This window comes from Myzus persicae, unplaced genomic scaffold, assembly GCF_001856785.1.
Source record: "Myzus persicae strain clone G006 unplaced genomic scaffold, MPER_G0061.0, whole genome shotgun sequence".
Classification (NCBI taxonomy): domain Eukaryota; kingdom Metazoa; phylum Arthropoda; class Insecta; order Hemiptera; family Aphididae; genus Myzus; species Myzus persicae.
The window spans coordinates 1-144,179 of NW_019104355.1; the positions used below are offsets into that span (position 1 = coordinate 1).

Consider the following 144,179-nt stretch of genomic DNA (forward strand, 5'->3'; position numbering starts at 1 on the left):
TTTGCAAATTATTTGCAAAATGAGTACATAATTTTCAAAAAAATCGGTCATGGTGGGGGGGCCAACTTCACGCACGTCACATATATGATATAGAGTATAGGTACTCTGAGTATAAACTATAGTTCTTCGTTCTTAGTTTCTTACCTATCAATAAAACTCATTAAAAGAGTTCATATTAATTTATCAAATTATAATATAATTTTTACGTAAAATTATAGTAGACTTTCACAACTCGTATAGTTCAACATAAGATTCAAAGTTATATTTTTGAAATTATTTGATTGCCTATCCATATGAACATATCGATAAAAAATTGAGCATGAAAATCATGAATAAAATACGTAATTGACAATGTTGACATAAGCACATAACCTAAAACCAGGGTGTTCGAACCTTAATGTAGAAAAAATAAAATATAAGAATTAAGTTAAATAGTTAAAAATAAATATTTAAAACAGATTAACCGAATTTACTTCAGTGGCTAGAGGAAAATCATTTATCACAAGGTAAATTAAACAATATCACAAATTCACAAAACGTTTGCATTTATGGAAATTACAAAAAAATACTAAAAATGTAATAATAAAAAAAAGCCAACGGCACGTAGTGTTCCCAAGCGGTCACCCATCCAAGTACTAACTACGCCCGACGTTGCTTAACTTCAGTGATCGGACGAGAACTGGTGTATTCAACGTGGTATGGTCGTTGGCATACGACAAATGATTTATTACAAGATTTAAATAAAATAATATGTAGATACGAGATGACCAAATTGTTGCTCTATGAATAAATAAAATTCGTCTTTAATATCTAGTTAAAATCAATGTGTGTACTGTGTAGATGCGTAGCAGCGTCGCGGAAGTAAATAAGTAATCAGTGTCGGTTCAAACAGAAAAAAATATACCTAATTAATGTTTAACGTCAGTATTTCAGTGCCTAGCGTGCACAGGAGAGGGCATTTTAACGGAGAGCGATGATAGAGGGTGTAATTTATTTAAGTGTAAGTGTCTTAAAGGTATAACCTTTCATAATAATACAGTATGTTTAATACTACTTCCAACTGGCTATTGCACTGCGACTGTACTGCAGCAGGCGACTAACTTGCATACGAGTTGCACTTGCGCCTAATCACGCTATAGCGCAGTGGTCTCAAACACGCTGAGTCTAATCACATGTGGCCCTCAAACCGGATTCTATGTGACCCGGAATAACGCTATTTTGTTTTTGTAAAATATTTCATATTTGACATTCACATTCGTGATAGGATTTTAATTCGATCAAGATACTCTCGTCTCTCAACGTTATAAAAATTATTTATTAAGTATAAAGATAAATATATTGACAATATTACCCGTATATAAGTAGGTAATAGACAAATTGTGTAGGTACAGGTGTCTGTTGCACTCGGTTCGTGAGTGTCGTTTGTGTGCTCTACTCGTTCATTGAATTGTCAGGTGTTAAACACTTAAACGTAAAATGGGTCAAGAAGGACGTATTTTTCAAGAACAATGGGGCTATACTATACATATTTTTTTTTCTAGTTGTAATTCTGTGCTTATATGTTTGATATGTAAACAGAGTGTACCAAAGAGTACTACATTTTGTCTCAATTAATTTTGTTTGTTTTAGATTTAGTATTAAAATGATTACAAAAAAGGTGTTTTTCCCTCGAACCTTTGACGTAAATATGTATGGGCATATGGTCCATTGATAATTTGAGTTTAAGATCACTGCTATAGCGATTAGCGCCGTACCTACTTATCCAATCCAATAAACCACAAGTGGATTCTCCAATTAGACATAGATTTTCACTGGTGGACTTATAGACCCTCAAATAAAGTTTTCGACTTTACACTTTGTTTATTACAAAAAAAACAGTTTTGTGAAGTATTTACTTGAGTTAAAGTATTCAAATATTCTATAATAGCACTTACTCAAATACTTTTAAATATTTTTGAAAAATTACTCGAACAAAGTATTTTAAATACTTTCTCAATATACTTAAGTACCTATCTGTAATTAAAATCCAATTACTTATTCTTTATACCAGTGGTTTATATATTTTCTATTTACATTTCGATCACAAAAATAAAAGTAGCAGCTGAGAATTTTTTGTCATGAATTATAGGTATACACGACCGAAAATTAATTCTAGACAAAGATAACAGATCAGTATTTTAAAGTATGTGAAATCATGATATCAAAAGTCCAAATGCGCCGATACTGAACAAGGTCCATCATAATCCAACATTCAACTATCCTACCAAATTCCAATTTTCAAGTAAATTAAATGTGAAATATTACGTAAATTGTACTTCTATGTCGCACCTATGTACAACCTAAAAAATATTGCCAGTTATACAAAATGTTGTACATGTCATGGGTCAGCATGTTGGCAGTATAGGTACCTACAATCTACTTGCACATTTGAAGTTCAAATTTTGAAGAAATGAATTTCCAAACGAAGAATACCTAATAATTTTAGTTATTTTGGCGTACCCAAAATATTATTTGTGAGAAGACCTATGTATACTTAATTATCATATTTTACTATGTGTAATGATATTAAAAAAATATTTAGATTCATTTCAAGCAATTGCCAACTATTTTATACCAACTTTGGCCAAATATTTGTCAACAATTGTACAATGTATGTAAAATAATTGCATCAGCATCAAGCTAATTAAGTACATTATAAATTCCTTCCAAACAAAAAAAATATGTGTCACCTATTATTGTTTATTTGGATCCATCATTTATAACAAAAGCGTTTAATACCAAATAGGATATATATAGAACATCTGAACGTCATATTGTAATGCACTAATGCATTGCAACAAAATGTTAAAAAAATCGGCATTACAGGGACTGCCAAGTTCAATGCGTTAATTAAATTGCTTTGATCGGGAAAATAAATGCTTTGATATACGTAGTGGATGTGAGTATTAGTAAAATACAAATGTATGATATCGTATCCTACACGTTGTTTATAATATTATATTACACAATACTACAGTCTACAATAGTGTAAAATAAGTATAAAAACAAACTAAAATTAAAAATTATAAATACGATTGTTGTTTTTTACGTCAGTAGGTACTCATTTTCCATTGAATATGACTTTTTATTTTATTATTTTTAATTTCTTCATTTCATATTAATAATAAGTATGTAATACACATGGTATTTACACAAAATTTAATATACATAATATATACTACATATATCGTATAAAATGAAATGAAATATCCCTAAAAACAACTAGTTACATTTTAAGGAGTCCGCGTACCAGGGTCGCACGGGCTAGAGGCTAGATGCTACTGTTCTAAAGTTTTGACGGCGGCGTCGGTTTTCGCTGTTGCGACGGCGGTAGTAGCTTTATTCGTGCGTCACGACGGCCGTCACGAACACAGCATACGCCCCGGTTACATGAGTTCTGATCAGTCGGTGTCACAACTCGTCTTCAATGTTTCTACAATGTTACAACATCATAATATCAACTGAGTAAAAAACAAACCGTTATCTGCAACTTTTTTTTACCCAAATAACGCTCATTACGATCATATTATTATTTATGAGGCACTTACAATAATTGATAAATAATTAAATTTGTACGTCATATTAAAACGGGCGAAAAGCAGTTGGGTAGTATAGGTAACGTTAATTACAAACCATTACTGTAACGTTGTTACTTTTTCAGTAACGTTGTAGTAATTTCTCTGGAGTAAAGCGTTATTTTATATGTCATACATTCTAAAATAGATTTATCTAAATAAAATGTAATTAAAATGGTTTACAACATGTGAGTTATGACCATAATGACTCACCAAATACTTGAATAGTGTAATACTTATGTCTTATGCACTGTGGCACCGAGGTTGAACCCCTATTTTAAGGGATGGGTACACCCCTATAACATTTTAGGGTAATCGTAATCCTAAGCATAAAAATATATTGTGTAATTATACAAATATAAGAAATATAACTCAACTATTTGATTAATAGCCAACAATAAATAACCAATAGTAGGTACTTAATAAAAAAAGGGTGCTGTGTGAAATACAAATACATTGTATATAATATTCTGTACTCTTATGACTTATATTTCTATCTATTATGGCAACACTAGTCTACGGTTTGTAGAGTGAAACGTATACGTCATAATACTTACAATAGACAGGGTACCTATTGTTTACAACTATAGATTTGTTAAGCCATATCGCCTACATCCGTGGTTTGGAAGTTACATTTTGATCAAGTTGTTACTTTGTTGGGTCAAGACTCAAATGTAAGAAATTCCCTGTTGTTTTTAAAACCGGCGTGAAAAACAAAAAAGACTTAAAAAAAGGTAATTTTTACGTAAAACCAGTTGTAAACAAAATCGATTATTTTTTCCGTTGTAACTCAAAAATGAATAACCGTAGCAATTTTAAATTTTAACAAATTGTTGATATAATATGACCATGTTCTTTAAAAGATAGAATTTTCAAAATATATTGACTTTTTTGATCTACTTTAAGATATGAACATTTTTTTAAAAATTATATATACTATATATATATTATATATATCACCGTGACAACATTTTTGTTTACAGATTACTATTCAATTTAAACAATTTGTTTCATAAACAGTATGATAACAGGGACTAACAAACATTATTACAACTTATAATTGTGTAACCTTATTTAAATCTGTAAGTATTCTGAACATAAAAACTAAAGATGGTCAGCAACAAAAAAAATACAAGTGCCTATTACACCACTATGATATGTCATTTTTCAGAATTAGTTATAATTTTCAAACTGCTTGCATCTAGATAAAGCTGACTATAACGCGTTACTGCCTTCCACGACCATTGAACCGAGAGTCCCAAGATTTATGGATGCTTGGGTACACGGTTCTTCTCCGTTGGACATAAATTTGGATAATGTAACGTCAATTATTCTTCCACCACTTATTTGGTTGGAATCAGAGACAATACCTTTAAAAATGTCTGTTAGAAATATAGGAATGACATGTACTAATACAATTTCACCAATAATACTAATAACGGTAACAATAATTAGTAACAATTTAATCGTAATCAGATTTTATGTGAATTTTAGTATTAACAGAAAATCGTATATTAATATCGTATATAGGTAATAGTATATTAATTACACAAACTTGTAATAGTGGTATATTTCTCTAAATTGAATAAATAATAATAAACCTACTTACTTATTTTATTTTAAATTCAAAGTTAATGTCGATGCTGAATATTCCGGACCAAGACCTTCGTTGAATGGTTCTATATTGCAGTGCCCATACGAATTTTCAAGTTTTCATTTTCATTGGGGCACTAAACTTAAAAATGGCAGTGAACATCGTACTATGGGAAAATGGTAACGCAATAATACAATTGAATGGTTATTCATTTGCTTCTGTTTATGAAATTTGATATTAACAGTTCCCCCATGGAAATACACTTAGTATTTTATAATATAAGCTACTCAGATACGTGCGAAGCCTTCAACGCCGAAGATGGCAAACTAATATTGGCGTACATGTGTAAAGTATGAATATATTGGTAAATATAATTATAAAATACATTTGGTGTCATTGACAAAATTAAATTTTAAGTTGGATCGCCGTGAAAATGTTACGTTAGAAAATATGACGTTAAATTTGAAAAAAATTAATAAACCAGGAGAATTAATCGAAATTGATTCGTTTGCATTATCAAGTTTGTTCGATAATGACTTACAAAATTATCTCATGTATTGGAGTGCGTGTGAAGTGATTCGCGAAAATACAGTATTATGGATTATTTCTTCGAAAGAAATTTCAATCAATCGATCACTGGTTCGTCTGTTCATAATAAAAGCTATTTTGAATTTGATAATAAACCAACTAAAATTTAGTTATCAGTTATCACGAGCATAAAAATATCAAGATTATTCAAATCCAACAATGCATAATGCATAACGTTACTTAAAACTATAATTAGGTATATAATAGGTACATATATTATAATTGTATTGCAATTATTTTTAAATATATGTAAAATTTGTCTAAAATATATTATTATAAATTTAATTCATACAGTTGTGTTATTATTCACAACGTTATTAGTTATTACATTAATCACGATTTGGAACGATCGTAAAAATATAAATATGGTACCTATTGTATGAAATACTGTTATCAAATGTTAGAACAAACAATTTGGTTTTTTCAATAAAAAAAATAATACCTAAGTTACAATTAAACACTGAATTCATTCAAAAACAATGCAACTAATATGTTTAAAATATTTATATCTGTACCGATTTTTAATAGTTATCTCGTATGCGATCTCTAAGAGGGCCCGATGATAAATGTGTTCTATCAAATTGTCGATTGGCCCAATTATCGGGAGGGAACAAAGTGCTACGCGTGACGCAGCATTCAGTAGACAAAAAGGAAAGTCAGTCGATGGAAAGAAAGGACAGCATTGCATTAGCATTACCAGGACAAACGGACATACCGGATAACATGGTCAAATCCGGTACATCAAAGCAAGCAATTGAAAAACAACAGGAACCTAAAAATAGCAACATTAAAAGTGATGAAGTAACAACAAAAGAATTAAAACCTGATAATAGCGACATTAAAAGTGATGTGGTAAAAAAAGAACAGGAACCTAATAGTAGCAACTTTAAAAGTGATGTGGTCGAAAAAGAACAGGAACCTAAAAGTAACAACATTAAAAGTGATGTGGTCAAAAAAGAACAGGAACCTAGTAGTAGCAACATAAAAAGTGATGTGGCCAAAAAAGAAACTGTAATTATTTCGGTAGTTACTACCGCTCCAGTAGCTAACCCGATACTAAAACACGAACGTCGGCCCAAAAAACATATAAAGCCTACAAAATCACTTGATCTAGAAGATCAACGTAAAGATGTTGAACACATTTTGAACCAAACAAAATCTGTTTACACAACTAACACAGAGATAAACATACTGAATGATGCGAAACTGACAAAGGATATGGTTATAAAGTTCGTAAAAAATTACGTTTTATCATCATTTTATTAGATTTATAGTAAATTTAACCATGTATCTATATCTAAATTCAATCAGTAAAAATGTATTCAATTAAAATCAGACATAAAATGTTGATGATACAATTGGTTGGGTTTTCTTTTAAGAGTAGTCTTATGAAATAAACATGTTTTTACTCGCACCTGACTTTTAGGCTAAAAAATAATAATTAATGTTTTATATTTTACGAGTGCGTACCTGATATTATTATTATTATTATTCATATTATTAACAAATTTAGCTCCATCGACAGTCTAATACTCGATTTGACGAATGACGATCAAGTGGATTTGAAAACTTCTCAACGGCCAGAGGTACAGAAAACCCACAGAGAAGGAGTTCGAATGAATGCTACTGCTTTAAGAAGAGAAATGCATATTAAAAACAAAGATATAATATCTACAAAATCGCATGATCTGGAGGATCAGCGAGAAGAAGTGGAGTTGGGATCAGAGAACTTTGAATCAGTTCTGAACCTAATAAAACCTTTAGATACAGATAACAAAGAGAAAAACATATCGAATGATGTAGAGACAAAGGATATGATCATAAGGTTCGAGAAAAATATGATTTATCATTTGTATGTTTATAGTAAACTGTACGTGACCCTGCACTTCGGTACATATTATCAATAAAAATATATATTAAATATATATATATCAATTCAAATCGTACATAAAATAGAAATACAATGAATGAGGATTTTTTTTACAGAGAGGAGTTTAATAAAATTGATATGATTTTTTTGCACACGCATTTACATTAGGTATATTAAACTAGTCCTTAACAGTTGACTATAAAATAGTTAATTAAAAAAAAAAATTAATTGCTTCCTAATTTACCTGATATCGAAATTTACAGCTCAATCGACAATCTTATGCTTAATTTGACAAACGACGTTAAAGTGGAGTTGAAAACTTCTCAGCGGCCATCTGTACTGAAAACCCACAGAGAAGGTGTCAGAATGAATGCTACGGCTTTAAGAAGAGAACTGCATATTAAGAACAAACAACAAAAAACTAATGAGAACACTAAAAACAAAGTTTATAAATTTTAATTTTTCTTCTAGTGGGGTTGTGCCTATAAATGATACTAACTATAAGCAGTTTTAGGTTTTGAGTAATAACTAATAAAATAAAAATGTTCTAATATTGAAACACATATCATTTGTTGTCAGCTGTATCAAAACATAGTATAAATATAAAATATGTAAGAAAATAGAAATATTAAAGCCTGTGTATATACTATATACCTATTACCTACTCAATTATTTAACGTATGAATAATATAGGTAAGTACTTATTTTCTTAAAATGTGTGCCAAGTTGCAAAAACTTTTTTAAAAATTGCAATTTCTTCATTACTTATGTATATTTACTGGCACCTAGTTCAGTTATTAAATATATTTTTTAGTGTGGTTTCCAAACTGACTTTTAATTTTTTTTAAATTGTTATTTCAACGAAAGTTCTCAAGTAATAATATCACAATACCTACCTACTTAACTAATACTTATAAGTTAATTATATTAAATTAAATATTTCATATAAGCATATTATAAATACTATATGTTGTATAGTTTAACGGACTATTCGGAATTCTCAATCTATAAGTAAGTAGTAACCATGGTTTAATATGCTTACACCACAGTTTCAATAATTATTTCATAAACAAACTATTACTTTAAAATACAAGTATAAGTGTGCTCAATTTTATAAGAGCTAGTAAGTATGTTCAATTCATTTTTGCAAAGAAAATTGTGCAAAAGTCATTGTGTGTATAAAATATAATAAATAATAATAAAGTTAAAAGTGCTTAAGTACCAAGTTTCAAGTACCCACAAAAATATTTTTAAATAAAAACAAAATAACTATAATCGTGATTCTTGGTTATAATACGTAATTTCATAATTTGAACTTAAAATAACCATAAAATAATACTGCCGTGTTTATCTATTTCTTAGATTTTTTGGTTGCAGATTGTACTGCTTATTATAGAGATCTTGTTATAAATTTTCAATCCTTAGCTATAAAAACTGAACATTTTATAAATTTATAACTGAAAAATAATTAGTAAATTTGCAGTTTTAGAAATTTTAAACTTTAAATGCCTATAAAAAAAAATCATGAGTATTAATTTTTAATATTTTTAAACTGATATTGTAACAATGTGTGAGGAGCATTTTTCAAGCTTCTCCACCCAATGAATACCATTTTATTGACATTTAAATAAAAACAAACAAAAAAAAATTGAAAATTGGAAATACCGTAAACATCTCAAAACTAATCGAAATATGTTGAACATTTTATCAAGTATAGAATATGATATAAAATATAAAAATAAACACGTACTGCAAATTTCAAGTATCGAGAAAAACGTACTCAAGAAAAACGAATCTCAGCAGATATGGTTTGTCAGCCTAGGATACTTTATATTATATTTATATTATTACTAGCTATATTACTCGGCTTCACCCATGTGCAGTTTTTTCATGTAAAATATTTAAAATTGAATTATTGGTGTGAATGGTAAGTAGCTCTTTTGTTAAATAATGGGTTGGTAAAAATAATTATTTAAAAAACAAAATAGTTTTGAATCAGTATTTATTTTTTAAATACATATTTGTTTCTATTTGAAGTATCAAAATTAATCCTAAATTAAACTTAACTGTAGATTAGATAGAGTATTAAAGTAAAACAAACTCATAAATAAACTAATTAATACTAACTAAATATGTATATAATAATCAGGGAAGTTGTAGATTTTAGATTTTGAGTAGAATGAAGAAGATGGTGTTTTTAAAACGATGTTTACTTTTTATTTTTTTCATGTGAAAGCATTTTTGTTCAAAAATACTTGTCCATAATTTTTTTGCTCAGAATTTTGAATGGTATGAAGCTAGGATTGATTTTGTCAAAAACCAATTTTGTGTACAAATCTCAGCTTTTTCTTAATGTTTGTTTTTCCCAGAACTTTTGAAAACTTATAGAAATTTTAAATATTGACTTCCTGAATGCACCAACTAGATTCATTTTCCCACCGGAAAAAATACTGAAGTTAAATATCGAAGCATTATTTCGACTACTTATCGTGTATTTGCCCACACAGACACAAATAATAAAAAAAAAATAAGAAAAAAACTCATATCATTGTAAAATCAATACATTTATTACTCTACTCAGAATCTAAAATGCAATTTTGAAGTATTTAAGAGTTTTTTTTTAAATTAAATATTTTATAAGTTTCTAACTAAATTTTTTTTTTTAAATTTTGTAATTTTAAAATAGAAGTAGGTACTAAAAAAAATCTAAAATATCAAATCATGTCTCTATATAACTCAAAATGAGTCAAAATATTTTATTTTATATTATTTTATCATGCATATAGGAAATCTGGAAATTCTTATATGAAACATTTGGCAAAACTCTAAGCTTTAAAGTAGGTATCTAGTATTTACTCGTAAGTAGGTAATTCGTTTTTGAGTTACGCCAAACACAGTTCCCAAATTAGTTTTCAATTATAATTTCATAAATATTATTCGTCTCATATTTTACATTTGTGAATTTAATAGGAGATTTCTCATAAGTTTTATTACGATTTTTCATTTTGATTATTTTGGTGTAATTCAAGAACGAATACCTACCGCAGATAATTGAAATATTCACCAAATGTTTATACTAACATTTTCATACCTATGTTATTAGTTTTTAAAATTTAGAATAATTTTGAGCAATATTGTCTATTCACCAAATAATATAAATCTTAAGGTTGACAATATAATTGATGAACTCCGTGGCGCGTATTAGATAGCAAGCCTACTATTCGCCGAAATTGTTGTATGAAAATCTCGAAACTATAAATTGTTTTTTTTTCGAATTGTTGTAATTTATTTATTAAGTCATGATGCGTTGGCATACCCACGTTCCCGTCACGTATCGTTCGTCACTTGGGTATCTAGATAGCTATAATTCTATTATTTTCATTTATTACGCCATTGTCGACGCATATATAATTGATATAGGTATTGTCCTCAACATACAGTTGACAGCTAGACCGAGCTGTAATAAGTATAGTAGACTAATAAATATGGGCAATAAATAATAACAATAAGATGGTTTGGTAATTTATATAACAACAAAAGTTCGGGTGTGGTTTGAATAAGTTATACCCGTCAAGTACACAAGCCTCGGAGAACTTTTAGACTGATCAACACCATTTTCGTATCTGCACACGAAATAATAACACCTAATTTCCACTTTGAACGATTTTATGAAACCCACAGCTCGGTTGCAACTTACCTACTATTAATATTTTTAAATCAATTGTTGACCTGTGTTTTTGTAATGTATACAGTAGTAATACCTATCCATTAATTATTATTAATTCAATTATTCTTATTTGCTTGAATAAAAAAAAGAAGTAATTGCTTTTCATTATAAATAATGTTAAAACATGTATTTCTCATTTGCACTGCCACTAAGTTTAAATGTTTAACTAAGGAAAACTTTGAAATAAAATAAAATAAAAGAAAAATAATATGTTTTTTTTCGTTAGGTCAATATTTTATTTACTTCCTATTTCCTTAAGATGAATATATGACTATAATTTGTAAAGTTTATTACTGTTCAAAATGCATACTGCATAGGTACTACTAATATACATCTAAGTATCCAATTATGTATTCACTCTCGTGATTCTTTTAAAATTAAAGAAACTATAATTATCAATTTTTTGTTGTCATGATATTAACTAATAGTAATTTAAGATTAAACATTTACATACCTATTTCATTCAAACTATTAAATATTGATAGAAAGCACTAAGCAGACACTTTTATAACATGTTGTTTAGTAATTATGGTAGTTATACTTACCTTAGTTATTAATTAGCGCCTAAATTATTTAGCTATTAGGTAATAATGTATCAGTTGCTAATATATTAAATAATAATCTTATCAAATCGTTTTTTTATTATTTATTATTCATAATCATGATTCATGAGTGATCAATGATAACACATTCAAAATACATTCTAACAGCCCAATAGTAATGGCCCAAATTGAAGACAATACTATTTCCTTCTTATTCCACTACCAGTGTGAATAACTATTACACAAAATATGTTTCTATCGATTACTATTACTAATTATATTAGCCTATAATTTTAGAACCCGAAATTACATTATGAATTTACAAAATGTAAAATATTATGCAAAGAAAAAGTGAACAAATATGAAGGTATTTTATAAATTATAACCAAACTAACCAAACTTTCAATAGGTTTTTTATGCATTTATTATTCAATACTCCATAATAATGATCTTCACTAGAATTTCAACAACAAGGTGAACAGTTTTTTTTCTTCGCTTAAATTGATAAATCCAATCCTAAAGTTTACTGACCCAGAAATCGGTAACGACACTGCACAGTGCTCGAATTGAAGAGCACGGTATTAGAGCCACATATGTTTATTGTTTAGACGAGCTCGTTATAAAGACCACTACACATTGAAAAGATTCTACTTGTAAAAATGAAGGATACCTTTTGAGAGGTTATTTTGACAGAATACACTTATACTATAAGTACTAAGGGAAACGAAACAATCTTCTGCAATTTTACAATGTATCGATTTAAAGAAATGTTTAATATATGATGTCGGTACACAGTTTGATTTATTTGCCATACTTAATGTCTCGAAACCATTTTCAATAATAAATCATAGTAGAAAAATAATTTTAAATCATATTTTAACAATATTTTGATGCCATTTATTTTTTGTATTGTTATAGCATTTTATACTCTTATGTTCCATAGACATATACTATACTTCATAGTTCACAATTTAAATGTATTGTATTTTAACAATTTTGAACAATAATTCGAATGTTAGTATTAACTGTTTTGGAAACGTTATCAATAACAAAGAAGTTTGCAAAAACAACTTTTCGAGCTTATTTCAATGAACGAACTATATATCTATGTCCTTGTAGCCTTATAGGTAAACCCATGACAAATTCGCACTATAACAATATAATACCTAACGTCTTAACTACTACTTTATAGTTCATACAGTAAATTCAAAATGTATTATCAAAATTAAATCAAAAATGGGAAATGAGTAAAAAGGTTTTATTTTTTTTTTTGTAGTAGAATTTCTTTGCTGCGTGCATTAACATAAAAATAATTAGTAAGAGTACTTTATATTCATTGCTTGTTTTCGTGGCGAACTATAATCGTCTATCGACACTGTTTTGGGTGGATAATGGGTATACTGCAAGGAATGTATTATCGTGTTAAATTCGAACTCGATAATAATCGCATTTGAATAATAATAAAGACGGTATTGAAACAGCACTGGGGTAAAGTTATTACCACAGAAATTTCGTTCATCAAACTAATCATTTGTGCAATCTTAGCAAGTCCCAGCGTCTTCAAAATTCGTTAATAATTATATTACCTCTTATTTAGTAAACTTAATTATACAGTTTTATCACTCCGTTGAATGTAATTTTGGTTAACAATTCAAATCACCTACCTAATTTTGAAAGAATTCTCAAAACGATAAGTAAAAATAATCGATTGATAAAATATAAAGTGACAATAATAACTATAGAGATTTACGTAAACCGGTAAAATAACTATTATACTTTTATTACCTACGTTTATTTTGAAAAACAGTTAGTAGGTTTCCTTCTATATATCTAATCAATTTTGGTCTTTGGAAAAATGGTTTTGATCAAAGTTTATAAAAATTCCTGACTACGTGGGCCATTAAAAAATTAATTTAATGGTTAGGTATTAAATTATAGGTAGGTACTTAATACCATACTTCAGGGTGGTCAAGTCTTTTGTAGTTGGTGGGACGATTTACACTTTTTTAAAAACAAGGGGGCTGCCAAAGAAAAAAACTTTATGATTATTTATGCATGTATTATTTTATCTAGATTCTAGAGAAATAGAGAATGCTCGCGTTTGTGAATAGAACTTAAGCCGTTTAGGGCAGCGGTTCCCAAACTTTTACGACCACGGCACCCTTAAAAAATTGTTTGTGTTTCGTGGAACCCTAATGTCTAATCCAACTCAACTACAATTTTTGTAAATTAAAATAGGAAAATCAATTCCTTAAACTCTCAAGTCCAAATAATATTTTAATAATACTGTTAATGACTTTTCATTATTAAACTTAGTTTAAAAAAATTTTTCAATCAAACATTTTTTAAACAATAAACATTAAATAAACATAATTTTCTCAATAATTTCATACATCTAACGGAACCCTTGACATTTTGGAAAACGCTGGTTTAGGGAAACCCGCTGTCATTATTATATTAGGCGACGAAAAGACCGACTTCCGCGATCTTATCATGACATTTTTAATGTAATTCTTGTAGGGGGCTAAATAAAATTCTTCGAGGGCTACATTTATCCCACGGGGTAAACCACCCTGTCATACTTAATACTGCAAAAGCAGAATGTTTCGAAAATAACATACAAAATGTATTTAACCAATAACTTTTGTTTTATACTATGATTTAAATTTTTTTTTAAATATAATTGTTAAAAATATATTTAATAACTATATAGGTTAGTATATGGTCTGTTAAACCTTGTTTATTATAAATGATAACAATTATTATAGCTATTGCCTATTAATTATATCAAAAATAAAAATAAAAACTTAACTGTTCAACTACTCAGGTAGCATAATTATATGATTTGCATGTATCGGAAGCTTGATTTGATATTTTTATGTGGGTACCTTTCTTAGGTCAACACTGGTTTTCATTGTCTTATATTTCGCATTAGTATTGAACACTTATAAGATTGGATAAGTGTTTAAGCATAGATGAGAGTATAATATTTTAATATAGTTCAAAATTCATAATAGGTAATATAATATATACATATGTGTAACTATAAAATTAAAATATAGGTACATTATTATATTAGCAACATACAATTTAACATTACTCATTCAATTTACAGTGTATTAATTATGAAATCCAATATTATATCATAACATTGAGCACTTATGGTAGGGTTAAAATATTGTCTTTGATTTGTTATTTTGTGAATTTATTTAAATCAAACCACAGAATTGTGTGTTGATCTCATTGAAATCGTCTAATAATTTAATTTAATTCTTATAATACCACACTATCTGATATATATCACATTCGGACATTCCACAGAATTATTTGCGTTTAATTAGGTATCAATATGGACTTGACCGTCGAAGAAGAGTTCTGTTATATATTATTTGTATTAAAGAGTCGCAGAATTTAAGGGGTTACTCAGATATTTAACCACCGACGTGGGCTACTCTTACTAAAGTAGTTTACTACAGTGGTTGTAACACAGTCGAAGAACAGTTCTGTTTCATATTTATGAGTGTCATTTGATATTTAACTGAGAGAAGGACAAAACAATATTTATAATTATATAAAAAAAAACAGTAAGTGTAAGGCTCTGCTCTGCGACTTTGGTTCGGTCTGTAAAAGCGATTTCGAAGCGTAAGAACCGAAGGGGAAGATAAACAGCACGTGCACGGATTTTAAAAGAAACAAACCACCCGAATGGGGCACAGAAGGCGGCGAACAGAGGTCCAGAAGAAAACAATTTTGAAGGAATCTATCGCGGTGAATTTCAAAACGATAACGCTGCAATATTTTTTCGCGCTCCCATTGGCAGGGCCGCGAAAACCCGTAGAAGAAACAGAAAAGAGGCTTCGGATTCTAGAAGAAAAAACGTGAAACGTTACCATTTTATATAATATCAAGAAGAAGATAGCTATTACCTCACTTGACCTGCACGGGAAAGATTTTTAACATTTTTTAGTCCACAGATAGCGCTATCGGTATTGTATTTCTCAAAATATTCATCATTCTAAGGACAAGAGTTAGTGGGGTCTAGAAAAACATACTTAACTAACTTATTTAACTAAATTAAAAAAATTAATCCGTTCAGTAGTTTTAGTGTTTGTTACGATTTACACAATTAATATATATTTTTTTAAGCGTCTGAAGTTTAAATATTGACAAAATCACGAAATATGTATGTATAAAATATTCATTTTTTATGTTTAAGGATTGATAATTTAATAGAAGGCGCCTCGTAAATAGTTCATACTATAGCCTATAGGGCCTATGTAGGCAGTCAAACAATTTAGAAACTCAGTTATTTTGATAGACGTTTCAAATTCTAATTTGTAAAAATTGTCATAATTAGAACAAATAATAACAATTTTATTATTCTGCTGTAGGTAATTTAAAAATATTATTTGCGGTTATTTACTATAATTATTAATTACTGTTTACTATACTTGAAATTCTTAAACTGCCTTTATAATTAAGAAATATATAATATAAAAAACATTTGATGTTGTTTAACATGCAGATTAATTATTGACTTGATTTTTTCTGCCATACATGGTTTTATTGGTTTTTTTATCAAGTTTATCCAAATAATATTTTCGTAAAATTAACTTTTTTCATTAAAATTTAAAATCATTCATGATTAATAAAATAGGTACCTACCACAGTCCAGAATAGAACTTGATCGAATGATCCTCACAGCAACTACACACCTGAATTTCAAAGTATTACCAAAATGTTGATATTACATTATAATTTATGACTTATCAAAACCATTATCATCAACTCATTTCAGATACCTTCGTATAAGTCCGATAAATGCACTATAATAATATTCAAATATAATATAAATAATTGGATATAAATATATAAAAAAACTTGATGAGTGCGATTAATGTCTTATTTTGGTATACAAAGTAAACCACACTGTGAAAAAAAAATACACAATATTAATTCATGTTAAATTGGAGTGACCATTTTCTAAAATATTTTCGTATTTCACATAATAGACACAGTGTAACAATAACAATAGAAGTTACGACATTTTATTATACCTATATTAACTTTTACTTATATGATTATTAGTGTGAAATTAAATACCTAATTGAATAAATTACATCCTTCCAACCCTCTACGTTAAAAACCCTTCAGCTCACACTGATATAACTAACGTAAATTAAGGTACTCACATCGATTTTAATTAGGTATTAAAAAACAAATTTTATTTATTTAATTAAAGCACCAATGAAGTTACCTATTTATTACATTTAAATATTGTAATGAATGGTTAGCCGTACGCCAACGACCATACCACGTTGAATACACCAGTTCTCGTCCGATCACTGAAGTTAAGCAACGTCGGGCGTAGTTAGTACTTGGATGGGTGACCGCTTGGGAACACTACGTGCAGTTGGCTTATCTAATTTTTTTTAATTGCCTAATTTAAATATAAAGATGTTTTATATTATTGTATTAATCATTGGTAGATCGCCGATTTCTAGGCTATTGCATATTTTTCCCTTCTCAAATTTTTGTATTTTTGTCAGTAATCCCTACGAATCATAATAATCTGAAGTTACTGCCGAATTTTTTGCATATTTTACAAAATTCAAAATGTTTAGCATATTGAAGCGAAATTTAAAAAAATGTTATAGAGCAATATATTGTCGAATAGAAAAATCAAAAATAAATTTTGTTGCCTCGTATAGTAATTGAAATAAAGATAAGGCAATTAATCGATTACACCCTAAATTTGTATGTCTATAATATGAATCACCCTTGCTGTGTTAGTCAGTTATTGAAATACCACTCCGATCTTTCTCAACATTTAAATATATGTTTAGAGATAAACGCCACAGCTTCACTGAAGAAAAACTGGAAATGCATATTATGGTTATTAATTTTAATAATAAATTAAATGTAAAAAAATATATTAATTTATAATTTATAACATATATTTTACAATATTATCACACATTAGTATTACTATTAATATTGTAAATAACTGTAGTGTAAATAATTATTTATATAGTTACTTTTTAAAACAATAACTATTTAAAGTGCCTAAACACACTATAGGAAATTATTAATTAGTTTTAAAATCAGTGAAAACAGAAATTGGTACATCATTCAGCATAATTATATTTAAAATCGTGAATAGGGTTCCCACATAGTGATTATAAGACTCGTACTAAACATATTATATTTCATGTGATTAAACTTGATACAAGATATAACTGATTTTTGATTATCGTAACGCGAAGATAGAACGATGAATTAGAAAAATAATTGAGGACTCTTATTGGGAATCAACCATCGAATTAACTTCCCAACTCAAATCGGCTTCCTCAAAGCGGATTTAAATACTCGTTTTACGTACCGATATTAATGTGTAGGTAGGTACGTGGTAGATTTAAATTATTTATTACAGTAAAAAAAAATAATTTATTATTATACAATGTACACCCAAAAATTTCGCATTGTCGCCGAGTATACAGGTATACAATAAACATTACCTCAATGCACGGCCGCGGATAGTATTGTCAAAAGTCAATACTTTTGTGGTTCGTTTGTTAGAGTCTTCCGCAGACGATTTATCAACGGATGGACGATTTGTCAGAAGTCAAAACGGAAAAAAAAACAGGAAAAAGTAATTCCGTTCTACTTTACAAATAGGATTATACCTACATTGTGATTCGCGGCAGTAATAGATATGGCAGGGTTTATTGATTTCTATCACTCATTAGTCATTGCAGTTGGCTAGGTATGAGTTATGGTTATGACTTATGACGCAAGTATCGCCGACGTGTAATAAATCAAACTTTTCGGTTTATTTTTATATTTTTGTAGATTCTTAGAGCAGCGTTGAATGTATTGGTTTTACGATGATTTTAGTTTTTTTATTTTTATAATAGAAAAAATATTTCTATCATAAACTTTGAGGGTGATTTTTAATAGACAATTAAATATAGTTGGTACTTCTTTTGTTGGAAAGTAAAACATTTCTCCCATCTGGCACCTTTGTTAATAATCAGGGAAGACAAAAAAAAAAAATTACGGAAAAGAGGAATGAAAATGAAATTGGTGTAATTTTGTTGTTACTCAAAAACGAATTACAGTAGATATTATGTTCTTAAAATGTTCACTATATATGTATATTAGAATGAAGTTGACCCTTGCACTTTTTTAAGACAAGTTTTGCATAGTGCCATCATCATTTTGCAAGTAATTAGCAAGAATTACCATGTCTATACTCCTGAAATTTGCATGTAAAAACTATACTTTCACAGTTATACCTAATACTAGCTTTCTTTAAAAATAATTTAATATAATAGGTGGAATTTATTTATATTTTAGGAATGGGGGAAAAATAATTTTACTTTAATTCAACTAAATTGTATAGTACCTAATAATAATGTTTGTTGTTACTCACCTTTTCGTTCATATGTGTGAACAAACGATTAATAAACTGCATAATATGAATAGGCCTACATTGTACTCATACTTGCGAAGACACTGTCTTGTGCGTATATAATATGTCAGTTAATATTAAAAATAAATTACTCATTGACTTTGAAAAAAACAGCTTTCCAAGTCCCAGATAAAGTTTTTGAAAATGTGCTATTAATAGCTGGCTGATTTCATTTAGGCCAATCATTATGATAAAAATTGAGTACAAAATAATTTACATATAGAGTATTAGATCGTAACTCAAGGTAGTGGAAACGTTGGTAAGAATATATGGATCGGTTGGGTTGTAGTATCATGAATCACCCGGTGCAACAGAAACAAAAAAAGTGGTATTTGAATGTTCAATAATTCCATGCTAATTTCGTACTAAATATCGATCAAACAAAATATTTAAAATTTAATTAAATCGCTGAGAATATTTAGATAGCATTTCGGTGTCTATAAATTACAAAAATCGGATAGCTACGTTAAGTTGGCGGTCCGAAAAGAAAATTGAATTTTCTTGGAAACGTTTTGGTTAAATCTTACAAATAGTTTGATGTCAATATTATAAACCGTGTGTAAAGATAGTTTAGTAATTTGACACTAATTTGAAATATAAATGTAATAACCAGTAAGTGACCTTGTCATTATGTTTATATATTTTAATTTTTTAGTTTTTGTACAAGTAAAATACTGCAAGTTGTGAGTGCTTTCAGAACTATAGTAAAAATATAATAATATTTTTTGAGCTTATTTGGGAGGATTAACTCCTCATTTAACCCTAAACTCAACATTCTGTGTGTATGTACTTATTACTATGTGCACCATGCGAGTAGACATATTAAATATATGAGTTTGACTTGTCTGGTATTCCTTCAACAGTAATACCTTTATTTTACGAATAAGTAAGTAAATATAAACATTATTATTATACAACTTAATAGAATTAAAGATCCATTCTGAAATGTTATAAGGTTTATTTCAAACACCCCAAAATTGCAATTATATTTTACCTAGTACATTAAATTAATTTAAAAGTAAGCTAGTTATAAGTATAACTGTAGAAGTATATACATTTTTATATCAAACTTTGTAATTAAACAAAATCAAATACTTAAGTTATATTTATATTTTAAATGAAATGAAAAAAAAATAGATAACTTTATCAATTTCAATTTAAAAATAATAAATTAACTGATATTTAATTAAGAAGAAAATCAGTAATTAAAAGGCATACAAAATTAATAAATTGAAAAATTGTAAGGACAGTTAAATATATATGAATTAATATTTAATTAAGGAAAAATATTAGAAATTTTCTATTATTGTATTATCCTTGGATATAACTCGAACTTTTTGGCCGGTTCCTTCAAGTTCGAGTTTACCAAGTCCGACTAACCAACTTGTAATTATTATTATTGAACTCTAATAATAGTCGTATACGACATGTTACGTATTTCTGTTACTTAACATATCTTACATACCTACACTCTACAGCTATAAATAAATGTGAAAATCAACATCTCTAGAGTAGCTAACACTGAAATAATTTTCATTTTGATCAAAACCAGAATAATAATTTAAGATTTATTAGCTATTTTTGAGTAAAAGTCTTTGTAAGTTTATTGTACTTAGTGTTCATTATTTTATTGTGATAATTCGATCAGTCTAACACAAGTTGCTGTGTTATACGCGTTGGTATACTTAATATTTTATTATATCATTAAATGAATAAAAATATATAATCTTATTTTTTTTTGTGCTTAAGGTAAGTTTAAAAAAGCTAAAAAGTCCCCTAAACACGAATGAAAAATGTATGAAATAACGTAAGTATTGTTTATTAGTATTATTTGCTATTCGAATAATTGAATATCAATAAATACATTTGTGAATGTCTTGATATATGAAAATATTTAGAAATCCTACGTTAACAACCTAGCACAGAAAATAGCTTATTATCTAAAAGCTAATAGTAATGAAATTACTGAAAACACAAAATATATTACTGAGCAAGATTATAAAACTACACAACAAAATATTCCGTAAAATAAAACGTTCAGTACATATTATTAGGTAGATTTGTATTAAAATTTGTTTTGCATTACAAGTTACAACTTACTACAAATTACGACTGCCGGCTTTGGGTTGCGTTCTGCGCAATTCCGTAATCGGTTTTCCGGGAAATTGTTAGTGTAAAAATAGATTTTCGAGAATACCCCAATACCCCATACTACACTTAAGTTATTAAGCATTTTAAATTTCCACCTAAAAATCCACAATGGTATAAAGGTATTATTAAAATGCATTATAAAAAAAAACAATAGTATTTACATAGTACCTTAGGTAGATATACGTATTTTATATTATTGTAAATTATAATTATAGATAGCTAAACGCAAAGAATTTTCTACTTTCATAAAACTACTGTGCTATCCCTATGTTCTAACAGTAGCTATATTCTAATACTATTCGCTATAATATGTTTTATGTATAGAGCAATCGATAGTAAAATTGTTATAAGTTTCAAATTAATTAATAAAAATAATGATTTATTAGGCGGATTTATGTCGTACTGCAGTATATTTCCGCCACTTATAGTTTAGATATATTTTGATGGTCAAATGCCAACAAATCAGAAATTATGAGTTATGGAATGTACATTTAAATTTACTTTAATATGGTCGACTAGTTTTGTAAATGGTTATATTTTGTAGTTGTGACAATATATTGTGGGGTGAGCGTTTGTTTAACATAATATAATGTCTAGGCCCTTGGGGTAATCAGCCACTAGGACATTGCTATATGGACAAACGGTGTAATGTAATGGGGTCAATTGTGAGTATACGTACTTAGTTTTTTTCATATTTTTTTATGATTATAATTATTAGAGGTACTAATAGTAGCTACTTGAATTATTTGAACTCAAATAATTGTCTATGTTGTGCCTGGAACAGAGATTCAAAGTGACAGAACATACTGAAGTACTTTGAGTTTTGACATCCTCTAATTAGTAATTATAAACAAAACATTGCTACCGAAAGAGACGATTCAATTGTGGTATATGACATTTATGTGCAGTAGATTAAACGTCAAACGATTAACCAGTGAGTTTCGAATTCAAATATAACTGATTATTTCGTTTTACGTTTTTATACTTTTAAAAGTGTTACAATCTATAATATCTATAATATTATATTGATACCACAATTTACAATATCGAAACATTTATTTTATTATATTGTAGGTACCTATATACTGTTAGCTTATACCTGTGACAAATTGTCAGTTGAATAATACCAGGATTTACATTGTTTTAAACTCCATTAAATGTAAGCTACATACATTTTTTACACAGCTAGTTAAGTGTTTTTTACCTTGTATCATTTTAGAGTTTGAGACAAAAAAATTTACAATATTATAATAACTATTTTATTTTATATAACCTGCACAAACATAAAATGTTCGTTTTTGTAAGCCAAAAAATCCCTGCGAGTCCCTTTTTAAAATGTAAAATTTTAAAATTGGCTTCGAGGTAAACATGAATTTTAGAACCATTTGGCTTTGAGTTGCTTACACACACATATGACACACACGTTGTCTTTTATTAGGATATAATATATCAATTATTATTTATTAATAAATTATTAAGTACCTATTTAAGTACATATATTTTATTATACCAATGCGCTGTATTATTATAAGCTTGCAGTAACTTGTAAGACAAATAACAATATTAGCAGTCGGTAGGTATTTAACATTCATAGTGAAATACTGAAATTCGTTTTGCATTTGATGGAATTTAGAGGATGCTACACCCGCATGTGTTGTCACTTGTCTCTGTCTTACGAATGTACAACTAGCAAAAACTGTTATGTGTGGGATACAACCACTCAGTCAGTAGTCCAAACAGAGGCATCAAAAGTTTACACAACCTATACAAGATAATATTTTCTGTGTCGTGGCGTTTTTATTTGTTTGATATCGTTAATAAGAAAAAAGTTACAATACCTACTTTTAAAAATCTGATATTTTTACGTTTTCCAAACTTTTTGATACATTGGCCTTATCAAAAATATAAAAACGATACGACACAGTTAAAATTCCTCTCTATTCTTGGTGAAAATTTGGTTTCCTAGGTATACCTTCAGCCTTTTCGAGTTTTTCTTCCTCGACACTATGTTTTACATTTTTAAGACGGAGCACGGAGACGTACACTCGGGTGTAGCTATAGGGTCCTCTTAATAATTAATCTGGAGAATAATTGGAAAATGTCGTAGTCGTTAATCATAATATATTATTATATAATACGACTGAAGCTAACCGTCGCCCAACACACACACAAGACACAAATCACAATATTAATTCTACATTAAACAGTGCTTGCGGGTAGGTACCATTGTTTGATATAAAATATTTGAATTAAATATAACACGAAAGCTTCGCGTGTAACTCGAATGCAACCCCCGCCCGATTCCCTTAAACTTGTCATCGTCCCACCTTCCCATATAGGTACTCGTTGTACGTATAGCCGCATAGGGGATGGGTTTGGCAGCGGATCGTTGCTACCCCGGTTTTGGTTTTGTTGTGCACGTGTTGTCAAGGAACTATTTTAATATATTAACTACGTCTAAAATATAATGCATAACGACCTCACAAAACTTGAAGAGTGTATTATATAATACATAATACGGACATTCCGGGTAGGTGGTACCATGGGTACCGCCGGTGGTGGACGCGAAAGACCTAAAATAAATGCGTCTTGAATTCGCGCGCACAATATATAAGCCCGCGGCGCGTGCTCGGTTTATACGTGTAGTGGTATTATATAGGTACCTACTCGTAATATATAATGCTAAACACGCCACGAGGGGAGAGAAAAAAATCGAATTTTTATTATTATTATCATATCGGCGTGGTGTTAGCGACACGCATTGCACCGTTTCATCGGGAGGGGGGGAAGGGTAGTTTTATATAATAATATACCTATACACGCGTATTCCGAGGTCAGCGAGCGAGCGTGTGCACACGCCGCGGGTACATCAATCATAATTTTATATCGTTTCATCGTCGTCAAAACCCGCGCACGACATGGCCGTTTTTTTTACAATATTATATTATCGTCGATCGTGTACGGTGTGGGGGGGGGGGGTCGAGTGGATGAGGCGCGCCAGAGCTTTTCGGCCGTCCGTCGAGCCGGGCGCGGGCGCGACCCGCCCATTGGGCCGCCGCCGGCCGTCCAATAAGCCGAAAGCTCGGCGTATCGATCCCCTCGTTGACCCCTCGCCGGACGAGCGGCATCCATGGCGCGCTCGAGGCGTCGTCGCCGTCGTCGTTGGCGGCTGCCGCTATCGCATATATCGCCGTCGTTTCGTCACGTAGGTATCATTCGCGCGCGCCTCTTCGCCGAATTCGGTTTCCGACCGGTAGTCCCGTCAGCGCGGCGCGACGTGCACGTCGCCGGACGCGCTCGTCCGTCCCCGCGGCGGCATCTGCATAGCCCATAAACGCGTATGTACATGTATGTATCACAGGCGCCCGCGTTTCGCCTCCACCGCCACCTGCAAGTCATCGGCCCGGGCGCACGCGCGATATAGTATTGTTATTGTCGTCGTACTATACCTATATACATCACACCGCACTGCCGCAGCTGTCGTCGACACACGACTCGCGACGAGCACCGTTCGTCGCACACCTGTACACAATATTAATGACGATAATAATATTAAATAGTACAATAGTAATGCCATCGGTTTCCCCGTCCGAAACGTTTAAATCGAACGGGTTTTTTTTTCAATTCACGTCCAAGTAATGTAATTATTTATCATCGCAATTACCCATAACCACAGCCACGGACGTCCGTTACGGTTTTAGGCCGCGTTCAAGTGCACACGAGGTGAGTACCTATAAGCAAAATAATATATGCCTAAGTCATAAATAATAATAATGTAATATAATGTGAAACGAAATCGTATGGTGGTCGTAAGATCAGTGCCGTGCGACAGTCGTATATTCTATAATATTATAATATAATATACGGAAGGCACGCCGCTGTAAAATTATTCTGTTAACATCATAATATTATAATATTGGGTAAACAATATTATTATGTTGTATTCAGTCGTCTGCAAACTCGTTATTTAGCCGTATGATTATAATAATTATTATTATTCTAGCTATAGTTTGTATATGTGTTGTTTTCACGTGGAATATTGCATATCATTACGTTGTGTGCATTGTTTTATCGCGGTGCGCGCGCTTCGGCCGCATACCGTACCTGATGTGTATCGTTGCAATATTATAATATTCGTTTCAGTGTGTTATCTTTTAGAGTTGTTATTACGCGTTGAAGCACGTCTAACCGACCGTACGACGGCGATCGGTGTGAACGTTTTTTGATTCACGCGCGTATATTATATTACAGTCGAACGCGTCGTCAGCGGTATAGGACGTTTGGTGAGCGAGTGCAATAGGTATTTTTACAATCATTGTACGTGTGGAAGACGTATATAAAAAATCAAATCCAATGGGTGGGGAAACCCGCAACGTACACCACCGGTGGGGTGGCGAATGATAGAGAAGGGAAGGGGCATATAATCTTTGGTGCGAGACGGCCACTATATATTACTTATAGGTACCTATTACGTGTATATTGTATATAATAATAATGTATAATTCTGTTTTTTATATACATTTTAACATAGGTATACCTATGTATCCCCTGCAAGAAAGTGGTTTCAATCAATTCCGTATAATATATAGGTATATCTGAGAGTATATCGTATTTATTAGCAATTTTAGGTAGGTACCTATATTTTGTATATATATATACATAGAGATTTGGTTTAATAATTCCAAACGAATCGCTATTCAGTGTACCTATATAATATCAGATATATTGGTACAATATTACTATACAGGAGGAAAACATATATTATTGTAGACTGCGGCCGATTAGTTTCCGCGTGTTAGCGGGATTTTGTGGTGTGTATTGTACCGTACAGGACGCAAGAAAAATATTAGGAAAAAAAGCGGAGGCCTAAAAAAAATAAAACAAAAATTAACATCTAAAACGAACCGAGTATGAAAAGGAAACACGAATTAGGTACGTGCGGTCTCGCGGGGCCCTGATTACCCGAAGCAGAACAGATAATCGCGATTATACATCATGTTGCACACGTATCTATATACCTATGAATGATATGTCGGTGGGCAAGCAGAACCGTTAGAGGTCATTTAATGAAACTTTACGGGTTGAAGAGCAGCGGGTTCGGGCCAATACTTGCGTGAAAAACACTAAAAAGACACGGATGGAGAGTTGTAGGATATAGGCTGTTTTTTATGAACAACGCATAATCTTGAAAAGAAATAATGAAAAACATTAAGCAAATTAACAAACGCCCGAGTATACTAATATTATATTAGGATAGCTAGGTATACAGTGAGCATTATTCGCTGTGTTGTAGAGTTATAAGTAACGTGTATTTTATGAACAAACTCGGAAAACTACTAGAACTATACATCTTAGTATACATTCAACACATACCAAGCAGTTTAAAGTATTTTACAAATGTCCAATAGTGTATAGTGTATACAAACATGCGTATAAAATAGGTGCATAATAGGGCAGCAAAGTCGAAAGAAAACCTAAAAAAATACAAATTCACCGGTAAAGTAGCCCTAGAAAAATACTCACTGAAAAAAAAGTCTATGCAAGGGTTGCATATAATTGTACTGTAATATAATATTTTGTTATGTTATTGGGTACTTAGTCACTTAGTACTTTTATAGTTTTACATGTATTGTATATCCATACAATTGTAAAAAAAAACCAACTTGTAGGTACCTAGTTATAGGTTAACTTTCAATTAACTGTATTTTTTACCCAACGACTGATAACGATTTTGACCGATTTGGGCCAAATTAAATATAATTTTTACTTTATTTATATTATTTGGTTGTTAGGTACCTACTCTCTTTTATCTAAACCAACTTTTATTACACAAGATTAAACCTAAACAACTGAAAAGAAACAAAATAAGAGCACAAAGGAAACTTAAAGCTCTAATAATTTAAATTTTGAAGCCATATAATATGTTCGATGAAATGGAGGATTATTGTTATGTTTTCCTAAGTATGCATATAATTTATACATTTTTTCTGAGGTTTTCTTTTATCGAGCTTTTATTTCCGCGATCCAGGCCACCATAATATAATTATTACTTATAATTTCAATAATTTAATTCAATATGCCAAACTAATAATGGTCTAAATCTAAACTGGTTGTGATGTAATATAGGGGGTGGGGTCATATATTATTATTAGATAAAGAAACCAGATGTCTCCCGAATTCGAATTATTATACAGAATTTATTGTTTGACATTAATATTTTCTATTTCTGTTAGTTTTCATCTAAAATCTTCGACTACAGTTTGGTTTTACTTTTCCACGAAGTTCACTTCTCAGCTCTCAAGTCTTGCACTATGATAATATTATTTTGACTTGATTAAGTTTTATTTATAGGTATTTGAAGCAATCCAAAAAATAATTAAATAGTTTACCTTGTTTACACTTAATGGTACATTAGCAGTGGCTCCAATACAGTAATAACATTTTGAAGTATTGCAAGTGCTTAATATTTTTATAAATTTCACATCCAATAACTAAGGCTTGCTGAAAACAAAAATCAACGTGGAATGCTTCCCGAAGTCTAGTCATAAAAATATTTACGTAACAATAATTATCAACTTATCTATCAAAATATCTATTTGTAATACTGCAATTTATTATTCTGTTTATAAAATTACAAAATGTCAAATATAATTACCAAGAAATTAATAAATGATAAAAGTGTCATTGATTGCTCATGCAATTTGTTTTCTTCTGAAAAATGTAGGTTGAAATTATCAAGAATTCTATGTAGGTACTTGCACATTCATGGAAAAATCGTTGGTATCTTGTGGAATTTTTTCTATGTATATTAGGTAATAATCAAATCGTTTATTGGCTTATTAAATATTTTATTTAGTGTAATATAGTACTAATGTAGCATTATTTACAAGATAAAACTATATCATTTTCAGAACATGGTTTTATAAATCATTATTATTCCCAAATAGGAAAATGGACAGTCTGAAACAATCGTAGTATAAGTAGAAATTTAATATATGAATAACTAATAAGTAATAACTACTAGTTTCTTTGGAACGTATTTTTAATCGTTGGATTATAAATAATCATTAGTGCGAATAAATTTTAAATTGATATAGTTCACAATTTCACATACAGTAAACTGTAGTAGACCATTCTACGGACTCACATACATGATGAACATGACAAATGTTAAATATCTACTCAGTCTATGACTGCTAAAAAATATTCTTTTACTCAAAAGTTATTCCAATAATAAGTAGCGTTACTTGTAGTTGGTATGTCACAAGCTTACTCCGACTTTAATTAGAAAAAACTTATTGGATTTATAAAATTGAATAGGTATCATATTTTTTTTTTATTATTAATGAGATTTTAACATATAATTATAATATCTCTACAATTATATACAAGTATCTTAAATAATACAAATTGGTAAAGCTCACAAACTTAAATTCGGAGGCCTGATTGTAGAATAAACTTTATTGTATGATTGAGGGTATCATATTACTTTGTGTAATGGTAGATACTACCTAGCTATTATCAACTAATAATAAACTGACAATAGTACAATACCGACGCATCATAAAGAAGAACGGAGAGAATGCAGGGTTTGTAGCATAAATTGTTTCAGATTTATTTAAAATTGTAATTTTAAATATTGATTATTAATATACATAATGACAAAAAGTTTCAAGTCCCTATGAATGAAAAATAAATTACAACTGCAAAATAACTAAAATAGATATATTTTTTTTAAATAACCAATTCTGTCAAAATGTTGTACTTTAAAATTCTTAGAAAAATGTTGCATAGTATGTAGTTTTCATATTCTGTAAAAATATGTATGTGGAACTTTGTATTAAATATTCAAGTCTAAGCTATTAAAATTGAAAATGTTGATGAATTTAGTCTAATCATTTTTAGTTTTAGTTTTAAAAATGTACTTTTTTAATTTTTTACTTTTGACTGCAAAATATCAATTTATCTTTTACTTATATTTTGTTCTACCTGTGTTTCTTTTCTTAGGATTATGAACTTTATATTATAAATTTATAAAGGATAGTATTTTAGTGAAGAACCCAATGATGCCAAGCCATTCGATTTTGTAGTAATTCTTAAATTCTCTTGTAAGTCCATTGATGTATGTTCTATCGAAGTTTAATTATTGTTCATTGATATCTGGATCTTTTGAGTAATTTTGAAATCATAGAGCACGGGCATATAACTAAAAAAAAAGTATATAATTTTGAAACAATTAGTTACAATACTAAAATTATATACTAAGTACCTACTATAATGCACAATACTATTAACTTATATAGTTGTTCTTTTCTTCATATTCCTGGGACAATAAGATAAAATTTAATTATTCTATTTTGCAAACATTTTTATTTTATTTATTTTTTGTAGCTAAACTTATGCTTTGAACTTTAGGCCACATTGTCACCACTAACTTAGAAAAAAGTGAAAATAACAACTCGAATTATAATTTTGACAGAAATGACTTGAATTATGGATTGTTTAAACTTTAAAATAAATACTTAAATAGTTTTTAATTTAATCTCGGAGAACATACTTAACATTATTATGTAAATTGTTATAAAAGTTTAAGGTAAATTTGTTTAGTTCATCAAGTGTTACCTGAAAACAGAAATGTGATTATACATGTAGATCTTTTAACTTTGATTCTTATATGCTAATTTGGAATTTTTAATGTAAATAAGCGTTAAGAGCTTTTTAAGTTTATATTCAAACCAAATTTTACATCTATTGTGCGTTTATTTCATGTACTGGCACATTTGTTTACTGTACATCCATTTTTAAGAAGTTAATTTTTATTTTTACAAACAATATAATATGTAAGTCTATCACAATGACCATATAGATCATTGGCTAAGGGTTATGTTAAATAGTAACAACAAAAAGCAGGTAAGTGGGTATCGCTCTGCTGTACATAATGTGTCTAAAAGAGTCACTGTGATGGATCATGGACGTGTTAAATTTGAATAATCATTGTATACGAAAAACGAAACTGAGCAAAGGTCTGTCAGCCTATTATAATTACTTAGTGTACATTTTGTGATATTATTGTGATTAAAATAATTTATTTTACTATGAGGCATTCATATTTAAAACTATAGCAGATTAAATTAATATTTGTCAAAAAAATTGAATTTGAAAATTCAGTGTGTGTACAACATGGATACTGTGCACAATAATGTCAAGCACCCTCAAATAATATTTTTAAATTACAACGAAATAACTAAAACCGTTATCCTTAGCTTAAGTATGTAATTTCGTCCAAATTTAAACTTTCAATAAATATAAAATACATTTTTTTCTTTGAAATCCCGCTCTTTAAGTTATTCGAAGTATTTTTAACTAAAGGATTTTTTGAGTTTTATTAATTTAGTTCATTATTTAGATATTATATCAATGTTTCTAGTTATCTGTAATCTAGTTGTAACTTAGAAGTTATAAGTTCGGAAATCTTTTCAATATAGTTTTCTATTTATTAAAAAATAACAAAAAAGTCAAGCAGTCATTCAAATTATTTTAGTGCCTATATAATAACTTAACCCAAATATCAAGTACCCAACCTATATAGTATGTATATTAATTATGTTAATAAATGTTTTGTTGTTCAAATCAATAATGTTATCTGCTAATATTCAACTTTAGTAGAAGTAGAAGTATAGGTAGTAGGTACTAGGTACGTTACCATACATTCCCTATAGATGTGCGTAAAGAATTATATTTTATAATATGTACATTTTCTATATCGTTATAAAAGAGTCAACATTGATTTATAAAAAGGAATTTTAATTTTCAATTACTGCAGCAGGCATACCTGCCATATTATTACAGACAGGCATAATATTATTTCCCATGCGTGTGTATAACGTAATATGATTTTCTACGAACGGTTCATGGATTAATACGGTTTAATGACTGAAAAGAACCAAGTAGAACGCGGTGGCACACACTCTGGTGAGTGGGGTGGATGACAAATTATCGAACCTTACCGACAAGTTTTTATTTTTATAAGCTCTAAACGCCTTCACACACACATATATATACCTCGAACTCAAATACACACACCACAAACACGGACAGTCACCGTGAGCGTTTTCGGTAAAACTCTTTTAAGACCCGCAATCAAGCGAATCGCCTGCTGTAATTATACATAGGTATAGTTACTAATGCGAGGACGTCAGAACTAGAATCGGTAACATAAAAAAAAAAAAAAAATTAAAAACCGATTAAATCCTGTTGTTGTAGTTGTACCTGAAAAGTCTATTATTTGCCATCAGCTGCCTTAGCAAACCTGCAGTAGAGTGTGCTATGATGGCAGCTGCAGGTGCGTCTCGAATTATTATACCACTGCGAAGGCGGCTACGGTTTAAAAACCCCTAATGGGCCTAATATAGTGACTGTACCTACTCAAAGTACATTATAATATTATGTATAGGTCCGTTCCAACGTTTCCTGAATTTAATACATGTTTCGAATTTTCCTGGCTTTTTGATGACGGCTGCACCATACCGAATCGAACGAAATTTTAACAACAATATACGTCTTAGGTTGCACGGGTGACGTGTCTGTTGAGTTTATACTATATTTTTTCTATGCATTTCTACATCTGTTCCTATTATCAAAACTGGGGAAGTTAATGGAAATAATTAACTCAAGTTAAGTTAAGTAATCGAACACAATATCGTTAGGTTTGAACTTTAGAAGTTAATAGTCAAGAAATAATAAAGTTAGTTCGCCAAGTTTAAACTTAGCATGTGAAAATTTTTAAAATTTAATTTGGTTAAAAAATAGTTAGTCTAATATTTTAATTACTACGTGGATCACATACACAGTTTTTCGTGCTTATCTATTTGTTATATTATTTTATCAAGAAACATATCAACAGAAATTATTAAAGTGTTATTTGAACTTGATGGATTATTTTCAAATCAAATTGAAAAATCTAAACACATTTCAAGAGTCAATTAAACCAGTTCTAACTCTTAAGTTAATTAGAAAATTAGCTAAGTTAAAAAGTAAAAAAAAAAAAACTTTAGTTAGTGCCCCCCTCCCCTATTATATCATAACAATATAAAATTGTAGTAATAATAGTATGCTCTTACACGAAATCTGGTGTATACACTATTTCTAAATTTATTATAATACTCGGTAAGACAACGCACTGTCTACACGGGCATTATCGCGACGGCGGCAAGGTTTAGCGCACAGCCGTTGAAAATGTATATACATTTTATATTATTATGTGTTATTCAGTGCGCTCACATAATAGTCTACAGTGCACTGCAGCCGCTCAAGTATTAATATAATATCGTATGCATACATGGTATATTATACACGGTATACGCGCGGTATATACGGTCGTTGGCGGATGTGTGTAAGAGCCCAGAGACTCTTTGTGTGTATACAACATACACCGTCTTCACACGTATATTAACGGTGACGGTTCGTGTGAGTGTGTGTGTGGCGGTGTATATAATGTATACGCAGCCTGTGTGCGCGTGCAGAGTAGATACATCTATATAGTACGCGTTACCGCGGTGCAGGTATACAGGGTGATTCTTGTGTCCAACGACTCTGTCGTTATTTCGAAAACAATTGACGTCATTTTTTGATACTTAGTCGTTACTTTTTGGACCATTTTCAATTTAATATATTCCGATGCACACCTATACCTGCCTACCATCATTGATTCGGAGTATTTTCGAATTTTATTTATATATGATAATATAATAAAGGTGATATTAATAAATTGATATATTATATTATTTATGTTATATATACAATCGAACTTTGGAGAGTAATAGGTATAAGTTGTAACAACTGTAAATACTTACACATAACTCATCATAAATACTACTCGTCCGTCTATAAGATTTTTGACTTTTATGTATCGAAGTAGGTCCTCTGAAAAATATGCTTTGGAATAAGAAATTTAAGCGCATAGGCGTTATTCTAACATTCAAATAAGATTAAAAAACTTAAAAATGATAAAACAATATTTACAGTATAATATGTTTGAATAAATGTTGTTTCTTAAAGACTTCAAAATTACATTAAAAATATATTTTCAAAAACGTCGAGAGGATGCCGCATGCGTCTTACAATAACGTATAACATAGCGAAATTGAACATTTTGATATATTTCATTTAACTGAGTTATGTTTAATTTTAGAGTGAATTAAACCTATTACCAATTTTAGAAGTAAGAATGTTATCTGGTTAATGACATGGGCTTTTTTATATTTTAATTTTTATGCAAGTTATGAGCATTTTAAAACTACAAAGGTATGGCGTCCTTTTAATAATTCTTGAAATAATGAGAATGAGTATTTTTCAATAAAACAATCTCCCAGTTTACAGGATGGTCCGGAAACTCTAGTCCGGTCTCGAACTAAAGATCAAGAAATGATCGGAAAAATCGTTACATCCGTGGGTTTGTTTAGCTCGTCCAAGACTATATGTCTGTATGCATCAACACTGTACATTACAGGTTCTGCTATATACGACTAAAATATTAAAATAGATTAATATATAATATAATACGAACTTCAGGAAGTTTTGGTTGGGACTTACATATTTACATCGGACACACTGTATATTCGCGACGTGACTCTGCATATTACGTTATTAAATGAACATTGAACAAAGTGGATTTTTATTTCTAATCTCAGACACTCATTATGTCAGTCAACTTTTGTATTTTTTAAAACATTGTTTTTTTTGTATTTTGAAGTACCAATATTTATAAAATTTAATATACATTATACCTGTTAATAGTTAGATTTAAAAATGTATAGGATTATAATATTTTTACAGTTAGTGAATTTTTGTTTAGCTTTTTTTTTAACCATCTATTTAATTTGTATTAAACTTCTAATTTGTAGGATTATTATATTTTTACTAACCGAAAAATATCAAAATGATTACAATCTTAATTTATTTTTGTGATTCTCAAGGTATATGACTTAATTTATTTTTATGCTAAGTGACTTAAGTATGGATTTTATTATCTTTAATTTCATATTCTGAGGAGGAATACTATTCTTAGACATTTCGACGTGTGATTGGATGTTGGATGTTTTAAAATTGACGTTTTAGAATATGAAAGTAACAAACCGGACGGAATACGGAAATTCGTTAGGCACTCGTCTTGCTTTACACATAGTGCGTGTTGCTCCACGCCTGCACTATAGCGATTTTAAGTTTTGCAAGAATGATAAATACATCATAGCATTTGAAACTGATTGAGACAATCACGCTTGCTTGTATTTATTCATTTCATTTATCCCACTAATTTTCCTTACGCTAAGTAAAATTGCAATAAAATCCCCCCAAAAATACAAATCTCTTATTTAAAAGGCACCAAGTAGTATATATGAACTTAAATGATTGATAAATTTGAATGATTGCTTTTTTAAAAAGCGTTCGCTAATAATTGAAACTGTTAGATCTTTGTAGAAATTAAAACAAAATACTGTGGCATAACGAGTATTGGTGAGCTGACAGCATTGTATGTTTTGTGCTGTGACCACGACATTAAGTTGTTTTTTTCGAAGTATTAATCGATCTAAAAATATGCCAAGTCAAACGGCGACTGATGGTCAATGGCAGGATTAGACTTTTGTGGCCACAGCCCCCTCAAATAATTATATCCAAGCTGGCAAGTCGATAAAAAAATGTCACGTTTGACACGAATATTAATATTTTATATCTTTAGAACGATTTATTATTATTTATAAATTATATTACATGATTTATGTCAATATAAGTTTAATATTAATCCTTACTCGTCTCATCCCGGGAATAAAACCATAGTTATTACCTGATGAAAAGCGTCCCGAGAATACAGTCATTCAAAGCATCTACCTATATCACAGTAAAAAAGGACGGGGTTAGAAAATGTGGAGAATTTTATCTTGTTTTCCGAATTCAGCCCGATTAAAAATAATAAGTAAAACTTAATGATCAATAAAAATTAACAAGTTAATACTTTTGATATTACGTAATTAGTAGGTATAGGTACCTACCTAATAACGACTAGGACAATTATTATTGAAAACAAACCCTAAAAATTAGACTAAATCGTCTACTGCAGGCACTTGAGGTATATCATGACAGTTGTATGCGGCGAGTTAAACGCGAATCGTCCTGTATAATGTACCTGGTATCGTACACTGGCCGTGGTGTGTGCGTGCGTGCGTGCGAGCTTCGAAAAAAGAAAGAAGACATGAATGGCGGCGGCGGCGGCGGCGGCGGCGGAGATGAGGTCGCCGAAGAATGCCTGTGTGCTGCCCGGCGCGGATGATGGCTCTCGCCCATGGTCGCCCTCTCGCACAGCGCTCACGCCGAATATTTACGGCCGCCGCAATCCGTCCACGGACGTTACAATAATGTTACATTATCATTTATTATATTATTATATCGTTTGTGACGTGAGCGCATCGTCGCCGTCGGTCGTCGTGCAGCGCATCCGACTACTCGACGAGCGCCCGACGAGACTGACTGACGGAAATCGTATATGCCTACGCGGGTACGTGTCCCGCGACCGTGCAACGAGTACACGTCTCGCGGTCGGCGTCATTTCGACCGTCTCGTAGTACCTATTTTAATATCATTATTATGCCTACCTGTTTATGTTATTCTATCCATTCCCATTTTTGCCGGTCGCATATTAATTATTATGCTATTATCGTCGCGATATATATAGTGGAATTTAGAATTTTCTCGCGGCTATAATATTGGCAATAGCTAAAATATTGACCGAAATATGTTTTCCCCCTATAGACCTTATACTCTGAGTGTAACATTATTCTATGGTTTTCCTTCTAAAGGTATATTATCTCCTTAGTTTATCTTATACTTGACGTTGTGCTCGGGAAACTGTTACATTTTTACAATTCGAAATTCTAATAACTACTGTAGAATTCATTCTAATGTAATTAATATCATTAAATGCATTGAATTAAAATAACAGTCATTACAGTGGTTAAAAACCTTCATAACTCTTTGTTTTTTTTTAAATTGTTTGTGGATGTGTGTTGTTGAGCGTATTGTACTTATCTACGGAGATAAACGTAACAATGTGCCAATGTGGTATTACTATACTACACTTGTGTAGTTTATTATTGTAATGAAGTGTTTTATGTTATACGCTTAAGTAGATAAATTAAATATAAATAAATAAATTCTAAATTTCTAAATAAAAACGTTTATTAGATTCTATAAAACACAACATTATTATTAAGTATATAAAAGTACTTATAATTATTTATCTTCGTAAAGTGCGAAAACAGTCGATACATTCGATGTAACTATGTAAGAGACTAAGTTATGGGAAAAAATATATTATAAAATGGGTTGAATATTTAACTTTAATACTAAACTTACAAGACAAGATACTATGAATATTTATCTATTAAAAATCTTGCCTAAATTTAGAAGAATTATTACCACTTAAAGCCCAAGTGCATTATTATAATAAAATAAAATTTCATAATTTAGACTTTTAGAGGAAAACATTACTCATATAGAAAAAGAAACAAATCTAAATAAGTACCCGAAATATAAATAAAAACCAATCTTGCAATGATTTTGTAGGTACATACCAATATACATTGCAGTATCTAGGATTGTAGATGACGCTTGATCTCCTCATCCCCAGATAGGAAGTACCTACAATTTTGAACATTTCGTGCAGCATAATGGGATTATTTGGAATGAATAGACTATTAAGGGGAACTGAAAACTATCACAGAAACTGTGTCACATTTTTTTATATATCAGTCTGTCAAAATATAATTATTATATTTTTGTTACTATGAAAATATTATATTCCGGCAGCATTCATTCAATTATATGAATTCGTTATACTAAAAAAAATTTATTTTCAATGTTCGTAATGTAACGAGGATTTATTGTGTCATAAATCATCGCAAGCCGCTGCTTTCCTACAGTTATTGTATTATAGCATTATCTACATTTTTTTAGTTAATAACTTCCGAGCCCTACGGATATAATATAATTAAATTCCAAATTAATTGCCGACTATGTTATAGATTATAATATTATATCGAGGGTTTGACTGGACCGACATTTTAAAACGATGTCGTACCTGCATGTTTAGTCTTCGTCTCACTTACGCATAACATACCAACATGCACGTTCAAAAGTTAGTTGTGTTAAGTTTCAGTTTGTGTGGAGTGAGTTGACTTATCGACGAACTTAAAGGTAAAACATTCTCTCTTAAGTATTTTACGATATTTTACTTTTAAATATGAATATATTTTACATATTCATGACTTACTTCAAAATTAAAGTGTCATAAAAAGCCAATGAGATAACACAGACAATGTCCTTACCTCTATAAGTTTGATAATAGGTCGATTTACTGTAATTTTTATGCTAACAACATACAATTGAAACGGTTCAAAGTAAATTTTGGTATGTTATGATAATTTTAGAACTTTATAAGATATCACATGCGGTTACGACGGTATCTCGCAGCATGAGATGGTGTCGGGAGACATACGGATGTGTTGCATTGAATCTAGTTATATCCAGTTTATCTATATTATGCAGACGCGTGACGGCTGACTTTGTTTGATGTCGTATTCATGAACATATATGATTATACTATTTAGGCATACTATCCCGTAAATACCCAGTCGATAAAGGCCTGTCATCTGCCAAGACCCGTGAGAATAAAATATTGAATTAATAACGAGTAAGTCGTAAAAATAATGTTAGGTATAGCCGCGTACACATAGGTATTAACTTTTAGAGTAATCCGCTGTATAGTAATGTAGTTATGACTCATATAACTAATGAGTTACGACAGTAGGTATATAATATGACAATACTGAGAGTATGCACATCGTATGTATAATATAATATATATTAACTAAATATATTTGTTATATTGGATGATAGCGTTTTCTTCTTCGTACATTGGGTATACTTTGATTCAGTCTTCGAGTACATTATAATATGCAGAATGTATATTATATACTTCGATATACAGATGATTCTAAAGCTTAACGATTATATGATAGTATAGAATAAATAAAAGTTCATATCAATAATATATACATATTATATTTTATATTATAATAGGGATACCTACTCGTTATGGTGGTACGTTTAAAAAGTGTTTTTCTTTTTACAAGTCAAACTTCCGTTATTTTGTATTATTATTTCATACAATATTATTATATTTATTGGTATATATGACACGATTAACACCGCCACCGACCTCGACTATGTGATAAACCAGATTTTAATATATTAGCTGCGGGTAAAATGCCTAAGTAACTATATAATATTATATACAGTACAGACTACAGAGCATAGAGCATATAAGACGACTAGTTGAATGCCGAATAGCTGTACATTTTAAATTTTAATGAAATGCATTTAAAAATCGATGCAAATATCATAAGATAAAAAAAAATGGAGGATGTCGCTCTGGTATATTGTTGGTTTGAGGTGTACCTCATTGAGTTGATTACAATAATGGTGTTTAATTTGGATTCGATGGTTAATAATATAAAGCATCAAAAAAACAATTCTGAGTAGATATACGTATAGTGTCAACCATTATTTTCTATAATTTTATTTCCAATACTATGAGTAATTTTTTTTTTCCATTAATAATAGTATGGTATGTTGAACTATTTTCGTGTGAATAGATTACATAAAGTTTAAAATTAGTCAAATATTTTGAAAATGTCATCGAGAATAGGTAGAAATATTAATTTACAAAACAATTTAAGTGTAATTTACAACATAGTATCTAAAACCATCGGAGGAAAAATCGATTTTTTCGTTAAAATATTATTACATTTCGTCCAAGTTCTTAAATCATCTCAGGACCAGAATACTGGATAATAATTTAATAGTAAATTATACTTACCAACAGTAGTTATGGTTGCATAATATAATTAAGAGGACCTGCATGCAGAAGTTTTGAGAAAAATAGAATAGTAGCTCCCTTTATGCCATTTATATGCAAATATAATTAACAGTATTTTGATGGTTTGTCAGTATGTGACAACTAAATTATATTTAGTTTATTTGTAATCGGTTCACATTCCATATGTGCAGGGATGGATATCATAATATTATGTTGTGTGGTCACTGTTTCCAAGCCACTCAAAACGACGTAAAATAATGAATTTGCCTGAACAATAATTGTTGTAAGACTTTGGTTAGACACATGATCATTTTGTAAACGGATTTTGATTCAGTTGGTTCAAGTTTACTATGTTTGAAATGGGTGGCTTTCAGTATTACAAAAACTGTTTATTTCATATATTATATTATAAAACAAATTTTAGAAATACCATTCTTACTATTGTAATTACTTATTAGATGAAGAAACAAATATTGAAATAATATTAAAAGGGGCTTATTCCAACATTATAGTTATCCAAGGAAGAATTAATTTTTGTATGAATACGTTTTCCGTAACTAAAGGCTTGACTGGTCTGAGTACTATTTTTAAAGGTTTTATACTTTTATCGATATGAAACACGCTTTTGTTCTAGAACTTTATTTTTATTTCAGTAGGTACTTACCTATATTATATTTTTTAATTAATACCTAGTTTACTTAACTATTTGAGGACTATTGTTCATGTATTTTTTTTTAGTTTGCTCGTATAGTCGTGTTGATGGTGAATGTTGAACTATTTCCACTGTTTGGAATTTTAATAATATACAAGATGATTTACGTGATCTCTACTGTTCTCCCCGTTAATAATGCATTTTTGAATTTTGAAATTGAATAGTATACTTGACCATATTTTAGTTTTTGGATTATTATACCATTTAAGAAGTGTTCTGTGTTGCTACAATTTTTTTTTCAAATTTAAACCTTCCGAGGTTGTTTGTAATTGTATATTTTTAATGAGATGATTTTTTTCCGAAAATTGTATGCCGTTTCTAAATACAAATTCAAACGAGTTAGTTTGTGCTGAGTCATTAAAATTTATAAATTAATAAGATCTTAATTAAGAATTAATAATAGTCTTTAAAAAGGGTATTACAAAAATGTAAAATCAATTTAATACAAAATCTAATAACTACTTATAGAAATGATAAAATATTGATAAATTAATATAAATCAAGTATATAATTTTCAAATCATCAAATCAAACGTATTATCGTACACCTATTCTCCTTAGTACCCAAAACTAAAAGATTCAAAAACTACTCATTTAAATTTTGATTTAAACATAGGTAACAATTTTCAAAAGAGTTACCTGCTTAACAGTTTATAATAATAAAGGGAGGTTTTCATTTGAAAGAAAGAAGTTGGTATCGTCACAGTACCTATTCTCCTTAAGCGATATGAAAAATCTAAATAATAGAAAAGATACTTTAAAATATAATTAGGTATACATTACATACAATTAAAAAGAAAAAATAGGGGTGAGCTTGCTTGAAAAATGCACTATAGCAGAGGTATTCAAACTGTGCGTCGCGGCTTCCAGGGGTGTCAAGTGAGTTGTCGAAGGGAGCCGAGTAGAAAAATTGAAAACCAATAAATATTTTTACGAAAAACGTTTGCTATTATCATTGTGGCACACCGGTTGGGAAACGTTGAATTGTCTACAACGATCACTCGCCAAATTAGCTTTATTTTTTTTTATGTATGTATAATATGGTAAATAAATAATAAGTAGCAGTCAACATTTTGTGAAGACTTAAAAGAGCCGTGGGATGAAAAAGTTTGAATACCTGTGCACTATAGAATATTTTAGACAGGGCAGAAAACTGTCGAGAGTGTGTATAGCCATATAGGTATATTTCATGTTGGTAAATTATACATAATATATTGATGTGAACTCCTGTAATTCATATATATGGCATAGTAGGTAACTGAAAAAATGTCAAGCGATACGTATTATAATTTAGTATAGAAGGTATAACTAATAAGCCACGGTATTATTGATATGCCTGCAGCTGATAACAAAGAAAAATGAATAAAACATAATAAATTGAATTATTGAGAATTGTCGCTCCACCGTCGAGGGCCAAAACAATAGATCACTGCACAGGTCAACCGTGTAACTACTACTCAGGTATATACTATAACTAGTTAACAATTTTTATTGCGCAAATGCAAATGTACCTGTACATAATATTATACCTCGTGGCTTGTGTAGGTACATACAACAAAAATATAACGCCTCTGACAGCTGTACTTTATAGAAACGACGACGTTTTCAGAGTGAATTTCACTTTATTTGAATAAGTTAATAATATACATTATGTGCCTATGCATATTATAATGTGTACACTGCGGCGAAGCAATGCCACAGATTCCATTTTCTAGGTAGGTATCTGTACGCGTTGTTTACATCGTTTTCCGTTCAAATAGTTTTTACGACTAAATCGACTTTCGGAACAATATAATATTATCGTAAGTACTTACTTAAACTATATATTGAATAGTAAACACCGATCATTAAATGAGATTTTTTGAAAAACTGCGATGTTTTTATATAATATATAATAAAATAATGGGCTGAGCGTCGGATATTAAACTATGCAGGACTATTTATCTCGTGAAGTTTTAAATAACCATAATTATACACAATATTTAAATTGGTACTATCGTCTTCTCGTTTTAGTCTTTGTGAATGGTTATACTTATTAATTATTAGTTTATTAGTTATTACGTTTAACGTTATATAGATACATACGGTAGTTCTTAGGTAAAAACTATTTTTATCGAAAAACATTAGAAGTTATTCCTTCTTTACATAATTTGAAGTCATTACAAAACCACATTTTTGAAAACAAATCATATTTATTCATCGTTATTATTGTTAAGTTTTTTATTTTTTTGTATGATGCCTAGCATAAATTCTGGATTTCCTGTTCTAAAGTAGAATATTTTTCTGATAATAGTTATGTATAAAAATCGAATTTCGAACAAGAAGTTAATTATATAGTTAATTATCGTGAGCTCGGATTAAAATACAAAAAATGCCTTAAAAAACAAAATTATAGAAAACTAACTTTTTGTATTATGCTTCATTAGTATCCATTTAATTTCAAGTCCCATTATAAAAACATAATTTTGATCTTTCCCCTATAAATGCCTTTTTATATTTTGGTAGTTTATGTTAAACAACTAATAATTAAGTTCCTAGACTTGTATTTTACCGTATACTGAATCAATAAGAGTTTGCGAAGACGACACATTAACGATAATAGTATAAGTTTATATTAATATATTAGAAAGCACCCACATTTGTCATTATTGCATCGATAACTTCGGTGAATGATGAATATAAGTGTAATTTTTGATGTACAAGAATATTGTCTTAGTTATTAGTCCAAACGTCTACGTTTTTCCAAAGACAGTTTGTCAAAATTCGTAAATTTTTTTTAACGTTTGATTATTAATAGTGGACACATATAATCATTTTTGTATTGCTTTATTTCACATATAAATTGTAAATTAGATAATGTGGAGTCAACATTTTTCAGAGTACCACTTATAACTCCACTTGGCACTCCGATTATCTAACCTTTAAAATTTAAATACATACTTGGTATAAAATAAAAGTGTTCAGTTTTAACTAATAATCTACGAAGAATTTGAAGAATTTGAAATTTGATTCTTGTATAGGTGCCTATAAAGTTCTTAAAATATAAAAATGTATACAAATATTCTGCTTAGAAATTTGAAACTAAAAAACGTATGTTGTATTTCACAAAAGTAAAAAGATAGACAAGTTGGCGCCACTCCACTGTATAGTAGGTGTGAGTCGCTGTAGTAATAGATGTGTTCAATTTTAATTTAATGATACATTATTACATACAAAAATTTATTCTGACCAGTCTTTCTATAAATACCCAATCAAATGTTGTCGAATTTGGACTTGATATATAATTAGGTTCTTATATTTATTTGTTATGTATATTATTCTGGTTTCAATATGAACTACTTATGAGAAACCTCGTATTAAAATGTCAAGCTATAAAAATTGAAAATCTTAAACTACATAAATAATTTGATATGACCAATTTTGTCAACATTTGTAACAAAAAATGTAACTGTGTTTCGTTAATTATTTTGTATTGCTATGCATGAACAGCTTGTATGGAACTTGGTATAAATTATTCAAAGTTTTTACCTAAAATCAAAGATTTTACCATACTTAAATCGAAAATGGCTAAAAATTCCAAATCTAAAATATCAAAAAATATTTTGAAAACTATGTCACAAACATTGTCGATAGAAGTACCCATGAATATTTATTGAAAATTTGCGAAGTTCTACAGTTCACTTAAAATGTCGACGAAAAATAAATCAATTTCACCAAAATATGGTAACGCGCTATTTCCTAATTTTTTGATGTTTTTTTTTCTGCATTTTTTGAAAAGTACTAATCGTATAATAAAATAGTAATCACATATCGAAATTTTGGTGAGGAAGAATACAAACATTTAGACGAACGTATTAATTTATTTTCGCTTCACTAAAAGTATTCCTATACTGTTTGTGTAAACACAATTAACATTATAATACATTCCGAACGCCATTTTCGTTATTGTATTTGGTGAATAGGGTGCGGCTGCTATGTGATGCTGTGGTGCTTATGTATTGTGCGCAAGTCGTTTGGGATGGACCGATCTCATCGGAACTTCGTTCCCTGCCTCTTTTATAAAAGGGGGTGTGCGACGCGTTTGCCAATTCGTCGTTCGCGACCTCCATTTTTCACTGACATTCTTTTGTCATACATAATACACAGGATGATTCGCGAAGCATATGTTTACCTCCTTTTTCAATAATACTATTATTCAAAATCTGGTTTTTGGATTTCGTATTATTCTAAAAAACCATATATTATTCAAATCCTTGAAATTTTTTGTACTACGTAAGGAGTGTCCTCTGGAGATACAAACTTCTGTTTTTCAAATGACAACTCCTTTTGTTTACTGTAAATTATTTAATGGATCATTTTCCAGAAAAAAGTTGACTATCAGAATCGAAATTCGAATGAGTAGTATTTGAGTTATTACATTTTGTGTAAAAAGGATAATAGGTTAGGTTTGGAAAATAAGATGGGGGTTATGGTGATTTGAACATTTTATTAATTAATATTAATCATTCAATTTAATAACTTCATATTTTATTAACTGTAAAAATGGTCCTAGTAGAATAAATCAATAAATACTCGACTTATAAATATCTAATTTTCTATTTGTGTAAAGCTATTTTTAAGGAATATTATCTATTCAAGTATTAGCGATTTTATTAATTTACTTAACATTTAACAACTAACCAACACTACATATTATATAAACACCAAATTTATTTATTTTACTTTATTTTACTTTCCATCGCATATATTTTCATATTATATTATATATTTTGTATATTTACCTTGAATTCATTTACAGTAAACATCACGTGTATGACGCAGGTCCTAAATAGCAAATACTGATACTAAATTCAACATATTTATTTCAGAATTCTATTTGAACATTTTTTATTCAAGTTTTTATATTAAGATTCAAGCATAACATATTTGGGATACATATTGAACGCATAAATAATATTATGGTAGGTACACACTATACATTTGAATTTAAAAGGGTAAGTCCATAATTCGTCTTAAATACACCAAGCATATATATTTACCAAGCATGATCACCCCCAACTTTTCCTTTAATAAAGAAATTATTCATATTCTGGTTTATGGAATTTTTAAATATACTCAACGCCTTTTTTTAAAATTCATGAATTTTTTTTCGTGCTATTTGAGGAATGTTGTGTGGCGAAACAAACTTCTGTTTTTCAAATGAGAACCTCCTTTTTTTACTGTAAATTATTTAGTGGATTCTTTTTTTGGAAAATGTTTATGTACCTAAATCAAATTTCGAATGAATAGTTTTTTTGTTATAAAAATGTTTGTATTAAGGGTAATATAGTTCATCAAAACATTTTTACAAAAATATAAATTAGATTTAAAATTGGATCTAGGCCTTTTTTTTGTAATATTAGTAGATTAATATTAATGACTAAAATTATCATCATAGTCCTCATATCTTATAAATCCATTACTTATTACTATGGACCTTTTATCCTTAGAACGAACAAGTTAAATAAGTTAACTAAGTTAAATACCACAAAAACTGTTAGTACGAGTTTTAATACTCTGATTAGTCAAAATTTTCAAAAAAATTATCCACTGTATAGTGTATACTTTTCAGTTAAAAGGTGTGTTTTCATTTTAAAAATAGGAGTTTGTGTCCACAAGACACCCCTTGAGTAGTATAAAAAACTCAAGAATTTGAAAAACGGGGTGAGCATACTTTGCCAATCACCCTGTATAGGTAATGTCAATCGACAATCACCGTTTTAATAAAGTCGAAATAGTTAGAGTAACAACTAACAAGGTTATATTTACGAGGATAGCGTTTAAGTTAGCAATAAAATACCAAAAATGTCGTGTTATTTGGTATTAAGCATTTATTTTACGATTTTGCAAAAACTTATTTCTAATGATGGTTATTACCTTATTGTATAGACTTGGTTATTTATGTGATATTTTTGGTAGTTTACCATATTTAAATTAAATTGCTTAAACTAACATTTTAAATAATAATCAATCGTTCTTTCCGCTTTTCATTGGAGATATATAATTATGTGCATAGTTTATTAGCTCGTAGGTACAGTTACTATATTTACTATACTTATTTTTAAATTACACAGGTCGTACTATTCTACATAATTATTATGGTCGTTTTAGTAAACCGTATGCAAATTATGAATAATTAATATAATATTGTACACTAGTTTTGGTGATTAGCGTTAGTACATCAGAAAAAACAAACATAATTTGGTACTTACTACTCCTAAGCAATAATTAAAGAATAATGATACTTCTAAACATTAAAGTGAAGAAAAATCATCTAGGAATATTAGTAGGTAACTTAACTTGTATACTATAGTACTTTCAATAATGTAACACCAATTAATATTATAGGCGTCACGAGCAATTATAAAATTAATAACAAATTAATTTTTAACTAGTCGAAAAACATTTAAGCTCAGCCATGTAGTAAGAAAATATTAATAGGATTATACCTATGCAGCTTTGCATCAGCACACTATTTGTTTTCTCGGCAAAATCTTGACAAAATGTAAGTTCATCAGAATCAATCTTATATCTTTAGATTCAAATATTTAATATTAGAGTGAATTTACCTATAACCAAACTTTAAATTAAAAATATTATACGTGTTTGTAACTTGAATTTTTTACGATATTAAAAATGTTTAGCGTTCTATGAGCATTTTTAAATTGTAATATTTTTAATACTCATATAGCTTGCAATCAAAGTATTGTAAAATCGCACCATAAAAACAGATAATGTTCTTAACTTTAAGTTTGATAATATGACGATTGACTTTAATCTCAATTCTAACAACACGAGTTAATTCGAGTAAAACTGTGGACGATTGGTTTTTCTAAACGTAAATTAAATTTGCTATGTTGCGCGTGGGTGTGGGTCCACAATGATTTGTGACTATAGTGAGAAAATAAAATAGTGCACTGATCTAGTGACCTGACTCCTTAAATATATTTGCGAAGTAAATTCTTTGTCGCAACTAGCAACTAACAAACCGTTTTAATACAATTACTAATTTGCTTAATTAACATTTTATTCGTATGTAGTTATAATAATCTTTATTAGTTCAATACATGTATTGACTCAATTACTCAAGATATTTTTAAAAAATGCAATACAATTTAGTTCAATTCCAAAATCGAATTTTTAATTATTTTCTGGACGAACAGCACTTATGAGGTAAACACTAATTAGATACAATGTAATATAATATTAAAAATTAGTTAGTTAAATTATAATTATTTATTCTGCATTTATTTAAACTACTAATAGCTTAGCCATTTTTATTTGTATTAATTATATATTATATGTATATAAATATAAATTATATATTTGTTATTATTATTTGTGTTTTTAATGGTAATTTTGATTACGTGTCACTATAGTTGATCATCTTAACATGCCTTATATTAGTTTAATCGGTCGGTGGAATCGCATATATTATATTATATTAGTATATTACTTACCCCTAATTTTTGTAATTTACATATGATACCAAAATATTATTCTCATAATTGTGTAACAACTTACAAGGGATTTACTAAACTAAAATCCATAAATTAAACTGCAGTCTTAATAATTTCTACCGATAATATTTTAGCTTGAATATTTAAAATTCATTAATATTGCAATAATGTTTTTGGCGAAAATCACTAAATTAATCCTTCACTGTTATGGGGAAAAAAAACGGTTATATTTAACATACCATCTGCTATATTCATAGATATAATTAACAACCAACAGAATAAACGGGTGGTTTCACGTTGTTTAACTGCCGCAGGTGTGTTTTGATATCGTAATTATAATGGTTCGATGCGTTTTCCCAGTCCACAGTTGTTGCTAACCCTTTATTCTCAAACAAACTTCAAATGCATGGGCTTTACAGAACTTACATTAATTACTGCATTATTATATAATATTTGTTATTCTGTTTCACGGTAAACACGTGCCACAGACATCAAATAAAACAGTAAAATATCACTAAATTATAATTAATGAAAACATAACTACTTTTAGTTAGGTAGGTATTCACCTAATAATATTGTGAATATGCATACTATTATAAATAACGCGAACAATGGATCATAAAATGTATTAACATACAAACACAATAACAGAACTATCCCAAAACTACCAAATTTATAAGTAGGTACCTATATATGGCTATATGGGTTATATTATATAGTTGATGTGATTGTTGTGCTCCCTTTGGTATGTATTTTAAACTTTTATACTTTTATACTTTTACCTTAAATATCACGAGAATACAAACTGTACAACTCACTCGAATCTCATCCATAACCCCCCGGAATCAAAACATTTTTTTTTCCAAGTACTTACTAGCATTTAGTTCTTGAAAAATAAACCGTCGACGACTAATGAGTGGATAATACAATACATAATATTATCTGTATTCTAAATTATGGTTTTTTTTAAAATTTTTATTTCAATCGATCACCGGTATTATTATACTTATAGCAGTAAATACATCTTTTAAAAGTTGTCATCGTTGTTGTTGCTATCGCCGTCTGGACGTCCGGAAGTGGTTTCGTTCGAAAGTATGGCGTCCGAAAACGTGACATCCGGGTATATTACTTCTGGTGGAGTATCCTTGAAGTGGGGGTGACGTTTTTCGAGCCGTCGGTACGTCTTCGGTCGGTTGACGATCACGTCGCTGATAATCTCGTCCAGACGGACGTCGGTGGGTCCGCGGCGCTGACTGTAGACGTGGAATCGGTCTTGCATCCAAGCGGCCAGTTGGTCGTCGGCAGTCAGATAGCCGGCTTCCTGCAACTGGCCTAGGGCGTCAGCCCGTAGACCGGCCATGTGGTGTTCGGCCAAGGCCCGCGCGTGAACGGCTCGGAACGTCGGTCCGGGTGCCGCGCGTTCGGCCATGGCCAGCGCGCGCAAACCGCAGCGACGCCGACCGGCCTCGACGCGGTTCAGCCGGTCCAGTTCGACGCACTCCGCCCGGCGCTTGGCCACGTAGACGGCCTGTTCGCGCCTGAGCGCGGCCGCTTCGTCCTCGTACAGCACAGTGCCGACGGCTTGCTGCAGGACGACCTCGGCTAGCGTCTGGGCCAGCGGTAACAGTTCGGTTTCAAAGTCCAACAGGTCGCCGTAGGTGACCTGCGTGTACGCGTCCAGGCCTGTCTTGCACTTGACGATCACTTCCGGGGGCTTGGTGAAGTAGCCCGGTGACAGGTCTGTCTGCGCGGCCGCCTGCACGCCCTGTGACCGCGTATGCGTTTCCGACGGGCCGCGCGCGCACTGCACACTGACGTGGATACGGCCCGTGTCTCCGGCGGCCAGCTTTATTTTACGCTGCAGCCGCAGCCTGGCCTCGCGGAACTTGCGCTCCATCAGGGGCGACTTGACCAAATTCGGCGTGGGCTGCTTGGCCCTCATCGGCCGCTCTTTGTGCTTGCCCATGCTGTCCTGACAGCAGCTGGGCGGCCGCCACGGCAACGGCTTGCGCGGCGCCGTGGGCGGACAGCCAAAGTCCACCGGTTTCCAATTGACCATGAGCATGGTAGCGTTTTGTTTGCGTTATGTTCGGTACGCCGGTCACAACACTTGCGCGTCGTCGAGTATGATTATTATCCGTGTTGTGCAATATTAATATTGTTATCACAACGATGGACACTCGCGAATACGTGTTGACGTTTATTATAATATTTTACAATAATATTATCGTCGCCATTGTTACATGATATAACTAATGTTATAATATTATATCAATATTAATGTCGGTAGAATGTTTTCTGCGTTACTTCTCAACAACAACGCGATCTTTGAGAGTTCCCGAGTGCGTCCCAAAATAACATAATTTTGTCTCAGTTCATCTGTGTTACACAGTGCCGGTCACAGTACCCCGTAGGTAGATGAACTAGCTATCAAACATGTTTGGTCATTATTAATTATTTTATTATTTTGGATCATACCCTGCATTTTCAAATCACATTTTAAGTTTTAGCCAGCTAGTGTACCTACTATTTTTTTGTATATTTACCTATCCACCTAATATAATACATTTTTGAAAATTTTGAAAATTTAAAACACACGTGTAACTATTTATCTATTATGGCACTACTTAGCTCTTATAGTTAATAACGTATGCTTTAGCTTTACTACGGTCAAGTCAATGCTGAGTTATGAGGAAATAGTTAAAAAACAGTATTTTATTTAATTCCTGCATAATAGTATACACTAGAGAGTTGACATGGTGAAAAGTAATCTCAGTGAAATAAATAAATAAATATTTCAATTAACTCTCGGATCACAAGTATAGTAATTATACAAGTTAAAATTATTTTTAAATAAAAACTAAATATTTTGTTCAAATGCCATCCTACCATATATTTTTTTTATAGCGTTTTAATTGCCATGGTTCAGGTTTAATTACACGTTAACTTAATTATCAAATCAAGTCTTATATTTTTTTTTATTTAAAAAAATTTTGTAAAAGGGTGTGTTTAAGTAAAAAAGTAATTTATTTATTAATAAGTAACAAGTTTTAGACATAATATTATGTATCAATATGATTTTAACGTTTTGTTTTTCAAAAAAATCTCTAAGTTATTACAATGCTATTAACTATAGCCAAATGAAAAGTTCACGAAAATTTTTTTAGTCAGCTTTATCGTTTAAACCTATGACCCCATCGTCGATAGTGTCTTATGCGCTAACGACTTCTCGCTGCAGAATTCGCATTAGTTCTGAACTCTTTGAGATGTCCTTCATCATCCTTTTTGCAGATGCACAAGCACAGGTTTGGATGGCGCAGTTAAACCCTCCCTCGAAACGATTCAAAAAACATTTTTACTACTATTCGACATGCGGCAATGCAGGATCAATTCGAAAACATGTTAACTCCTCTGACCGATCTTCCGGCACTCCTACTCATCACCAAATTTTTTTCCAGATATACCCATCTGTATACTCACCTATCACGGAGTGCTTTGAACATTAGACTCATAGGTGCCGTTTTGCACACCCTGTGAGTCTGCGTACGATGTACATAAGTTATATATTTTTACGCGGTTGTGTGTGCGAGACCGGGACGTGAAGCGCATACGACTTGCGGATGTCTATATATATATATGTATGTATTATATACAACATGTGTACACGGCCGACGACGACGGTTTTCAACCAACTGAATTTTATATATATATATAACCTATTATTAAAAAAAAATATATATAAAAACTAGATGAAAAAAATAAAATCCATTCACTGTTGTTCGAGTCCTGTGTTTTCACAGCAGAACGAAAAAAAGATTATTTTATTTTAATGGTAGAAAGGCCAAGATCCGTCCCGGGTTGTCGCACATTGTAACCTTGAATCATACCGTGAGCGTTTTTTTTTTATTTTCCACCCGACTCGACATTATTACAACGGCGGCCGCGTCGGTCGACCTACGGGACTTTCGTCGCAGTAATTGTGTATCAAATCCACAAACAAAGAAATCTCTCCCCCCGCCACTATCTCTCTCAAACTATCTCTCACTATCTGTCTTTTGGTCTCTTTCTATCTCTCTTTTAACACTCTATATTATACACGCTAGGTAGGTACTCATAATATAACGTTTTTCCATGATTTTTCAAATTCGACATAATGTCCATTTTATACACAGGTAGTATACCTGTATGGCTGCATACATAATACTCGTACTATATTATAGTATAATAATGTATACTTTGTTGTATAAACTCTACGACATTTAAATTTTTTTATATCAATATCGATATCCATCTCTCTCTCTCTGTGTGTGTGTGTCTGTCTCTCTTTCTCTCTCTCCATCCATCAACTATCCATGTATAATATATAAATACGAAAATACGTATAAAAACTAGTTGAGACTATATGCCAGTGTTATTTTGGTCGACTGGTAAGTGATTCACTAGCTACAAAACGAGAAATAGAACAGAATGGACTGGAAATATTACAGTATCCAACTTCAATTCGACCGAATAGCTCTGTTCATACACGATTAGCTACTAAAATACACTCCACTCGACTTAAATGCTGGCATAGTCTGAACTATATATAGCCATTAGCCATGTAGTCGAAAACTCGCGCCAATACGTCCTATAGTGTACAACGTGGCTGCAGTCATATACAACGTTATATTTTTTATTTCATTTCAATTTTAGACCCCAAAAGCGTTATGAGTACAGGTAATATATGATACATACTTAAGACTATATTAGGTATTATACGAAAAAAGAAAATTTATGATAAAAATGAAAATATTTTAACAAGACTCGTCTTGGTGCAAGAGAGTCAAAACAAAAATCAAAATTAAGTGTTAGCAATAATTATATTATGGTATTATATTTTCATACACCGCCACACAGTATATAATATTATAATATTTACCAATACATGGTAAAATTCCATCGCTATACACATAATAAATACCATTGACTATATATCGAGTACCTATATTTATACTATACAGATTCTAGTATATATTACGCTCAATGATAATACGCCTATATATAATAGTAATATATAAGTATATAACGCTATATTCGATCTTGCGTGAAAATCGTTTCCACCACGGTGGATTATACGCGCGTATTATGTAGGCACCGACACTCACTACCAACACCTGTATACGTAGTGGTCCTCGACCTCCACGTCCTTTTCGTCCATCTCCTCTTCCTGTACGCGTGTACACGATTTTGTGATTGATGTGGACGGTTATGTTTCTCGAGTACAGGAAACGATCGATGTAATGAAGTGACAACAATACACTAAGGTATTACACTGCTGTTGCCTATGTATAGCTAGTATAATATACTTGACTATAAGTTATACGTGACATACTGCTGAAGCGGTTTATGAGATTAACAATGGTCAATAACCAACTCACTGTCATTTCTTTCAAAAATAATTTTCTTAAGTTCTTAACTCGGTCGAAGCTTGGATTTTCATCGACACCCTCGAGGCCTCGACAACAACAGTTACAATACGATATTGGTTGTGATTTATAATTATATTAGTAAACATATATACATATATGTATATATATATTATTATTATTTCATTTATTATTTGCTCAGAGCATGTTCGAACATATAGATGGTAAGTAGTAACTAGTATAGGTACCATGGCTGTATAATGAGTGGGGAGGGGGGTTAAAAAAGCTATAGTCCCTTCCAGAGTTCTGTTTAGTCCCCTGTGTAAGAATGTACTACATATTTTAGATGTCCATGTATGAGAACTGAAACATAAAATATTATTTTTATATTTATTGTTAATTTAAATTTTTCTTTAGTTATATTTTTAATCTTGTAATATGTTATTTGTTATGTACTCGAATCATTATAGGCTATTGTCCCTTTGGCAAAAGAATTCTCATAAGACGGTTCACGGTTAAGACTTACAATTCACGGCTTTCCCGTGGAGTCAAGACTCGCAAGGTTAAAAAGCATAGAAAAATTACTGCAACTTTCCGATCACTCATGGTATTAGCTGTTATAATATAGGCTTACATAGACAAAGGTGAACAAGTACACGTTGGCGAAAACATGAGTTTGTCAAATAGGTCAATTCGCTCAAATATATTTTAAACCAAATCTCACAACAGCACAAAATTGGAATTTCTAAACGTACATTTTAATACCTATGTTATGCGTTAGTTAGACGAAGATAACTGAGTCATATGAGTTAGGCGTCTTCTTTTGATGTACCTAGTTAACAACAATATTTAACTCGGGACGTCAATATAGAGAAAAATATTAACCTGAATCTGTTAAAAATGAGTTTAATTTAATTTTTATATTGCCTGAGCCACATATGGTATGACGATAGTTTAACCTTTCAATTTTTTAAATATTGTCTTAAAAATTCATTTATTTATTTGTATATATTAGATACGTATAACTGTATAAAATTGATATTAACTCGACATATATTCCTCAAATTAACTGGAAAATACCGATTTACAACAATGGATCAGTTAATGCTCCCGCCTTTGGTTAAAGTGTTCAAAAAATGAGTTTTCTGTCCAAAACTCTGCCGCCGAACATACGAACTGCAGCTAGATCATATTAAGCAGCGATCTTTTCTCCGCTCTGAGGGTTCCGCTGCGGCTGTGGCGTGTCGGATTTCGATGAGTCGCGGGGAGAATAGTATATTTATTATTGTCGTGCGGTCATTTCCGTCGCATTTTCACGCCGGTCAAAATTCACCGGACCGCGGTAATTGCGAGTTTCGAGGATACCTTATTTATACCAGCTGCCAGCATCTATATATGTATTATAATATGACACTTGTAGAATATACTTTTATCCCCTCCCCCCACGGTGGGTTCCAAAAATGCATATTGTCTGACCGGAAGGAAAACCGCTGCTGCTGCTGCGATCAAGACGACTACGATGCGTAAATAACACGATAAACGGCCACGGAGCGCAATATAAAATGATAATAGGTATAATCAGTCGTCACTTGGAGATACTTTATTTCTATAAGCCTGAGTAATATATTATAACATTATAAACGTGGCGAGTATAACATTCGTAAACATTAGAATAATATAACAACTTTATCACATCGGATTATTGACGTATTCCTCCGCTTTAAATAATATTATGCATGTATAATTAAATGGGTTGGTAGTAAGTCAAGAGAGACTGCCGTGAACCACGTTATTTTTTCATTGTATATTATTATTATCATAGATATTTCTCGATATATATGTATATTATATTTTATCTGCATTATATGCATTATACACTATGGTAAGTAGTCAATATACAGTACCAACCATACAGCGCGATTCATTTAACTGACTATATTATTATAGATGATGAATATACCATTTGAGCAACTAGACCAGATCCGTGCAAAAACTGGCACTTCACGGAGTTCAACATTTTCACCTTACATTTATTTTTTTTAAATAGTGCTCAATTAGTAACAATTGGTTACCAGCAACTCGAAATTCTTAAATTAATGTTTTTATCGTTCGAGGTGCCAGGCTGCAGGCGGACCTAATTACTCCAATATTTTCGGGAGTGCACAAACTGTGAAGGGCTCACAGTGCTTCGCCTTCCACACTCCTTATTATTATAGTAGCATAATAATTTCAAATCTACATTTATCATTTATGTATTATACATGGTTAATATGGTATTATAAGGTTTCCAGGGGAGGGGGGTTCAATATTTTTACTAGATGCACGCCGTATTTCAAATGCATTATTTCACTAGGTAAGTAATAATTTTGGTGTAGGTATACTGTATACAAAATACATATTCAAATTGTATTTTTTTAAGGGGGTTTGAATGCCTACCCTAAAATACTACAGCTGAGTGGTGTAGCCAGAATTTTTCATTGACGGTGAGGGGGTTAAACAAGAATTCCTATGTTGATGAGGTGGATATATAACATTTTAGACTTTTGATGCGACCTTCTTACCAATTGCAATTTTAATACATGTGGTATTTCGTGATACGTTTACAGAACACTAAAAGAATTTGCAAAGTTTTCTGAAATGTCGGAAACGGCTGCAGCCCCCTCAGCCACCACTGGTTACGACTACACTGCGACAGCTCACATTATATATTTCAATCTCCTAGCAAAACGTCCAAAATCGAACAGACCGTTTTTAATTGCAATAAACTTTATCGCATGGTAAACATTTATAAAGCCATCTAGACGAGCGGTGTATATAACATAAAATATAAACATATTATTATTACATGTATAGCGGACCACAACTCTTGTAGCGCACCCTCTGTAGTATTTATATCTCGTTAAGTCTATATTTGTAAACACTTAACTTCAGAGAATCGCATTTCTCGGCTTTATAATAATATTTCATGTTGTTATTGCGCATTATTGTATTACCATATTGAAAAACCTTTTAATCAATCAATAATGTTGTATATCTCGGCACTCACATCACTCTGCGATCTACACGTCACGCGTATCTATGTGGGTTCGTATAAGACTATAACATAATAGAAATCCGAACCGAATTCATTTCAGTATAGAACGTCGTGTAAAGTATCGGCTGTTGAAATATGTACTTAGTAATGTATAATATGTACACTCACGTATAATATAATAGTATATTAGTTGGACGTTAAACTCAGTTTTCTCGAAATTTAGACGAAGTGTAGTGTGCGGGAGAGGCAAGAGGTCACTGCAGGCGTATACCCCTCAAAATGTTGTTCCATACTCCATATTCTTCTATATTTGAACTAATCAACTATTTGTTAGGTGATGTCCTCAACAAAAAATGACCATTGAAAAATATTAAAAATTGATTATAGTAAATAAAATTGTTTTTCGAAAATGTCTTTTGTATTGAGTTAAAATTTCTATGTAAAAAAAAATGTTTCCAAAACCATTAATAGTTTTCGAGTAAACGCGAGTGGCAGGTGCCTTGAAAAGTATCGAATTACAGTACAGCAGTGTACATCATTATAAATATTACTATAATAATATATTATATTATGGTGTTATTATTATAATGGTTATTGTTTCGTGTGTAATCGGGTAATGTTCGGAAAATCGGAAAAAATTACTTTAAGCACTCGGAAATATATATAGGTATGCGCGAATCTTGCAGTTGTCGGTGTTTTTGTGTAGCAGTGTTTATGCCTATACATACAAGACTGTTAAAAATTTAAAATACATCGTAGTCCATATTTTTTGTTTTTTTTTTTTTGTCCGCGTTTCCGAAGAAGCCTACTTACTACTGTAATTTTATAAATTGTTCCATAGGAAATAATAAAAACAATTTATTACCGACAAAGAACGAGAAAAATGTACCTGTTACGCTAGTTAAAGTGGATAAAAAAGAAACATGAACTAAATAAATGATCAAGGCCGTATTTACGGGAGGTTTTTGACCCATTGAAATTTATTATTATCATTATTATTGTATTTTTATTATATTATCGGGCCGTATCACGGTAATTCATCGTCGCGGCAAACATTTTCGTGGCAGCGTACGAAAACAATACACGGTCGACGGTCGTAAATTTTGCTGAAAATAAAAAAATTAAATAAAATGTCTCGATTAAGAATATATTATTATATTATTATAATGCCTGTGTACAAGTAGGTATACTTTGTGTACGTTTTCTTCTTATTCTTCTTCTTTTATAGTACAATATAATGTTATGACCACTCTCGTATAATTTACACAAGCAACAGAGCATGGTAGGTACCGTCCGCGCTCAAGTTGCTCGGATTAGCATATAAATATAATTTGTTCATTACCCGAAATAAAATGAAACTGTTCATAATATAATAATATAATATATGTTGTATAGGTACGCCGAGCATTAATTGTATGCCCATGCGTAATATTGCAGCAGTCATAATTTTTACCATTGTGTTAAGTATTATATTGTACATTCGTATACAGGGTGATCACCTCTTAAATTTTTACTTCAATATGGCTGTAATCAAAATTCTTATTTTTAGAATCCTTAAATAAACTTACTGAAATATGTTTAAGTGTTTTTGAGATTATATTTTGTACCAATATTACAAAGTGTCCTGTAGTGATAAAAACTTCTGCTTTTCAAACTAGAACCGCCGCCCTTTTCTGCTGTAAATTATTTAACGGATATTTTTTCCTAAAAGTACCTATCAGAATCAAAATTCGAACGAGCAGTTTTTGAGTCGTTTAACTTTGTGTACCAAGGATAATATAGTTCCATGATAATGGGTTCGGGAGATATGGTGGCAAAGTAATAGGGACGGAGGTTCTCGTTTGAAATAGAAGTTTATCACGCCACAAGACACTCCTTAAATAGTACTAACAAATTCACGAATTTGAATACATTTTTTACTAAAGGAAAAATGGGTGTGGGAATGCTTGGTGAATCACTCTGTCTATGTACAGGACTGGTATTATAGGACTGATGTGGGAAATTAGTAATTATATTGGTATAGAAGCCGTGCGAAGGTGCCTATATAGCGTTATAAGTAGGTGTCGTTGATTCTATTAAATTTGTATGTTTTTTGTATTGTTTTGTGGTGGTTGTAGAATATTATAATATGTTCTGCGGGTAAGATAAACATTTGTTTTGCGAAATAATAACGGCGAAATTCATTAATTAAATACAAAGTTCGACTTTGCATAATATTTTTGCACATTACGTTACATGTATATAGGTATCGCGATTATACAATAAATGTATTTATTCATATTCAACAAATTCAAAATTTTTTTGCAACTTTTGCTGTTATATAAGTGCATGTTTTCATATGATTAAATCCGACCTAACCTTGAGTTTTAATTAATCATTACATATGTTTGTTTACAATAATTATTAATAAATAAAATAAAAGTTAGCAGCAAATTTTAGAGCAGTTTTTTCTTAATTTTAATTGCATACTTTGAACATTATTACTTATAGGTAGTGCAATAAGTTCTGAACTCTTCAGTTCTAACTTATGAGATGCGTTATTTACGTCACACTACCGTAATCTCTCAATACACGAACGAGAACTGATTAAATATTAACTATACTAATTAATCTATAAATATATGTGGACACATGAAAGTCTTTAGGGTGCCATCGAAAATTTCCAGCGTGCCAAGCTTGGCACTTGTTTTTTATCCCTGCTATTTAGGTATATATATATATTACTAAATATACAAAATACATAATATAACTAATAAATACATGTGTTTTGTGCATTTCATCTACACATGTATCTTTAGACATTATGTCCACTAATACACGTATTGCCTCGTTTTAGGTGTTTACTATATATTATGAATTGTTACTTTTAATTATCATGTAATTGCCTTTATGTGCTCAGTGAAGAAATACCTAAAATAATTATCCAACCACGGGTTATAAAAAAAAACTTATAATGTCTTTGTTCTAAGTGTAATACCATGATGACAAAGTAAAAAAATATAATATATTATTGTACTATTATTGTTATTTTATAATATATAGACTTGTACTGTGTACCATTACGTATTCAACGCTCGAACTTATTATACTTACATATAAATATGTCTATTCCAGAATAATAATTTATCTAAACTCTAAACCTTCGCGACGACGCGACATCGATCACATTAATTATTATTAAGCTCCATCCCTCATATGCATATTTTATGTGTTAACTACTTAACTATTATGTATATGTACGATTTCAAAGATAAAAAACAATAACATTAAGGTATATAAATACATTATTATGGTAGGAAGGTAGTACCAGTGTTATTTAACTAATAAGATAAACAAAATGTATTAAATAATTTAATTATTGATCAGATTTGTGCCTTAACTTAAATGTTAAAAAAATATCTATCAGAGGTCCAATATACAGATCGTCACAGCTTTCACTCTAACCATGTCTAACCTTTTGATCCAAAGTTCATCGACTAAGAAAATTCTTGCAAGATTACTATAGTAGTCCTAAGCACGCAAATGGTGTAGATACTTGTATTAACATCAATTAAAATTAATTTAAAACGAAAAAATAAAATAGGAAGTGTTTCCAATGGCTTCTTTTGTCAAGCTGTTCAATATGTGCTATTTCACACAGCTGGTATACTCTAATTGCACCTGCAGGTTTAGCCTACCTATAAAATAAAGAAGAAAACAACTAAGTTTCTAAATTGTATTAAAATGGGCACAATAAAATAAATAAATGCATTTATTATTTTCATCGATTTTAATAAATAATTTAGTATATTATTGTGTTATGTATTAATATATGATTTAATAATAATTCAATTTTAAGTATTAGTACAAAATAAGAAAATAGGTTAATCATTAACTTGTATTAATAATTTTTTTTTTTTTTAGGAAATGCATTTACTCTCATTCAAGTTCAACTTCAAGAATTATACCAACACCAAGCTACGCCCATGATGTATGTATGACGTATACATTTTAATAAAATATAAAATATCTTAGTTTTTTTTTTAATATCCACTAAACAATAATAAGAATTCAGTAAAAATGTGCTAGGTAGGTTCCAAATAGCATTTTTTAAACAAAATGAAAATTAAATATTGTATTATTATTATTGTTCCGAGGCCAATCATATTACAATATTTAGGTACCTAGTTCAAATTATTTTATCTATATAAATAATATATACATGAAAAACATAATAAAAATACAATCCAATAATTGAGAGAACTATTATTTGAAATCATTATTCTCGTAGATTGAACTGTAAGGGGATATTATTTCCCAGTTTGAAGCATTTGAGATTTTTTAGAACGGCATTTAATGCGAACCTGCAAAACTAATTCGCAGTCTTCCTTACATTCAATTTTAGAATACTTAATTTGTTTTATTAATTCTTAATCGCCAGCATGCTCCATGCGAGTACGAAAAAGATAAAAAATAGATGTTTCGACTAGTGAAGAGGCCGTCAAGGCCCCTTTACACCCCCACCCTGCATCAAAAAAATCCTTGTATACGACGAAGGTCGATATACACACATAAATCAATCGTTTATCATAATATTTATTTTGTTCAGTCGGAGACAAGCTATATAATAATATGCAATAAATAATAATATTATATACACTGCAACATGTATACATATAAGATATATAGGGATGCCGCAACGAATTATTTGTCACTCTGTACACACACATATATTATTCTTTTAATACATAATTATCTCTTTTTACACCGTTGCGTGTATTGTACCCACACACACACACACACACATTATACGACCATAATAATAATAATAATAATAATAATAATAAGTGTCTACACACACATACACACACGTCCGTCGAAATAACGTTAAAAAAAAATATGAAAAAGGTACAGTTACGGGTGGTTAGTGTTGACAGGTGGTGTGCAGTGCATGTGTATAAGTACTGCTGCAGGGTTTCTCAAAATATGACGGACAGGCCGTGTGCAGCTCTTGTCGCGCTGCACACGTACACATACACACACACACCTGCCGGTGGTTTTTTTTTTCTAAATTTTTTTTCCCGTTCGCTTTGTTTATTGGAATAAACGCCATTGGCCACCTGAGACCCGTCTGCCGGCTTAATTTTCGAGTTCGCGAGGTACCTGCAACTATAAGCCCACCGATACTCAGTTGCAGCAGTCATTTCGAAAACTGCAGTCCCGTAAAAATAAAATATTGCCACGACAACTGCGCAGAGCTGAGTAACCGTTTTTTTTCTACCTTCTTTTCATTTCATTTCTAGTTCGCGGTAGGTAGTACGCACGCACTGGTTATTGCGTGCATAATATACATAATACGTACATTATAATGATATCCGTCTGAGTTTGTATATTATAATAATATGTATACCCACAACTGCGGTGCTGCGTATATTAAATGTGACGACGACATCGCTTTCTGCTGCAGTGTGTGCACCGCCGATAAGCTGTGCTTTCGAAAATCGAACCTACTTCCGGTCTACCGTCGAACATGTTATACTATTATCGGTACGTTTTATTTTTATTTATATATGAATATTATAATATTATACGTAGGTATATGGTTAGGTAATAAAAATAATGCTCGTACCTACCTATAAATGTATACTATATTAAATACATTGTTATGTATCACTGCGGTACGTTTTATTTATTTATTTGTTAACGGTCGAATTTAGTACGAATAAATAAATGCATTATATGCACTTTAAAACCACCTCTCACTGTATATATATACCTATACATATTATATATTGTTTTAAGCTCAATTTTTTATATATTATATTATATTACTATCATAAGCATTTGTATATGCAATATTGGAATGTGTACAATGTGCAGTGTATATAATAATAATAATAATAATAATAATATGCAAGTCCACCATGGTAAACAATAATACAATTTATTATAATATGCATGTATAAATGTATGCACTGTGGTAGAAGAAAAAAATCCTCTGGGTGGTAATTATATTATTCGTTGTACTGACTACTGATTGTTCTATGATAAATAATAATCAGATACCTAATTCTGTCAAATTACGAAAAAAAATGTAATCATTTTACGCCAAAGTGGTTTTTCATGCATGAAGACAATTACTGTTGTATTAGAGAGCATGCAACGGAGTATCAACATTTCTATAATATTTAATTATATTAAATATGAAAAAAAAATCATATCAGGTAGTTGGTTCATAATTCATAATTCGTTTTTTTAAATGTACCTACATCTCATAAATGAACAGTAGTAGAACAAGTGACGGAGGTGGATACTACAGCAGCATATTGCATATTATAATTTAAAACATTATCAAACATTTAATTTTAAACTCGGTGAAAAATGTCGAATTGTAAGACTTTGCATTTTGCAGCACGAAAAAATATTTATAAAAAAAGAAGGAGTATATGAAAAAAATAATAAAAAATGCAAGGATATCAAACTCCCGTAATAGTCAATATATATTTTTAACATTACAGTTTGTACCTAGGTAGGATGTATGATGGATGTTAACCGATGTAAATTCTTATTTTTTTGCCCGTATTAAATTGTTAAGCATAAATAATTTCAAGTTTGAATTTGAATTGGTGATGGTACCTACGTCGATTTAACGTTATTATAATTATTATTTATAACACGTGTTTCCAAACGATGTAAGTAGAGGTACCTTACTACATAATATTTTGTAATTTCATCTAAAAAAAAAAATAACATGTATCAGCCACACACGACAAGTGTAAAACGTTTTTTACCCGCAGGCAAAAACACCGTTTCGAGCAATATTGTATTTAATTTTGTTTTTCAGAGTTGAGTTAGGTACAATATAGTATATTATACAAACTACGTGTTATCTTTTGAATTTGAAATAATAGCTCTTGGGTAGATACTACGCCAGATAGTGTCTAATGTCTATTAGCTGGTTCATTGCGAGTATTTTTATCTCGAGGTATGAGAACAACAACTATATTTTAATGGTTTGAAACGTTCGTCCATCATTAAATGATTTGGGCACCAACAATAAAACCCAAGCCTTTGTTAATAAACCAAATCCGATTTAGTCGCGAAACCAAGGTCGGTGATATATCGTTACAAAGTTGCTCAAAAAATCTATACCGCATTGACATTATTGCAATTATTACTATTTAAGAATAATATATTCAATGACACCCAAGGTAGTTCACGCAAAATAGCTATTTATAAGTATTGCGTTTCCATAATATGTATATATATATATTATACGTTACAAATTGATTAAATTGGAGCGGAGTGCAGGTGGGCATTAAAAATATATATTTTTATTTTCTGTGGATTCTCCATTTTCGTAAACGTACCCACACTGTGAATCGTTCGGTGTAGGTGTTCAGCGTTTGTTTTTTTTTTTTTTTTGTTCGAAATATATTACACTATTAACAAAAAACAAAATAAGCAATGTGCAGGCATACATTTAAATTATCACTATAGACTATAGTAATAGGTGTCTATAATATAGGTATATTCTGTATACTATGATTTTATAATGCATGTACGAATAGGTAGGTAAATACTAAAGACACATAATTTATACTGCCAGGCGTGTATATGCATTGTTTAAGGTAAACACGACGTTTAATTGTTTCTTGAAAACATAATCCACAGCGTCGACTTAAACAGAAGTGTCATAATCTGACTCAGTATTCCGTCTATTTGGTATCGTCTCGTTTAGTCGTTTATTATACTCGCGCCTTAGCTTTAAATTTGATAAGATAATAGGTACCTACTGCTTGTTTACGGTGATGGATAAAATATCGACAAAACGAAAAAAGTTACTCTTTGTAATACGCACATTGGTTCGTATTCCTTAAACTTGTTTTCAACAATTTTAAAATCTCCGAAGTCCTACCGATTAAAATTAAATTGAATTTCGTTTACCTACCCGTTATATTATATGCCATAATTGGTAAACTTACCTACCTATTATTGTAATTTATAAGGGATTCAAATTTAATGTTACATTAATGATTAATTGGTAATTTATAAATTGTCGTCGAGTTTAATATTTCAATAACAGCAATTACAATTATCAATATTATGCTCAGCATAACGATTAGCTGAACATTTTATTTTTATTTTCAGTCATGATAATGACTATTCAAATTCGTTGTAAAATTGAACGATAATTGGTTTTTACGATTCGTCTAGAGACTTGAGTATAAATTAAAAAATATATATTTTACAAAAAAAAAAAGAAATACATAATATTATCTTTCAACGGGAACTGGGCTTGAGGACAACACTGAACTTGCAATAGACTCACCTTCGTATAATTTATTCTTCTATCATATATTATAATATACACAATACAATATTATGATGAATTCTCTATACGTACAATAAAAATTCAAGACAGAGACATTGACTCATATCGCATATAAATTAAAAATGTAAGGATACATTATCCGATTATCGACCATTACATTAATTACATTATTTAAAATGTTGATTATTTGAAATCGGTATGAATATTATTCGGATATCGAAATAACCAGTTGGTGGCAGACAAAAATGATGTTTAAAATATTTTTCAAATGTACTACCTACTATTGTTCTAGTAAAAAGTAACGACCGATAGCACACACCCAAAAAGTATAATTTTCTTGATAGTTGATAGATTCGTATTATGTATGTTGCGCGTAGAAGTCGATATAATATAACTGACAGAAATATTATTATCAATAGTCGTTCGGCTCACTCCTATTATTAGAAATATATAATACATGTACTATATTATGTACATTAAATTAATGCGATGTATGGAATCTGATTTGACTATTTAGCATGAACACTTCAATAAATATTCTGTTCAGCATCTAAACGTTTTAGACTGATTAAACTGTATACTCGATGAACATCACATTATATGTTTGCATAGCTGGTATATTGAAAAATACATTGTGTTCTGTACGTATTATGATTACTGATTAGTGAAGTGACGAAGTCAATCTTCCATCATTATTTCTTAAGAGGTGTTTTTTAATCATTTTTTTTAAAAATAAATTTGCATTCGTATTGCAATTAAAAATTAGAGATCCAATGAAAACCTCCATTAACTTTTTGAGGTAGCCAAATCAAAATTGTATAAGATACTTCTGTGTTATTAAAATATTTGCAGTACGAATAATAGTATAAGTAGTCCTAAAAAATGATTTTACAAAAAAAAAGATTTGTGTATTATTTAATCTAGCACTTGGGTACCGAATGATACTCAGACAATTTTTGCAAATTATAAAATATTAATTCATTACTGTCCTAGACCATAGTATTAATTATTATAATCCCCCCTACACATCATTACACTCATGAAATAATGTCCTTATTAAATAATATTAAATAACACTGAAACTTATGATTTGAATTTAAAAATTTAGATTGGTATAGTATGGTTACGTATTTGTTCTGTGAAATTTCCAATTCAAAATCATATGTTAAAAAATTTACTGTGAAATAGTTATCATTTGAATTACAAAAGTTTGTATTTTCACAGGACACTTATACCTACTTAGTATACTTAAAAATGTCGAAAATCAGAATTTGATTAAACAGTTAAAGTAAAAACTAAGGGAGCATGCTTGGTAAATTACCCTGTACATATTTTGATTTTATATTTTTATATAATTATATATTGTATACGTATATGATCGTGGCTGTATGTAAAAATGAATTCACCATAACCAATACATCTATATATACGGGAAGCTCTATAATACATAATGACGTTTCCTATTTTTCTCTTCCTCTTTTCTTGGTACGTTTTTGTGGTTTCATGGTTCAACTGCAGAGTAATGCACGTCCTGTAACAATGGACTACATAGTCATGTTTTTTGTGAAATAAAAAAACATTATTACCACCTACCTATTCGATCCGTTTTGTTTTTACTTTATTTTAATAATTTGTACGAACGTTTAAATTAATTCGAGTCAAATTTGAAAACAATAATAATATTTTTATACGACATGCTTGAAAATTACAATAATATTATAATAACTGCCATATACGGTTTATTCGTTTATTTAAATTACGAATAATAACGTCATGATATACCCTTTACCTTTAATAATAGCAATACGTTCCGTTGTGGTCATATAGCGAATGCAAGGAACACATTAATGAACAATACGAGTATTGAGGATGCGGTGTGTAAGTTATGAAAGAGAAAGGTGGAAGAGGTTGGATAAAGCGGCGAAGGTCTTAAATGGACCGTTAAGTTAAAAAAAAATGTATAGTTATACATATATATTATGAATTTACCGACGTTGTATATAATATATATACGTGTATACCCCGGGGTCGTCAACCTGCACGGAAAATAATGAACGACACTATGGTTTATTAGAGAAAAATAACAAGAGAGCCGTCAGTTTTCCATACCTATATAATGTAAGGCATATTATATGGATGGATGTGTATTATTTTTTTCTGTTTTTTCCGTTCTTTCTTTTTCGTTTTCCCAACTCGAATTTTACACTCGACGCAGTTTTCTGTTTACCCGCCCGGGCGGCAGGAAGTATACAATTCACAAAATTCCGTCTCACGGTCGAGTTTTCCTCGATGATGTCCCCCGCCTCCTCGCTCCTAAACCATGGATCGCCGGTACCTACTACGTGAACAAATGCTGTAAACCGGTCTCCTATGATCGGTTCCGCCAGTTTTCTCGGTACACGGTCCACTAAAGTCATTTCAATGATTTGTTCAATTCATTCATCCTAAAAAAAAAATCGTGTCACCGTGACATCAACCCGATCATGTTATGCTCCGGTGTTCAAATCGACGAATCTGTCGTGTTATAAATGTAAAATAAAAATAATAATAATAATAATGAAAAAAAACTTTAAAGAAAAATACACTTACTTTCTAGATCGAAAAAAATGGGCTTCGAGTACACGTTTCACGGTATAATAATTCGAAAATTTTGGATTTGAGCGGCTGATTATTAATATGTACTTATAGTATTTTGAATAAATAAAATGTCTAATTAGGCGGAAATGTAAAATAACGTTTAATAAAAATATATATGTAGACATATCTAATTTATTCAAGCTAATTAACTAATTAAAAATTAACGAATTTTTCAATTTAACTCGCTCATGGAAAATAATTACCATAATTATATCCTCATTTATGTACTTTAATTTGTGAGCGAATCTATGTTATACAATGCTGCTGAGGTCGCAAAAAAACTCTTGATTATCAATGTATATTATGTGTTCTGTATATCTCAGCATCAGTAATATTATTATGATATCGACATACCGTTGAATTCGAATTTCGTTTCGTCCTCATTAAGTCCCAATTATAGGTACGGCTTTAAAACCATTAGCCGCATAAACCTTATTAGGTCATAAATTATGTTCTAATTATGTATGCAATAATAGTTTTCGAAATTGGTTCAAAAAAAAATAATTGGGAACTTACACTCATAATATTATGGGTATTTAGCAATATATTATAATATATAGAAATTCAACTCAGAAATATAACACAAGAAGCGTAAAATTATAATGTCTCTGTGAAATATATCTCTGACAACACATTACGATTACCAACATAATATGTTATACTGTAGGTATAGGTACATAGGTAATTACAAAAAGTCAAGGTGATTCAACAAGCATGCTTAACCACCATTTTTTCCTTTAATAATGACTTAATTTCGAATTCTGAGTTTTAAAATATTTTAATTATAACGAATATAGGACTATACATTTTTAATTTTTTTAGATTTATTATGCCATTTAAGGAATGTCTTGTTGCGATAAAGACTAACTTTTTTCAAATAAGTACAAACTTTTTTTGATGTAAATTATTAAGTGGTTGATTTTTTTGAAAATGTTGTTATATCTAAATCAAAATTCAAATGAGTAGTTTTTGAGTCATTCAAATGTTTAATATACTAAGGATAATAGGATTGGTTTTAAAAAATTATAAAATAGAACTTATATTTAACCTATAGTATCCATATGATATTATTTAATATTAATTATACTCGGAAAATGTTTGCAAATTATAAAATATTAATATTAATTACCTCCGATAATTCTAATTTTCAAATCATCAAAGATCCCATATCTTCCGATCATGTATAAATATATGGTCCAATTATCGTTAGCACAACTCAAAATCAACTTACGAGTTGAACGCTAATATTATATTATTATATTATATTGTATAAATAACATATTTCAAAAAAAGTCTATTGGCTTAACAATTTACAGAAAAATAGGGTGATATTGATTTGAAACAAAGAAGTTGGTGTCACCTTGCAAAGGACACACAATAAATAATATACAAGTATACTCGTAAATATACGGTCCTCATAAGTATATAGGTACTAAAAAATTCCAAAAATCAAAATTTGAAGAAAAACAGTTTTAAAAGATAAAACGGGGCTGAGCTGTCTGAGAATGCTCGGTGAATATTACCCTATATATACTCATAATAAAATTAATTTGTTGTCTGCTATATACACATCATAACACGTATATACAACATGACCGCACGATCCAAACACTGTTTTGTGCACATGTTAACAGTGACGGTGTTTGTTATTTATTTTTTTTAAATCTTTCACATTCGTAAGCAAATAATTTCCATTGCTATAGACTGGCAAAATTATAGGCGCGTACATCGTGCACGTAATAATATTATGCCTATCGATATTTTCCAAACTCCAGCGGTCCGCTTCAGACGATTTCGAAAGAATATATATATAATAATAATAATAATAATAATATAATATGCACTATTATATCGTTTTCTCTTATATTCACCACGACACGTTTTATCCGCCGGAGAAGATAATATATAATATTCGTCGATGGCTGTACAGTATACGTTTTACATTATTATATCATTATTTTATCCGTTTAGATTAATCATATTTTTTATGTCTTGCGATTATTATTCGCCCATACAATCAAAATCTACGCAGGTTCGTCACGGCTCGGCGTAGGTATGTAATATTTGATGAGAGAATTTATTATTGTAAATTGGTTCACTTCAAACTCGACGTTTGCAGACCATGCGTCCGGCAGAAGCAGATTTTAATATTACGCAGAAGCTTCCATTTCGTGTCAACATTTAGACGTTTAACCCTAATACTATTACTATACGACAATGTTTTTTTCTGGATCGGCAGTGGTGCCACAATTAAAATAGCATAGGTACAAAAATTATATTCTATATAGGTACAAGCTCCACATATACATGTCTATCGAACAAATTACATCATTATTATAATATTCCAAACAAACATAATTTTTTGTAGTTTTTCCATAATTATTGAAGCTGAGTATGCTCGCAACTCATTTTACGACTAAACCTTCCATGACTGAAAAATTTTTAGAAATAGTACTTCACTACACATACCACGTGAAACCCGTGACCTCTTGAAAGCCGTGTTCGATGTTGTTTTGTACATAATTGTGTGCTCACTGCCGAAATAATAATGATAACACTTTGAATCGTTCTGATGAGAAAACTTCAATAGAATTGGCCCGAGTTTAATAATGTAAATGTTTATTGTTTATATTATATATATATATATATATATAGTACACATTGATAACTATACCGTGGTTGAACACATTTTTAAATTATTCTCTCATTGTCAAATTAAAAAGGTATAAGAAAACAAATTTGGGTACATAGCATCATAGGTAGTATTTATCGCGATACACGTCTCAACAACAATATATTATACAACGTGGTAAAAAATCCTACATTTTGCTGTTTTTTTTGTATTGTTGCATAATTGTGACATTATTTTACCTCACTCTAACATCACGATATTTGATATGTTGGTAATGTATAATGTATAAAATAATGCTGTCATACATATCGTATAATTCAAAACGTAATCGTAAAAAGTAGTTATGCATAAATATTTGAATTTTTCATTTATTCTAATTTATTACTACCATGTTTGTAATAGAATTGCAGTCCGTGTTCGTGGTTTTAAATAAATTATTGCGTTCGCTCCTCGAGTCTAGCTATCAGTATCGATCTACAATATTTGTGATATCGACAGTATTGATCTTAAAAGCCAAAAGGTTAGGAAATCTAAATTTTTAATATTATACCCCGAAATTGGTACAAACGAAAAAAAATCTAAAAACAATCCATTGTAATTTATGTAACTTTTATATTCATTTCAGAGTGCATTTTTGGAAGTCATAGAGTAAATTCTCTGTTTAGTAAAATATAATGGAGATAATAAAATTGGTAAGCATTTATATTTCTTGTATTCTATGTGCCAACGTCTTATTATCTACCGTATTGGTTTAATATTAAATGAAGTTTCGTTAGAAAATTATATATATTAAGGAGTAGTAATATAAATGAATCATAATAACTAAAGAAATCCAACTAAAATATATGTACACGAGAATATATTGGATACACATCAATGTACAGTTTATTTCCTATAAATAAAAAAATTTTTTAGTTGATAAAAATTCTGCAAAATGTTCATAATGAAGATTTTTTTAACAAACAGCATTTTTAGAAGTGGCCGTTTCAGTATATAAGTGTAAAATTACAAATCAAGCATTGTTTTCACGTCTCTGAAAAGTCAAAATGAAATGAGATTACCGAAAAATATTGCCACTATTGCCTCAAAACTGAGGGTCATTGAAAGCTATTATAAATATGTAGAATATTGCAATAAAAAAAACTAATTTCAGCAGAATTTTATATATATCTATATTTGATGATTTAAAACCAACATCGCTTAAGCTACTCCAATTTACAATCGCGATCGACAGAGATAAATAAAATTGCTTAGAGATTTAAAAACTTCTGACTGAAAAAGTGACAAAACAGCAAAATAAATAAATGAAATTTTAATTTTCTACCTATTCAGTCCGCTCCACTCGAAATTTACAGCAATCGGAGAAAAAGTTTTTTTACTATTTATGATTTCACTGTAAATTTACACAAAAAATTCATGAAATATCACGCAGGCAGTGAGAATAAAACACAATTATTATTAAAATGAAACCGGCGATTAGGTAAGAAGTAACAGCGCATACGTGCTCATTATATATACTAGCGTAAAATACTGTAGGTATATACCTACGTATCGTCATATATAGGCACATCCCAGTAAAACAATATATTATTTTGAGATATTTCATATTTACAGAAACCATGATTTAAATAATGTTTTTTTTTTCAAAACTATGTATATATATATAAAATCGCATTTATTATTTAAAATTTAAAATTCAAATTCTTTAATGTCTCTATTTATATAATATATATATATAGGTATATCTACATCACTACATACCTACTATACAATTTCACGTATATATACTATAATATATATATATATTTTTTATACATTATTCCGTAAATGCATTATTAATTTTTTTTTATCCTTTTTACCTATGTACTTTTTTTCGTTGTGTTTTTTTCCTCCCGTCCTTGGACTTATTTGTCCGCTTACTATTGTAATCGGCCATCACGGTTTGACTTAATCACGTATTGGACAAAACGTGGTGTCATTTTTCACACTCGCTGTAGCTCTATTATAACGTTGAGCCGGTGTATACCTACGCTGCTGCTGCTGCCGTTGTGTAACTCGTAGACCATCGTCGGCTAGACCACGAACCGACACAGCTCAGCAGGACTTGAGGGGATGGAATGCGATTACAATAATGATGATGATAATATATTTTATATTATTAGGTTCGCGAGTCTTTCGAGCGTCGATGGTCGGAGGGCCGCGGATTACGACCGACAACGAAGCGTTGTAAAAGACGCTACTCGAACAGTCGTAAGCTCCACGTCTCTTGTACAGCGATTTCTCTCATTCTCTGGTTCACGGTTAGCTGTCGGCTCGTCGTATGTGCATTTTTTTTTATCGCTCTAAAAGCGCAGTCGGCCGATTTGTTTACACGTCCGTGCACCTATTTATGCGACGTGTGGCCGTGCTAATCGCGGACTGCGAGGAAAACGTGACTGGAATCGCAGGTGTTCATGCCCGCGTATCTACGTCATATAATAACGTGATCAGACCAACTAAAGCTATTATATTATATTGTTATAACGTGCGTAAATTATATACCTATCGTAGTTATAATAGTGACACCTTTATAGTGCCGGCGATAAAGCGGTAAAAAATGTAAGCTACCTGTTAGTGCCTACATACATATACAGCGTGATTCGCGAAGAACGTAGGCTCAATGCTTACCACGCATTTTACTATAACTTGTATAGGGTAATGCATTTGTCTAGTTCTGATTTTTGTAATTTTCGAGTACTTTAATTATTTTTTACCGTTCAAGGAGTACGCCATGTGGCGATACTAACTTTTTCATTTTTAATAATGAAAACCCACACCATTTTTTACAGTAAAATTTTAATAGGACGGATATTTTGATTATGTTGACGCACATAAATACACGAATTTAAATTCAAGCGAGTAGTTTCTGAGTGACTGAGTTATTAAACTTTTTGTGAGGATAATACTCCTTAACAATTATTTTTTTAAAAATATAAAATATAATACATGTATGCAATTATATTTAGTTTTAATTTGGTTTTATTTAATTTTATACGAATAGTTATAAATTATAAAATGATAAGCCATCATATAATAGTCTTTATTATCCTCGTAGCCCGTAGGTACCGATAATTTAACAATTTAAAAATAACTCATTCAAATTTCGATTTATATACATTAACAATTTCCTAAAAATAATTGTCATAACAATTTAAAAGGAATCAGATAGTTTTTATAAAAAAGTCTGTTTTGGCCACAGTACACTCGTAAATTGTAAAAGTCCAAGGCTTTGCAAATATAGCTCAAGTGTACCTATAACTAAAAAATCTAAAAATCTTAATTAGAATAAATGCATTATTAAAGGTGAAATGGGGGTGAGCATGCTTAATAATTTAGGATAATATAGACGTTTGGTTTACAATAAACAATAAGTAAAAACTTGAAAACCGCATGTACAAAATATATTAGGAATACCGATCCACTCCGGTGGGTATATTGGAACAGTTTGATACTTAAGTCTCAACTCTCGAGTCCCAGTCATTGATGATTGCCAGATGCCAGTATAATATAGAAAAATGTATTTTCTCAAAAACACCCTTGACGGAATGATTGATTTATCTTCTATATATTGTCACGAGTTCATTTCTATGGGTCCCTCATCCAAATTTTTGTTATACGAGAAAAAGTATAACCTGCGATCCTCTGATTTGTATCTTATAAATTATAAACTAACTCTGACCCCCTTTCTCTCTTCTCTATACTAACACACATTCTCAAATTCGGTATACCTAATAATAATTTAACTGTCAGTGTTCTTTTTAAGCGCCGGTTAATAAATTATACTAACTAGTATTTTTAATCTTAGTTTCAAATAAAAACAAGTTAAACCTAGATAATCCCGAATTTAACCGGTACAACTAGCCCTTAGTCGTATTACTCGCGTATTCAACACAATGATGTTTAACTCAGTACACGATCTTAGTCAACTTGTTTTCCGCTATTCGAATCAAATTTATTTTTAGCGTCTTTGTGTGTATATACACGTGTCTATACATATTAGTCTCAAACGCAGACAATGTTTTCCCAGCTTCGAAAATTAACTCACTCGATATAGCTTTTGACGGACAACCCCTAATTTTACCCGCGACCAAATAATTCGTTCGATTCGTCGTCTGTGCCTAAAAGTCTACAATAGTATGGCGGTCCTAATCAGTCAAAACGCATTAACCAGTTGTCAGCTTTTATCTAATGTAAGCTATCGTAACAAGTGTACCTCTGTGAGGGGGGATTTGATGTGAGTGACTATTTTCCTTTCCCTTACACACCTCACCCACTCGCTAACTAAAAGGCCATATAATACTTAACATAATATAATAAAAACATATCTATAATTCGTTATTTTGTTACATTTGTCCATTAGGAAATATTCATGATTTAGTATTGTCTTTCAGCGGCAAGTAAATACTGCAATTTTTGCGAGTGTTCAATATATAAGGCTTTGTGATTCTATATAATAGTCTTATACATGAAGTCTGCTGCTTCGAATGATTATGCAATTCGATCGCTTTATTGCCGTCTAAAGTCTATCACGAGGCGTCAAACATTGTATATACCTACTCAATCATATGCAAAGAAATTATATTCATTGTTTCAATATTATTATGCTGCATTTGTATGGTATTTACTTGAGGCGCAATATATATGTTAATAGTATACTCGATGTATAGGTAAGAAAATATAATTCTCCTTTCAGACAAGAATTGGTTTTATTAAAGTTTGTTTTTATAAAAACTGTAGTTATAATGTGGTTTCAGTATAATATATATTATATAACATATTGATACTGATATATTTTGTATAATATTAATATTTAAAGTACATGGTACATTTGTTTAGTATATATTTTGATATTTTCATGAAACTAATGTCCACTTTGTATAAAAAGTATCACTATGCAAGGAAATTTGCATCATCTGAACAAACGTATCTTGTCATTCAATGATTTATCATTTTTCAAAAATACATTAAATGAATAATGTTATTTAATTATATTAATATTATGTCAAATACAACTTAGCGAGACAAAACTCAGTACCTTATGTGAAATTGTAAACACAATCTCTATAAAAACCATGTGACATTTAATAAAAATAATTTTTCACCATACTTAATACTAAACATTTTAATTTGCATAAAACAACATGATATTATATAATATTTGTATATTGTTGGCAATTTTTAACATCATAAAGTTGAAGCTATGATATTATGTAGTAAATATTTTAAAGTTTATACAAAAAAATAAAATTATATATTTATAATAATATTGTATTAACTCTATATATACTTGTAATGATAAATTCGATATAAATAAAATAAAATATTTTATTTATAACATTGTCTCAGTATAATAAGTATAATAAATGTCACACATTGTTTGTACATAGAATTAGAATGACTGAACAATTAATTAACTCTTAAATCAGTGAAATCAATTCCACTGTGTTAACTGTTAATGTATTATGTATGTGTTTATTACGTGTTCACTCCATTAAAAGTTATCATCGGATACCTATATTAAAAAGAAATAAAAAAACATTTTAGAAAACTAAAAACTTTGGTAAATCATTCAATTCAAGCACAGAAATATAATATTTAATTATGGACGTGCCTACTTTTATTTTACGTACCTATATCATTTATGAGGTTACGATATTTATGAATTAGTTTCAATCGCTTGTAATCCTGCCACCACAAGTGCAGTTGAATGTTAAGTGCATCATAGTTTAACGGTTTCAATATACTTAAATATATATCTCATCATACCGATACGAATATATAAATATATGTGGATATCTATGTATGTATAATGTATGGATCAATATAATAATATAATATATAGTACCTATTAACTACTGTATATAAATATAATAATAATGTAAGAGTATGAAATATATTACATGTATAAATATATATGTTTATTATATACTATAGAATATAATATGAGGTAGGTATTTATATGATATTTTGTATTTCAATGAAGACCAAACACGCTCAAAGTTCTAAGCACATCAATTTTTGCAAAGGTCTGCTACAGCGATATTTTGTGTGTATATATTATACAGGTACAATTCCTATTATATATACCTTCACTGTTCATAAAAAAACAAAATAAAAAAAAAAATAATAAATTATACGATTAAATGGTCTTGTCACGTTATTTTCGAGCCAAACACGCAAAAATCGTATATAAGTTATAGGGTTTCGAACAGAACGGAAACTAAAAGTAGCATTTTGATTGATCAATATATGAATACTGTCTTGCGCATTCTACTATTTTTTATGGTTAAAAGCATAGGTCGATGACGTCATTTCGCCCTAAATGTCAGTAGTGGCGCAATCGCTGCGGTAAATACAGTCTGCCAGCGACCACCCTCATTCAGTATCACTTTAGTGTGTAACGTATGAACTTATGATTTCATGATTTTTATTTTGCCGTTTATGGCAGTTACCATTTTTTTTTTATTAAATAATTATTCCTGTGTTCATAATCAGAACGAGTTTCTAAAATAATACTCAGATAATATTTTAATGATATAAGATAAAATCTGAATTTGCGTATAGTTCATGTCTTCATGAATATCTCAAATTATTTTATTTTATTATGCTGACTAAATCGTCAACGAAAAAATAATAAAGAATACTTTAGTCCTTCGTAGTATGAATCTCTTGAAAAAGTATGTAATAGGTACTTGTAATATAATGTACTCGTATAATATCGAAATTGCAATTTATTTATACATTTTTATTTATGAAACGGGTTTTTCTTGTAACAGCCAACAATATCTTAAACTATTTTTATTATTTCAGAAGCCATCATCTATCAACATAAAATCAAAAAGATACCTATATGCGAACGTATCGTTAAAAATTGTACATACAGACAATACATATTATGATTACCTACCTTGCTGCTTTTCAAAACAAGTCCGTCGAAATGGTGCCCGTCAGGTAAGCTAAAATACGTTTATTGAATTACCTATAAATTTTAGTTGAAAATTTTAAAAATAAGATATTCTATACCTGTACGGTATAATAATAATACACCTTGAAATTTGAATACATATACGCAGCGTAAGTAATTCTCCACCCCATCACGATCTTGGTGTTTTCGGGTTTTCACCCATATCAATATCTCGTCAACATTTTTCAAAATTATATATGCACAGATTTTGAAATTGATTTGATCAATAAACTCGCAACGGTGAGTTATTTGTTCACCATTTTAAGAGGCTATACCTATATTATTATAAGTTATAATAAAATATTATACATATTACATATTTATCATTTTTAGACCACGTTTATGATTATTAGGTACTTAAACTAATTTTTAATCCATAATTTATTTTAATTTGTCAGTAAATATTTTGTTGAAAGTTAATTGCGTTCGTATAACATACCGTCAGTCATAATAATATTCATTTTTTTATTTTCACGATCTGAATAAAATAATACAAACAAGATTTTCATCATAATATATATACTTGCATATTAATCGAATCATATCAAATTTCATTCAATGGTTAAATGTTTAAATAATAAATATCTTGTAATGTTAATTTAATATTTTTGTCAGTTATGGCATATTTTACTGTTGGAACGTTAGAAGTTATTTTTGTAGTAGTATTACTGTATTAGTTGCTTTTATGCAGTGTTATGCTATTCATTTTACACAAGCGGCTCCAGTATGATTTTAATAGAAATGTTTATTCATTAAAAAACTGTATTAATAGAAATTCAACAATATTAATACTTTACTAATATTAACTTTATATCTTATCTATATTATCTAATTTATTATTTTGTCAGCTTTATACTTCAGGTTTTTCTAAAACCATTGACTATTGTCTTTTATTTAAAGTTTAAACACTGCAAAAAATGCATAAGCATAATAGTAAAATGAAGGTTTTAGAGTACTGGCGTACAGTTATTATGTTGAAAAATCATTGAATAAGTTTCGTTACATTTTTGATTATTTGATCAAGTATTTACTTACAGAACTTTGAACTTTTAAACTCGTAATGCTCAGTAGTCAGCCTTATTCCTATCATATCGATGTTTGATGTAACAGTCTATACCAAGATAGCTAGTTTACACATTGTCTTAAAATGTGAAATAGAATATAAACATGTTTATTTTAACGTTCTAGTATTTTTTTAAAATTATTTTAATAGGTAGTTACTCTGATAACGTTTGAATCTAATTTTATTGCGACTTGTTTAACCTGATGGCTGATGCTGTACTACTGTAGATATACATATTTTTTTTAAATTGCATTTTTTCATGTATTTGCACTGTGACCATTTATAATAGTAACCTGTTCATCAATGTTAATCTTTATATGTATTTTTTAAATTTATTACTTCAATTAAGCCTACACAAAATTATAATCGTGAGTGAATCGTGTATATTAAACGAGTTTTTTTTTAATCAGTTAAATAGGCTATGTTGACAAAACTTGTTACAAGACTTTTGTGACATGTTTTGTGAACCTATATCCCTGACCAAGTATATTATTATTAGAACAAAACTAAAATTACTCTTTTGACAAATCATTTTTTTTAAATATGTATAACTTATAATTAATAATAAGCTATGCCATTTATGACAAAAATATTTTCATGAAAATAGTTACCAGCGTTTTTGAATTTATTATATAGAGTGTAAATTCTCTTTTACTAAAATAATAAAGAATAAAGAATATCATTCAACAATTAGTATCAAAAATAATCAATAATTAATACAATTTTATAGTCAATATAAAACTCACTAAAGATTAAACATTTATTCGACAATTTAAACTTGTTTCTTGAAAACAAAAGAAGAACATTTTTAATAGCATACATTTAATCTGTAATTTATTGTCTTTGATAAAACGTATACTATCAGATGAACCAAATCATAACTAGGAGAACTATTATTTCTTATATAGGACATGAATGAGTTAGTGTTCATGCTTATGAAAACCTCCAGATTTATCGTTATCGTGACTTATCGCCCTTGTGTTAATTACCATTTTTAGATAAAATTATACATTTAAGTTTGAACCGGTTTAAAAAAATATTGTTAAACTGAGTTAAGATATTTAATTTCCTAGGTCATTATTTTTTTTGAAATTTAAAATTCCAGTTTGTAGTTAATTTTCCGCTAATTTAAAATCTAAAAACAGAAATCGCTACAAACTCAGCTATGAAAAAATGTTGATCCTTCATAATGCAGCCATAGTTATGCCTCTGGAAATTAAATATTAAATATAAGGATATAATATGTAAGTCTTTAACAAAAAAAAAACATTTAGTTAACATAATATACATATATATATTATGCTGTAATATGGTGTGCATAAACATAGTTTTCACTTGATACCTATAGGTTGGTTAATATACATAAATATTTAGCTTTTAAATTCAAAATTGTTAACAAAAACAAGGAAATAATTAAATGATAATTTTTGTACTTCAGTATTTCACTGATGAAAAGTTTTATTAGATTTCTTGTCTGGAAATTAAATACAATTACACTTAGCAACAATAATTATTCATCGTCATAGCATATGTTAGGTAGACCACTGTTGCAGAAGAGTATATGTTATCACAACATTTTAAAGTAGTCATTATTAAATTCACAAAACTATTGCAACGGAAAATAATTATTTGTTTTTAACGCTTTAACTGTACTTTACTAGATAGAAATTTAATTTGATGATTCATTTGTGTAACGAATCTTCTTCAGCCTATATAATGCCTAAAGTATTACATTTTATAAATGATATACATACATTCTACCCATATCTATCATTGGAACTTTATTTTATTCGATGAGTTAGTGAATGTTTTCGCAGTAATTATATTAATTTTATTTCGCATTTTATATACTCAATATTATGAACACGTCAGAATTCTAAACTCTGTATAATTGAATAGTCTGCAATCTGCATTTGAATTATTTAAAAAAGACAATCTGGAATTATATTTTTTCTAATACACCAAAAACTACCCATGTTGTACAAAACTGATTTTGCCTAATATAGTATGTATAGTATATAGTACCTGCCTATCATATATTCAACGACTCTTTAGTACATTCGCAGTCGACAAAAATTATTTCTGAAATGAAATAAGAAATCCATCGTTTTCGAACCGTATAGAATTTTGTTTTCTCGATAAAATACGAGCAACCGAATAAAATAATTTATTATTCATTGTCGATGTATTGACACGAATCGCGAGGGTTATTGGTGGGTGCGATAGGTTCGTAATAATATAATATTATGTTATGCGTGAGTTGTATGGCTGTGTATAATTTAATATAAATATACGGACGAAGATCCCAACTGACAAATCAAACACATCATTTAGTATTCGATTGCGGACTATATAAATATTTTACCACCGTCTATTATGGTCATGAGCGAGTATGATGGCACGACCGATGATGCGATTATTATAAATAAATTGTAATGTAGAAAATAGTTACATATTATTATTATTATTATTATTATTATTATGTATGTATATGAGTGTTGTAGGGTGCAGGGTACCCATAGTAACCTATGTGTGACGATGACGTATACTTCGCGATGGACGGTTTGTGCTGTAAAACAAGAAATTATTTAGCAAAATAAATATAATATTAGTATAATATTGTATAATAAATTACCGTTTTTTGATGAGTTCGCTGTCGTTGCCTTGGCGAACGTAATTATTATTTCTTTAACTATTTTTGCCCGAAAAAAAGAATTGCAATTTATACCGCAATGTGCCAACCGCATCATTAATTACACACGACTTGCGTTCTCTATACGATATACATAGAATGTGTATAATATTCCTGTGTATAACCTATGTGGCTATACATTTATAATACATGATATATCGTTCCGAGTATAGGTAAAAAAGCGGAACTGTAGTGGTGGAGATCCTATGTGCGACCTACCCACCTATATATAGTTGGTGGCCATCGCCAGGCAGTGTCTATCAAAACAACACACGTGTACGATATAATATAATATTCTATTTTGTCAGCGGTCGAAACGCGATATACCTACCTATTTCAGCCGTGCAGCACACATGCGATACCTACATAACAATATAATATTATGATTAGTCTCGTATAGGTACATTGGTATTGTAAACGTGTAATACGGTTTTCTCGTCGGTACCTGTACAATAATATAATATCGTATCGGACATAAAAGTTAAAAAAAATAGTTATCCTTCAAAATATGTCTATATCGAAAGTGCAGTGCGATTATTGACGCGAATATTTTTTGTGACCGAAAAGCCATACCGCACGCGATACTGACACTAGGCAGTAGGCACATAACATAACTTATTATATTATTACATAGTGTATAGATTGTAATGTTGTGAAGGTATCGTTGGTTACATTATGCAGTGCAAAAGTAAGGTTAGACGCATACCGCAATACGAAAGCGCGTTCGATGTAGGAAATCGGTTCGAAAGTCTATATGGTCCGTCGGTTCTCCGACTTATCGTTCCTCCACCGAGTGCCACTGCTCCATGGTCTCTATGAAAACGTCGTGTGTGACCAGCTGACCCGCATCCTGCAAGTGCAAAAACTTACAGTGTATACCCATACGTAGAGCAGTGGTCCCCAAACAAGTTTTCCTTACGGTACATTATTATTATTATTAACTATACTTAAATTTGCGGCAAACATTTGACAAACATTTTGTACTTGTCCACGACCATAGTATAATAGTAATTAGAAAACAAACACCAATGACCTGCAATGACGACCATTTGAATATGTTCACAATAAAATATTAAAATACACATTAGGTCATTAGATAGGATTATAGGTATATTTTTTTATAGATTTAGTATAATTTCTTCCCAAAAAAGTTTCATTTTGAAGACGGAATAACGTATATTAATGTGCATTAAAAGTGTTATTTTCAATAACTTTTTTTTCCATTTTGATGGATTAAAATTTCAAATTTTTACCTCACACCCTTTGGGAAACATTGATGTACAGATGTGTAGACAACTATCACGACGTATGAAACCTTCATGTTTTACGAATATTATAATATCATAACCCGTACGCCTAGAACGCCGTTTTCGTACATGAAGCCAAGAAACCTTTCTATCCGTCGCTCAACCCTCGGTCCCCGCTTCCCGATTTCCGTAGGTACCTATACCCCGTATCGCGTATTCCGCCTGTTTCGAGTGTCAGCGCACTATTATATTTTGTATTATATAAAATATAATATCGATATTTTATTATAGTTTAACCATTTTTTCCTCCGACAAAATAATGCCGAACGATCGCTGGCGTCGCTCGAACAAAAACAGCAACTATATACACTACAACAACGGTGACCAGCAATTTGTGCGTATTATTATGTGTTTTTTTTTTACTTTATATTATTTTATTTTATTTTTTATCATTATTATTATTACTATTTTTTTTTTGTCGTCCAACTGCGTCGTGCAACAAAATGTGAGTCATGCGCGACCAAGCATAACTCCGGCCCCGGTAACGTGAACAACGACTGAAAAGCCACCAGAGTTCATCAGACCACTGTGGCCGCACTCCCTCCAAAACGGGGGAAAAAAATATATAAAATAATGAAAATAATACGCCATCGTTTTCTCGCAGATACCCGTGCAGACTTGAACGCACACACACTCAGGCACACACCATAATCCACACCCCGTATATATGCGCTATAATGTTGTACTTAAATTTTGCCCACTCTTATTGGCGGCATCGTTCATACTCTGGCAAAGCAGACGACACAATGAAAATAACAATAATATTAATGCACATTATTGCACGAATCTACGATATTATTCACTGTAAAACCTCCGTTGAACGACATTTTCAGTATTTTTCTGTATATATGAGAACCGCAACCACATTAGAACCAAATTCGCGTGGTTCTATTTAACGAATCTCTCTGTAGTACGAAGTTCTCATGTCGCCCATGAGACTGATGTGGAAGTTTCACTGTGTATATACAATATACATATTATAATATAGCCGCGACCCACCAGAGACGGTTAGGCTCCATCGCGTCGGTGGTGGCGGAACAGACCTCATTTAGCGGGCAGTAGTTCTGAGCAGCAGGCAGTAGTGCTGAGCAGCCAGCAGCAGCAGCGTCACCGTCATCGTAGCGGTTGTATCTTTCCGTTCTCCGTCACCCCCCATCCGTCGCCGCTCCTTCCGCTTTGTCCCCTGACCGCCACCGTCGTTACAACCCGTTCCCGTGCCGCCCACTCACCCCCCTCCTCTACGCCAAAGCCGCTGCCGCCACTGGGCGCGTCCGCGTCGCTTGCGCGTAGGGGCCCCCCGGAGAAATCTGCCGCCGCCGGGCCATCCGGCGCGCACCAAAGTCGGACGTCTAGGCGGTAGTCGCAGTCAGTATTCGTCCGGTCTCGGCCGCACGAAGAAGAGACGGCAGACGCGCCGCTCTCTCGAGTCTCTCCCGAGTCCGTGTGTGTCGCACCGCCGTCTGACAGCCGCCGCCGAAGCGCCCCCCTCACCACACACACGGGGGGGGGAGTCGCCCGTCCGGAGGAGGTAACGCGTCGCCGACGTCGTCGTCCGCCTATTCGTCTCGAGTACGCTGTGTCGTCACTTCAAGTCGAACCGTCCTCGCAGACACACGTCAGCCGCCGCAGCTCTTGTACGGTTTCCCATCCGTCGTTTCTCTTGCGTTGCGTTCTCGATTTTCGGTCTTCGTCGTCTTCAATCTATGATCATTGCAATAACAATAATAAATAATATTATTATTGCGCTGCCGCGATCGTCGTTATTATATACAATTAATAACTCGCTGTGGACTGGGAGATCGGTTTTTTTTTTATTTTCTTCGCACTTTCGTTTTTCGTTCGCCACTTTTGCGCGCGCCGCCTCCGGGCGTCTCTACGTCGCGACCGCAGAAGACTGCTTGCTGTTGCCTCTGCCGCCACCGCCACCGCCACTGCCGCCGCCACTGCTACGACCGACTGGACGCGAAAACGCGTAAAACGACATTATTATTGCAATAACGTATACGCTCCTCCGGATGCATAGCACCGCGCACATCGATGGTTTAACATTTGTGGTGTCTCACCGAAAATGGCACTGAAAGAATTCACGGGGTTCATATTTACACATCACCCGTAGTTCTTCTGTGCCGTGTTCGGTGGTCATTTGGACCGACACACGTCTCGTCGTCGCATATTTTACCGGCCCTGCTGTAATATAATAATGTTTTACTAGCATCAGAACACTGTTGTCCAAAATATGGCCAGCGCAATCGGTATTTTTGTGTTTTGTTTTATGTTTTATGTTTTATTAGTTAGTCTAATTATTATCATACAATAATATGTTTTTTGTTTTTTTTCTGAGTTACTTTTACACTATTTATTTTTTTTTTATCGCCGGAACTAGACAACAACAACAACAACAACAACAACAACAATAACAACGACAACGATAACAATATATAAATAGTATTGTCACTCGTACTCGATATAGATACCGTAAATAGTACGTAGGTATTTAAATAAACTTAAATTTAATGTTAACAATAATATTGTGATAGTATCATCACTCTTAAATATTTTCATAACATTTTTGTCTTAATATAAATATTGTACTTCTCATAACCTTTCTATTTTATAATAATTATTTTTTATTATAAAAATATATTCGAACTGCACTTTGTTAGACTGTTATTTATATTAATAATATTATGTATCATGCGCGTGTGTTGTCGACAAGTCTCGTGTGCACATACTATTATATATTGTATAAGTTTTTGAACAATTTTTTTTGTCGCCAGCCATATTTTAAAATGTGTGTTTGTAACAAGCGTATGTTGAAATTTTTGTAAAAGAACGCTTGGTTCATATATAATGATATTATATTGCTTTTCATATTATTATTTTTTTCGTTGCAAATAACAATTATTTATTATAATAATATAAACATATTTTATACAACAATTATTATTACCATTATACGTTTTACATTTTATACTGCATAACAATATAATAATATAGACGCCTCTATAATTCACAATCATTATTATTATTATTATTATTATTAGTATTAATAGTCGCTCGTCTCGTTCGTAGGAATCACATCATTGTCTGGTTTTAACCGCGTTTGACGTTCAACAACTGCACAGCAATAGTAATTGTTTTTCCTATTATTCTGTCGTCACCACTCCGTAGGTAGTTGTGCAACATATTTTACGGCGAAAAACTGTATACTTTTTATTATTTTTTACGTCAAAACTTAACGGTCTCAACGCTCCCCCACCAGCCTTGAGCCACATAGGCGGAGTATTGTTATGTTATATACGAAATGGGTATTGGCAGTGTATTTGGTGTTTACACTCGATGGTTTTAATATTACTGGTGGTGACTTGTACGTATTTTATAATTATTGTTATTTTGATATTATGTGTTTTGATGTGATCGAATAATCGGGGTGGAGTATCGATGCCCACTCGGCCCTAGGTGTATCGGTTTGTGGATGTTTTTGTAAACGAGACTCAACCGACTGGACTTGGCCAAAATCAAAATGGTGCTCCCACAATACAATATAAATAATATTCGGGAAGGTGTATGGTATATATATAGGTGCCGTGGTTGGTACCCATTTGAAACCGTTGCTCGTTTTCACTTTTTTCGACTGCAGCAGCTGTACACGACAGCCATAGACGATGTTATTATTATTATTATTATTATTATTATTCCAATAGACACCGCTCAGCGTACATTATAATGGGTTTAATAATAATAATAATGTAACAACATGCCGTTTTATTATCTTGGATGAAATTTCGGGACGAATGGCAGAACAAACGACCACATAATAATAATTATTATATACCACAGCCTTAGTAGTCTGTTGTACAACAGTGTGGTGTGCGATTCTTTGGAAAATAATAAAATATTATATTATTATGTTATGTACCTTTAGGTATTTATCGTACACGCACTACACGCCGTTTAACGGGCGTTGTTCAAACGATGATAACAGTAGGTACGTCAATACTCACATACTATTATTTTTATTATAAACTATAATAATATTATCATTGTTTTTTACTTGTGTGGTGGCCGGTGAGACTACATAATAATACTAACAATATATTATTAAACGTACAATTTTTTTGTTTTTGTCGATATATTATTATTATAATAGTGCGCGAATATAATATAATATAATTATTTTGTTGTCGTTGTCTATACATACCTGATGGTGCCCACCGGTACACGATAATCGGACACGAGCGGATGTATTGCATTGTAGTAAACAGTAATAACGCGTGTGTCTAATTATTATGATAATACGATGTAATGATGTATGTATTATTATATTTTTATTTAACATTGAGATCATGTCGAAATGTCGAATAAAAATACATAGGTACTCGTACTAGGCAATGTAATGATATCAGTATTTCTATTTCAGAAGCGTATAACGTCGACCGAATAATGAATAATTATATTTTGTTATTATTGTAACACGCTCTCGCTCGGGCCTCGCACTCGGCTATAATATCGATCGGAATAATAATATTGTTAGGTGACATAACGATATTATTGAAATGATATAATACTATTATTATACACTTCCGATTTATATTTTAATAATACCTATTACGTTATGTAGTAGGAAGTCGACGGAACTACCGACCGTTTTTGTCTTTTGTGTCGAACATTTAAAGGTTTTACGAGACGATACTCCGAAGGCTTGTATGACTTCCAAGAGGATCGAAATTCACACACAAAATATTCGGGTAAGTGCCGTGGTGCTGCAGTGAAAACATACCATCGTAAAATAATAATATTAGGTATTTTTGGCTCAATATTATACAGTGTCATATCATGGTGTTTCCGGTTTCTAGAACAAAATTATTTTTTTATTTTGTTTATTCTTTTCAGAGGCACATGTAAATCCTACGGTTTGAAATTGTAAATGAGTATTACAATATTGGTAGGTCGTATATAGGTACTATCGTACACTTTTACTAAACTACTCAGTACTCAATACTCATTTATACGTATGCGCGTTTAATGTTTTTACTTTTTACAATATTATGTGTTTGTTCAGTAAGTATAATTAATATCACAATACGAAACAATATTACCTATAATACATTATTCCAATCCTTGAGTAAACGTATTAAATTATAATCATGTACAGGTACGTAGACAACTAATCATCAGGTTGAGATTGCTTAACTGTGGTTCAAATATATTGTGTTATATTTTATGTTGCACCAACTTCGAAGCATTTTTTTTTCTAATGAATTTTGCAAAAATAACTATATAAACAATATAAACTATGTCTATGACATGTATCATAAAATGTTCCGAGTAGTATTTTTTTTTTCCAATTTGAGATTATGAAACTAATGTGATTGACTACCTAAATAAATTAGGTAGGTAGTATAAAACACCATAAAGATATACCTTGTAATTAACCTAAGTATTTAAATTATTGCCTATAAATAAGATTTTAAAAATAATTAACCTTACCATAGTTAATTTTATCTTTACATTTGATAATATTTACCAAATGGTCCTATCATATAATATTATAATGAATATAAAATGTACAAAAACATTTTATACTGAAATAATTTTTACTCGAGCTTATCAGCAACGTTGTTTTAGGTGTTGCGATCTTCATTTCAATATATCATTGATAAATTTAAAAGTCGTTAGTACATAATCCTTCGTCTTGGTGCAGGGAAACTATGTTTCAAGTCTCAAGAAAATATTCGTTCACACTCGATACCTAAACGATATTCTTATTAGTTATTGGTAGTATTAATAATATCATAATTGAAATATCCCTTTCGCTTGTTTTATTTTAAAAAAAAGTTTAAAAAAATACATTCAATACATTTCCAATCAATCAACAAACATAGCTCTTCGAATGCATAATTTTCGTTCTATCTTCTCGTATTGCGTTGGACTTATGCAGAGGTGCTTTAAGTTCAGCTTTCTATAATGTACAGCGGAGCGGCCAGTGGGCTGTAAAATACTATTTTATCACGTTTCGGGTGGCCGGGCCGCAAAATAGAAAACTGTTCCGATGACGGTGCAGAATATTATATATTATTATTGTACCTGCGAACTACGGTAGCAGTAAAATGCAAATGCACACTCCCGTATAATATAATAATAATATATTACATCGCCGCCGAGCACCAGTCACACCGGCCGAGGCCCTACTTATTTTTTTCGTCGTTGACACACTGGCCCCAAAACAACGCGTATTTCTATTTGATATTACATTATATTAAATTAATAATAGGTATATGTTAGTAGTTACAGCGACGGAGCGCGTCATGTTTGAGCTCCTATCAGCGTTTCACCTGGATTTTCGTAATTTTATCGATTTGCAGTTATTAGAATATTATACTGAAAGGGGTTAATTCGTGATACAAAACGGCAAAGGCTAACCCTAGGTATTTGATATATTGTAATATTTTGAGCGTTAGGTGAGAGTAAACACTATAAACTGAAATAATAATTCTATTATTTCTTGAAATGTTATTAAATCGTATGGAGTGGTCGCAATCGATAGTGTGTTATTTGTGTTCGCTATATAAACACTAAAAATCGCTTAATTGAGGTCCCGTGTTATTAATTTAATAATTAGTGTGTAGTAACATTTCTCGTTTTTGTCACCAATCTTTTCAAACTCTAGCGCAAGCATGTCTCCGGAGTTTAAACTGTGTAATGATTAGTGATTGCACAATGAAATATTTAATCTTGAGTAATAATTAATATGTTTTTGAAATAAATCAATCTAAATAATATTATCTACCCATACATAACAGTCATAACACTGTAAAACTAGTTTTTTGTATGCCACAATAATAATAGTGATGAAATAATAATATTGATTACAATAGTAAATAATTTATTGATATTTATGTTTTATCCGATATTTGTGCTTTTTTGAAGAACTGAATGGTATTTCTTTCAATCATTGGATCCAGTTCTATATTTTCAGCAATAATATTGAGACTTTTGTCTGCTTGTTAAATTTATTTTTGGTTGTTAGTTTGAGACATCCGAGTATCTGGAGGCTCGCTTTTCTTCATCAAAAATATGTCTGGTAATCTGGTATGACCAACCAATTCTAGCCCACTTTAACTTTTTTTCTATTTAATTTGGGTTTATATTCAATCTTATAACGGATTATTTTATTTGATTTAACCTGGTTGTGTAGCCGTATACTTTATCAATGATCATAGGAAAATGGCGTTTTATTTTATTTGTTTTTAATATGGCTATTTGGCGAGATGTAAATAACTTGGCTGTTCTCTTTCAATTATTTCAATATCAACTATGCCAATGTGCAATCCAGATTAGAATTGTATATTTTTTTTCTCACTTCTTCGAGTCTATTTTGGATCTGGAGTGCTGTATTTAGCTAGTATATTATAACCTATTTTACATCTCAGTCTAAGTACTTACGCCACTGGATGGCCAAGTGCGAATGAAATGTCATGATATGCTATTTTTATACAATTGATTTAGTTTTTTTAGTTTGTTCAGCATTCGTCATACGTTATTAAGTGTACTGTGTTCATAATAACTGTTTCAAAAATCATAATTGAAACGATGTTCAAAAAACAAATGATGGGTATTTTATTGAAATAAAATTAGTTCTATATCGTCGTACCTATTCATAAACTTACAGCAGTCGCCAGTCGAGTATAATATTATTCATTATAATATTACCTCACCGTCAAAATCGATTATAATAAATATTTATTGTTTTAGAATTCGGTGTTCCGACTCGGGGTGGGGCAATAAAAGAAAGGCAAACGGGCATGTGTCCGGCTCGTTTGTTTTTACACAAAAACAATAATTTATTATTAGTGTTATTGTCTACATTTTTTAATCGAGCCCGCAGGTGCGTGCGTTTTAAAAATAACAATGATAAACGAAGCGTCAAAATACGTTTTATATTGAAATCGTCTGAAGTAGGTAATTTGTTTTTTTTAAAACTACAATAAAATATTTTGTAGTCTAATATACAATATTATATATTATATCCGCTGTCGAGTATTGTTCTCAAGTCTTTTCTTCCGTATCGATTACCTAGGTATGAAAATCTGCAAAATATATCGTCAAAACCTAAATGAAAATGATTGCACTGCAGTTCACACATTACTCCTAAAGACATATTTACTTTTTTATATAGATTAATAATAATATTCATTTTACTATCAATTATTTAGAATCCAGAACTTAGAGTATTTTTTTTTTAACAAACACAACTCACTAGTTGTGTTTAATATATCTTGTGCCACGTACGATTAGTGTAATAAAAAGCCATTAGTCACGATGGTTTAGAAATAATTCACTACCTATTGGCTATAATCTATTACATAATATATAATGTGTACATAATAAAAAAATAACTAATATACAGGATGGTTCACCAAACATTGTTCACTCCAATTTATTTTCTTTAATATTGCATTTATTCAAGTTCAGGTTATTGGAATTTTTAAATACACTAATTAAGTGCCATACTTCCAAATCCTTACATCAATTTTTATACCATTTAAAGAGTATCTCGAGGAATGTCCAAAAATACAAAATTAATGCAAAATTTGATTTACCTATAGTATTTATTATACTCGGACAATTTTACAAATTATAAATTGTTAATAACTTTAATAGTAATAAGTTCATATAATGTTCAAATCAGCATAGCCCTCCATACTTCCAAACCTATTTATAGTGGTCCTTATTAAGCAAAAATAAATAACTCAAAAACTACTTGTTTGGATTTCGAATCCAATTCATAAAAATTATCGAAACATTTTCAAAAAAGTCAGAAAAAAATGTACTGGATAAAAGGTGGACGGTGGTTCACTTATTTTGGAAAAAAGAAGTTTGTTTCGCCAGTTACAGGCCACTTCTTAGTCTTTAAATGGTATAAAAAGATGTATGTATATTTGAATACCCGGTCCTCAAAAGTATATTCTCAAGAATTCAAATAATTCAGAATTTAAATTTTAAATAAATTCATTGTTTAAGGTAAAAAGGGAAGTGAGCATGCTCGGTGAATTACCCTGTATATTACATTGTTTACTTTTAACGGACAAAAGATATGTATCATGGCGAATGGGCACATCGTGCGTTCCTGACGGGTAAAAATCGTTGATAACGTTCGTGTTCAAAAATATTCTTCACGGGAAACATTTAATTTCAATTGTGTTTTCGTGCAGTATTTTATTGTATTTTTTTTTTTATTACGATCATTGTTTCGTACGCCGGGTGAATAATGCACATTATCTATATATACGTATAGGTACCTAACTATATTATATCCACCCTCGCAACAGCCAATGGTAAGGGTGCCAAACACAGACCTAACGCAAACCATATAATTTCACATTATTTTATACATTTACCCCTTCTACGTTTCCGGCCACCAGGCAGTCTCGTTCGAACAATGCAGTTCACTCGTGTCTCTATATAACAGTACAGTTAGATTAGGTTTTGGCGTCTCGTGTGTTCGTTGTTTTTCGTTTTTTTTCCACCGGAGAGACGTTTAAATAATATAACTTACTACCCCTTTTATGTGCCTAATAATAATACCTGTACAAAAACCTCTGGTCATATTCGACCGTCGTCAGTGTGTAACAACATTATATTCTTTCCCGGAAAATTAAACACAAGACGATGACCTATCAATAGCGGTACCACCAATAATGGCCGAAAATATTTTTGTTGTGCCGCAATAGAGATTGATTGTCAGATCGATCTTTTCTTTTACGCTGCAGCAGATCGCTTAATCTATAGTAAATCGAATCGATTAAATGGTAAGTAATGAACGTACAACACATATAAAATATGATGGGTATATATATTTTGTCCACTTTCTTAAGTTCACACGATTTGCTTTCTATAGTTTTGATTCTTTGACTTTTTTAGATATTTAAATTTCATTTTACAGACATCGTTTAGGTATTGAACTTGGTGTATTTTTTTGATTTTATTTGTATTAAAAATAACACATTTTCAGTCAACTAAAAACTGCACTTCCTTGTCAATTGTAAAGGTAGATATTATTTTTTATCATTCTATCGGAACACCATATCACTGGCTTTTATAATTGTAATAATTTAATATGATGTTCTATAAATTATAATAGTGTAATATCATAGTATACTGGATTACAAAATCTCAACTTGGTGCAATACGACATTAAAAAATCAAATTCTGAGTAGGTATAAAAATATAATTTCATCTTCAAGGTACGTCGGATACTTTTATAAAGAGGTTGTTATTGTACGTAATATCATAATACCTACATCATACTGTATTATAATAATAGGTACAGCTTAGATTTGTATTTTATATCACGTTTGACATGTATGGATAAATGCGTTGTCGACGTCATGACCAAACTTTCTATAAATGTCGAGCAAATAGCTTTAATTTTTATTAAAAGCTATACATTTGTTTAAATATCGTGTCTTATAAATCATAATATAAAGGAAGTAGGTACGCGTAACTATATAAGCTGCCTACATAATATACTATATTATACGAATTATTATCGAAATATTTTGTGGTACCTAGTACCAACTTACACGGTTTATTTCAATTTAATACATTTATTTGCTCGTAAAAAATAATTTTACCGCGATGATTGAAAACGAAAAAGTATATCTGTTATATTGTGATATTATCCGTGTTACAGTGATTAGTGATTAATGAATACTGATTACTCATTTTAGTGAACATACAAATTATGTTAAAAAAAAAAATGAAAGAATAAAAAAACCTTCTTGGAAAAGATCATTATCGATTTTCGGAAGATGCGATGTCCATTATAAAGCAATTAAGTTTCTATTCTACTTTACCGTTCGGGTTGTCCTACTTGTTATTTCACTTGTAACAGCGTGTAACTGTTATTATATTATTATACATCATTATATTGTAAATTATGCTATGTATACAAATCGTCGTGTACCAAAAGTTGTTAAATTTTGTTTTAAAATAATATCTCGGTATCTGGATGTCTATTACTTAGGTATAAGAAGTCACTCGTATAAGAATACCTAATATATAAAAATATTAATTGCCACCAGCCACCAGAAGTCAGAAACAATAATCGGTTCTAGTCCAATGCGATTTATAATTTTTCGTAGATATAAACACTATACAAAAAATACTATTATACTATATTTTATATTTTATAGGTATACCTTATGTTAGGTAGGCACCTATCCAAAAAATTAAAATTGTGTCTATAAATCATCAACATTTAATACTGGAAATATGTTTTTTTACCAGATAGTAATAATTTATTTACTTATTTAATACAAACAGACGTAACGCATAACATATGGTATAATATAACAAAATAACATACAATATTGTCAATATTACAATATAATATAATGCATATAGGTGCCTATCCATTATAGTATTATGCATTAGGTGTGTAGTATTATAGTGTACAGATTATGTATATTTTAGCTTTTAAGACGATGGTGACCTTTAGGTGGTTTTCACTTTTGAAGTGTTTACGAAATATTATTATAAGTTAATACCTAACATTTTTTTCCCCGTCGTCCGTGTATAGTACCGTCAAAGATATAGGTTAATGTAAATTATAAATCGATTATGTAACGGCAGCCTTTAAATAAAGACCAAAGTTTATGAAATGCTTTTACCATTAACATGATTACTACTTTATATTGAAACATTTTAAGTGAAATATGGGTAGTAGTTAGTGTTAGTCTTTATTTTACTATATACAGATGGAACAGATGATACAAATATATCATAGCAGAAAATGTATTTATTTATATATTTCTAATAATTATTACTTGAACCGTGCTGAAAGTGCGATCTTCTATGACTGGAAAAGCTGCAAAATACGTTTCTTTCGTGTAATCAAGACTATTCATTTGTTTTTAAATATTAATAATAGTAAATGTATATGAATTTATTGTATGAATATATTTTTTAAGATGTTGTGAGTAAGGTCATATAAGGGCATAATTAATTTTAATAAATAAATCACATAACTATTTTAAATATTTTAAGTTTTTAGTGCATATTTTGGTCATTATACATCTGTAATATAAGCAAGTATTATAAACCCGAGCCCTTGTAAATTGTAACTACTAATAAGCATTAAAAACCAATAGGTACGGTTTCTCTGCAGTGTCTTTAATATAGATCGAGACATATAGTCGGCGTCTAGACCTTAAGGGAGACTTAAATTAGTTTTTGCAGTGAACCGATTAAAAAACTTTATAAATGCGTAACACGGGTTGTGCGTATGTACGTGTATAGGTTCTAAAATATAAAAGAATTCTAAATCGCAGTGTTTAGTATAATTCGCGAAATCCTACATAAATAATAAACATAAACCAAAGTATAAGGTAAAAAAACCATACAAGCTGCCGTTGACCGGATTTTTGTTTTGTTTTAGTATTTTATCGACAGTAATATATATATATAAAATTCAAATACCACTTAGTCACTGATCGCTGTAACTCAAAAACTAGAACTTGTAATTTGGAATAGAGGCTCTTCTCGTATTTTCACCGTGCGCTAAGAAAAAATTTTCAAAGACGTCGCGTATTACTGGAGTAATTAACAATTACATTTTAACATTTGCATTGTGCGGCACGACTGCCCGCGGTCTTCTAGCTGCAACTCATCATTTTTGTCCGTCATGTACATAAGAATTGTTCCGAGAAGTTATAGGGATATATTGTAAATATGAAAAAAAAGAACAAAAATACACACGGGCAAAACCGGGTAATTCAGCTAGTACATTATAACTCGCACGACGACGAACTTTGTTTTTGAGCTCGATACAAAAAAGAAAATAGAAATCGAACTATTATTTAGACCTAAGCACACAACCTTCTCCGTATAATATTATTATGTTATACTCAAACGAACACTCGCACGTTAATTTTTATTTAAAATGCCACATAATATGTACACTCGTATTATATGAGCTTATATACTCATATATATATATAGACGCGGTTTACGTCACCGCGGCTACTGTCTGTGTGTATAGGTATGTGGTAGGACGACTGTCGAGTCTTGAGTATATTATAGCAGGTAGGCTAACCTATACGATTATACTCCAACTTGAATATTAACCATAGTGTTTTTCAAGGATTATGGCACACGAACAAACAGTACACAGACGTCGTAATTACATGGTTGGCGTGGGGAAAAAGAACGCAAAGACTACACGCGCGCGCGGCGTTTCACTTTTGAAAAATCGTACGCCTAATATGCACTGCCGAGTAGATATATAAGTGAGTGAGTAAGTGAGTGAGTGAGTGAGTGAGTGAGTGAGTGAGAGAGTGCACCTATATAATATAATATCGATTATGTAATACATCACCGAGTGATTCGTTCGACGGTGAACTGCACGCTCGCCCATCGTCGTCGTTGCCCGAAAAGCTTTTCAAAGTTGTTGAGAACATTTCTCTTGTCCGCATTATTAGAAATCGAAAATTATTTGAAACTTTTATATGTTTAATATTGAACGAGAGTATAAATGGGAATATTTGAAGAATTAACTTCAACAAACGGGAAATTAACTTCCGAGTTTCTATAGTGGAGCAAGGAGTTACTTGGCTCGCTTTAAACGAAGCTGTCCATAAATTCAATTTTTCTCGCAATAGCTGCAGTACTTACCTCGATTCTCACGTTTTCTTTTTATGTTGTGATTGAAAAAAACGAATATTCGTAAATACTTGAGATTTTCATTAATTTTAACATTTTTGATACAATACCTAGGTGTAATTGAAAAATATTTCTAAAAATGTCGATAAAAAAATGTTTGCTGAATCAAAAAGGTTGAAAATTTAACAAAAGGTTCTTCAGAAGGTTTTTTTTTATTGTTTATTCTTTTTTATTGCTGGTTCACTAAGACCGCTCAAAACTAATTTTGTGCCGTGTGCAGGTATTTTATATCGGATTTTAGTATATATATCTCATTATATAGTTTTCAATTTCACTTATTCCACAGATTGATAATATTTTATACTTATATATTTACATTTTAAGTTAATATTTTAAAATATTTAATATTTTCAAATATCTTCTATTTGGTACCTATCTTATCAGTATTATCACTTATTTATCAAACAACTGAACTGAAGATATTAGTAAATATCTAGAAATAACCTTTTTGGCTGCTATTGTTATTCTTAATAACAGACACAAATAATAATTACTAGATTGTTAACGTGCTGTATGCTTTTTTATTGAAAAGAAGTCATCATTTTCCGCTAACCCTTGTGACAATAAGAGAATTACCAATCACACATTTTTATATAGTATATTTAAATATTTATATTTTTTGTTGATAATATAGGCAATAGCGCAGAATGGCCAGAATATATTCTGTGTCGGTTATTTACTTATTATCACGAGTTAGTAATTTATAATTTATTATTTATATCTGTTTTAATGTGTTATCAATGGAGACATTTCGTGATCTTATTGATAGTAGAATGTAATTCAAACTACAGATAGTGTCTAAAACTTTTTGTTTTTTTTTTTCTTTTTTCCAACGTTCGGAAGTTGCTCGATTACCTTAAGCACAATGTTCTAAATTGATTATTCAATTATTCCGGTACAGTAAAATTATTTATTTATAAGAAAATATAATACATTTATAAAGAGACATTTTGTGTACTCGTCCGTTGTGGTTGTCCATAATAGCTAATTTACTGATCTAGACATTCATATCAGCTCCTTTTCATGTATTATATATTCAATAACTGTGATCATCCGGGATTTGTTTTTGTAAATATTTTATGAAATCATTTTTATATTTTAACGTTTCATAGTTCAACTCCTATGATGCCTCCAGGGGTTTCACCGTTGTACTTATAGACAATGAATATCTCAATCGCCAGTACTATGGAAATTTAATATTTTTAATTTTCATTAAGAACTTGAGTTTTAAAACATTTTAAATTAAAATAACATACGTATAAGTAGCATGAATCCACCGTAGTAATATGTATATCCATATACTATGGAGGTAATTATGAGAATAATATACAAGATAAACAAAAGTTTATGGTAAAGCAGCCATTTCTTAATCGTACCTCCGCTTGGCTAAAACAAGAACAGATTTGTACATATTTTCCTTATTGATTAGTATAACAATTATTTATCATTATGATACTATTCTTATATGTAAATGCTAATTTACTAATCGACTTTTTACCGAATAATGTCGTGTTATTAATGTCTGTCTTAAATGGTATTGAAAAAAAACTTATTAGGTACATGTTATAAGTTTTGGTACTTCCAAATAAATTATATACATAAAAGCATAGAATGCAAAATCCGAAATAAACTAGATCAAATAAATGTTAATGAATTACCAGCTCCCATATAAATCTTTCGAAATGATTAGATTAAAAAAAAAAATAATAAAAATCCATACTGTTTCCAGACTGTATTCATAATATGCATATTATATATGAAAGATCAGGTGCAGTGATACGAATTAAGAGCCTAACAGGGCAAATTCCTAATAATTGGCTTATAAAAAATACAATCTTTCGATTCGAATGTTGGTAATATGAAAATTGAAAATGACGAAGATTAGCACAACTTGCAAATTGTTGTATGATTTTGGTTACAATGTAGGATATCACCTACTCAGTTATCAACTCGTATTTTCATAAATCTGTCATTTTAGCACTCTAGTTTCCTTACTTAAATTTTCGGAAATCGTTTCAAATTAAGTAAATAAAAGTTACTTTATTTTTATATCACAAATTAAATTTTTATTTTATTCATTTTCGAACTGTGCTAATTATGTGATACAAATGAGTATACGATAATTCGTACTTCCCCCGTGAATAGAGCAAATGGAGAAAGTTCCGACATGATCAATGGGGAAAATACGTCATGGTCAATGGGGCAAATGTGGTATGATGCCTTGTTGCACCTGACCCCATATATTAATCGGATTACTTATTAGAAAATATATATTTTAATTATTTAAGTAATTTAAATTGATACATACTTTTAATATATGTTAAAATTTTAACAAACAACTTATACTTTAATATGATGCATAAAGTATTAATTTCTTAAAAATCATAAAAATTGAAAAAACTTTAATGATCAGTCAAATTATGATAAACTTAAATAATTAAGTTCTATCAACGGAATTTGTTTACAGATATTTAATAGTTTATGACACTTGTCTCGATCAAAAAATGAGGTTGGATAAACAGTGAAAAAATAACTGGTTTTGCACTTACTCCAGTTAACAGGTAAAGTGCAACATTATTTTTTATTTTGTTTGAATATTTATTTTTCAACCAAAATAGTATCAATACATTATTTTAGTACAAGATTAAATTTCTGATTAATTTATTAATACATGTAAAAATGTTTTTGATACATTAAAACAGCACAGGAGATATCTGATATCTACAGTTCAAATGAAATTTTTCGAAACCACAACGCTGTTACCCCACCTGACCTTATAGCAATTAGCAATATACCAAGTGTTTTTTATGAAATTAAAAAATCTATTCTGAGAGTATGGATTAATTTTAGTTGTAATCATAATATCTAAGGTTTGTTCTTAATATTTAAAAATTAGATATACAATTTTACTTAGTATTCAAAATATAATTATTTACCGGGCTTGCAGGTGTTATTTCATAATTGACTATAAATAACACGATAAAGACAATGATCAATATGACCAAAAGAATAATATGTACTATTGAATCCATGAACGAGTAAGAATGGTAATGGTGGTCTTGGTGGCCTACTTCTTTGTCTGTTCCTTTTTGCATTACATCTTAAAGAAACAAAGTTAAACATTTCAAATTAATTTAAAAATAATACGTTCAATTGTAAAAATATAAATTATCATCTTTTTATTGTACAAAATCGTTATCAAAATTAATTTCTCATACTTACATACGATCCACTCAACCACTTTCATAATCAAATATATAGCGCCCAAGCCAAAATATATCTGAAAACAAATTATTAAGACATATTTAAATAGGTAATAGTGCTAATAAAAAAATGCAGGTAAGTAGATGTCGCTCTGCTGTACATTAGGTGCCTAATAGGTCGCTGTAATGGATGGTATTAAATTTGAATTCGTTGATATCATATTACTAAATACGAAAAACAATTCTGAGCGAAAACGGTGTCAGTCTAGAATATTTTATATTGTTATTACTTATTAATATGGTAGCCGGTAAGTTGAATTAGTATTATTCTTAAATTATCAGTGATTCTGGAAAATATTAAATATACCTATGTAAAATTGTGAACCGAATTACAACAAAATGAGAAACGTTATTCTTTGTAATTTTGTCCAAATTGGAACTTAAAATATCTGTTAAAAAAATTTATATTTGTATATTAGCTATACAAATTGCAAATGTTATAAATTTTTAACTACAAAATCATTTTTAATATTCAATTTGATAAATGTTATCAAAATTTGAACTTTAAATCCATAAAAAAAAATCGTGCCAAAGTATTTCTAATATTTTTCAACTGCTATTGTAACAATATATTAAGATTCTTGTATTAAATTGTCATGCTTTTTGACTCAATCGCTAAAATGTTATTGATATTTGTAGAAAAAAATGAAAATTGAAAATATCCGTCAACAGCTTGGTTTTGAGTAAACATTTCCGTTTTCCCTAATTTTTTATTTGTTTTTCCAGTCGCTTTTGAAAACTATTGGTAATTTTAAATTTTAACCTTCAAAAATGTACCAACTATAGATTCACGTTCCTACCAGAAAATAGATGCTGTTGAAGGAAATCGAAGCATTTTTACTGTCCGAAACCGTGATGACAGACAAAAAAAAAATATAAAAAAACACATCATTGTAAAATCAATAAATTCATCGCACCGCTCAGAATCTAAAATATCGAGGGACTCTCTTCTCTGTTCGGTGCTGTATAGGAAGTTTTGGCTGTAGGTATCTCTTCAGTGGATTTAACCCTTTAATGAATATATATTATTTGAATTCAAAGATAAATCATTGTGTACGATAAAAAGTAAGCAACCTTGCTTTTCCTTATTACAAGGAAATTGGATCACCAAATAAAATTGCAAAGAATTAAAAAAATAATACGTGATGTTTACATTATACATTTTCATGTGTTGGGTAGTATTTAAGCGTTCAGTATAAATGATATTTAAGAATGATACAATGACGTATAGGCATTGCACTGCACGGTAACAATTTGATGATGCAGCAAAATAGCATCTTGCTTGTATATATTATGGATTCTTAAACGAAAGACATTTATGTAGAAACGATTCTGATTGAACGAAATTGGGTGGATCAACATAGTATATTTTTTATAATATTAGATACCTAGACAACATCATATTTATATTGTTATTGTTATTTTGACTATTTTCTTTATTTGGTAGATCGTAGATGGTTGAATTGGACTAATTTTTTAACTAAAAAACATAGCTCGCATACCCATAAGTCAATAATTTATTGACGTTTTATAAGAATGATGTATATTATTTAGAGTTAATAAGTAGGTATAGCTCAAAAAGTGTCACAATATTCTAAATTGTATTTATTTATTTATTTATTTATTTATTTATTTATTTATTTATTTATTTATTTATTGAATAAACGGGCGTGAGCCCAGGTTGAAATAATTAAGTGTACAATAAAATCATACAATAACGTAACATGAATATTGAATAATATAACAAAGTATAAAATATAAATTAAACTAAACAATGAATACAAAAGTAAAACTATTAAAGGAACAACGGATCCTCGTTGGCTAATTTCATTATTCTCGTAATAGGTTCATTTTTTAGATAGTTTCTAGTGCAGAAGGGTATTAAGAAAGGGTGATTATTGCGAGTGGACCTAACAGGAACTCTAAAGTTAATGAGAGAAAGAGGGGATGGGGAATCGACCAAGCCTGTTAGGAGTTTGTTAAGGAAAGAGAGATAATTGAAGCGGCGACGGTCAGCTAGGGAGGATAAGTTAAGCAAACTGAGAAGAGGAGTGTAATCGTGAGAGGTGCAGTTTACGCGAAGAGAATGTTTCATGTAACATAAACATTTTCGCTGAACCCGTTCTAGTTGAAGACAAGCATCAGTTGATTGGGGATCCCATACAACTGAGCCGTATTCTACGATTGGACGCACAAGTGCACTTGTCTAGAAAATGTAATACTCAATAAACATTTGTATAGTAAATTGTAAGTCATACGTTTATTTCTATAGTTGAATGACAATGAAAAATAAAAATCAATTTTATCAAAAATTTGGGATACGTTTGGATTCCCATTATTTTTAATCTGTTTTTGCCAATAGCTGGAAATCATCGCGGTTACCTATTTTCGACTTATTTAAATTACTTACCATGTTTAGAAGACCGATCAGTCTGCAGATAGTCCAGTGTTCCATGTTTAATAATGTATGTTATACTACGATGGTTTATATATTGTTGAACTTTTGAAACGAGTTATCTTCTCACTTTTAACAGCACTGGTTATTGTAAAATCTTTAACAAAAAAAAGGCGACAGTTTGGTGTCCGTAAGTTTATAAACGAAACAATTCTAATGAAACAAACAAGATTGTCGCACGGCTTCTGTTATAATACTGTTGTCTAGACATACATGTATCGTTATTACTATTGTGGTTACTATGGTCGCTAATGATGGAAAACGAACACTACTTATATCTAGCCAACAATCAAAGTTTAAACAAATTGTACCAGCAATTGTTTCGTAAATTTAATAAACACACACGGGGACAAAAGCAGGGGCATCATTTCAATTTTTTCTCTGGTGTCCGAAGTTTCAAACAGGTCATTTTTAAAATTCACCAGGCCATGTATACAAAAAAAGATTTACTTATTTACATTTTCCTGATTTTAGTTTTTTCCATAGATCATGGGTCGTATCAACAACAGTAAAAATCAATTTAAAAACTACAATAAAATAAATAATTGATTATTATGCAGTTACTTAAAATCTGATTTTTAACAAATTTTAGAATTTACCTAAATATCGCATATATTCATTTATTTGAGATTGTTTGTACTACTCTTGTAAAGTGTTATGTGGAGTAACACATTTCTGTCTTTCCAATAAAATTTTTCTTTTTCAACAGTAAATTATTTTGTGGATAATTTTTCTGAAAATGTTGGTGTGCCTATAACTCATAAGCTACTTGTTGGAAATTCAAAAATGTTCATGTATCAAAAGTACTCTAAATAATAATCTGTTTCTGAGTATAAAATCAAAAATGTATGATGTCGTTCAAAATAAGTAAAAAAACTTAACTTAAAAATATACAACGATAAAAAAATTAATGAATGTAATTTTTTCGATAATGTTGTTTTGCAACATCAACTTAATATGTAAAAATGGTATTTAAAAAAGTTATAACTTTTCGAAAGTACTCGAATGTCTTTTTGAACGTCTCCACTGGCGAAGGAAAATTAAACCATACCTTTTCCGCAAATAAATTACAAAATTTTAAAATCGTTTTCGTATATTTCTACAAATATGCACTATAGTGTACATATTATCACGATAAATTATAACTTAATATTGCTTCTTCGGTTATTGAATCGTAATATGTTGACGTGTTGTCACGATTTAAATGTGACTTTTTCCTCGGGTCACTGTCGCCCAGACGACATAATTATGTGGCATTCACAGCCCTATACTACAATAGGAGTTACGTTGTACAACATTTAATAATGAATAATAAATAACAATATAATAAGTACACTGCAGCTTACTCGTGGTGCAGCGCGTTTCACGAAGAATCTTGCAGTATACGCGTGTCTTTTTGTGCCGTGTGAAAATCACATACTTTATACGACAAAAATATGATTTTCACAACTGCTGCAATAAAGCATAATATACCAATTACAGGTTACATTATTTACGTATGGGATTCATCATCGTACAACCTAGAATGAAATATGTATAAAAGTTGCGCATTTTTATGTATGTATGCAGTGATGTAATCAAGACTAATCAACTTGATTAGTGGATGGGATCGTGGGGAGAGGGTATCGATGTATGGACATTGACACATCGCGGGCATTGGGCAATAAGAATAAAGAAGCTCTATTTTTTTTTTTTTTTAATTTTTCAGTACGGCAAATTTAAGATTCAAGACTACAATTCTTTTTTTAGTTAAAGCATGAAAAAAAGAAAGTCAAATTATAGACGTAAAATACTGCACTTGTCCATCACAGCACTATAGTTAAAACTCCATACGACTATACCTATCTATAACAGAAAGTAAGGATCACAAATTATAATGATAACTTGAGAAAATATTTGTACACATCTAAAAAGTTCTACAAACCCTTTTTACACGTTAAAAATAAATGTATTCCTGTATAAAGTCGGTTAAAGTAAAATGTTACTTTATAATTCCATACATTTTTTAAATCAAAACAATCAAAACGAAGCATTTGTATAACTATAGTGTTTTTTTTTTTTAAAGAAATACATACTATATTTTGTTTCTGTACCTCGACTACCTTGCCTGATAATGGATCGTTTTTAACCAGTTTAATCCAATATTGCTGTCAATGTATACATGGTTTAATTTATCAAGCTTATTTTCAAAATTTAAGAGTTAGAACTTTTTTGTCCCAAGTTGAGGCATACTTTTGATTTCAAATTGTATAACTGGAAAAAAAGTGTACGCCTCATTCGGATGACTCACGATAACTATTCGTCTGCTCTGGCCACTCCTCCTCCCCCCGAAAAACCTCGCTCGTCATTTGAAAGTATCTTAATTTATAATCGTCCGAAATATTTCGCAGTAAAGCAAATTAATAAAAGTTTCACTTTTCTGCGTACCGGCGCACTGCAATCAAATGCGCCGACTATATTATATTGTTACATGATTGGTGTTTATAACAAAAAAAAAAAAAATCTAAACAATAAGTGATCGGTGCCTACTACGACTTACTCGTCGTTCGGCCCCTGTAATAATATAATAATCTATTCACGCGTCCATAATAATATGCGGTATATAATATAATATTATTACAAACGCATATTATAATATGCATACGACGACGAATAAGGCACTTAACCATCGGTTTTTATTATATATTATATCATTATTTTTTTTTTTTTTTCAAACTCGATAAAAATGAATATTCATGGATGCGAATTTCACACGTCGTCGGACACTTATTCTCCGGATATATCCTCCGCAGCATTATATATAAATATAACGAGTGCTCACACTGTATACACGACGACGACGACGACGACGACGACGACCACTATTATATTATTATATTTTATACTACCTGCCTACTACTGCAGCGGTTCAGCCGCGAATAAACGCATAAATAACGCGAGTATGGGCACATTACGTACCTACCTGTACATACGTTTTATATGTGCACACGGCCGTCATAAATCATCAGACCCGCGCGGAGGAGTTTATTGCGTGCCTACATGTATATAAGGTATATTAAAATATTTTATATATGAGTACCTATACGCTATTACACTGCCGCGGTGTGTGTATAGATGGCTATAATAATATATATATTTTATTAGAATTTAATGTCAACGACCCAAATTTATGACACGCACGCGACGCGCCGTCGTATTTCGCGATTATAATTATTATTATTATACTTTTCGGCTACTAGTATTGTGCATTTTGTCGATGTGCGTAGGTAGGTTTATTATATGGCTCTCCTGCAGTACACCGGTGTTGGGCGAGAAAAATATGATTAATACCGACGGTTAAAGTCAACAAAGATTTAATCTCATATCTATACATTATTATTATTATTATTATTATTATTATTATTACCCATGGACTGTGGTATTGTCAAACCGACAAATTATTTAAATAATCGCTGAATTTTGGTCAACACTAAATAGGTACAGAATTCAGAATGTATTATGATTTATTATAGTATTCCCACTAAGTGTACAGACTATATTCGTGTTAAAATTAATAAAATATCAATATGAAAAAAAAACTACCTATAATGGTTAACAATTATTATTAAATACTCCTTTCATTCGATCGTTGTCCTGCGCGGTTTATCTGGTCCAGTTTCATTTTTGTTTAAAATGTATTAAACATAATTATATTTATATTGCAACATGAAATTACAAGTAATACAACTGTAAATATAGTACAATTTCGACAAAATCATCTCGCGATATTATACAGGTACCTAAAATGAAAATAATGTAATAAAATATGCCATTAAAAAACAATATTTGATAGAAGCGTGATTCAATTTTCTACAAATACACAATGTATACAGCCGAACAATAATAAAGTGATGAAATATGATTTTACTAGGATATTGTGAATTATAAATTTAACTTATCAGTACCTACAATATTTTATATTGAGCAATTTTTGTAAATATATTAGGTACTCTTCTTCAGTGCATAAGCTTTCAATTATCATCTTTTAATTATGAAATATATTTTAAATTATTAATAATGAACTATATTGACTAAATCAACTAATATTAATTATATTTATTACAATTCATAAATTTTGAACAATGGATATTATAATATAGTCCTTATACGATGTAAACAACGGTTATTCATCGAGCCTTTTTCCAACACAATACCTCACTTCAGTGCAGTCAAAACTCAGATTACTACTATCAGCTCACTGTCATAACGGTGCGTTACATAACAATATATTACTCTATATCAGGTACATACCATGGTTATCAATACCGTGTATAACTGTGGTATAATATATCAACAACTAGAAACATAGAATTTCAGCGCACATTATTCGCTAGGTACGTGCAGTACGCAGTTACGAACAGAGAAAAATATTGAAAGGTTATGGGTAGGTATATCATATATTAAAAGTAACTGTTATTTTCATCAGTCATAAAATGTCTGTAGTAGAAACAGGAATGTGTACTGAGAATTTAAAAAGATGATGTAATTGGTTTGAATTTAAATAGTTGCCTATATCGCATGGATACACATGTGTTCCCCACAAAAACCCGGAAAACGCTTAAGATGGGTAACCATATAGGATGTGTAGTGTATGGTGTACCAGCATCCGAGCAAGATTGACTTTGAACTACACAATTCGTTATTATTGAATTCAATACTGAATAAATATTATTTTCAATTTACTATTCAACGCCAAAGATCTAATGTCGACGGTAAATTTCGAATATCGCTTAGTGTGTAGGAAACACGGTGTGTGGGTTCATATTATATGCTTCGGAATGGACCGGAATGAGCTGCAGGCTTCTTCGAAATGTACTTGTGGTATTGTATTGAGTTTAGTAATTGTTATTAATTTCACACATACAAGTTTTTAGGGAAAAAACGTGATTTTAATTGTGTTTTCTATTGACATTCGCAACGCTATACTATTCTATAGATAAAAAAAAAAAAGTTGACAAGACCTACTTCTATCACCCTGCGCATACTTGCTGGGCTAAGGACCTAATAATTACAACTTATAATTTACATAATTATACGTCTGATATTCGTCTGACGAGTAATATACATCCCAATAATAAATGTATATATTATAAACTTACTTGATTTCTGCACATTATTATTTGCAAGTGCGTATATTATATACGGAACACGGCAGATTTCATTTTCCCCAAAACTTTTGATTTTACCACTATACATTTAAACCCTTATGCGATCGAACATACAATATTATCATTCATTTTATCCGATCGCTGGTGCACAGCCGTTGTAAAGGTAGAAAATACATTTTGAGGTTTAGCATCATAGGTATTCGCCTAAATTATTCAATTGTTGAAGAAAAAATTACCGACTAATTATAAAATGTATATTATTATAATTGTATTAAATTGTACCTATTTGCATTGTACCTAATATTTATGTGTATTATGTAATTTAATGTTTATTTAATTGTTTGTAATTTTTGATTTTCAGTCAGTCCGATTCTACAGGCCTCGAAAACGGTTGTTCTACACGATTTCATAAAATAGCGACGACGGAACCGTGTATAATGTATAAGAGGATGCACACAACCGACGGATATTTAGACATAAAGAATGTAATAATATTAGGCATACTATATTGTTAGGTTTGTTATTATTGTTGTAAATTTTTTTTTCGTTGATACCCGTGGTGAACATTGTCTATCACAATCGGTGATGAAAAACGATCTGCGAACCTTGGCACTGGAAGAATTCACAGACTAATTATTGAAGATCGTGAGTCTCCTGGTGTCAACTATTGCGGATCGATAACACTACGATTGTTGAATATAATTATATACTACGACGGTTTCAAGCACAATATATGCATATATATATATATATAGTATGTATATATATATATACCTATAGGTCATGATATAATATAGGTATATATGCGAAGGCTGAGAAAGTTAAACAGTCTGTTGTTGTTGTTTGACCCGTCAAGCAAAAGGTCGACCAATTTTTTATTTAATTTATGTGTAATTTATTTATAAAATTGTCATAACACGAAAACTAGTCATTCTAGAGCATATAATAGGTGTATATTGTATAATAGTTCTAAGTTACCCTACATACAATTAGAATACTAAGTAATGCACTTATTATTTACTAGCAAAATCGTGTTATATATGTACAAACAAATTTTTGACTGTTGTTTAAATTTAAATTTGTAAATTCTTCGGTATGCCTTTATAGACTAGTTATGCATTAACCAAATAATAATAACGTTTTTTTTCTTTTTTTGTACAGTGTAATTCACCAAACTTGCTTACCTCCATTATTTATTTTGATTTCTGATTTTTGGAAATTTTAAATATAGGTACCTATTCAGAGACCAAATTTTACTACTTAAGGAGTGTTCTGTGGTGATACAAACTTCTGTTTTTCAAAGAAAAGCGTACCCTTTTTATTTATTTAAAATATATATTTTTTGAAAACGTCGTTGTAGGTGTTTTCACAATTTAAAATTCGAAGTAGTAGGTATTTATCATTGATTAAAATGTTTATATTAAAGTAGTATAATCCTTAAAAATGGTTTTACGAAAATATAAAATTAATCTAGGACCATTTTTATAAATTTTAAATTTTTATAAACTAATATGAATCACTATTTTTTTTAAATTACCATAGCCCCGGAAACAAGTTCACTTATGCTTACATTTATTTCCCATACCATTCGTCAATGTAAAGCAACAAAGTTATCTATTTTATCATCCCTGCAACTAAATTGATTAATTTTTAATAATTAATTATAATCATTTTATTTAGCGAATTCGACTATTCGAACATATGTTTGGGCTTTTTTTACTGACATCTTTATGTAAGTAATTTACAATCTGAATATATATTCATTAGTTTTATCAATAAGACCTTGATTTGTGTCAAAATCAATAGACTAATCAAACAAGGGAATGCCGTAAAAAATTATTGAATTTTTTTGATACACTGTACTAAAACGACAATTTTATACAAACATGAGCCTCAAAATCTATGGCTAAATCAACTATAAAATCGAAAATGGCCATCGAGAGAAGAACTTTTTTATAGCCACCAAGTCGGACACTCGATCGTGATTTATGGACCTTATTATTATATTATATTTTTATAAACGAATGTTGAATTAATATTTAATACTTATTTCCGTTACTTCGAGGTACGGACACAGATAGAATATTATGGAGTATGGACATTATAATAGTACGTATATAGTCTAATGTGTTCATTTGAATTTTTATATCTTGTTTAGATGTTGTGTAAACCATTAGGTAAACTGATAATGATTTAAACGTGTTTGTTTTTCAAATAAATATGATATATCTGCCTCCGGCTACTATATGTAGCAATCTGTTTTAGACCACTCTGTAAACGCTTTGTGTAGGCCTCGACCAATGTTTAGTTTACTTAAATGTGTATAGAAGTTTTTCCATACATGCGTATAGATGTTATGATTTCTGTTCACGTTATTCTACTTAAGTACAAAAAAAAAATGAAATGAAATGAAATGTGAGTTAGTATAGTTATTGTTATTGTAAATAACGTACGTTATGTGACTTAATACGTATATGTCTATCGACCAAAATAAGTGTGTCAACATAAAATATTATATCATCTTACATATTCCAACATCAACAAGACTTGAAAATTGTTTGTCAGTTTAGTGACCCAATTATATATATTAAATTTTTCGCTGGGAAGAAATAATCGTCGTCGTACAGGGTTATACAAAGTTGTTGATTTAATATAAAATTTCATAGTCATAAGTTATAATATTTTATCCGCAAATAATTATTAATACTAGCTAAATTACCCGTCGTTGCCGGGTTACGGTAAAAAAATCAAATAGTTGAATAATAATTGAGTATATATAAATAAATATAAAGGATGTATCATGTATACATCGTTAGAATAGTATGCAATTAATAAAAAACATAAAATGGAAAATAATTTAATTTTTTAAGCTTTAATTACATTTATAGATACTATAGATAGGTATACGTAAGATATATTTTTATTTTATGAATGGGAAAACTATACATACTTCACCCAAAACAAAAGAAATGTATAAACACTATAAACAAATGAATTTCAACGAATTTGTGTATTATTATTATTTAATTTCTTTATTAACTATATTCATTGTATTTTTGTTGTTGTTTGGTATTATTTGTATTTTTAACTTTTCGAAAGATCTAACTCTGGACATGGCAACACAAAGTTGACAATGGTCCATGACTAAACACAGGTTTGGGTAAATATAAACCTACTTTATCTAATGTTTTACCCTGTACAAAAGCTATTCGAAAATTGACGTCTGGTAAATGAAAAGGGAAGTTTAGAAACTGTCAGGGTTAAATCAATTCTAGGCTATAAAATACGCTGACCAGTCAAGGGACCAGTTATAGATTCCAAGTCTAAAGAATGATCGTACATATTTCGTACTATAAATCTTGTGTCATTCATTAGATTGGAGATCACATTTAAATTTCTCAAAGGTATTACAATAGCACCTTTCTTTAGTACCAAACTGTATTGTAGGTAAACCACTTAAATGTAAACTATCTAAAAATTCTGTAGGAAACAAAAAATCGTCACATTCTTTTGACACTATACTTAAACTTAAATACCTTTTTCCTGGCCCTGGCAACATAGTGACAATTGCATTATTCATCTCATCACAATGTTCATTTTTAGATGTAAGAATAGCAAATTGTGAAAAAGTAGACACATTTTCTAAACTAAAAATAATATTTTCAAAAACGTCTTTTATTATATCACTTGATAATAGCGATGGTTTTATTTCAATTGAATATTCGTCCGAATAAAGATTTATTAGTGGGTATTTGCAATTTCCAATATGTAACAAAAACTTGTAAGTGGCTCGGCGTTGCGCGTTGACTGCTGCCAGTCGCGGAATGCGACTGGGAGTAAGTAACGACCACAGCTACTAATTACCGGATGGGTGGCCACCCGGGTTCATAGTAGTTAAAAACCTTGCCACACATACACGTGTTTGCTATCTACCGTAACAATCGTAAAAAAAAAAAAACAAAAAACAACCAACCAACCTTACCCCCTGTCACAGTTCATAACCCCTACAACAGCTAATGGACCTAGTCTTCGGGCTTAAGTTCAATAAAAAGAAAAAACTTGTAACATTCAATTTCATTTTGGTGTACTCGCCTATTTCTAAATAGTTTAAGAATTTTAAAGTTCGGCCAAATCGGAGAATATTTTATATTTAAAGAAAAAATTGTGAAAATCGGCCCGGTAGAACTTCAGTTATAACTGTCACAAGAAATCGCCTCACGTTTTAATAATATATAAAGATTATTATGTATATTACAACTCATTTTATAAAAACCAAAATACCACAAAATAATTAGCTGTACTTCAATAAATATGTTAGTATAAATATACTAGCATATAATATATTTATACTCTTATTCAACGATATAATAAATTATTTATATTAAAACTATCACCCCACACAGAGAGAACATCGACTCTTTTGGAACTCCTCAAAGATACTAACCTATTTCAAAAAATATAACAAAAACACATAGATTGTATCACATGTATTTTCGATAACTAGACTTTAATGTATCATTTAAAAATATTTTGAATGCAACTGTATAGTAGTAATGAATTTTAGAAATTGTAAAATGTAATGTATAGTGTTCCTCCAAAAACACTAATAACCCTGGTATAGTTGAGGTGCATTTTTAAATAAAAAAAAAAAAAGATAGAAAAACTGTCGTAAACTAATCATAAAAAAATTTTAATTATACTCAATAATATAAACGAAAATGTTCATTTAAATATAATGACAAGAAATCCATAAGTATATGTATATAGTATATAGTATATATATAGTATGTATATAGTATATGTATACAATTTTTAAATAATATTGTTAAAAGGCAGGTTTAAAAATGTTGGTTTTTAAAAAAAAACTTGGGTGGTTATCAAGGGGAAGGTGGTTAAACCTGGTATCACTCCCCCCCTTCTAAATACGCCTCTGGAGCTTTGCTAGATTTATGTATGAATATTTTTTCGCATATGGTAAAACGCTCATTAAAAATCCGCGTAGGTTTAACGTTTAACAATGTAAGTATTATATTTTGACATTTTATGCGGAAACACTGAATTAGGTATAGACACTTTTTCCAATTCGTATACTACACGTTTACATTTTCAAACGATTTGCGTTGACAGATGTAATTTATTATTCTCTGAGTGATAAATTATACCCGTGTTCTTCCATTTGTAATAGAATAAAAATACGTTATTAATTGCACGTTTTGTGAAAAAAATAAAAATGACACCGGGAAATAACGGTGAATAAAACTCGATTGACTGATTGACGCGACGACTGCAATAATAATAATAACTACCGAGGCGGTATAAACAACTGTAACAACTTAATTACAACGTTCCACTATCGTTCTGAATTTCATGTGAAATATCGTGTTTCGCTTGGCCTCTGGCGACGAGTGCCAATAATGCGCGAGGCTGCGATTTCAACACTTTTCCGAACATTTTTTTTAACGTTAATTATTGGACGATTGTCAATCGCAATAAAACAGTACATTTAGCTACCTACCTATAAACACATAGGTAAAGGTCACAGATTATCCAAAACTGATTATCAAGTCAGTAAATAAAATAATAATCCGGAAGGACGATTTTATATGTTTTTTCAATTTTTATTATTTATAGAAAACAAGTTATACATTTTATTTTATTTTTTTTTTTTTTTATGGTTAATTTGTATTAGGTATTTGTATTTATTCATATATTTTTAACTGCCCGACGGATTTATGGAATTAAACTTATAGGGGCTTCAACCATCGAAGTTATGTAACGGTACTAGATTACAAATAACATCGTTGCGAAATAATATTATAGAAGCCGTCATTCTTACAGGGCCAGCAAAAGGAGAAATTGCTTTTATTCCAAGAATTCCCATGATTCCATCTGACTTGCCGTTTTCTTTCGAACGGCTTCCATTCCCTGTTAAAGTTTCTTTTGCAATTACGATAAACAAAGCTCAACGTCAAACATTCAAGTACGTTGGCGTAGATCTTCGAACAGAGTGCTTTTCACATGGATAATTATACGTGGAATTTTCTCGAAACTGGGGACCCGAACCATCTTATTATTTTAATTTCAACGGAAGATAAAACAAAAACCGTCATACACTCGGAAGTTTTATAAAATTCTTTACCAAACATAAATTACTCACATATATTTGTCATTAATCCCGCTAGAAACATTTAGATACGTTTTCATTAACCGTTTTTTATATTAACTTGCCGATATTATTAAACGATATAATTTGAATAAAAAATTCTATATATCATCGTCTGAAGGCAAATTGAACAACCAATCACGGGTAAAGCAGTGACGGGTCAGTTAGTTATAGGAATATAATAAAGAAGACTATGGTTATGCTCTGCAAAAAGTTTGACAGCAATAAATCGATTTTATCTTCATTCACACATGTAGTATATTTGATTGATGTGTTCATGTAACATGTCTTAGCCGGCCAACACTATTATTTCAGCGGCTGATTAAATATCTCTGAATAGATAGTTAATTGTACCTACCTACCAATAGGACCTAGGTAAATGGTATTTGATAAACATAATCTCTAATATATTATTTTTCTAGTTAAAAATATCTCCAATACAAAACATCCCCATAGAAAATATCTCTTATACGCCTATACGAAATATCACTTTAGAAAAATATCTCTCGGAGAAAACAAATCTCTCCCCCCCACCCTCCCAAATAAAAAAAATTACATTTGAGTAATTTTTTGTCTAATAGCTTATATATATTATGGTTAAATTAAACCAAGTTTCATAATAGATAAATTGGTCTTATCCGAAGACCGAAGGGATTTTCACGTCAATAGGTACAATGCAATTTAATTATGGCAATATAAAATAAAATAAATCCAAATTATACTTAAAATGCTTCAAATTTAACGTAATGGAAAAACTCATATTATTATTTATTATACAGGGCCATGCTCAAATGAATTCCAAGTGAGTGGGAATTTGCGATAAAAGTACGTTTTCCAAAGTTTCTTGAAAATATATTTTTAAATAATTTGAAGTCATTAAAAACAAAAATGAACAATAATATTGCACAATTGGCACCTTATTAATTTGTTGGAAAAAGAAAGTGTCGATAAGTTTATTTGCGTTAAACTGGATATAAAAATTATATATCACATGTACGTCTTACAACCACTCAAGAATAGAAACGGGTAAATAATAAATATTATACATTCAATCTAGATTATCCAAAATTTAAAAGTTGTCAACCCATACCGTAAAACTACTTTCTGGACTCTGTAGTGTAGAGCTTAGAAATACGTTCCTTAATCTATATAGGTGTTTAGGAGATTCTCAAACTACTCTATAATTAATTGAGACGGATATGGACGGAACTCTTTTACTCCTAACGACCATCAATGGATCACGCAATGTTATAATGTCGAAAATAAAAAAAATTTTCGATCGGATTTTTTATTAAAACTTTTTTCACGGCTTACTACAGGTGTACCTCTACACACCTACATATTCAACATATTGAGTTTGGTTTCAATACGTTAGGTAATTTTTACTCGATTAGCTGATGGTAACCTAAATCAACTTTATCAACGTAATAACCTAATAGGTGTAAGATAATTGGCCTATTATTTCTATATATATTGTAATATAAGGCCAAATAGTTCACACCTTTTGTAGTCGACCGCAATCGTTGAACCAAAAATATCTGTTTGGACGGAAATTCCCGCCGTTTAATGCTGTGAACATTTTTTATATCACAATGCCACATTGTCCGATGTATTTTGATATAATAAAATTTGTTCAATTTGTCCACTGAGCGGCTTTTCTCTGAAAAAAAAACGTTGCAACGTTCGTGTACTCGAAACATCTGTGTAAAATGTTATTCAATAATATACATCAGCGTTTCTTAACCCCAGGGTTCCGTGGAGATCATTTCAGGGTTCCGAAAAACTTGTGTTTTTCTTCAACGTTTTAAATTTGAACACATTATTATAACTTTTAAAATAATCCTTGCACAAATGATGTATTAAAAATTGAAACAGTAATTAGTGGTTCTAATTTTCGAGCTGTAATAACTTATGTTGAAAGTAAAATAAAAAAAGCTAAACAAAAAGTTGGGGTTCAACGGATAAAAAAGTTTTAGAAACGCCGATTTATATAATAATATCCATTTACATTACACAATATATACGTTAAATGTTGACGCAAATTAAACCAAAACTAATCGTGTCGGAATCAAGCTGCAGTGAGTACCTATAATATACGAATGTAGCTATAATGTAAACGACATATCAGCTAGGACTAATCGATATAACAACCTGTCGCCACCGCAGTAAACGTGGTACTCATATCAAAATAAACGGCACCACGACTTTAGTGCAACGAAATTGTAATAAATAACGTAGCAACGTTGTAATGAATTCGAGTAAAAAAGTATTTAATAGTGACCATAATATTATATTATAATATATTACTAGATTCCTACCTACAACCCCTATCCCATAGTAATTTCTAATCAATTACTATTTTTTTTTTTTTTTTTTTTATTATTGTTTGATATAGAGGTACTTTTAATTTAAATTATTTAGATTTTATTTTACTAATATTTGCATACACTGTAGATAAATACTTTTAACTATTTATTATTTAGGTTTTGTTTTACAAATAATTGTACGCATTTAATATTGGTGCTGAATGCTGTTTGCAGCTGCGTTGTTTATTGCGTGTTCAAACTTTTACCCGAAATGGTTGGTATATTTACTATGATTATTGATTGTGAAAAATACTAGATATATACCTACTACCACAACGGTTATACACGAACAGCTAAAGCCGATTTAGCTCAATTAGAATTAGTTGACACCCGAAGTCAAATGCACGTAAACGGCTGTTCATTCAGTTTAATATCAATTCGGTTTCCCTAAAACGGTTTAGTTAATTCACATTTGAAATGCGCATTAGAAGTATAAGTACAGGAGCACAAAATACATGTAAACGGATAGCACTCCAATAACCTAATGAGATTATTAATTCGAATTGGGATAAATCGATTTAAAGTTTAAACTGGGCATGTAAACGTTGCAACGTAAACTCGTTCAGTGGAAGTGTATTAAACTAATACTGTTTTAGACTTGCATGTATACTTGTACAATAATTCGCATTAGAGGATGCAATTAAACAAGGTAAGATAGTAGTACAGTATTTATTTACAGTACTAATTCAAATCTGTTATTATATACCTATGTCTATATTATAAGAACAATTATTGTAAATTAAGTTAATTTTTTAATGAAATGTGATATACTCACATTGTGTGTTTATTGGAAAAGAAAATCGTAATCATTTTCGACATCTGATTTTCAAAAAGTAAAAACACCCCCCTCCAGAAATTTTTGTTTGCTTACACCCTCGTATTGGCGTACTCTCAGCATATTTATCATGGAACACATCATATAGGTACCTGTCCTTAAATAAAAATAAATTTTGACCATTCAAATTTTAAATACATTGTTTAAGAACACATTTTAAGAAAATGTTATTAAACACAAAACAAAAAACAAAAAACTTAAATTTCAAAATGCATTTCAAAAAAAAAAAAGTAATGACCAAAAATTAAAATACAATTTCATTTTATTTTGAGTAGTATTCATCGAGTTTATAGCTAGCATATCTTTGTTTTAGACGGATAGAAAATGCCTACAAAATTCGTACCTAATCATTTGTTTTCCCATAGTTTTGATTAAATGGGCCATGGGACATTGTATAAGTATGGGGTGGCAAATTATTTTAACGATAAATGCCAAAAATCACTTTTTTTTTTTCTTCGAACGTGTCATGAAAAATATTATATATTTATAAGCTATTTAACTATATTTTAAGAAACAAAAATATCCTAATTTGACTGTATAATTAATGTAATAACATACAAAGGCGAGTTTAGATACAATAATATAATAACAAACAATTTATGAATAAATTATTTATTTTTTAATGTGATTTATTTTGTTAAATACTTGATACTCGTTGATACTTGGTTTATAATTAGTAACTTTCAATAAAGTACGCATGGCACTACATTCATCAGTCAGTCAGTGTCTTGAATCAGATTTTATAAAATTAATTTCTGAAAATAGTGACACACATGAATAAGTTGAAGAAAAATAGACAAAACAGCTAATGTTACTATTTTTAAAGTAGAATAAACTTGTGAAATTGCATTCCACACTTTCAAAATCTTGTTCCCTATGTTTAAGATCATTTATTTTTGCTTATTGCCTTATCACACCGTATTTCCTCCAGTTCATTTCTCAGTACAACTAATTTTTTTTCCACAAACGTATTAGTACTGACTAGTATTTACTGAGGGTACATGCTATGAGCATAATATGGCTTTCATCGGTTAATAACGATTATTCAATTTTATATGTAGATAAAATGATATTATATTATATTGCGTACAGTATGCTATCTACGTTTTTAACTAATCTATATCTAATACAAATAATATAGACATATTTGGCTCGACACGGCGCTGCACCGTGGCGACATGACTGAGAGTAAATAACGTCCACTGCCAATAAATATATATATATAATAAAAATATTTTTATTTGTTGAGTGCTCAAAATCTTTTCGAGTGTCATGGATTTGTCATCCCCGGTATAGGTCATAGGGGTATCCGTTACAGGTAGATTTGAGGAAATTTTACATCAAAATTATTGTGGAATTTAGTGATGATAGTAAACCGTATTTTCGTGTTATCATAATGTTTAATCACTAATATCAATAGTCAATAAGGAAATCAATACGACGTAGTTGTGCGTTAAAAACAGTAAAATATAAACAACAGACTACGACTAATTAATTTGTACAATTCCTGTTATACCACAGCTGGTAGCATCACTCTCTACTTACACATTAATCACCTGAAAATTAAAACAAGTCAATGGTCGAATTCAAACCTCAAAGGAAAAAGAGCCAACGAGTGAAACCAAAAAAATAAAATAATATCGGTATCTAAGTATGGTTTTTGTACTTTATCAATACTTTTCAACTGAACAGTATTTGAAAACAATTAAAATACTTTTAAATTCGTGTACTTATAGCTATCCGCGTCGCTCTGCAGTCTGTTTGGAATATAATTTTTAAAGTGTATTCACAAGATCGTTCAGCGGGTACGCATCGCAGTCGGTATAATATACAAAGTATGTTGCTATATATAAACCAATCCATCATCACGGTTTAATGGCGATATTATTATAACATGCTCGTGAAGTGCATAAAAAATAAACAGCAAAACGAATACAGAGTTTTCAAGTGTCAGTGTATAGGTGAGTGGCAGATATGGCGGACAGGCATTATTATTATTATTCAGCGAAATAAATAAAGTGAACACGAGAGATGCGAACGAACTGGCGTACATAAATTGGGCAAACGTCCCACGCGTTTCACTCTCAGTCATCCGACGTGTGTACAAGTACCTATCTATACCTATACCGCGGTATCGTGCGCTGTTTATTTTCGTTCGGAGTACTTGCCGATCGGTTATCGCGGGTATATAACCATATAGGTTTATCCGTAGCTGGTTAGTGGGTATAGTGTTAATGTGACCATAGTCTTGCCGGTCCGAAAGGGAGACACTTTCTAATATTTTTAAGAACTACCGTTCGAGTGTCTATATTGAATAAAAATTAAATTTATAAAAGCTTAAATAGGTACTTAACGTACCACGCTAAACAGTTTTAGTATTAATATAATTTAGTAAAATAACATCTGAATAATACTTTTCATACTACACATAATAATATTGTGTACCTACCTAAAAAGCAAAATAACATCAAAAAATGAATTTAAAATATTTAAGCAATTGATACACAATTATGAAAATGTTTTGATTATATTTCCAAAATAATATTTTCCGAAAACCCTTCTTTAAAATGGCAGGGAAGTGCAGGGAACTACTCTGCTGTGCAGTGGGTTTCGAGTGGATCACTGTAATGGATTTTTATTTGAAATGAATGAGTTAAATTTGAATTTAATGATATAAAATCATTGTATACCGAAAACGATTCCGAACGAAGACGGTTTATCAGCCTTAAGTAATTTATTTTACAATAATACAATAGGTTGAATTAATTTTTTTGCCGAAGACATTGCATTTTATAATGTCACTATTTGCATATAAAATATAATATATGTAATAGTATACTTTAAAAGTTGCAAGTTCTTAAGATTCACTAATAATGTTTTTAACTTAGGTACAACAAAATAACTGAAATTGTTATTCTTCGTTTAAATATTTAATTTCGTCCAAATTTGAAGGTTAGATTGTTTAATTTTTACCTATTTAATTTAGTAACGACAAACGTCAGTTTTGTAAAGAAATGACATCATTATATGTTATAAACTGCAGAAGCTATCGACTTATAGATACCTAGGTAGTTGATGAATTAACTGACGAAGGGCAATTGCACGCAATTTAATTATTAACAATATTATAAATAACAAAATGGAATTAAATTTGGAGGTTAAGACAGATATGAAGATATAGTTCGAAGGAAGTAATACGAAAGAAGTAAGTTAGCCCTTGTACTAAGCGATACCCCAGTAAGACACATTATTCTCTTTCTATAGCTTCAATTATACTCAAATTTAAATCTTTATACCGAGATATTATCAATTATTATATAAACAAATACGTGTGCAATGAATAATGATATTATTTAATTATCAATATTATTAATTATAAATTATAATAAACTACATGATGCGTAGAATAACTACCAAATAAGTATTTAGTTATAATATTATGTGAATAAAAATAAGAATTTGTTCAAGTTTAACTATATTTATATAAGTAAGTGTCAATGAGGTCTTTAGCCCAAACACTATATAGTATATGCAAGTACAAGATAGTATAGACAAATACAAGATATTATATATTATATAAATATATATCAAAAGGTTCATACCTATACGAATAGATTATTGTTATTATAGATTGAATCAAGTGCCTCATCCGTGTAAATAAATTATTGAGAATTTCTAAATTGTTCGCATCTTATGAACCCGGACCACCTACAATTTTTTCATTGGGTCAATATTGTTCGTTATAATTAAGCTTACATTTTAAAAACTGTTTTTTAAGCTTCTGACATATATTAATAACAAATGTTAATAATATGTTTGGTTTTTGATCGATCAGTCGTGAAATATAATCGACTTCCGATCAAATCGACTGTGACCGGGGTACCTACCTACCGAAATCGATTTCATGACCATAGTTGTTTCTGACCGCAATAACCGAAATCGGTATAAATCGAACAATCAGTATTGATAAATTCAATAACCGATAAGTATTGCACCATCATGAATCATAACCAACCAAATATGTTTCCGGCGGAAGGGGAAGATGTCCGCCGTCTAACCTCTTACACTAATGAAAACCTTTTTTTTTTTAATATTAATATTTAATATTTTATTTTTAATATTCAATAATATGTTTTAATACCTTACAGTAGTAATGACGACAAGTTGAGTCGAATTCTCGCATTTCCATACATTAAAACGATATGTGTATAAGTACTGTTTGGTTCTATATATTTTGTGAAGTAAAGATTTTGTAACAATATCTATTTCTTCACACATTGGACGTGATAAAATTACAAAATTAAATGGGAAAACGATTTGTATTTTTATTAGTTGTTGAATCCTCCTCGCTCCCCTTCCCCCATGCCACCCCATCAAAAAAAAAACATAATCATAATATTTACGGCCACGTGCTTGGATCCGACATCTGCAAGTGTATGTTTTAATAATAATATGTATACCAGCTGATGTACAAGCCAATCCCACCATCATCATTGCGCCGGGTTTCAGCGTATATACAGAATAATATACAGATGGGATTTATGTTTTCGATTGATCCTCTTAAACTGCAGTAGGTACGGTCAAAATATCGTAAAAGTGTGTGTGTGTGTGTGTGTGTGTGTGTGTGTGACGTGTGTATACGTTGTTACTTGTTATGATGTTACCTAAGAAAATATATCATAAATCATATTATTATTACGAACTATTTATAAAATGTAGGTGGATACTAATATAATAGTATACAGAATAACAGACATGTATATATGTACCTACAACCTGTGTATGAATAGTAGTACACGGCAAGCTGCACGGTAGGTTCGTTTTTGGTGTAAAACAGACGTTTATTGCACAAAAAAAAAAAAAAATGAACAAAACGCCGCAGTTTGTTGTTTGAACAATAACGAGATTAGTTTATTCATAACATTGACAACACAACAATAAAACGTGAGAAAATGTTAAACCGTTGAGTAATTTAACAATTACGAACGTTTCGTGAAAGCGTATCGAAACGTTTGATAATAACGCAACAGCGCGCGTACCTATATACCTATATAATATTCATGTACATATATACATTTTATAGGAAGTCATCAAACGTTTAAAATACAAACAGAAGTACTGCAGAACTGTTGCGGATCGGACGTTATAATTAATACAATATAATATTATGTTGTCTACATCAAGTCAATATAACGGCGGCACACGGGTGTTACGGCACACAAAACGCAGGCCGAGTGCAACTCGTTTTTTGTACACTCGAAATCAATCGTTTTTTCGATTATATAAACGATATTTTTTTATGTGCATTGTACATATACGTGCAATTTTTAACACGATATTGACACACTCGTGAAAACCATTCAAGTCAGGCAGGAATCCAGAGTATAGGTGAGGTGGGGCTTGGGCGGTTAATAAACTATGAACTTATTATATTAAACACCTATTATACAACAAGAATCGATACGCTACATAATCATATATTTCTTTCCACAACATATAGGTAGATTATGAGTAATTACATTTCAAACGACCATTTAAAAAAATCGAAACATTGTTCATTCAAGTCCCAAAGATATGTAAAACACTAAAATATTAAAATAATTAAAGAAAAATGTAAAATTTTAAATAGGAATTAGGATTTATCAATAATAAATAGTAAAAAGATATATAAATTAATGTTTGTTTATACTCAATAACTAACCTACTGGTGACTGGTCAGTTTTCAATAAAATTTATATTAATAGATTTCTTATTGAGACTCGGGGACAGCTTAAAACATATGTTGTCCACTACTATAGGCTATTTAAGGGTGGCTCAAAACCAATGAATTTCGTGGGGGCTCACGAAAAACTAATATTTTTTTGATATAAATGGTGCCATTGGCTACAGATTATATTACTATTATAATTAGTAGAAATATGACGCATAAAAATACATTTACAAATATATTTGAAAAATATATCAAATAATTAAATCAAATACTTATATTATATAAACATATTAAAAATAATTATACTTTTATGATTCATGATTTGCTTTCTTAATTCTGTACATATTTTTGATGATACGAATACCAATCTTAAGAGTTCGTTGACTTTATCTCTATTTTTTGTGTTTACATAATATTAATCATTGTAATTGTATATTACATGGTTTAAGTGAAACAAAACGGAAAACTAGAGATAGATTATTTTCGACCCGGATGAATTCGGGAAATACAACTACTAGTTATAAATTAAAATTAAATTAAAACCTTTATAACACAGCTGTATTTTTCATTTGCGATACAGATATAAAAAAATGAAAATTACAAAGAATATTCTTTGTTTGCTGATCGAAAAACTACATATTACGTATAAATAAATGTAAATGAATGATTATTTTTTCAGAATTGTTTACTATAATGATACGTCGTTTATTTTAATTTTGAGTACCACCTCTAAATACGTCGTTATTCATTTACCTAGCATAAATCAACTAATCACACAATACCTACTATACGATGAATTGTTGATTTTACTAACAATTTAAACATTGCCACTGTGTGTAAGAGATGAAGTAGGCAAGTATACCAAGTAGACATATAATTATTTACCAAGAACGTATACCTATACATTTTACACTCGTTTTAAAATATTAAATATGTTTAGATTACGTGGAAAAATATAAACACACGCAAGGCAATTATTATTATTTATTTTTATTTTTGAAACAAAAACGGTGATTTCATACAATAAAAATAAAACAGAATATTCAAAGGATATTTACAGTTGACTCGAGTAAAATCGTTCGCCAACGAGTTAGTGGGGTTTTACATGTTCAAAATCAACCGGTTCTAAATTGTCTAAACTAAACGAATGTTCGTTCAATAACGTGACCAACGAATCCACTGGCCTGTTCAGGTGGGAATCGAACTTTTCTCCTACGCTCCAAATTGTCTCCAGGTCGAAGTTCTTTCTGGTGTCTTTTGTTAACAAGTGTACAGCTATATTACCTGAAAAGTAGACAGTAAACATTATTGAGAAAACTCAAAATAATTAGGAATAGGTAATTAACAATACATTTCACAATAATGTTGAGTTACGCCTATACTAAAAAAAAAACATTTAATTATATTTGTTTAGAATTTTGAATGTTATAAGTATTGTTTTTCTAAAATACATTTTTTTTAGATCAATGACTGATTTGAACTTTTCCTGGTTTCGTGTTATCAAAAACGTTTAATACAATTAAAAACCAAATAATATTATTTTATTTATTTTTTATTACAACGCGGGATAATATGCCAAATCAATACAAGATAGTAAATGCATACAACATATTCACAATACGTGCAAAATAATTAAACTAATAGAGTTGGTGAGTCCTTATTTGCCCTAATCTATAATTCCGAGTAATTATTGGGTTTTTGAATAATGTGTATGCGGTATAAGTAAAGAAAACTAGTACATGTGGCAGACATTTACAGTTGGAACTTTAAAGTTAATTTGTGGTAATGGTTCAGTAGAATCAATAATACCATCGATAAGACATTTCAGAAAAGTTAAATTAGCTTCAAACCTTCTGTCAGTTATAACGTATTAAAGCCAAGACGGTGCATAACTAGAGAATAGTCGTGCGAGGTGGGTGATCAATCTTTAATGTACAAGAAACTAATTTAAGATACTTTCGTTGAATATGTTCAATTTGATTCATACCGCAAGAGATATCAGGATCCCGCACGACGGCTCCATATTTTAAAATTGACCTCACAAATAGGCGCAATATAAAGATTTCATAGAAGTCACTAGTATTATATTATTATTCCGAGAATATAATACAATATATTTAAACAAAAAGTAATGTATTCAATTCTGTTTTTTTCTTTTTGCTGTACCGTCAGGACGCGTCGTCCGTCACACTGCTTAAGAATGTGTGTCATGAAAGCCACCACTTATTGGTATAAAAAAATATCCACTTATATTAATACTGGTGACGCAGTAATGTCAATAATACCACGAATCGACGATAATTGGCCGGACACTGTCGTGGGAAAATCAATACCTAATTACAAATAAAAATATAAATTAGGTACAATATTAATTACGGCATTTCAATTTTCTTCACATCTACAACCAATGCACAACAGTCACATATTATAATACTGTCGTATAGTATTATGAAGAATACAATATATATATTGTTGAATTCGCGATTAAAATCTCAAATCAATGTGTACATTTTCAGTTTACAAAAATTGTATTAATCATCAAATATGAGCTGAAATTGTCAAACACGTACTAAAAAGAAAAATGTAAAATCAAGAAATATCCTCATAAAGGAATAAAAAAATCTAGAAAAATGCAACAGTATGCACTGAAATATTTTGATATTTTATATTTTATAGCTTATAGAGCAGTATCAATGCAATGAACCAGAAAAGTACAAAAAAAAAAATGTAAATGAGTCTTCTTGTTTGCATCACTTATACATTCGACAATTCGAATTATAAATCGAACATATGATTTTCTTGGACTATTCCGATAGTTAAGTATTGACAGACACTCACACACAACCAATATTAGGAAAAACGCACAACAATGCGACACGTGCGCCCCTCGTAGTATAGTAAACGATTTGACCGACCTAGCTAGAAATCTCGGCGTCGTGTAGAAGATTTTTGTAAAATACGTCCTACCTATATGGCATTGTATAGTTATCGCCTGCACCATGGCTAAATAATTAGGTATACCATATATGCAAGCAAGTCAAAGCATATATTATATAGGGTGATTTGGTTTTCATGCTCAATCCTTCTTGTCTTCGATAATGTAGTTATTAAAAATCTGATTTTTAGAATTTTTTTATATTCTTAGAGATCATATTCTCAGATTCTTGAAAAAAAATCTCAAGAATTTGAAGATATAGTATTGAAGTAAATTTTAAAATTTTAAATGAAGTATCCAGAATTTGAATCAAAGGGGGTGAGCATACTTGATGGATCACCCTGTATATTGTGTAGCGCTGTCAGTTATAACGAGACCCTCAGACAGCAGTTCATACAAAATTAATATTATATTTTATATGCATACATAATATATAGGTAGGCACACACGAGAATTGTATGGATTTTTTTGTTTTTGTTTCGTTTTTATCACAGAGCGCCGATCGGCTGTATGCCCGCGTTGTTCGTGGCGCGGCGCGGAGTCCGTTGATTTCTTCTTCAACAATGGAAGACCGTATACACCAGACGCTGCGCGCCGTCACATTAAACAACGACGCGGGCGTGAAATTCGTCTATAAAATAATAGTCTCGCCGTCCCGCAGTAGTAATTTTTGGGTCACGACGACATTATAATATTATTATATAGACGCTGTATATAGGTACGTACATTTATAACAAGCGCATGTTTATACATTGTATCTAATAATAAAACAGTGAGGAGTGAGAATGTTCATAATACACTGCATTGCATTGGGTAGGGGGGGGACTTAACAATTATTAAGGGGAGGGTAAAGGACCAAATTTGTTGAATCGAAAATAAATATTAGATAAATTATATCAGTATGTATTTTAGAAATTATAAAATGTAATGTGTTTCTTCAGAAACGCCAATAACCTTGGTAGGTAGTTGAGGTGTATTTTTAAATAAATAAAAAAATAAATAAATAATAATTCGAGTCAACATTAGAAAACTTACCTATGTCTAATGCAATCCAGTCTAGAGGCTTCTTGTTCACTATTCTGGGTATGTTGTCCGATGGCCGGCGCTTTTTCTTAAAAAGCTTGTGAACGAAATCGGCAATCGACATCAAATGTTTTTGCGATCTCCCCGTGGCGATAACTATGTAATCCACGTACCTCACATTGGCAGGGATGGACACGACGAACAAATCTGAGGCGTTGTTCTTTTGGAGCACTTCGACTAGATGCTCCACTTCGAACACTCCGGACACACCACCTGTATAAATGCATTCGACACACGTTTATATCGAGAAATATAATATTTTTATAAGAGAACCATCCAAAATATGAGCTAAAGTTTTAACATTTAATATCGCGTTTTACATTTATTTTTACGATTTTTCTGCGTCGGCATGAGACGTCACACGTCACTAATTTGTTTCACCAGAGTGGATGCCACATAAAATGCATGCGATTCGCATATTATTCAAGGTAAATGATGGATAACGTCAAATACCCCGAGTGGAAAAGTTCATAACCCAAATACACTTTAGGGCATCTACCTTTTACTAAATTTATTTCGGAGTTTATTGTGACCTTTTTATTTTACTATTGTTTTTTCATCTTCTAATAAACACGAAATGTCAAACAAAATCAATACTATGTTTTTAAACGACATTAATTTAATATGCTTACACTGTACTTTGGGTATTTATTGCATATGTATAATATTATGTTATAGTACTCGTATTATGTCCAAAAATATTGGATCTTAATAAAATAGATATGAGTAAGTAATACAATAAATAATACATATGGTATACATATACACTCACGGTAAATATAAATGACGTAATCTAAATGATCCTTTTTATGTAGGTACTGACATTCTTTTGATTATTTAATTGTATAGTAAGTTATTCATTGTAGGACTTGTAGGTTGTATTTTAATACTATTTCGGTACTTAAAGGAGGACATTAGCATTCCCAATTTTATTTAGGAAATAAATACCAATAATACATTTACTTTCTCATTTAATCTTCTTAATAAACTGACCGAGTAACTAATATAATACTAAAAATATATACATTTACTTTAATTTCTTCGTACTTGTCATGATAGTAGAGTTATAACTTATAACTTAAACTAATAAAATAAAATTTGATTTATTCAAACATATTAACGACTGGTACCTGACGGCTATTACAAGTAACATAATATATAATATAATGGGTAGTTAATAAAAATTAAACAACATTTATTCAACAAAATATACAATTTAATAAATACATTAAATATATACACATGTGTATATAAAATAGAAATCATTAGAACTCAGAACTGTTTCAAACGTGGAGTTACTAGATAATTAAGTTTATAAAAATCGACCCAACCCTAACCTTAGAAAATGAATGACCGTAAATATTTGAAATATATTAGCACAGTTTATTTTTTATAGTTATTTTAAGTTCAATTTCGGACGTAATTAAATATTTAAACCAACAATAGCGATTTTAGGTATTTCGTTGTAATTAAAAAATATTATTCGTGAGTACTTGAAACTATATTATATATTATTGTATATTATTGTATATTATTGTATATTATTATATTCTTTACATACAATGACTTTTCAAATGTAATTTTTTAGGCAAAAATGAATTTAACCTTCTACTATTTTATTAGTGTCGAATAGTAAAATTGATTACTTTAATCACAATAATATCAACAAATATACTAATAGTAGGCCAACAGACCGTCTCTTCGGTCAGAATCGTTTTTCGTGCACAATGATTTTATATTATTGAATTCAAATTTAACAACATAAATTATAGGGACCCACTTGTAACCTACTGGCTACTACACAGTAGAGTGACATCCACTTACCCGCTTTTTTATGTTTCATTGAACCTCATACACAGAATGCTCCACTAGCTTTTAATTTATTTTAGTGTCCCGGCCACCTTATTATTCTATTTTTTAATAATTACTTCACTAATTTAATGTATTCTATCTTATGTTTTTGTAATTGTACACTTTTAAATGTCTTAATATCTAATACACTGTCTCGCTATACTATTTAGTATAAATTTGACACCTCATATAGTTATATAAGTACAGAATCAAATAAATAAATAATTAATAAAAACATATGCGTATATAATTATAAAATTAACTTGACGATTAAAAAAACACTAATCGACGTCACCCAAATTCAGATTGCTGGAAGACGACCACAGTTCTAGCTGCTCTGGTGACAGCTTCTTGGTGAGCATTTCAAACAAGCGTTTGGACAGTTTTTTTTGCAGCACTTGGTATAGAACGGTGGGATTCTGGCATGTCATCATCGCGTTGACTAGGTGCTTGACGCCAAGATCCTCGTTCCCGCGAATCAAGTAGAACTCACCCATATTCACATCTTGTTCAAAGATTTTCTGATCGGCCTGGATTTGTTTTAATCCTGGGTGCAACTCTTGGACGAGCACCGCCATTTTAGTAGTTTCGCCATCCTTAGTCGCCAGTCGTTTCTTGAGCCGGTTCATTTTGGTTACCTTGTCACTGCGGCGTTCAGGGCCTAAGAAGACGAAGTAGCTTAGGAAGCACAAGCCCACGACACCGGACAAGACAGCCCCGATGGTGATCTTCGAGACAGGTATTATCATAGTGAACGTCCACGAGTGGACATCCAAATCCAAACGAGCGACGAACTACCGGATGTTCCTCGATGTGGAGTGTAGTTCACTCGGCAGTTTGTAAATAAGCCACCGCGCCGCTGCTGATGTACCAAATCACACGAAAAACCAAAAATTCGTCACTCGTCCGAAAAAGAGACTTTTACGAGAAAAAATATACATTTACACAAAGTTGCTACCCACATCAACAAAAAAAAAGTGCAGCCAACATCATACAAAATATATTATATTAATTAGAACACAGATGTTATTGTATTTTCTACTTTTCTTCTATTGTTCCAATTTATTACGAAGTAAGTTTTAAATGTGTTTCATGTAAATATGAATTTAAATTTTGAATTTTTAAGTCCATGTTTTTGCAATTTCAGATACTGAGGAGGGCAAAAAATGTGTTGCTTTTAGAATGATGTGTTTTTTTCTGTGTACTTGATAATTAGGTAGTCGAAATAATGATTCGATATTCAATTTTAATTTATTTTCTGATAGGAAAGTGAATCTTTTTCGAGCATTCGAGAGGTCAACATGACAAAATTTCGGGGGAAGAACAAAAAAAAATTAAGGGAGAACGGACATTTTTACGCAAAATCAGTTTTCGACAAGATCGATTTTAGTTTTTGGTGAACCTCTAAAAAAATTAAGGTAGACACATGCAATTTTCACTGAATGTAAGCATTTTTAAAGCACCCCAAAACTTTAAAAATATTTTGACTCATGTTCAGCTATTTATAGGCATATGACATTTTCAGTTTTTATTGGTTTTTTTAAAAATTAATGTCAGTAAAAAATGTTTTTCTGTCAAAATACTTGGAAATTTAATTCAAGGTTCCTCATAAATTGTTATTAGGGTAAATTAAAAAAAAATTTGAATGTAAATCTACAGTAATATTTTATAAGCGTCTAAAGTTAAAATGTTGACAAAATTCATCTAAATCTATAAGCTGGTTTGGCCACCTTTAACAAAATGACTTGCTACTACATACACTATATGTGACCTAATTATAATATATAATACATCAGAATTTAGTAGGTAGCTAGGAACATAATATATGATAGGTATATAAATAAAAAATTTAATTCAATGTGGGTAAAAATTATAAAATAGGTATCTATATGTATACTATTTCTTTAATCTACTTCGTCTCAGTAAAAAGCAATTTGAAAAATTCAAGTTAATAAGATATAATAATTAAGTCAATCAATATTATTTCAAATGATATGTAATGAATAAAATAAAATGTAAAAATATGTAATAAGTAATAACTCAAATGATTTTTCTTTTTGCTATAATATTCGAATCTATCTACCTACCTATATTAAATATATTTTTATGCATCATTAAGTGAATATAAGCGCAACATTTGTTTGATCTCACTCTCTGACTCTTGGACATCATACCAAATTTTCATTCGGCAGATACAATTTTGTGCTGTTAGAATGTTATATTTATATTAAATCAATTGAGATAATATGATACTTAAACAAACATTATCTGGGATACCCCACAAGCTTTTATTGATATTTTAATTTTAAAGCAAGTTATGGGTATTTCAAAATTCTTACAATTTTATGTACATTATAACTCATTTTTAAATTAAAATATTAATAAAAGCTTATTAGGCACCCAAAATAATATTCTTACCTATAATTTTAATAGTATCTATAAAATCAATTAATTTTAACATTAAAGCCAAAATACATAATTAAATCTGTAGAACAAAAATTTTATATGCAGAATATGGGACAGAGGGAGAAAACAAATCATGCGCTGACATCTTCTTACGAACCTAATTTAAGTAGATAAAGATTAAATAAATTTAAGGAGGCTAAAGAAATTTATAAAAATAAATTTTTATTATTCATTAGTTATTACTAAATACTAATTTTATACAAAATGTGCATAAGTTACACTACTCTTAGATAATTATGGTTTTACTAGATACCTACTAGGAAGCTTATAGTTAAATTTAAAAAAACGTAAATACATTGTTGTTCACAAATTGTACCGTTCGAATAAGAAACAGATAAATTATATAAGCAAAAGTTTGTGTACAGATCATTATCAAAATAATATTTATTATAAGTTGATAACAATCCCCTGTATCAATAATAGTAATAGTATGTTTACAGTATGATGATTGATGTTTTAACAGTTTTATTTCCATAGATATTTGTAATATTATTTCGAGTATTATTTGAATACTGGTTTATTGTTCTGAACAATACATATAACATATACGTATTTATAAGATATTATGATCGAATACCTGACAACAACTTTTGTAATACCTTTCCAGTGCCGTAACTAAACCAATCAAGGAGCTTGTGCAAAATTGAAATTTGAAGCCCTTTTTAACCTTTACTATTATACTCAAGATTTGTTTAAATTTTTACAAGTTACAATTATATATATACAAAAGAGTATACTATATTAATTTTTTAATAGATCTATTTTTTTTTAGTGTATCCTAACCATTTGTTTATGTTGTCACGTTAATTAAAAGGTTTATTGTTTTTATTTTTTTTAATGATAGGACGTATATAAATGCGTCCATACCACCACAGAGATGGTTACATTGGACACATATAATATGCGTCCATATCAGTAAAAGAGTTAATTAACACAAACAACAAAAATTAACATGTACTCCTGTGTATGCCTTTTTATATATATAGCAACTAGTATACTATGGACTTGCAGACTGATGTAGTAAAAAGATGTAGTACAAATGTATAGTGAAAAATTATTTTAATAAAATATTAAAAATACAAAATAATTAAAAGTAATATTACTAGGTATATGCAGTTACAATAGAGAATAAATTAATCATAGCATATGTTTATCTTACTAGGAATTAAGATTATTGAGAAAACTAGAATCTATGTTCTCTTCCAAGATAAAACTCTGAACGGTGGATACGTGATTATTGAAAAAGTCAAATAGATACATGAGATAATATGAAATATCTGTTATTAAAGTTGTGTTGTTTGCAAGCGAAGCAAAGGGCTTCGTGTGGTTTGGTATTTTCTCTAGTTTTTGAACAACGATATGGATGGGTGTGTGGGTGGGTAGTTGGTCTTCGGTTAAAATTATCCCATCTATTTTAATTTTTAACTGAGTTTGGTGTCACTGGTAATGACTTAATACTAGTTAATAGGTCAATGGCAGAAACATGGATTTAATAAGAATTTATTTAACATTTGAAGTATTTAAACGTATGATCTTAATTTTCTTTGAGCCACATTAGACATCATTCAATTACAAGTTAATCGTCAATCAATACTCAAATTTGAAAGAAAAAAATATATTTTAAAAGCCCTAGATACTATTTTTACTTTTAAATTGGTCAATTTCCACAAATATCAAAGTTAAAAACAAAGAAATTTGCTATATTTTACATTTGTAAGATGAACCTAAAATATTTGGGTATGGTGTCCTCCTAAATGCAATTTCTTTACTTTCTCAGAATAAGTTTTTGGTTCAAGTTATTATACTACATTTTTTAAATATAAATATCCCAACTCACTAGTATAATTTATGGTAAGTACTTCATATATTTTTAAAATGTTAAGATACCTACTTCAAATGTGATAAAATTACTTTGAAAAATTACAGTGAACGGTGGTGATTTTAATAAACAAATTGTTTATATTAAATGGTAGTTTTATGGTAGTAATATGAAAAATATATCAATATTCTGTATTTTTTATTTTTCATTTATCAACAATTATACAATAGTTGATATAATGAAGTGGAAAGGTCAAAAAAAGAAAAAAATTACTCATCTGTTAAAGCAGAAAAATAACCAATCCAATAATTATACGTTTATCCAATGTGCTTTAAACTTGAAAAATGTAAAACTCTATGGATCTTTTATTATGTACGCTTGTTAGTTTAATAAATATTAAGGTGCTAGTGCCTACTAGTGGGTACAGGAATATCAGCTTAATTCTGGGAACTTGAATAGTATCAATATGTGTAATTGTGACTAATTTTAATATGCGTTAGTCATAATTGGTAAACAGTAGTGTTATAAATCAAAAACCTATTGTATTATCTACCAAGTATAATTAGGTAATATTATGCTTAAAATTGTTGCCAACTAATATTACAGATAGTATTATATATAATATAATATATATATATACATACATCCACAATAATTTTAGTTGTAATACTATAATATAATTTTGTTTTTTAAAGTTGTTAAACAACTTTAAAAAAGGTTTTTGATTTTATTCTTGGGTAATACTTAAAATAAATAAATATTAACTTAAAATTTAATAATATTAACATATAGGCATAAATAACTTGACCTCTATAAAACTGTTGAAAGTAACCAATCAATTTCTGATTTAGACATAACATGGTCATTAATTTAGCAGTTTGAAAACTGTCAGCAACCGTGCGAAAAATGCCTCCTAGAGAGTAGCATTCAAGGATAAAACTGTTACAGTGTCAGGAGGATATATTTGGATGTTTCATTGGAATTTTAACTCACGCGACAAATCGAAACCAGCGAATTGATCGATTTCATCAAAATCTGAATGGGGATCGTCAGCGGATAACTGCGAGTCAAGCAGGGCACGTTCCTCTTCTACGTCCAAAATCACCGACGAGTCGTCATCTTTGAATACCTTGTAATTGCTAGGCTTCACGAATCCATCGTCGTCATCGCTGCCTCTGCCTCCATCGCGACCACCACCAGTTGTCCTGCCGTGGTCCCCATAACTCCGTCGTATCAAAGTGGTCCAGCACGTCGGCAGACGCGATTGCCACAAAGAACAACGACTAGCCGTCATCAGGCACTTGGACAAGTCCCGACCAATTTTCAAAGACAACATCGTTGAGGACTTTTTCACACCATTGGCACAAGATCCGCAACAGCGTGTGGTTGAAAAAAAGGATAAGAAAAAACGATGAAAGCTCGGAATTAATTCTGTTTTGTATTTGCAACGTTATCAAGACGGTTCGTCTCGCATGTGCTCGAACCGGTGATAACCCTATCAGTTGATAAAATTTGTCTTGTATTGTCTACATCTTGTATCAGTGGTATACCATGCTTATCACGAGTAGGTATCGAAAAGTTTATCTCTGCCGGAATATCGACGTTTCAAGTTGTAATTGTAAAATATGATTTAATTATTATTCAATTATTATTGTCATGATTGATTATATATTGATGCGTTGTAATAACAGTAATAGCATTATACTTTCCGTGTCCACGGACAGACGAATGAACGATTGACAAACTTCTCGCGCTAATCCATACCGTCGTTATTTCGACAGACGTAATTGTTCGTTTTTCACAAAATGATCTTCTGTTTGAATTTTGGTATACGTACATTACCGTGATTTCGGTTTTTGGTAAAATACGTATGCTGTTTTAATGCAACTAGAAGAGGATACAACATAGCAACGATTAACGATGTAGTTAAATAGTTCAACTCGTTGTGTGTCGTCTACCAAAATTGTACGTGACGCGGAACGAATAACCTCTCAAGTAATAACCTCTCTTGGTTAAGTGGTTGCGTATGAATGTACTGTCGATTATTATAATTAGGCTTAAGCGGGACGCCAGTCCGTTCACTTAACATTACCTGTAATTTTGTTACATTTTCGAGATGAAGCTCGACACATTATCATTGAAGTACATCCAAATATTTTTTGTCGTCGTTATTTATTGGTAAGCAGTCATGATACGTTCATTATTTTGTTGATTTTTAAATATTTTATCACTATATAATACTAGCCTACTTATTTTGAGTCTAAATGTTTGATTGATATTTTACAGGGTGATTTCTATTCTTACAGTATTTGTAAATAAGACTTTATTGAGTATTGACAAACTAGATGTTGATGCTCCTATATTCATTGCGTGGTTCCAGTGTTTGGTTTCAGCAATAATTTGTTTCACATTAAGTCGTTTGTCTAAGATGTTTCCAACAGTTGTACAGTTTCCTGAGGGAAATCCCTTTAATGCTGTCACTGTGAGAAAAGTAAGTTACTTGTACTGATGAAGTGTTAAAGTAAAATTATAAGTTTTTATTAATATTTTTTCTCTATGGCTTTATATTGATTGGACTAGCAATTTTATCATTGCATGGTACCTAAAGTTTAGGTCTTAAACCTTATACTAGTTGTGCATTGTACATTACTATGTCCAGACCAAAATTTAAAATAATTAGAAGTTTACATTAATCCAATGTTGTAGTAAAAATATTATGGTATTGATCTACATTTTAACATAACGTGTACTATAAAATATGTTTCTATTTCTTTTAGATTAAAAAGTTCTTCAATTTCTTTGTAACTTTAGGTAACTTAATTTAATTACTTACATTTAGTAAACTAACTTGGAGCTTGTTAAAAGTTAATTTTATTTGCACATTTTAAGAATGTATACATATCTTATTTAATTACTTTAATCATTACTAAATACTAAGTGTGGTTCATTTTTAAATACTTTTAACCTTTAGTATACCTACTTACTAAATCTATATTTTGCCATGGTTTAAATCAAAGGTATTTCCTTGTATGCACTTTTTATATCTAATAAGTATTAAAATATATGTCTAATTATATTTTTAGGTTTTGCCACTATCAATATTATATATTTTAATGATATCTACAAATAACTATTGTCTAAAATTTGTGGATGTTACATTTTATTATGTTGGACGATCACTCACAACAGTATTCAACGTCATACTTTCCTATTTAATATTAGGTAACTATTATATTTTTTATTTTGTAATAGATGTAATTTTATTAGTACAAATATAGTGTATATTGTTTTTAGTAATTTATGAATTATTGATCTGGTGTTACTAGATTCATGTCTTTTACAACAATTTTTAAATATTATGAATTACAATTGTATACATTCAGAAGGACCAAAAAAATAGACATCCAGCTACAAGTTGTATTTGAAGTCTATAAATTATGATTATAGAGAAATAGGAATGCAATTTAATATACTTCATGCAATTAGCAATACAATTTGAAATAATAGATGTTTTTAAATTTAGGAAAAACTAACATAATAAGTTTCTTAATTCATATCACTATTCTTAATATTGATCACATAAAATAAAATGTATTAATATATCCATCACTATAGTAAAATAATTTTAGTTTTAGAATAATTTTAACAATTATTATTTGCTTTGTAGGTATTAGCTATATTAATTGTTTTGTATTATAAAATTAATGTTTTGATTTTTAGGTCAAACTACTTCAATTAGCTGTCTCCTTTGTTGTTTTGCTGTAGTATGTGGATTTTTTTTGGGAGTAGATCAAGAGAATCTTTCAGGTATTATTATTAATTATTTTAATTATTGCTCAATTTATGTAACATATCATTAAATCCATTTATGTATAAAGAATCTGTACAAGTTTAGTATGCTACTTGTACGTACAAAACTTAGGACTTATTCATAAAAAATGTTGTATTACATACTATAACATATTAACATATTATATAAATGTTAGTTTAATATACCGTTGTCTTCAGTCTAAAATACTCTAGAATACTTAATAAAGTATACTGATTTATATTTGACCCTATCTTTTTTTTTTTTGTCATTTAAAATTACAGTTTTTATTTACTGCCCATATTCATATTATTTAAGTAATGTAACAACATAATAATTGTCTTTAATAATAAAAACTTATAAGGCAACACATTGGCATAGCTAACATTATAATTGATAAGATGAATATATTGAAGCAGTAATAATTATTTTTAAAAATTCAAGAAAGTAAAGAATTGATCTTTTATTTTTATTTAGAAACATTAATAATAGAAATGATCATATTTTTACTATGACTGATTTACTCTTATTTTATATTTTACAGGTTCATTTTCGTTGGTTGGAACAGTATTTGGAGTCTTAAGTTCATTTTCTTTGGCATATTACTCTATTCAAATTAAAAAAGTTCTACCTGATGTCAATAACCAAATTTGGCTACTTTCTTACTTCAATAATGTATACGCTACTATATTATTCATTCCACTTTTAGCTCTTGAAGCTAAGGAATTGAGTAATTACAGTAAACTGACTGAATACAAATTTTTGTTACTTATGATAATTGGTGGTGTGTGTGGACTTTCAATTGGTTATATAACAGTACTCCAAGTACAAGTAAGTTCATTATATATTTAATGTTTAAGTCTAAACTTTAGACTAACTAGCCGTACTTAAAATAAATAATTAAAAATATATATACATTTGCTACCAATCATTTCTGTACTTATACGAAATATGACTTGTTCAAATATTTAACGTTGAGAAAAAAATAGTTATTTTATTATATCGCTGTCTGAGCTACAATCAAGGGCATCTGCAGAAATTTGTCAATGGGCGGGGGCAAAATATTTTCATTATCTGATTGAAAAATCAGTTGCGGATAACACCAATTGGCATTATCTACAGTTAATGTATTAAGCTGTAATATTTATTTAATGTAATATTGCAAAATTAATTAGTAAGTTGTAGATAGATTAAAATTTTAACAACACTATGGATAGGCAAGGCCAATGAAATCATTTATGATTTATTGTTCATTATTTAATTTTCATTTTGCTCACTAATTGTGCATGTTAGTAGAAACTGAGTAGATACTTATTTTCCTTCCACAATGCATTACTGCATTACTTGAAAGTCAAATTCAATTAAAAATAATAAGAGATAAATGATTGCATCAGTGTTCCCTATGTATAGTATAATTTAATCTATAATCAGTATAAAAAATTGTATTTTGGCAAAATACTTTATTCTCATAAGTTACAATTAAGATTCATATCTTCTATATTTTTACACTTATTACTTTATACCTTATGAGCTAATGATTTATTAAAATCAAACAATTTAAAAAATTACAATAACTACTGTAATAATCCCTAGTATTTTGTGTATGTGTATAGTTAACTCCATGATTAGTTATAAACATATTACTTAATACGTTTTAATAAGCAATGGTTTTAGTATTATATGATAATAATGAAATGTATATCCAATTTTAATTTGATTTCAGGTAACATCGCCATTAACTCATAATATATCTGGTACAGCAAAATCTTGTTTCCAAACAGTATTAGCTTCATTCTGGTATAATCAGTGGAAATCTTCTATGTGGTGGTTTTCAAATTTTGTTGTATTGGGAGGAAGTGCTGCTTATACTATTGTGAAGAATAGAGAAATGGAAAAAAAATACCGACCAATAGCGTACAATCGTTGTTAATTTTATTTATTAAATTTATGTTTCTTGACTACTTATACTACTTATATAAGTTAAGCTTTGACCAATTTTTTTGTAAATTATTTTATTTCTTTGTTTGTTTCTTATTTTAATAAGAATAATAAGATATTACCTAATGCAAAATGGAAAACTGCTACCTATAGCACTCAAACAATTTGGTGTAGCTAGCAAAAAGTTTTCTTTATATAAAAACAAACTTGATCTAAACCGGCAATATTATTCTTATTATTCTTATTATGTCAATCTAAAACCAGTATTTTTTAAATCATTGTCCCTATATGCACAATATTGTTCAGTATTCAATCTATTTTTACGGTGTTCCATGTTAAGTTTTATTGTAAACTGCCCCTTGTGGTTGATAAATGTTGACATATATTGTATTATAAAAATAAAGTGTTAATATCATCCTATCTATCAAAAAAAGTTATTCTTCTGTGTTTCCCTTAATAAAATTTCTATATATTTTTTAAGTCTCGATTGTAAAAAAATAAGATGACTATCTTTATGTATTGAGCATAAAACTAATTTTTTTCTCAAAATAAATCACTTGTTTATTTCTATTTGTAGTATTAAGTTATTACCAAGAATTGTTATATTATAAAGTGAGCATGAAAACAAATAACTTATACATTTAATTATATTAAATTATAAAAAGGTTTTTATATGATTACTAAACACTATGCTACTAATTAATTCAATTAATGCGAAATATTATTTTCATTGTAATAACTTATAATTAAGGCAGGAGAGTTTCAAAAGACAGAAAATGCATTAAATAACTAGAACAACAAATAATATGCAAAAATTATTTCACTTTTAAAGATAACTTAAATTATTTATAAAAGAATACTTTTCTGTGATTTATTTTTGTAAATATTACATTGTATTTGATATGTGTAGGTTGTATAAATTATTGTTCACAATAGACAATGCCTTGAGTACTTAAAAATGTAATTAAATAACTTGAAAACTTAAATACTGCCCATATTAATTTATTAAACAATAAACATGTAAAATGTTTAGTATAATTTTGGGCTGAAACGAGTATCTATCAATATCACTTTCAGAGGAAAAGCAAGTTGGTGGAAACATAGTATTATGTCTACTAAAATACAACAGCAATAAATGTAAAATAAACGTACAATACATTGTCATCTAAAATATTTTTATTTTATATGTTTAAGCAGAAAACATATGATCTTTTATCTATTAAATCGTCAAAATATAATTTTACTATGGATTTTTGAAAAAGCAACAATTGTAGAACTTAAAAATGTAGATTGAGAATGAGACTATATTCACAGATATTTTTCTTATTTGTGGTTTTTATCATTACTGTATTTCACTACATAGGTTGAGAATCACTTTATTATTAGGTATGTATTATTATGGAATTTTGTTAAATTAGAGCAGAATATTTTTTCCTATCTTTAACTCTGACTTCTGAGGTTAGAGTTTTGGTATCATTTTTGATCTAGTTAGCATTTTAGTTAAAACTTAGAAAATCCCAAATTGTACTTTTCTAATAGTCGCAAATTGGATACCTTCAATTTTATTATTTGAATAGCTAACAATTTAAAATACCAATTTACGGTAAAAATTTAAAAAACATTTTGTATACTAAAGCCGTATTACAATATCATGATAAAGGAATTAACTAAAAATTTTAGTTTTTTATTGTATAAAAATTAAAATTCATAAATATGTTAATACCAAAACGCAAAACCACCCATAAGTTTTTATTGAAATCAAAAAAAATATTAAGTGTAAATAAGATGGACGGATTAATTTTTAAGATAACTTTACGATTGCATCTTTAAACAAAAAATAATTATTAAAACGATAATAGAAAATAGTTACTATAACTAATATTATTTGCTGTTATTCAACAATTATTAATTCTAGAAACCAGAAACTTGAAAAAAGTTTATCATAGATCTAAATACAATTTTGAGAGCATTTAAAGTAAAAAATTTGTTAAATTCAGAAACATTTAGAAATCAATTTGAAATCAAATATCATGTAGGTATTATTATTTTTATACATTAAAAAATTGTTTTGTACTCGGGGTGTTAACTTGTAATGTCTATAAATTAATATAAATACCCATGTTACAAAAAAACAATCTGTTTTCACTTTGTTTTTGTTCTTATTTTACATGAAAAAATAACACTTGTTATACTATGGTAGGTAGAAATTAATCAAAATGAATACAAACTTTTAAATATATGATAATTTATTTTTATTTTATTTTTTATCTTTTATTAATTGTATACATAATATATTGTATTTGATGTACTTATCTATCAGTTCTGCTAAAATAATTTGTTCTAGCATCTTACAATATAAAATAAATAGGGAATTTTATTTAGTGATTTTTAATTATAATAATATATAAGTCACTTACAAATACAAAAACATGTATTGTCATTTTTTCTATGCATAGAGTACAATATTGTATAATATTGTCATGACATAATGAGTTGCCTATACAATACTCCTTAGAAAATGACCGATTGGGATCACTTCCAGCAACGACATTATTCAAGGCTGGGCATTAACAAATTCAAAGTTAATTTACATTTTTGATTTTTAATTAATTTCTTTATTAATATTAAAGTGGCAAAAAATATTTTACTTATCTGTTTGTTGTTTAGATTTTTTTGAGTAGAATTTAGAATATAAAGTACATTGAATGAATATAATTTGTCATTGAATCTACTAATAATGCGTATACTTTTAAAAAGAATTTAAAAGTAAACCTTTTTTTATAATTTTGTGCAGGTTATTGTGAAAGTTAATTTTTAAATAACCATTTTATTTTCTTAAAAAAATTAAGTCGACACTCAAAATTTGAGGAGTAAAAATGGTTATTTATTATTTTACGTAATTTTAATTAAAATGCCAAAAATTGATTCTCACAATAACCTAAAAAAAGGCGGATAAATTCAAATCTTTTTATAAACTAGAAATCAGACCATTCAACTGAGGCATAATTTTGTCAGGGTTACTGATTAATATCATGAAATAAATTTACTTAAACCACGCTAAAATTACAGGTAAAAAGAAAATAAGAAAGTCTTTACTCATATCTGATAAGTAATTGAATTTTTTTTTTAACTTGAACTTTTTTTTTAGAAAACCTAATTTTCATTTTCAAAATAATTTTATGGAAAAAAAGAAATCTGCCCAGCCCTGGCATAACTGAAGTACTTACAAATCTTTAAGTAATCTTAAATAAATAGAATAATTTACTTAACAGCTAGAATAAATTAATCTCAAAAAACAGTGTGTTTTAAATGTTAAAAATTTCTCTAACATCGTGAATAGTTTTATTGTGATGAGTTTGCTTTAGTTTCGCCACCAATTGCAATGTGCCCTCAGTCTTTTTGCACATGATGAAATGACACTGTTCTTTCTTTGAAGCAGACCTTCTTATCTGAGCTAGCTGTTTTGCCACCGCTGGGGGTAATATTATTTCCATCATTCTGCAATAAAAAAATTAAAAAATTGTTAAAATATTAAACAAAAAAAAAACTACCACTTCAACGAGATATAGTGTATAATTTGGTAAAAAATTTCCGCACAAGTCAAAATCGCGAAAAACAAACAGTAAAATTGTGAAATATGTTCTAACGGTGAAAACAATAAAAGCGAAGTTGGGAATTCTCCTCGTAGATATTACACAGGTAATTAGGTATTGTAAGAAAACAACGTGTGCATTGTTGCCTACACCTAAATAAAATAATTACAATTTGGTACTTTCAGCTTTTGGGTATCGAATAATTACGTAATAAAGACCATTTAAGTTGGGAAATTGCCCATTATCGTCTACCGAATTCGTCGTCGTCCAATGTACACGATAGAAAAAAGTACATAAGTACATAATATATCAGTTCCAACAAGGTAAATTAAGGTACGTATGTTAATTCTTACATGAATATAAAAATGAGATGTGGAAATTCCTACAGGATAAAAAAAAGGTGAGTTTGTAAATTCGTACACAGCAGAAAAATATATTACACATTATATATAATTGTATTTCATGAATTAATATTATATGAAATAAAGTATAGTTTTTGTAACAAGTATTAAAATGGACGGGTATAAAGTATAAACGATATAAAATATGAATTTTTTTTTATATAATTACGAAATATTTTATACTAAAATGTATGAAAACGAAATATAATTAAATATGATTATATTTTTTCCTGCCTCATAGGTCCTTGCATAGTTACATACGCGCCTTTTTTTGCTATATGTATTAACTTACACATCTCATTTTATGTAAGAGTTAACGTTTATAATTTTTAATTTGCTACTCTCGTGAAGGAACTTACGATTCCCGTATAATTGGGATTGTGCCTGTCATACATTAAGTCGTTATATTATTTATACAATATCCGTTGTATAAATCGTTGATTAATATAACAATCATTGAATTCGTTGAAAGTCTATAGAATAAAAATTTTTAATTTTTATATTTTACACATATATATATATATATTTTAAGTGTATCATTTTTATTATTATCAGGTGTTGTCTTTAATGTTTAGAGTCTGCATTTCTGAAGATCAATCTTTAGAAAAAAAAATATTATTTTGTAAAAAGATTTACTAATATTAATTTTACGATTTTCACATAGGCTCGTATAATTCCGGCCAGGTACATATTATAGGTAAGATAATCAAAATATTATAATGATCATAAAATGAATAATTCATACATTAAATAAAAATATATTTGTCAAGTAAAAACACTACCAGTCACTTTTATTGTGCAGTTTGACCTACGTCCAGAGACACTTTTCGAAAGTCGGTTTCACCTTTGGAACATATAGTTAGGTATCCATGTGATGTGTAATTTAATGGATGAGTAGATGGATAATTTGATGGGTAGTCAAAAAGTAGGTATAATTGGAAGCGCTGTAAAGTGGTTCTATCAAATGTATTTTATATTTTATTTTGAACAACTAAATTAATTATTACCAAACCGCCCATAATATACAACCGAGTGACGGTTTTGGATGTAATTTTTTGTCGAATCAAATTTACACGTAGCCACTGCATGGAAAAGAATGAAGTCATAAGTGCAAATAGAACAATTTTCGGGGAGGAATAAAGTAATGAGGAAATCATATTAAATGCATATCAATAAATGACAATAATTATCAAAGAAATAATCGTTTACCTTTATTTCAACTCTGAAATGTACCTAAATACTTAAAAAATAATTCATAAATTGTGGTTGAAAGTTGACGAAAATTATTAAAAATATAAAAAAAAAGTAATAAAAATCGACTTAAAAATTATTTAAAAAATATTATTAAATCAAAAATTAAAACAATTACAAACAAAGAGCTGTAAAATTGAAATAATTATAGTACCTAATAAAAATTTGTAGAAAAAAGATGCCACACGAGTGGCGAAAGTAAAGTTATGAGCATTTTAAAACTTGTACAATTTTTGTAAATTTCAAAATTATCATAACTTGTTTCAAAATAAAAAATATCAATAAAATCCTGCTATATGTCCCAGATAATTTATAATATACGACCTTTAAATTTTATAATACGTCAACTCATTTTATTTTCAAAAATAATTAAGTAAAATGGATTATAATTAACGTACAATTTGGTATGTTGTAAGTATGTATAAGATGGAGATAACACATGTGGCAGTATAGAAAGTTTTCTTTTACAGTAGGTGAGATAATAATGCATTTATCTAAAAATTAACAGCCCTAATTATGTAGGTTCTAAGACATAAGGTCTTATATTTTATATTTTTTTTCATACACCACATGTTTACCTAATTACTCGATGTAAAATGTATTTATTTATGTAGGTATTTTTATTGTTACTATATTTTATTTTACTTAATACTGCCATTGTTTAAAATAATAATTTAACATAAATTTCAATTCGTCATGGTTTGTTCAAAAAAGGTTTTACCTGATGGGTTTGTTGCCCACCCGCATGGACCGCATCGCCCTGCCAACCTCGCACGCTATCCTCTCGCTACAGTCTTTGCCGTCGATGGACTCGGCGACGAGCTTCGTTAGGGAGGCGAGCTCCTCGGGGGCACGTTTCAGCACCGCCTTGGAGGTGAGAGCGTGTATCGGCAATATCGGTATGAACATGAGGGCGCTGAGGAACACCACCGCTACGCCCACGAATCCGGCCATGGCCACGAACAGAGGCTCCACGCGGGGCTTGGCCGCCGCCTGGTTTTCGGACTTGGGCGGTTCCGGTTCCGACATCGCCGTCGTCTGCTGCACCTGCGGTAACTGCTGCAGCACCTTGTTGTCCAACGGGTAAAAGAAGTAGTTATATCCGGAAATCATGCCATCCGGCGGTCTCTGCGCCGTGTCGCCTGCAAAACGAAGTGGTTTAGGTATTAATGTATTATACGATCGTCACCGCACAGTGACGGAAATTATAGCTAAATAGTATATAGGTACATATTTTTTGTTGATATTTTTGTTTTCGACTCACTCGCAATGGCATTAATTATATTTTGTTGACTGTTGGGTACCGGGTTATACTGTTGAGGAGCTTCTTGGGTAACTATCCGGGTTTGTGATTCGGCAAACTCCTTATTCAAAAATTGAGGCGCTATTTGCGAAAGTAATAACTCGACTTGGCTTTTGGTGACATCGGTTTGGCCAGGGCGGTTCGCCTGATTCTGTGAACAGCAATCAATAAATAATGTCATATTGTGATAATATATAGGTATACACCTAGTAATAACAGGTATATACACGAATAAGAGTGTCGTTTGACTCGGTTATAAACTCTTCGTTAAGTATTATTTA

General features: G+C 30.1%; 6 protein-coding genes and 2 long non-coding RNA genes across 9 annotated transcripts in view; 4 read left to right on the forward strand and 4 right to left on the reverse strand.

Annotated features, from left to right (window-relative positions):
- The first annotated feature begins 4,724 nt into the window (after nt 1–4,724).
- Nucleotides 4,725–5,564, forward strand: LOC111041451 (carbonic anhydrase 7-like). The gene is made up of 4 exons (XM_022325723.1): nt 4,725–4,749; nt 4,820–5,020; nt 5,246–5,387; nt 5,453–5,564. The coding sequence occupies exons 1-4, from the start codon at nt 4,725–4,727 to the stop codon at nt 5,562–5,564; spliced, it is 480 nt and encodes a 159-aa protein (XP_022181415.1).
- Nucleotides 5,565–5,760: 196 nt separating this feature from the next.
- LOC111041437 lies at nt 5,761–8,125 on the forward strand. Its single transcript, XM_022325709.1, has 4 exons — nt 5,761–5,847; nt 6,325–7,025; nt 7,310–7,621; nt 7,930–8,125. The coding sequence occupies exons 1-4, from the start codon at nt 5,761–5,763 to the stop codon at nt 8,123–8,125; spliced, it is 1,296 nt and encodes a 431-aa protein (XP_022181401.1).
- A 16,670-nt stretch (nt 8,126–24,795) lies between these two features.
- Nucleotides 24,796–107,130, forward strand: LOC111041456. The gene is made up of 4 exons (XR_002605328.1): nt 24,796–25,283; nt 60,042–60,108; nt 76,571–76,711; nt 106,738–107,130. It is a non-coding gene; the product is annotated as an uncharacterized LOC111041456 (long non-coding RNA).
- Nucleotides 29,509–37,577, reverse strand: LOC111041457. The gene is made up of 3 exons (XR_002605329.1): nt 35,740–37,577; nt 29,830–29,883; nt 29,509–29,766 (listed from the first exon to the last, which is right to left on the reverse strand). It is a non-coding gene; the product is annotated as an uncharacterized LOC111041457 (long non-coding RNA).
- A 15,288-nt stretch (nt 107,131–122,418) lies between the features above and the next one.
- On the reverse strand, nt 122,419–133,051 carry LOC111041444 (mitochondrial assembly of ribosomal large subunit protein 1). 2 transcript variants are annotated; one of them, XM_022325717.1, is made up of 4 exons: nt 132,598–133,051; nt 132,413–132,517; nt 125,421–125,681; nt 122,419–122,734 (listed from the first exon to the last, which is right to left on the reverse strand). In XM_022325717.1, the coding sequence occupies exons 1-4, from the start codon at nt 132,938–132,940 to the stop codon at nt 122,541–122,543; spliced, it is 903 nt and encodes a 300-aa protein (XP_022181409.1). In that variant the 5' UTR covers nt 132,941–133,051; the 3' UTR covers nt 122,419–122,540. The 2 variants fall into 2 exon arrangements, with proteins under 2 accessions (XP_022181409.1, XP_022181410.1); XM_022325718.1 differs by lacking the exon at nt 132,413–132,517.
- On the reverse strand, nt 127,053–128,851 carry LOC111041445 (TOMM20-like protein 1). Its single transcript, XM_022325719.1, has one exon. It carries the CDS (start codon nt 128,066–128,068, stop codon nt 127,601–127,603), a length of 468 nt encoding a protein of 155 aa, XP_022181411.1. The 5' UTR covers nt 128,069–128,851; the 3' UTR covers nt 127,053–127,600.
- A 138-nt stretch (nt 133,052–133,189) lies between the features above and the next one.
- On the forward strand, nt 133,190–137,920 carry LOC111041443 (GDP-fucose transporter 1). Its single transcript, XM_022325716.1, has 6 exons — nt 133,190–133,782; nt 133,891–134,095; nt 134,688–134,826; nt 135,325–135,411; nt 135,957–136,243; nt 137,136–137,920. The coding sequence occupies exons 1-6, from the start codon at nt 133,721–133,723 to the stop codon at nt 137,340–137,342; spliced, it is 987 nt and encodes a 328-aa protein (XP_022181408.1). The 5' UTR covers nt 133,190–133,720; the 3' UTR covers nt 137,343–137,920.
- Nucleotides 137,921–139,751: 1,831 nt separating this feature from the next.
- Nucleotides 139,752–144,179, reverse strand: part of LOC111041447 — a 20,942-nt gene continuing 16,514 nt past the window's right edge. Inside the window, exons 3-5 of the mRNA XM_022325721.1 lie at nt 143,860–144,049; nt 143,317–143,737; nt 139,752–140,848 (exon numbers count right to left, since the gene is read on the reverse strand). Coding sequence (XP_022181413.1) covers nt 140,656–140,848; nt 143,317–143,737; nt 143,860–144,049 — 804 coding nt within the window. The 3' untranslated portion in view covers nt 139,752–140,655. The remainder of the gene's footprint in view (nt 140,849–143,316; nt 143,738–143,859; nt 144,050–144,179) is intronic.

What these genes read in the sequence shown, in the direction of transcription:
- LOC111041437 (XM_022325709.1), top strand. Translation starts at nt 5,761, where the DNA reads ATGTATTGGAGTGCGTGTGAAGTGATTCGCGAAAATACAGTATTATGG. An exon ending in TTTCAATCAATCGATCACTG is followed by an intron (nt 5,848 to 6,324) that starts GTTCGTCTGTTC and finishes GATTTTTAATAG; the next exon opens with TTATCTCGTATGCGATCTCT. An exon ending in ACAAAGGATATGGTTATAAA is followed by an intron (nt 7,026 to 7,309) that starts GTTCGTAAAAAA and finishes TAACAAATTTAG; the next exon opens with CTCCATCGACAGTCTAATAC.
- LOC111041445 (XM_022325719.1), bottom strand. Translation starts at nt 128,068, where the DNA reads ATGATAATACCTGTCTCGAAGATCACCATCGGGGCTGTCTTGTCCGGT.
- LOC111041443 (XM_022325716.1), top strand. Translation starts at nt 133,721, where the DNA reads ATGAAGCTCGACACATTATCATTGAAGTACATCCAAATATTTTTTGTC. An exon ending in ATGCTGTCACTGTGAGAAAA is followed by an intron (nt 134,096 to 134,687) that starts GTAAGTTACTTG and finishes TTATATTTTTAG; the next exon opens with GTTTTGCCACTATCAATATT. An exon ending in TAACAGTACTCCAAGTACAA is followed by an intron (nt 136,244 to 137,135) that starts GTAAGTTCATTA and finishes ATTTGATTTCAG; the next exon opens with GTAACATCGCCATTAACTCA.
- LOC111041451 (XM_022325723.1), top strand. Translation starts at nt 4,725, where the DNA reads ATGGTCAGCAACAAAAAAAATACAA. An exon ending in CAGCAACAAAAAAAATACAA is followed by an intron (nt 4,750 to 4,819) that starts GTGCCTATTACA and finishes GCTTGCATCTAG; the next exon opens with ATAAAGCTGACTATAACGCG. An exon ending in TAGAAATATAGGAATGACAT is followed by an intron (nt 5,021 to 5,245) that starts GTACTAATACAA and finishes TTAAATTCAAAG; the next exon opens with TTAATGTCGATGCTGAATAT.
- LOC111041444 (XM_022325717.1), bottom strand. Translation starts at nt 132,940, where the DNA reads ATGTTGTCTTTGAAAATTGGTCGGGACTTGTCCAAGTGCCTGATGACG. An exon ending in CGCTGGTTTCGATTTGTCGC is followed by an intron (nt 132,518 to 132,597) that starts GTGAGTTAAAAT and finishes GCTACTCTCTAG; the next exon opens with GAGGCATTTTTCGCACGGTT. An exon ending in CTGGATTGCATTAGACATAG is followed by an intron (nt 122,735 to 125,420) that starts GTAAGTTTTCTA and finishes TCTACTTTTCAG; the next exon opens with GTAATATAGCTGTACACTTG.